Source organism: Ananas comosus, linkage group 18 (assembly GCF_001540865.1).
Source record: "Ananas comosus cultivar F153 linkage group 18, ASM154086v1, whole genome shotgun sequence".
Taxonomy (NCBI): Eukaryota; Viridiplantae; Streptophyta; class Magnoliopsida; order Poales; family Bromeliaceae; genus Ananas; species Ananas comosus.
The window spans coordinates 8,275,559-8,397,454 of NC_033638.1; the positions used below are offsets into that span (position 1 = coordinate 8,275,559).

The 121,896-nt window shown below is 35.1% G+C and overlaps 11 protein-coding genes, 1 long non-coding RNA gene, 1 other non-coding gene and 1 pseudogene across 26 annotated transcripts; 10 read left to right on the forward strand and 4 right to left on the reverse strand.

Annotated features, from left to right (window-relative positions):
- Window positions 30,490-33,118, forward strand: LOC109723658 (galactinol synthase 1-like). Its single transcript, XM_020252088.1, has 4 exons — window positions 30,490-30,934; window positions 31,025-31,318; window positions 31,418-31,552; window positions 32,483-33,118. Exons 1-4 carry the CDS (start codon window positions 30,608-30,610, stop codon window positions 32,735-32,737), a joined length of 1,011 nt encoding a protein of 336 aa, XP_020107677.1. The 5' UTR covers window positions 30,490-30,607; the 3' UTR covers window positions 32,738-33,118.
- LOC109723659 lies at window positions 31,559-32,114 on the forward strand. The gene is made up of 2 exons (XR_002219721.1): window positions 31,559-31,690; window positions 31,967-32,114. It is a non-coding gene; the product is annotated as an uncharacterized LOC109723659 (long non-coding RNA).
- LOC109723638 (trafficking protein particle complex subunit 4) lies at window positions 42,640-46,096 on the reverse strand. Its single transcript, XM_020252070.1, has 3 exons — window positions 45,945-46,096; window positions 45,530-45,698; window positions 42,640-43,199 (listed from the first exon to the last, which is right to left on the reverse strand). The coding sequence occupies exons 1-3, from the start codon at window positions 46,002-46,004 to the stop codon at window positions 43,003-43,005; spliced, it is 426 nt and encodes a 141-aa protein (XP_020107659.1). The 5' UTR covers window positions 46,005-46,096; the 3' UTR covers window positions 42,640-43,002.
- Window positions 47,225-50,706, forward strand: LOC109724509 (ABC transporter I family member 20). The gene is made up of 7 exons (XM_020253357.1): window positions 47,225-47,533; window positions 47,641-47,774; window positions 48,318-48,437; window positions 48,625-48,720; window positions 48,947-49,099; window positions 49,187-49,264; window positions 49,967-50,706. Exons 1-7 carry the CDS (start codon window positions 47,311-47,313, stop codon window positions 50,204-50,206), a joined length of 1,044 nt encoding a protein of 347 aa, XP_020108946.1. The 5' UTR covers window positions 47,225-47,310; the 3' UTR covers window positions 50,207-50,706.
- On the forward strand, window positions 51,473-53,881 carry LOC109724425 (60S ribosomal protein L23A). The gene is made up of 4 exons (XM_020253242.1): window positions 51,473-51,611; window positions 52,469-52,522; window positions 52,648-53,011; window positions 53,433-53,881. Exons 2-4 carry the CDS (start codon window positions 52,504-52,506, stop codon window positions 53,515-53,517), a joined length of 468 nt encoding a protein of 155 aa, XP_020108831.1. The 5' UTR covers window positions 51,473-51,611; window positions 52,469-52,503; the 3' UTR covers window positions 53,518-53,881.
- Window positions 58,139-63,455, forward strand: LOC109724117 (YTH domain-containing family protein 3-like). 4 transcript variants are annotated; one of them, XM_020252807.1, is made up of 8 exons: window positions 58,139-58,410; window positions 59,343-59,419; window positions 59,729-59,879; window positions 59,959-60,044; window positions 60,137-60,547; window positions 60,955-61,461; window positions 61,797-62,009; window positions 62,422-63,455. In XM_020252807.1, the coding sequence occupies exons 2-8, from the start codon at window positions 59,378-59,380 to the stop codon at window positions 63,082-63,084; spliced, it is 2,073 nt and encodes a 690-aa protein (XP_020108396.1). In that variant the 5' UTR covers window positions 58,139-58,410; window positions 59,343-59,377; the 3' UTR covers window positions 63,085-63,455. The 4 variants fall into 4 exon arrangements, with proteins under 4 accessions (XP_020108396.1, XP_020108393.1, XP_020108397.1 ...); XM_020252804.1 differs by having other exon boundaries at window positions 59,347-59,419; XM_020252808.1 differs by having other exon boundaries at window positions 59,347-59,419; window positions 59,971-60,044.
- Window positions 64,930-72,142, forward strand: LOC109724142 (probable inactive DNA (cytosine-5)-methyltransferase DRM3). 4 transcript variants are annotated; one of them, XM_020252851.1, is made up of 11 exons: window positions 64,930-65,174; window positions 65,689-65,751; window positions 65,826-66,008; window positions 66,170-66,266; window positions 66,398-66,444; window positions 67,290-67,406; window positions 67,780-67,870; window positions 68,296-68,390; window positions 69,290-69,392; window positions 69,894-69,964; window positions 70,621-72,142. In XM_020252851.1, exons 2-11 carry the CDS (start codon window positions 65,734-65,736, stop codon window positions 71,887-71,889), a joined length of 2,091 nt encoding a protein of 696 aa, XP_020108440.1. In that variant the 5' UTR covers window positions 64,930-65,174; window positions 65,689-65,733; the 3' UTR covers window positions 71,890-72,142. The 4 variants fall into 4 exon arrangements, with proteins under 4 accessions (XP_020108440.1, XP_020108442.1, XP_020108443.1 ...); XM_020252853.1 differs by having other exon boundaries at window positions 65,689-65,736; XM_020252854.1 differs by having other exon boundaries at window positions 64,932-65,008; window positions 65,689-65,736.
- On the reverse strand, window positions 73,610-77,043 carry LOC109723804 (annotated as a pseudogene).
- On the reverse strand, window positions 78,410-83,603 carry LOC109724133 (transcription factor TGA2.2-like). Of its 6 annotated transcripts, none has more exons than XM_020252835.1 (12): window positions 82,991-83,600; window positions 82,486-82,589; window positions 82,262-82,335; window positions 81,986-82,180; window positions 80,842-80,916; window positions 80,696-80,758; window positions 80,404-80,481; window positions 80,202-80,253; window positions 79,824-80,095; window positions 79,632-79,682; window positions 79,174-79,419; window positions 78,410-78,777 (listed from the first exon to the last, which is right to left on the reverse strand). In XM_020252835.1, the coding sequence occupies exons 1-12, from the start codon at window positions 83,086-83,088 to the stop codon at window positions 78,619-78,621; spliced, it is 1,467 nt and encodes a 488-aa protein (XP_020108424.1). In that variant the 5' UTR covers window positions 83,089-83,600; the 3' UTR covers window positions 78,410-78,618. The 6 variants fall into 6 exon arrangements, with proteins under 6 accessions (XP_020108424.1, XP_020108422.1, XP_020108423.1 ...); XM_020252833.1 differs by having other exon boundaries at window positions 81,986-82,183; XM_020252834.1 differs by having other exon boundaries at window positions 80,696-80,755; window positions 81,986-82,183; window positions 82,991-83,599.
- TRNAA-CGC lies at window positions 87,973-88,045 on the forward strand. The gene has a single exon. It is a non-coding gene; the product is annotated as a tRNA-Ala (tRNA).
- LOC109724182 (rhodanese-like/PpiC domain-containing protein 12, chloroplastic) lies at window positions 88,136-92,425 on the reverse strand. Of its 2 annotated transcripts, XM_020252912.1 has the most exons (8): window positions 91,238-92,422; window positions 90,844-90,963; window positions 90,211-90,302; window positions 90,007-90,107; window positions 89,807-89,917; window positions 89,208-89,316; window positions 88,959-89,009; window positions 88,136-88,422 (listed from the first exon to the last, which is right to left on the reverse strand). In XM_020252912.1, exons 1-8 carry the CDS (start codon window positions 91,539-91,541, stop codon window positions 88,342-88,344), a joined length of 969 nt encoding a protein of 322 aa, XP_020108501.1. In that variant the 5' UTR covers window positions 91,542-92,422; the 3' UTR covers window positions 88,136-88,341. The 2 variants fall into 2 exon arrangements, with proteins under 2 accessions (XP_020108501.1, XP_020108502.1); XM_020252913.1 differs by lacking the exon at window positions 88,959-89,009 and having other exon boundaries at window positions 91,238-92,425.
- LOC109724276 (sigma factor binding protein 1, chloroplastic-like) lies at window positions 101,937-103,103 on the forward strand. Its single transcript, XM_020253045.1, has one exon. The coding sequence runs from the start codon at window positions 102,017-102,019 to the stop codon at window positions 102,452-102,454; it is 438 nt and encodes a 145-aa protein (XP_020108634.1). The 5' UTR covers window positions 101,937-102,016; the 3' UTR covers window positions 102,455-103,103.
- On the forward strand, window positions 105,115-108,783 carry LOC109724453 (SNF1-related protein kinase regulatory subunit beta-1-like). 2 transcript variants are annotated; one of them, XM_020253286.1, is made up of 4 exons: window positions 105,115-105,492; window positions 107,119-107,300; window positions 107,435-107,597; window positions 108,133-108,783. In XM_020253286.1, exons 1-4 carry the CDS (start codon window positions 105,301-105,303, stop codon window positions 108,286-108,288), a joined length of 693 nt encoding a protein of 230 aa, XP_020108875.1. In that variant the 5' UTR covers window positions 105,115-105,300; the 3' UTR covers window positions 108,289-108,783. The 2 variants fall into 2 exon arrangements, with proteins under 2 accessions (XP_020108875.1, XP_020108874.1); XM_020253285.1 differs by having other exon boundaries at window positions 105,274-105,492; window positions 108,108-108,783.
- LOC109724452 lies at window positions 114,118-116,350 on the forward strand. The gene is made up of 4 exons (XM_020253284.1): window positions 114,118-114,681; window positions 114,766-115,293; window positions 115,378-115,455; window positions 115,900-116,350. Exons 1-4 carry the CDS (start codon window positions 114,510-114,512, stop codon window positions 116,280-116,282), a joined length of 1,161 nt encoding a protein of 386 aa, XP_020108873.1. The 5' UTR covers window positions 114,118-114,509; the 3' UTR covers window positions 116,283-116,350.

Genomic DNA, 121,896 nt, shown 5'->3' on the forward strand with positions numbered 1-121,896 from the left:
AATTATTTTAATTTATCTCAAATCAACATAAATTTGTACATTATATTTATCCATAAAATTTACAATAAAACTATATTTTATAAATTTATATATTATATTTTACTAGAAAATATTTGCAATATTCTACGGTATTTTTTTTATAATATATTTTTTGATTTTTGATGAATCTATAATTTAAATATGTGTTTTAAACTAAAAGTATCAAAACTTAATTCACATTTACTTTAAAAATTAAAATTTAATTTTGATCCACTATAATTAAAAAAATTAATTGTTAATTTAAATTTGATATCAAAAATTAAATTTAATTCACGATTTAAACTCAAATTTTAATTTTAATGTAAAATAGATAGATAAGAATGTTATTTTTTAACAAATTGATCATAATTGTTTATTTTTATTTGAGTTATTTTTTAACAAATTGATCATAACCGTTCGTATGACTGAATTTATAGATAGAAAGAAATATTATTTTTTAATAAATTTATTATAACCGTTCGTTCTTATTTAAGATTGTTTTTAATAAATGGATCATAATTCGTATGAAGCGTTATTGTAGGAATTTCTATACCCTTTTATATATAGTATAAATTTAAGATATTTTTTAATAAATTGATCAAAACCATCCACATGGAATCTTTTTTTATTTCTTTTTCGATTCCGTCTGTTATTATAGAAATTTTTATGCGCTTTCATATATAAATATAATATAAAAATTATTATTGTTGGTTTTATTTTCTGAAAGGGAACAAGCAGAGAGGATTAGCGGGTAGGAGAGAGACACGCCCCCAATCTATTTGATGGAAGAACAAGATATCCTTTTGAACAACATGTTCTAATAGAAAAAGGTCCTACTTCTGCAGTAAATACTTGGAACTTATTAAATTAAAAAAAAAAGAACTAATTCAACTTAGAGCATATTTGATTGCCTGCAAACGGTTAAAATGAATAAAATTACTTTTATAAAAGTAATTTTTGAGTTCGATTATTTAGTTGGCTATATAAAGTAAAATAATAAAAAAAAATTATAGTTTTATATTTTCTATTGCTTGATTATTTATTTGATTTTATATAGAGAAGTGAAAATATAAACAAATTAACAGCTTACGCTCATAATTTAAACTAAATTTATATTTATATTTATGTTTATTTAAAATTAATCAGGGTAAAATATTTAACTTATAGTTAACTAACTTTTTCTAATGTATTCTAAAAGCAGGGACGTATTTGAAAAATATTAAGATTTTTATAGAAATAACTTATAAAAATTAAATTTTACAAAAATATTTTTGTAAGTTACTATATTTGCAGGACTTATGCAATTAACCCTTATTTATATATAGTCTCGATAAGCCCGGTTCACACACATGGTATATGATTAAAAATATAGTATTTTAATACTATTTAGCTTTAAATTGTTCCGCTTTATCACATGTACTTAAAAGAAAGCTTCGTCACGAAATTAGTACAATGAATAAGCTGTCCGGTTCGAGTCTTAAATAAAAAGATTTAACATCAAAAGATGTAGTAATAAAAAAACACACATCTTAACATTCGATCAATGAATGTTGAGGGTTTTGGAACATATATACGACCAAGTCTTCAATATCATAAATATTACACATAGATACACCAACCACCCAGTACTATTTTGATCACACAAGTAGAAGAAACAACACCGACATTAAGCAAACTACTGATCGAAAATATATATCACGAGACAACATATAGAAACAACAATTTTACCACTCATTTGGCAATACTGTTCACAAAGTCGATGGCCTCCTTCTTCACCTCTTCTTCGACGCAGTCTGCCATGCATCTTGCGGACTCCGAGATGAGCCATTGCCGCTGCTGTCTGGCCGACGCAGCCCTGATCAGCATGATCGTCAGTTGCCGTAGAGTACATGCATGTTTTGTTTTATCTCGGCGGTGCGTAGTGCGGCGCGCTCTATCTTCAGATTCTCAACTTGCGCTCTTAATTATCTGCTTCAGATTGGGCGGCAGCAGCAGCAGTGCCAGCAGCTTGGGAGCAAGCCCACAGACAGCTTCAAACAGCGTCGCAAGCTCTGCGTGGAGGCCGGCAGTTCGACGATGTTTGAGCTCTCGGCCTTGCTGATGTGGCCACCCATTTCTTGTCTAGGCAAGCGGAGAGAGAAGAAAAGGATATTTTGAGGAGTGGAGTGTATGCTCCTAATGGTTCAAGATATGTATGCCGCTGCGACAGCTTCAAGAATGCAGTAGTTCTTGTTAGAATGCAAACGTGCAATTGTCTCAGGTTGACATTAAAAACTTGTTTGGTTCAAGGTGAAATTAGAATGAGTAATGGAATGAGAATGAATTGGAATGATAATTGAAATGACCCATTCCCCCAAAACGTTTGATTTATTTGTGGATTGAGAATTGAAATAAGTTATTTACATTTCATTGTTTGGTTCGTATAAACTAAAAAAATTATAGAATACTATAATACTAATTTTACTCTCAAATATAAATTTATATTATTTAAAATTTATGAAAAATATGATACTATTATCTAATAAGTTTTCAAAAAAAAAATTAAATTTATTTTTAAAAACTTTTATTGATTGGGTTAAGGATAGGGTTTTGAAAGAGAATATGTTTTTTTTTTTTTTTTGATGAGAAAGGGGTGAAGAGAAGGAGGGTGAGATGGTCACATGGGCTGCGAAAGCTTAGTGGGCTTCCGGAATGAAACCTCAATCCGGGCTAGAAGACCGGAATCAAGTTGAAGGCTAATGGGCCATTCCCATTCCAGTCCGGAATAGGAATCTCAAACCGATTCATGCGAACCAAACAAAATTAACCGGATTTGATCAAACCGATTCCCATTCCATACCCAAAATGGATGAACCAAACGAGCCCTAAATATTTTTTTTTTATATATATAGAAAAGTGCTTGTGTTGTCTTTAATTATTGAATGATAATTATTATTACTATATATTACTGTATTTAATTTGGCTATACAAACCAATATGATCAAATTTTAGCTTGAATAGTCAAATTAAATACTAATAATAGTAGTAATAGTAATAATAATAAAATTATTATTTAGTAATAATACTATTTATTATTATTAAATATTAATATATATTTGTGGAAAAATAAGATAAGTATTTGTATTTTTTTTTATTTTATAATGAGTTGTATAATATATATTGTGGAAAAATAAGATAATTTTTTTGTATTATTTATTTATTTTATTATGAGTTTATATTAAAATTATATTTAAATTGGCATATACAAATTTGAACCTAAGTGTGAAACTTGAATTGTATATTTGCTAATTTTAGTTCACATTTAGAAGTGAATGTTATTATTCCAATAATATTTAAATACATATCCGATTTATATTGAAATCCAAAAAATTGTTCGAATATATTTGACTATATTTTTAGTAGATATAGTAATAAAAATTTAGCATCTGATACATTGAACAATCATTTTCGTTGTTTGTTTCACCATAATAAAAATACGGTCGAAACTCGAGTTATCCGAAATAGCGTCCTAAGTCACTTACGGTAAAGAAAAATGTAGGAAAAATAATTAAATAAAACAAAAAATAATGCTAGTTATATTTAAATATATTTAATTATGACATTAATTATTCTTTTATTTAGTTTGTATATTTAAAATCGGCCAATTTGCATTAAAAAATTTATTAGTTTTAAACTTTTGCAAAAGTAGGTCATTTTTTTGGATTTTGCAGATTTGTATCAAATTTTTAGAAAACTTGCCACAATACCTTCATTCCCTTTTCTCTCTCATATTTTTTTTTCTCTCGTTCTTCTTTTTTTTCTCTCTGAAGAGGGCGGCTGAGGCGGAGACGGTCTGTCTCGCCTCTATCCGTGCACCCTCACCCTCGCCCTTGCCTGTGCACTATCCCTCAGCCTTTCTCGCCTTCGACCTTGCCGAGGCCGCATATCAAATCTCTTTTTTTTTTTTTTTCTCACCGACGTCCCTCCTCCATTGCCTCTCTGACTTTTTACGACAGTAAAGAGGGTAGCATCTTCTTCCTCTCTTCTTTTTTTTTTTTCTCTTGTTATTTTTTTCTCTTCGACCCCATCTATCACCTCCGCGATCCTTCACCGACGGTTACACGGATAGTGCCGCATCCTCTTCCTCCCCTTTCGCCGGCGCAGGCACTGTAACAGCGTGACAACATCGAAGAGTCGAAAAATAAATGGTCAAAAACAAATGACCTTCTAAAAATAAGGGGCAATTTCATAGATACCCCTCCCAAAGTTTAAAATATCATATATGCCCCTATAAAGTTTAAAATATCACATATACCCCTGTAAACACTTAAAATTATCACCAATACCCCTACTGTCAGTTGTCTTAACTTTACTATAGTTATTAAAAGGTTAAAGATGGGTTAATTTTTAAAATGACCTATTTGCCCTCAACTATGCCTTAAGCAAAAAAATGTATGGAGACCCTCTCAACTATATGCCATTTTGAAACTGCTCCCTCAACTTTTATTATTTTAGTTGACAACCCATTAACTTTTAGTTTTTTAAAAAAATTAACTAATTTTAGTGTATGAAAAATGAGAATTTTATCAAATTTTTTTATGATTTTACCAAATCTAGTGGCTCTATTTAAATTTTGGCAAGTAAATAACTATGTATAAAAATTTAAATAAAAATAAAAGTTGAGGATTTTTCCTATCTTTTTTTAATATTGGAAGCTTAAAAATTTTTTTAACCAAAATTATTTTCAATAATTTTCTCCATTAAATACATTAAAAAACTAAAATATAATATATTTTAGCCTACGAACAAAACTCTCTTTTTTTTAGTCGACAAAAAAATACATGCATATTGTTATTTGATTTATTTTTTATTAAATAGGAAAAAAAATTAAATCTATCTTTTATTTCAAAATTACTATTACTGATTAGGAATGTGAATTGATATAGGTACACAATTTTATTTGAACTCGATTTTGAATGGGGTGAGCTTAATCGATACTGAGTACGGATAGTTTCAGTTAAAGTTACAAAAAAAATAAAATCACATTATATTCAAACTCAATTATGGTTTTGATTTATATCTAAACCAAACTTGAACCGAAATCCGAAGCCGAAAACAAAACCAAAATCATATAAAAACATACTATATATAAAATACAATTTTTATATATTTTTTAATAATTAATATATATTAATAATTTAATTTAATATTTAGTATATTAAATAATTAAATTTAGGTTTATAGAAATTGTCTTGAAATATCTATTAGTATTTCTACTGTTAATGGGAGATAAAGGGTAAAAATGGCATTTTAAAAATATAACTCTATTTTAAAGGGACTTTGACCGAACTTAACTAGTGAAGGGTATTTATGATAATTTTTGATTTATTGGAGGGCATTCATGATATTATCGGTTTTAGAAGGGCATTGATGAAATTAATAGTCCCTGGAAGGGCATCTATGAAATTATCCCTAAAAATAAAGATTAGACTTTCTCAATCTTCGGAGTTATTAAACATTATCTAAATAGTATAAAAAAATTTTTATCAAAAATTTAATCGGTTTGAATTACTATACGCCGTTAAACAAGTAAACGGCTCATATAGGCCGTAAAAAAACTGTCAATTTTGCAATCCTTTGATCACTATGTAAATAAATTTTAAAAATTATAAAATTTAGTTTCTAGATAATTCAAATACTCTAGATTAATTTCAATGATTTCGATCATCGATTCGAAATCTTTATTATCAAAAATGATTTGATAGGACGAAGATCCCTATCATCCTAAAAAGATAATAGTTAGATTCTATCTATCTATATATATATATATATATATATAATAGTACTTGTCCTATCAAATTCATCTTAAGAGTTGAAAAATGAACGGTCATAAATGAATAACCTTCTTAAAATAGAGGTTAGTCTTTCTTAATTCATAATCAAAGTTATCAACTTCAAGACTCCGATCATCGATTCGGAATATCTATCATCAAGAACAATTTGATAGGACAAGTACTATTATCCTATTAATAGAATAGTAGCCCTAGCCTCTATATATATATATATATGTGTGTGTGTGTGTAGAATGAGGCTCTTATACCATTTAGGTACCGGAGCTTCAAAACTATAATTTCGTTTTCGGTCTTAGAATATTGAAATCAACGATATATACCGTTAAATATAATTTAGGATATAAAAAAATTTTAGAAATAAAATTTTAATTTTTTTGATATCACTTACTTAAAAAATAAATTATATCAAAATAAATGCTAAAAATTAAATAATTTTTAAAATTTGAGAATTGGACATTTAAATTCAATCCTCTCAGCTCCGCGCGAAGGATACGGGTGCGCAATCTTCCGGGCCAATCTCCGCCGCTCGTTTCCGCCGCGCTTCAAGAAGCTACCCAGCGCTGTTGTCTCCTTGCGGGCCCCACTGGTGGACTTTTTTTCGATCGGACGGCCAGAATTCTACGAGCTAAACGGACGGTCGCGATATCGAACTTGAGCTGTTCGGACCGAAACACGTAATGGCGTGACACGAGGAGAAACCGACCACGTCACGGTGGGAATCATGCAGTGTACCTCCACCTTAACTTCACTACTCTGTGTTACAGTGTACCCATAAAACGATACTATTAGCTGGACCCGGTTTGAATCCTAATTGATTCATATTTTCAGCTAAATTTATTTCTAAATAAAATAAATAAAGCGAGTAGAGTGCTACTTATCTCTCAAAAAAAAAAATTAATTTTAAAATAATTTCAAGAGCTGCTTAATTAGCTGAACATATTATATAAAAAAGTATATTATATTTAGATTAATAGATTTAAACTTAACTGGTACAATTAAGTAACACATAAATTGACTATTCATTCAGCTGCAATAGTTGACAAAGTATTCAACTATTTAAAAAAGGCTAAATTATAGAAAACCCTCGTATCAAAATCTGATTTTTCACTTTTTCTTCCTGTCATTTAAAAATCTACACTTTTGCTCCGTTGTAAAATAAAAAATATTCACAGAGAGGTACAGTGTGTATTATGATGACAAAATGACCATTTTGCCTCTCATCATGTTCACAAGAGAAAATGCTGAGAACATTTTTGGCATAAAAAAATAGATAATAATATTTTATAAAGGGAATCCTAACGAATTACTAACGGCAGGAGGCAAAGTGAATATTTTTCATTTTAAAAGGGGGTAAAGTATATGTTTTTAAATGATAGAGAGGGAATGTGAAAAATCAGGTTTTGATAAGAAAATTTTATGTAATTTAGCCTTTAAAAAATATATATCTTTAGTATACTAAAAATATTATAATTGTTACAATTATGTTAAATTAAATAGTTGTAATTATAACTATTATCTTTTCAATTATATAAATTTTTTGTTATATCTTCTTAACAACTATAACCAATAAATGGTTTGTGGGCAGTACTGATTTCGAGAATGAACGGTATATACGTAGCGTTGCGTCAATAATTTGAAAGGTATGTAGGATGACGTGGTGCACCAGGTCCACAATACCATCCGTAAGGAGAGAGAGCATCTTTTACTAACATGTGCCTGGGGGTACAGTGCACAAAGCATGCACGTTGCCCAGTTTGTAGTACGCAACTAAAAAATAAATAAATTTTATAATTTAACGAATCAGGGGACGGATAATTTGAAAGTTCTGTAGGATGACGTGGTGCAATTGACAATGTCATGATAGTGTCTTTCCATGTGAAAAATATTGGCTTTTATCCTTCCATACAACGAAGATCGGCTACAATATTAGTAATATATAGTACTATCATGGTAATTGTATAATATTCTATTTTCATGCTTGGCGAAGTTATCACTCTGTGTGTAAAGACAATGTGAGTGTGTGTTTGTGTGTGTCTATATATATTAAATATTAGATTAGGGTGCATAACAAATATACAATGAACAGAGAGAGTTTTTTGTTCTTTCATCGTATTAGTTTCTTGTTAACTATATTTATCAAAGAGAATGGTTGGGATTCATTTGAGTAGAATTGGCTAAGGATATTCAAGCCAAATGGTCATAGTAACATAATAAAATTTCTTTTGTTGTGCATGTAATCTAAAAGATTAACGAGATAGTGCACAATTCAAAAATACTATAAATAAAAAACAGCAAGCTATGGTGGGATGGAGGTTAGATGAATCATATTACAATGCGGACAAGCTAGGAAGGTTTCGAAATTGAAATGAAAATATAGGGAACTATTCAAATCCTTTTTATGTGCTATTAATATAGATGCATAAAAATATTAAAAAAGCCGATAAAAACTAGAAAATATAAAAAGAAGATATATGACCTTTTAATCTTTTAGGACGACAATTTGTTCAAAATTATATTAGATATATACCCCGTTATCATATTCATAACAAACATTAGCCGGTTCAACCCCCAACCAAGGAGAGATAAAGACTATCTAAATTCAATCTTTATTACACTAAAACCTGCGACCGTCTGAAATACCAAAAAGTTGTCGAAACAACATACTGACGAGAATTTTGATTTACTTCCCAGCCTTTCAATTTATTTGATTTGAGTTAGTCAGCGGCACTTTAATTTTAAAATTTAAGTTAATCACTTTAATAAATTTATAGTACGTTGTGAAAATTGTATGAAATATACTAATTAAATATATATAAATATAAACAAAGAGTTGAAAATTTGAAGTCAAAGTGCCATTAAGTGATTAAAATCAAACAAATTGAAGAATTGATAGTAAAATCAAAATTTTGAAAGATCGAATAGTTGAATCAAAATGATCCGGAGTTTAGATAAGTTTTTTATGTTATATCTAAAAAAAATTCAAAAGCTACGGGGTGTTAAAAAGGAAAAAAGGCGGAGTTAAAGAATCAGTTTTAAAATGATCTATTGATGTGACTTTGTGTAATTTTATCCTCCGTTTTCGAGAATTGTTATCTATATACTCCGCCCTTTCTATGAGTGAAATTATTCCACCGCCTGTATGAATGTGATTAGTAGAGAAACTTTATCTATAAGATAGGTGTGTGAGCTAGTGGCAATTCGCTTTTTTTTTTTTTTTTTTTTTTTTACTGAAGTCAGTAGTTGGCCCTACGTTAGCCATGAAGTTGTAGATACCGGTGCGAAGACAATCTCATCCCGGAATATTCCATACTAATCAACAGGACATCAACCGTTCCTAGAGCAAGTGGCAAAGGACTTGGTGGTTGGTACCCGAGACCCAAGTTCGAATCCTAATTGATTCACATTTCTAACTAAGTTTATTTCTAAATAAAATAAACGAAATGGGTAGCGTGCTACCTATCTCTCAAAAAAATAAATAAATAAATCAACAGGGCGACGTTGGGATTAGGGTAGAATAAAGTACAAAAACAGCGCCCATTTCGCATAGGCATAGTATGCATGTGTATAGCTTTATACCACAAGTCTTTTATTCTTTTGATAGCATATTATTTGGGTGCATATATGCATCCTATCTCACTCGATAATAATGTTCACAAAGTAACCGGCCGCCTTCTTCACCTCTCGTTCGGCGTGTTCCACCATTTTGCGAACATCCTGCATCTCCTTGTCGACCATCTTCTTCATCTCTTTCACCTTCACCTCTCGTTCGAGATGATCGGCTGCCAGCATCTGGCCAGCCTCCTCAGTTGGCACAGTACTGCTTCGTTCTATCTCGACGGCACATAAGTCATTACACTTTTTCTTCAGGTTCTCGAGAAGCGATACTATGGGCTCCAGATCAGACGACAACAGTTCTCGGCACATCGCATTGATCCCATCCTTCTGGCTTTCCAACTGGCTCTTGAGCTTGCCGTCTGTCACGCCGAGCCACCAGTCAACCACCTTCAAGGCAGTGGTGATCAGCAGATTTCCCGCCGCGAGGGAGGCCAGCAGCATCGCCGTGACGGACGCAGGCCTCACCTTCGCGGCCACCAGCGCCCCCGAGTTGATGACCGCAAGCAGTATGGACAGCGCCTTGTCGACCTTGCTCCAAAGTCTCTTCCGTTTCTCAATAGATGCCAGCTCCACCTTCAGCTTATTCTTCCTCTCCCACAATTCCTTCATCAGCAAATTTTTCTCCTCGCTGATCTCCTTCACAGCAGCGCTCATGTTCCCAGACGGGCTCTCATCCCCCAGCTTGGTGTTTCTGTCGTCGTCATCGACGCAATGCTTCACGAGTGTAAGATAGGATAAAGGGGAGCAGACTTTGTACCTCAAGTAGCGGACCACAAGGGCAAGGGTCGAAGGGGAGTTGGAATACGCAGGATTGATGAGGTCGGAGACTGAGTGGGGATCGGGTAGCGGCAAGCACCCTGGTGCGAGCTTCCAGATATCTTCGACCAACTTCGTAAGTTCGTCGCAGTGGTCGGCCGTTCCTACAGCATTCAAGTTCTCGGTCTTGCTGATGATGGCACCCATTTTTTGTACACAAGAGATTGTATTTTTTTTTGTACACAAGATATTGGAGAGAGAGAGAGAGAGAGAGAGAGAGAGAGGAAGAGATAATAAATAGGGCAAAATATGCATGAAGTTTGGGAACAATGCGAATGGGCCGTACAAATGACCGTGACATTTTTTCTTAATTATTTCTTCTATATTTTTTGTTTTATTTTTGTCTGGCCAACTTTATTTATGTTTCAGTACATCTATCATTTTTTATATTTATAATTTTATAATTTTTTTAATTAATAATTATTAGTTCATATAAATTTGATTTGATGGTCACGTAACTTAATTCAAATAAAATAAAATGATGCCATATGATACGAACGGAATGGGAACTTGGAATCTTCGATTTCAGTCGAGGACCAAAATTAAGGGAGAAAAGCATGGTGTATAGCGCCCTGGCAACTTGCCAGTGGCCATCATTGACCAAGCCGCAATGCAATGCAACGCAAGCGCCGAAGTTGCATAGAATTAAGTTTCACTTCTTTTGATGGATTGTAATCACCAGAAATGATATTATTAGATAGTTTATTAATTGTAATCACCAATTTTTCCAATAATAGTTTGTTTCCTAGCAGGATTAATTAGTTTTTATTGTATTCACAAATTTTTAGTTCATTTCCCAACAAAATTAATTCAAGCACTACCTTATTTCTTTTTTTTGAGAAATAAACACTATCTTAATTCAAGCACGGTTGTCAGACAAATAGAATATCTCTAGTAAAATAGTTCTTTTTTTTTAGACAAAGGTAGCGCGCTACCCGCTTCATTCATTTAGTAAGTGAATTAAGTTACATGGATGAGACAGCAAGATCTCGACGGAAGACGAAAAAAAAAGAAAAGAAAAAAAGTACGGTCACTCTACTGGACTAAGTTTCCTCCACAAGTCTGTCAACTGCTTAATCTTATAAATACCGACTGATGGGTCACTCTGTGTCGTTCCGAAAATCGCTCTATTCCTAGAGTCCCAAGAGACCCACCAGCAGGCTATAATTCCTATAAGACCGATTGCGGTCGGTTGTGTTCTCGTTCTTCCCATCCATATATCTATTCCAGACTTGACACACTTCCTTACCCAGATCTCCTAATTGGATATTTTCCTGGATTGTTACCATAAGGAATCTGGTAATTATGCACTGTATGAAATAGTTCATTTTATTTTACATCGCTGCAGAGAAATAAAACTCTAAACGAAAGAGCACAAATTTAATTCGAGCATAGTTGTCGGACAAATATAGTGGGAAGGAGGATTTAAATAGCCCTACCAGCTGGATAAATATTTTAAAACTGAAATCTAACACACTTGATCAACTTTAATACATTTTAAATGACTATATATTATAAATTATAAATTTTTTATAGACTAACTAATAATTTTTTAAAATTAAATATTAACGCTATTTGAGATCTTAATAATAGATTTTAAAATTTTGTAGTTTTTTTTTGCATAGTTTTTTTTAATCTGATCATATATTATTATCTGAATCCTCAGTTCACTTCCTATGTGGCAGGTTCATGTTGTTTTGGCGGCGGGGGCGGCTCAGGTGGGCATTTTTTTTTAATCTGATCATATATTATGAATCGTATATTTCTGAATGAAATAAACGAAGTGGGTAATATGCTACCTATCTCTCGAAAAAAAAAAAAAAAAAAATTTTCAACCCGTCTTGCCTCATGAACACTAGATATTAATGCGCGCAACACGAATAATTAACCCCATGGCTCAATATGGCTAAATATCTGTTTAGGACTCAATATGGCTATCTGTTTAACATTGTTATATGTTGCTACCTGTTTAGGTGGATACAATTCAACATGTGATAATGATAAACACTCAATCGAAATTCAACATGTGATAATGACAGACAGTCAACAAAAATTATCTTCGTTGCTAAAAGAAAAATAAAAAATAAATAAATAAATAAATAAATAAAATTCATATCTTAGGCGCAGTTTGGTTCAAGGGATAGGAAGGATTCCTGGTCAAATTCAACATGTGATAATGATAAACCGTCAACAAAAATTATTTTCGTTGCTAAAAAAAAAATAATAATAAAAAAAAAATCATACCTTAGGCGCAGTTTGGTTCAAGGGATAGGAAGGATTTCTGGTCAAACCTTACTATTCCCGATTATTCCGGAACAGGAAGGAATTTTTTATTCTACCATTTTGGTGAAATAGTATAATGCTTAATTTCAAACTTAATTAAAATTATAAATTAATTTAAAACTAAATTATATAAATATAATATATTATATATTTTAATACATTATTTTTATTATAAAATTATTAATTATACTATATTAGTACATATTATTTATATTTAAATATTATAATAAATTTTATAATAAATTACATTTAAATATTATAATCAATTTTTAGGAATAACTTAATTTTTATCCAAACGCAAAATTGATCTAATCCCCTCTTATACATTAATTTATACATATCCCTGTAATAACTATTTTTTAATTATTCCCGAACCAAGCGATTAGGGCTGGCAAATGAGCGAGCCGGCTCGCGTTCGACTCAATATTTGGCTCGCTCGAGCTCGACTTGAAATTAAATAAGCCGAGCTTGAACAAAAAAAAAGGCCGAAATTCATTTCAAGCCAAGCTTGAGTATTACTCGGCTCGTTCGAATTAGGCTCGAAAAGCTCGAAAAGCTCAAATATATATATATATATATATATAGAGAGAGAGAGAGAGAGAGAGAGAGAGAGAGAGAGAGAGAGAGAGAGAATTATGCTGCTATACTATAAATAGTATCATGTCATTGGTACTATTGAGTTTTTGGTCGTTGGATTAAAAGATGCATGGTTAGGATGATAGTTGTCCTCTAAGATTGAGTGGGTGGTTTGTTTAATAGTATAATCTAACAGGTGGAAATGATCAAAGGGTAAATCTAACGGTAGAAAACTCAATAGTACCAAGAACTTGGTACTATCGACAGTATAGTAGTCAGACTCACTCTCTATCACTCTATCACTCTCTCTCTCTCTCTCTCTCTCTCTATATATATATATATTAAAAAATATATAAATATAATATATTTATAATTATATATAAGCTGAGTGAATAACCTGAGTTTAGTTAAAATTGGGTCAATGTTGTTAGCCAATAAAAACAAACCCAATAGACAAATAAAAGAGCAAAATTTCATTAAATTTATATATTTTTCCTTTTTTTCTTTCTTTCACAGAACTTTAAAATTTCAATATGTTTCTCTCTTTCTTTTTTTCTGTCTCTCACTCTAAATAGCCAAGTCGGAAACCCTCCAAGTCACCAAATAACAGTATATGCCCGCCGTTGCCTACCTTGCTATTAATTGTATGCTTGAGAAAATATACAGAATATTTTTAAAGTAAAAAGTTATTATTTATATAAAATTTTAATTTTAGTTATATATGATTGGATAGTTTAATCCAATATTTATCTATATAATTTATTTATTTTTGACTGCATAAATAAAAATAAATAATATGGAGATTGAAGGCGGAAGAGAAGACATATGAGTCTGAAAAGATTAAGTATTCAACTTATAAATTATTTTCCTTCATATTATAATACTATATTTTATGAAATTATTTTGTACTTTGAACTATTAGACATATTTTTGTATCAAATTATAGATAATATTCTATACAAATTAAACTATTGATCGTATGATGCTGAGAATTTCAAGTGGCTCATTTAGGGCTCGAGCTCGCTCGACTCGAAATTAGGCTCGCTCGAGCTCGACTCGAATTAATTTCAATCCAAAGCTTCAGTTTAAATTTAGACTCGAAATTAATTTCAAGCCGAATTTGAGCCAAGGTAAGCTCGCTCGGCTCGTTTCCACCCCTACAAGCGATATCTAGAAATGACAACGGTGACATTTTTTTAATTTTATATCCATTTCTCCTCTCTCTCTCTCTCTCTCTCTCTCTCTCTCTCCAAGTTTATTTCGGCATTTGGTCATAGGGTTCGAGTGGGACCCACCTTTTACAATCCAATTTTCTCTTACTCTCATCATAAAAATTTAAATTATATAAATTTTTGCATATAAATTTTATATAATTAAGATGATATATATTAAATATAATTTTAATTTTATAATATTTATTATTTAAAAATAAATTGTATCATAAAAAAAAGAGATGATAGAGTTTAAGTTAGTTATATTAATAAATTTATAGTTGCAAAAATTATATGAAAGTATACTAATAAAATCTATAAAAATAAACAACGCATTCAAATTTTGAAGTCAAAGTATCACCAGCTAACTCAAATCAAACAATGCAACTTTTGACTAAAAAATGTAACTTTCTTATCGAAAAGTATAATTTTGTCTTAAAAAGTACAATTTTTATCTAAAAAAGTCTAACTTTTTTCTAAAATAGTGTAATAGCGTAATTTCATTTTAATAGTATAATTTCATCTTTTTCTTCTTTGTTCTCTAATTTATGACATTTTCTAACAATGACGATACACAATAGTCCACTAGAAGAAAAAAAATATTTTTTACTATTTGTTTTTCGTTTTTTCTACTCTTCGCATTTTTTTTAGCTATCGCATCGTCTCTCTCACCTTCTGCCATAGCCAGTGCTCTACCTGGAAGCACTCTCCCGGCTCATCGTCTTTAAATTATTCAATACCCTCGTTATCATCGCGATCCGCGGTCATGTACTCTGCTGCAAGCTCATCTAGCTCGCACGATCTATATTAGATCTGAGCTAGCTTCGATAAAGGTATGGCTAAGATAAGAGAGTGTAGCGCAGTGTAGATGTTGGGGCAGCAGAGGAGGGCAAGAAGCAAGATTGCGTATTATTTCTGCTTACCTATTAGAGTCAGTGGAGAAGATGCTAATGTTGATCTTGTTGGTGCCGTGAAGTGTTTTGCTGCATTCACACTGTGCTATAACTAGTTGCTTCTATAATGTTTCAGTTATCCCATTCCACCAACTAATTGTGCACATCCTAAATATTTTCACTGGAAATTTTCGGTGCTGTCATAGTATCAGCTATGTTTACGCGCGGTTAACTAACCATTTACTGATCGTCGCAGCTAGAAGTTGAGATGTTTATTTGCTTTTACTTGAGTTATGAGGACTCTGCCTTTTTTTTTTTAATTTAATTGGGAGCTTTTAGTTCAAAATTATTCCAAAATTTTCTATCATTTTGGCCTGCGGCTTATTTTCGCGGGAAAAAAAAAATTTTGGATATCCATACACATTGACATCCCTAATTACGGATAGAAAAAATAAAAATAAGAACAAAAACAAACCCCTCTATCAAATACTCCTAAAATCCAGCGGCATAAAATGCGACATTGTTGAATTCATAAAAATTAGGGATAATTGCCTATATACCGTTCATGCATTCGAAAATATCCGATCTAACCTTACTTTTTTTTTTTTCTTTCTAAAATACCTCTCATATATTCCACCATTATTCAAAAATACCCCTGCAGTTATCCCCCGTTAGTTTAACTCGGGTTAAACATGAGTTAAATATATACTAGAGTTAAAACCTAAACAAAATACCTATTTTGCCCCTACTTTATTATACTAATCCCTAAGGTTATCCTCTCTTTCTTTCCCAACTTGGTCGCCACCACCAGCCGGCTCCGCCGCCTCCACCTCGCCTCATCTCCTCCTAGACCACCACCACCTCCCACACCTCCACCTCCAACACCACCTCTCTCGTCGCTCTCGTCGTCCTTCTCCGCCGCCGCTCCCATCGCCGTCATCTTCCTCCTTCGCCGCCTTGGCCGGCGCCGGGAGCAAGAGGGCCGTAGCGACGATCCTATCTCTCGCCGCTCTCGTCCTCCTCCTCCTCCTCCGCAGCCTTGGCTGGCGCCGGGAGCAAGAGGGCCGCAGCGCTATCGGACCCTTGCACGTTCTGCGCTCCGGATCCGGCTGAAGGGCAAATAAGAAAAGTATTTGCTATATAAAGGATATATAAGAAAAGTTTGTTATGGTACAAGGGTATATTGGAATGGGCAAAATGATAATTTTTCAAAAATAATGGCAGCTCACTAACCGAACTTAACTCCAGGGGTATTTTAAAAAAACTTGGAACATAACAAGGATATTTTCAATATTAGCTTTCTAAGAGGGGAAAATAAGAAAATCGGAAACTTTTCAGGGGTATATAGACAATTGCCCCTAAAAATTAAGTGTCTGGAATTTGCAAGTCTTATATGGAGTCCGTTTAAATGCTTAGAATGTATTAATAATGTCGACACTAGGTGCCATTTTCAAGCAAAACAAAAATAAAGTAAGTGATCGAGTAGCAAACAATAATTTTTCAAATTGCAAGATAGTAACATATGCATGGAACCATAGAGTTGTTGACGTACATACCAAATATGTGTATTTCACTTTTATGTCACATATATGATTAAACCATCTGACCCTCACATATTATGTATATATACCTTCTTACATAATTAATTATCTATAAATAAATATATTTCTAACCTTATGTATAGTAATTATATTTACCAAAATTTCATTAAGTAATACTTTAATTAATTTTCATATAATATTCGTGGCAACGCAAGAATTGTACTACGAGCACTCAAGGTAGTGCAAAAATAATTTACTCTCTGGTGATCAAACCCTGACCTACCTCTAGCTCGCTTTAAAAAGAAAAATTGCTTGGAAAAAAATTGATTTGAACATGTGTTTTTCTTTGGTTATTAATAACTTAATTTGCTCTCACCAACAACTTAACACAACTTGGCATACCAAATAATTCAAATGCTTGTAAATTAATAGTTATATATGACTTGCCGAAATAGAAACGTCTAAAGTAGCTGAGGTCACAAAATAATAAATAAGCTTTGCTTATTTATGATTCACAAGAAGATCAAATAACACATTATTTTTAGGGATAATATTAATTATAGTCTTCTAAAACTTTAAACTTTAATAGATGTTCCTTCAAAATCTTTTAATATTTTTCTAAACATATAAATTTATCACAAATATTACTCTAAACCTCAAATCCAAAGCCTAAACTCTCTCGATGTATTTATGGATAATAAAGATTATTTTATTAATTGAAAATTTATTTACAAAATTATAATTCAGCTTATGCCACCTTATCACAATTCAGTTTTTTTTAAAAAATATTATTAATTTGATTGAACGTAAATTTAATAATTTTGTCACAAAATGATGTTTTGTTACCGACCGTCCCTAGAGCAAGTGGCAAAGGGTTTGGTGGTTGGTACCTGAGACTCAAGTTCGAATTCTAGTTGATTCACATTTCTAGCTAAGTTTATTTTTAAATAAATAAAATAAACGTAGCGAGTAGCGTTCTACCTGTATCTCTCTCTCAAAAAAAAAAAAAGAAAAAAATCCATNGGAACATTTAGATTAGTTCTTTCTACTGGTCACATTTTGGATTTAATTGATATATTTTATGTTCCAAATTTTTCTAAAGAATTTAATTTCTATTTCGAAACTTGTTGGATTGTGATATAGTTTTAGTTTTAATAATAAAGTTTTTTCTTTATCCTATAAATCTTAGATAGTTGGCTCTGGTATTTTGGAAAATAATATATATAAATTGTTTTTGGATGATTCATATAGTGAAATCCTTCTTACCATGCACGGAAATGTTGGATCAAAACGTGGCGTTAATAATGAAAAGTCATCCATGTTGTGGCATAAGAGGTTAGGACACATCTCAAAACAGAGAATCCAAAGATTAATCAGAGAAGGCATTTTAGATGATTTGGACTTCTCTGACTTTGGAATATGTGTGGACTGCATAAAGGGAAAGCAGACCAAAACTTCCTCTAAAGGTGCTAAAAGATGTGGTGGAACATTAGAGTTGATTCATACCGATATATGCGGATCTCTTCCTCTATCAATTACTGGTCATAAATATTTTATCACATTTACTGATGACTACTCTCGATATGGCTATCTCTACTTGCTTAAAAAAAAAAAAAAAAAAATTGAATCATTAGATGCCTTTAAGGCATAAAAGGCTGAAGTAGAGAATCCACTCGAGAAAAGGATAAAAGTAGTCAGATCAGATAGGGGTGGTGAATATTTTGGTAGACAAACAGATAAAGGCCAAATCCCTGGAACTTTTTGCTAAGTTTCTGGAGCAATGCGGAATTGTTCCACAATACACCATGCCAGGGACACCTGATCAGAATGGTGTTGCTGAAAGAAGGAATCGCACATTAATTGATATGCTCAGGAGTATGATCAGTAATTCTACCCTTCCGATATCATTGTGGAGTGAGGCACTCAAAACTGCCATGTATATTCTTAATCGGGTCCCTACTAAGGTTGTCACTAAGACTCCTTTTGAGCTTCGGACAGGTAGGAAACCCAGTTTAAGACATTTTCATACATGGGGTTGTCAAGCTGAGGCCAAGTTGTATGATCCACAAATAAAGAAATTGCACCCTCGAACCATATCAGAATATTTTATTGGTTATTCGGAAAGGTCCAAAGGGTATAAGTTTTACTGTCCATCACTTCCTATAAAGATTGCAGAAATTAAAACAGCTCGGTTTATTGAGGATAGTGCAATTAGTGGGAGCTCTGAATCTCGATTCATTGAATTTGAGAAAAATTCAGGAGCATTCGGATTCTGTACATGATAGACCCACTGTTGTCCCTCACGATTTGTTGGTTCCTATTTCAGTAGGATAACAAGTTGTTTTGGAACCACAAAATCATTGTGAACCTATCATTGATAATTCACATCAAGATGTACAAGTGAATAATCCACATCAAGATATACATGTGGATAATCAGATAGATTTAAGAAGATCCTCAAGACAGAAAAGACCGGCTATATCCAGTGATTATATTGTCTATCTCTATGAGAATGACCAGAGTTTAGATGATCCTCTTAATTTTTCCGAAGCTATAAATAGCTGTAATTCTACGGAATAGTACAATGCTATGAATGATGAGATTGAATCCATGAACCACAATAAGGTATGGGATCTTGTTGAGTTACCTATAATAGTTAAACCCGTCGGATGCAAGTGGGTTTATAAAATTAAATGGGACTCCAAAGGTAACATAGAGAGATATAAGGCTCGACTTGTGGCAAAAGGATTCACTCAGAAAGAAGGTATTGACTATAAAGAGACTTTCTCTCCAGTATCTAGAAAGGAATCTTTTCGTATTATTATGGCTCTGGTTGCTCATTTTGATCTCGAGCTACACCAGATGGATGTCAAAACTGCTTTTTTTTTAAATGGGGATCTCTATGAAGAGGTGTATATGAATCAATCTGAAGGATTCTCGCAAAAGAGAAAGGAGCATTTGGTATGCAAATTAAAGAAATCAATATATGGACTAAAGCAGGCCTCCCGACAATGGTATTTAAAATTTAAACAAACTATTTTGACTTTTGGTTTTAAGAAAAATATTGTTGATCAATGTATTTATCTAAAGGTTAGTGGGAGTAAAATAATTTTCTTAGTCCTTTATATTGATGATATTTTGCTTGCCAGTAATGATTTTGGGCTATTGCATATGAGCCCAGTGTTGCTCCTGTCCAGAAAGGGGATAAGCTTAATACTTTTCAGTGTCCCTGGAACCAATTAAAAAATTGAACAGATGGAAAGCATACCCTATGCCTCTGCAGTTGGTAGTCTTATGTATGCACAGACGTGCACATGTCCAGATATTCCTTTTGCTGTTGGATTACTTGGCAGATATCAAAGTAATCCAGGTATGGAGCATTGGAAGGCTGCTAAAAGGTTATGAGGTATTTGAAATGAACTTTGGATCATATTGCATGTTACGATACCACATCACAAATTTTTTGGCTTAGGAATTTTATCACAGACTTAAGAATTGTGGACTTCGGTATTTATCCAATAAAGATTTTCTGTGATAGTTCAGCTGCGGTTTCCTTTGCCAATAACAATAAGATTACAGCAAGGTGTAAACACTTGGACACCGAATATCTTATTGTGAGAGAGAAGATAGATGAAGGTTATGTTACAATTGAATACATAAGTACCAAGTGTATGATTGCAAACCCAATGACCAAGGGGCCGGCACCTGAGTCATATACAGATCGTGTTAAAGTTATGGGTTTGATTAGTTCTTTTGATGTATAAATTTGTAACATCTATCTTTTTTCAATAAAGTTTAATGCAGCTGTGTTGGACCATTTAATAAACATAAAGTTTCGTCTATTAACGAATGAACATACAGTTTAAGTTCATTCATAAAGTTTTGCCATATAAAGTACTCGGCTAGGAGATGAAGATGATACGGTAATTATGGAAGGAAAATTTCGTTATGAAGAGGTGGACCGTCATAGTTCCTATCATTGTAGTCTTTTAGTTTGAGCTAAAGATCAAGTGAGTTCTCAGGTATTTGACCATAAAGTTTCCAATAATGCGCAATAAAGATTGGAGTATAGAAAATCCATTAATGGAATATGATTAATATGAGCCAAGTGGGAGATTGTTAGAATTTCCATATATTGTGGCCCAATTAATCATATTTAATTTAGGATTTGCTATAGATAAAGGTCAATCCTAATAGATTTAGAACTACTTGATATGGTATATTTTATCCCTATCCCATCTATTTCAGATTTAAATAGAATCCTAATCAGACTTTGATGGGAAGTCGATCTGGACTCTATATAAAGGGGTATTGGTCCTGCCACCTTCTCATACGCATTCTGGTGAAGAATTACCATCGGTTCCACACCATACGGCAGAGTGCCTGAGATAGGGGGAGAAACCAAATCACCCAAGTTCGGTTCGTGACTTTCAGATCGTAGCCGGACTTCCAGCTTCCGCAAGATTAATCAAGAATCTCTTTTCTATGGTGCTCTGTGAGTAATCGTATTTTTATTTTTGATCCTGAATTTGGTATGTATTTATTTTTTATTTATTTTACATACCTTGAAATTCCATCATAAAGTGGATAGCAAATTATTTTTTTCAAAAAAAAAATATATCTGACAAAGAGAACAACATTTTGATTACTCATTTGGCAATGAAGTTCGCAAAATCGACGGCCTTCTTTTTCACTTGGTGTTCGACGCGGTCCACCATCTTGTGGACGCTTTTTATCCCCTTCTTAATCTTTTTTTTCCTCTCCTCCACCTCCCGTTCCAGATGAGTCGCGGCTATCGCCATCTGATCGTTGGTAGCCATAGTGTTTTGTTCTGTTGCGGCAGCGCGCTCTATCTTCAGGTTCTCAACAAGCGATCTTATCTGCTCCAGAGTGGGCGGTAGCAGCAGCAGTGTAGAGCTGCCGGCTCCGCGCATCGCGTTGATCGCATTCGCTTGGCTTTCCAACTTGCTCTTCCGCTCGTCCGCCATCATGCCGAGCCACGGGTCGACCGCCTTCACAGAGGCGCCCAGCAGATTTAATGCCGCGACGGATGCTAGCGGCACCCCCGCAATGGCGGCCGGCGGCACCGTCACGGCCACCAGCGCCGTCAAGTTGATGACCACAAGTGCGACAGACAGCACCGAGCTAGTGGCGCTCCAAGACCTCTTCCATTTCTGGACAGATAACAGCTCCTCCTCCAGCTTGTACTTCCTCTCCCCCAATCCCGTCAGCAGCAACCCTAGTCCCTTGCGGATCTCCTCCGGGAATTCGGCGGCGCTAATGTCCTTAAACGGGCTCCCATCCACCAGCGTAAGTGCCAGCATGGTCATGGACTCTCTGTCGTCACCATCATCGCTGTCGAAGTCGACACGATGCTTCACGAGTGCAAGATAGAAGAGAGGGATATAGACGTTGTACCAGAAGTAGCCGAGGACGAGGGTGAGGGTCCTGGGGCAGTTGGAATGAGCGAGATCGAGGGCGGGGGTGATGGTAAGGGAGACGGAGTCAATATCGGATGGCGGCGCGAGTTCAGGAGCAAGCCCGCATATAGCTCCGAACAGCGTCGCAAGCTCAGCATGGAGGTCGGCCGTACCCACAACGTTCGAGCTACTCTCGGTCTTGCTGATGCGGCCACCCATTTCTCGTCTAAGCAAGCGGAGAGCGAAGAAGATGATATTTTGATTTAGAGTGTATGCTCCTCGTAGTTCGCGGTGTTTTGATTTTATAGACGTGGCCGTGGGAGGCGGGTAATGGTGGGGTTGGGTGTGTTGGGGTTGGAGTTTCGGGTGGGGGATCAGGGTGGGCCAGTCCTCATTTTTAATTTTTTATTTTAATATTTCTAATTAGATTGAAATGGAGGTGGGGGATTAATGGGGGTGGGGGATCAGGGTGGACCAGTCCTCATTTTTAATTTTTTATTTTAATATTTCTAATTAGATTGAAACGATTGTTCTGAGCTTTTGATGATCCAACATTACTCTCCTCTATTCCAGGATAAAAATTTTATGGACGTAGCACCCACACTAATTAGTTCACGGACTATGCGGATTAGTGTTACGTGACCGATCCGGTAGCTATGTTTTCTGGTTGTTTTCTCTCTCTCTTTAAAAGCACAAGTTTTTTTTTCCTTTCTATCCATGGCCGTCGGATCTGCCACGTGGCGCCGATCCGTATAATCCCCAAACTAATCAGTTTGGGGACTATGCCCATAAAATTTTTATCCTCTATTCTATTATAAAATTTAAGATATATATTTTTTTATATATAACTTTTAAATAATTTAAATTATAATTATTAAATAAAATAAATTTAAAATATATAATTTTTTACATAAAAGACGAAGAGCACGGAGAAATATCGTTGGAAGCTTTTACATGAGGAAGCAATTAATTAATATATGCAATAGATGCAGCTTACATAACAGATGCAACCAATATCATATTAGAAAACAAAGGAATAATAATAATATGCAATAAGATATATAGTAGGAAACTAGGAACTAAGAAGTTTCAATGCATTGGTTGCGACGTATCCTTTTTGAAAATAGCCAATGCATATGCAATGAATATAAATTACAAGGATGCATGCACTACTGTTCTTTAGAAACATAGAAAGAAGGAGCTAATGCATAAATATTTTATTAGAATAATAATTTAAATGTAATTTAAAATTTAGTTATATATAGAGTATATTCAAATTATATATTGATGTAATTAAAGTAGGATTTGTAGTTATCCAAAATAAAAGTTAGATTTATCATCTAATAACTACATATAATTAGACATAGGTTAATTAGATGTATAAGCCATAATAAATATGGCTATATAAGGCCAAGGGTATCGTTCATGATATAATTAAATACTTTTTATTGATAAATTATTTATTTAGTTTTCTTCTTTCTTCATAGTATTTTTTTCTCCATATTATATTTTATTATTTTAAATTTTGCATATTTTAGATTCTGAATTATACAATCTATATTAGCATAAATACTGATTCCAATAAATAGTACCAACGAAAATCACGTTTCTAACATATTTGCAACAAAGAGACTACATATATCCAATATGGAATGTACACAGGAAGCACTTGCAATTTGATATTAGTGATGAGTCTGATGACTCTAGCTTAACGTCTATTATATTATATTATATTATATTATACAGATGCACACTGGAAGAACAAAAGGGAAGAAGCGCAACAAATTAAAGACTATATATCCAATATAGAAAGTACACAGGAACCACTTGCAATATGATATTACCGATGACTCAGGCCGCAGAATATATTTAGCGGATCCGGTACTTGGCGTTGTAATGACTCTGGAGGAGAAAGAAATAATAATAGAATATTTTAAAATAAAAAAGAAAAAAACTTCAAAAACCCGCCCTATTATTTCGTAGTTTTTCACTTTATTTCCCTGCGGTTTAAAATGTATCAAATTGTCTCCTTGTGGTTTCATTTTTATCTTTCCAGTAGCTTTTTCGTTAATATTTCATTAAATTATATACAAAAAATTTCAGATGCCTATCTAGATTTATCAAATATTCACTTTAGTACCCTTTAATTTTAACTTTATCATTGATTTAAGAAAAAAAATTAATAAAATTGATAAGAAAAAGAGAAAAAAGAAACCACAGGAGGACAAATTGATATATTTTAAACCACAGGGGGGTAAAGTGAGAAACTACGAAACTACAGGAAGGGTTTTTAAAGTTTTTCCTAAAAAAAAATGAAATAGTTAGAACTTAGAACCGTTGTATGGCTTCAGGGAGTGAAAAAAATAATAGAATATTGTAAATTTTAAAAAATGAAATAGTTAGAACCATATATAAGCTGGTACTTGGGGTTGTAATGGCTCTTGGGAGTGAAAGAAATAATAAAATATTTCAAAATTTTAAAAAAAATGAAATAGTTAGAACCATAAGCTGGTACTTGGCGTTGTGATGGCTCCTGGGAGTGAAAGAAGTAATAGAATTTTTGAAAATTTAAAATTTGAAATAGTTAGAAGCATAAGTTGTGGGAGATTTGAAACCTAGTTAGTTAATTTACGAATTATTCGTGAATTATTGAAAATTTGAATTAAACGGTCCGTTTACGAATTTTTTCAAAAAAAAAAATTATTCGCGAATTTTTAGGCCAGCCAAATAATTTGCGAATTATTCACGAATTATTCTCGAATTATTGAAAATACGAATAAAAAATTTATAATTTTTATTTTTAAATATAAATTATCTTATATTTTATATTTTATACCGAATTCGTTTTTTAAACCGAATTTTTCAACGAATTTAAAAATTAGAAAATAAATTTTATGTGTATTATATCTGTATCGAATTTTTGCTAAATCCAAATTAGCTAACTATGANAAGAGTTCGTTGTTTTGCTATTAATTATAGTTTAGTTTATGTTTTTGTTGAATCAAGTAGAAAAAACGCTAACTATTTCTCAAAAGAAAAAAAAATTTCCAGGTCGGGACGGTAGGGGTGGGGTTACTAATAGTCATTGATGTTTCTTTCATAAAATTATTAGTGATTACTCTATGCAATTTTTTTGACTTCAAAGTTTAAATCATTGTTACTTTTGCGGGTTTAGTATACTTCATGCAAATATTATAATTATAAATTTATTAAAATAAATTATTATTTTAATTTTTGAAATTAAATGATCTCAAATTAAGTAAATTGAAAAATAGAATAATAAAATTATTTTTTTAACAAATTAGATGATCAATCTAAAATAGTCAATAATTCAGATAAGTTATATACATTTTGACCTTTCAGGCAGACCCCTTACTCTCTTAAGATTGAGACATCATTAACTTCTTTATATTGAAGATATAAATTTTAATTATACTTTTGCTAGTAATTATTAGTTAATTGGTTTAGCTTTATATGCCATAAATAGATAAATAAAGCCATTAAATTTATGAAATTACCAATAAATCTGATTAAACCTAAAATTTATCGACTGATGTCACTGAAATCCAAAAAATCAAAAGTTATGAGGGTCTCATTCTCAATCCAAAAAAGTTAATGTTGAGAGGGGTTTTTCCAACTAGTCAATAGTTCCGGGGTTCTCTATATAATGTTATGGAATATTGATTTACATTTTTACACGTAGGGATGTCAATGGGTACAGATACCTAAAATTTTATTAGAATTCGAATCCGAACGGAGCGAGTTTATCCGCTGCTAAATGGATATGGTTTCAAAATATGGATATAAAAAAAAACACGACGGATAGGGATAGGGATGTTAATGGGTATGGATACTCGAAATATTATCCGAACCCGAATAGGGATGTTAATTGGTATGAATATCCGAAATTTTATCCGAACCCGAATCCGAATAAAACGGATATATCCAATGCTAAATGAATATGGATTTGAATATGGATATCAAAAATAGAAACCTGACGGATATGGATTTTGACTGTACCCGAACTGAACCCGAATTTATTTTGTATTATATATTATATATATATAAAAATTTGATGCTATATTTGAATTTGTATTTTAAAAATTTAGATTTAATATAATATATTTTGAAATATTGAAAAAAGAAATAATTGTTTCGGGTTCAAATTTTCGGGTTCGGGTTCGGATTCGAATTTCGGATTTTTTGTCGGGTTCGGGTTTGGATATGGATTTTTAAAATCCATAGGGTTCGTGTTTGGATCTCGTGTTTGGAGTCGGGTTCGGATTTGAATTTTTGAAAATCCACCCTGAATCCGACCCGTTGACATTTCTAGATATGGATACGGATATGAATTTTGACTGTAGCCAACTCGATTCCGAACCCGAATTTATTTTACATTATATATAATATATATATAAAAATTTGATGTTGTATTTACATTTATATTTTAAAATTTTAGATTTAATATAATATATTTTGAAATATTAAAAAGAAAAATAATTGTTTTGAGTTTGGATTTTCGGGTTCAGGTTCGGGTTCGGGTTCGGGTTCGAATATGAATTTTTAAAATCCGTCAGGTTCGGATTTAAGTTTGAATTTCGGGTTTGGAGTCGGATTCCGGTTCGGGTTTCTGAAAATCTGCCCCGAATCCGACCCAACATCCCTTTTTGCACACACTATTGGGCCTGACCTAAGCAAGTTGAGCTAATCCTGGCCCCACCATATCCAGCACAAAAGAATCACATTGGGCTGGGCTAAGCTCTCATTTTTTACTTGTATTATTACTATGTACTAAAGTCTGTGCATTTTCTTGATCAAACCAAACTTCATTTTTTAGCTGAACATAAACGCAGAGATGGAATTGTGAGAAATATGATAATTTCAAAGACTATCTATGAAAGGGAAGTAATTTGCAAAGGTAAATGCTATTTGTGTACCCTAATCGAGGTGTTTATCATACACTCCACCAATCCAATGAATAAGGTGCTTTCACTAGTTACATCAAGTGACTTCACTAGTCACATTTAGCGACTAATAAGGGACTCTCACCTATTAGATAGGTGGATGTAAAATATACACTCACTTTTAAGAGTATGAGTAGCTCTGCTTATTGCAAAATGCTGCAACAAGAGTTATTCATCTTCTAATGTAAATGGGCCTTATCCGAGCCTTGGCTTCAGAGAAATTTGGCCTATACAAATAGTGCCTAAAGGGGCCTGCAATGTAGAAACTGGGTTGGTGATAAGAGAAATGCTACTTGCACAACAAAAGATAACGTCTACATTTTGTGCCTGCCCATTCTTTAATTTACAATTTTTTTTTTTTTTTTGAGAAAAATGTAGCTTACTACCCGCTTCATTTATTAAAATTATGAACTAGGCTACAGGAGTGAGGTAATAGACCTCACTCGAAATGGAAAAAAAAAAAATTTAACAAAATACTAAAAATGTAGCTTGCCACCCGCTTCATTTATTAAAATTATGAACTAGGCTATAGGGGTGAGGTCATAGACCTCAATCGAGACGGAAAAAAAAAAAAAAAGATTTAACAAAATACTAAATAGCTACTTTGCCGAGGCGAATTCCTTCCACAAGTTCTCCAAATATCTGATCTTATTGACAGCTATAAAAGGATGTTTTAATCTTTCTAAAAATTGTATCGTTTCCGACCTTCCAAATAACCTATAAGCAGGCTATCAATCCGATTAACCTAGAGAGAGTAGGCTGATTTCTATATTTTGAAATCCACTTATCCCAAATGTGGGACACTTTGACACCTAGGTCTATCGATTAAATTCTCTCCAATGCTGTGAGAAAATATTAGAAAGTATATTTAAGGTAATAATTTATTATTTTTCTTCTTCTCAACTTTTATGTATGTAGTGCATCATTGATATATTTGCTTACTAGATTTAATATTCTAATTTATCATAACTTGCATTTTTGGCTTCTGATTTCTGGGCACAATTTGACGTGCATCACTAAATATAAGCATTACTAAAAAGAACAAGAATCAACTTTATGGTGTATAAACATTAAATTTTGGAGGCCCAAATTTGTGAGCAGTGCTCTAGGTGGGCCCAGAGGCAGAAACAAACAAACATCTATCAAATATTAACCCTGGGGTTGAGGCTCATATTTTCTACTGTATTAATCTGCAATTATCCAAAGTTTTCCAGTATAAAATTGAGCAATTAATCAAAGTTTATTATGAAATTTTACTTTTGGCTTGATCATGGAATCCAATTCTTCATGAAAGTTGTCTTATTTTTTCGACGGACAGCTGACTCTTTAGCATGCGTAAAATTCTCTCGCATTGACTCAGTTATAGAATATTTATACATTTTTTAGAAAATATTTATATATAGGCATATGTTTATGAATATTTTTATTTTAATTATGTTCACTCTCCGAAATAATTGATGAATTTATCAATAATAACAGTTTGTGAGACACCAAAAGCAATTTTCCTTTCATATGCTCTGGTCCTTTTTTTGGTCTTTTTTCCATGATTTTGTGTTCTCTTTCTCTATCGTAAGTGGGGCCCAAACCCCTATTAGTCACCGTCCAAAAGCTCCATCCGCGATTGGACGGCTCCCAGACCGTCAGATGGATACCAAAACGATTCCACGCGAGATATATTAAGACTTAGTTTAGTATTGAAATTCATATAACGTTATTAGATAAAATGTAGTTAGAGAAAAAATATATAGAAATATATTTTTGTATTCTCTGATAGGATTATAAAAAATATATCATATTCAACTCACCGCGATATACGAAACACAATATTACGCACATGAATAGATATATATTGCAATTGTTGGGCGGTGACCCGACCCACTCAAGCTCCTACCGACACTCACCGTCGTAGCCGTCGCCTTAGGATGGGGCGGTGAAGCAACCTCCCGATCTGGACTGAGCGGTGACGGGACCGCGAATCCTCGTGAAGCACGAAGCGTCCGCGGCGACACGTGGCCCGCCGTGAGCCTCTGAGCGCCGCGCGAAGGATACGGGCGCGCAATCCCACAGGCCAATCTCCGCCGCTCGTTTCCGCCGCGCTTCAGGAAGCTACCCCACGCCGCTGTCTCCTTGCGGGCCCCACCGGTGCACTCCACGCGCGCCATGTGGCCGCCACGCTGTACGGGGCCTTTACGGATCGGACGGCGAGAATTCCACGAGCGAAACGGACGGTCGCGATCGAACTTGTGCTCATTGGACTGTTGTTTGACCGAAACACCTTATGGGGTGACACGTGGAAAAACCGACCACGTCGCGCTGTGGCTCATGCAGTGTACCTCGACCTTAACTTAATCACTCGGCGTTACAGTTTAACCGTAAAGAGGGAATTATTAGCTGGGCCTGGTTCGCCATATCATCATCAATAGACCACAAAAAGGCTTCTTAGCTTCGTTCCGCAATTTCCCATTATAACAATTTTTTTTTTTCTGAAATAATTTAAACAACTATTCACCTGCACGTACTACTACCGTACAAATTAAAATTTTTAACTATATATAAATAAATATATTATATTTAGATTGATAAATTTAAATTCAAATGTTATAATTAAAACTGCACATAAACTAACATCCAATAATTGACAAAATAATATTAAATTATTTATTTATTAAAAAATATTTTTAATTTACTAAAAAATTATAACTTTAAATTAAACAAAATAGCTATAGTTCTCTACCTATTATTCTTTCAATTATATAAATTTTTAATTATACTGTCCTAACAGCTGTAACTAATCAAATGGTTTGTGAGTGGTAGCAATTTCGAGAAGGAACGGAACGTAGCGTAGCGTGGGTAACTTGAGGATCGACCAATGACGTGGTGCACCAGGTCCACAATACCATCCCTCCGTAGAGAGAGAGAGTCGTTTACTAACATATATATGCGGGGTGTGCACCGTACAAATCATCGTTGCCGAGTTTCTAGGACGCAATAAAAATAAAAAAAAAAATACGAGTCACGAATTAGGAAACGGACCCTACTAATTTATTCTAGCTACTTCCCTTTTATAATCACTCCAACTACCTAAAGTAACACTTCTTTCCATAATTAACTACCCAAATTAGCCCTTTCCAGAAACTTCCGTCCGGCGCATCTTCACCGCCTGATCACCATCTCTCCTACACGTGTACGTCTGTGATTACGCATCGCGGTTAGCGGGCACAACAAAATTAGGGCCCGTTCCGGTAATTTCGCCCAAGATTGAGGAGCACCCATTACCCCTCCCCGCGCTTATTTATACCCGCCTTCGCCCCCGACCTCAAACACCAAGCCCCAATTTTCGATTGCGAAGCTTCATACTCAGTAAAGCTCTCTCTCTCTCTCTCCTCTTACCTTCGCTTTCGATCTCTTTCGTTCTCGTTCTACATTGCAATCGTCGACAATGGCGCCCGAGATCGTCGGAAAAGCTGCGGCGGTGGCGAAGGCAGTGGCGAAGGCGAAGGCTAAGAACGCATACGTGACGTTCCTCGCCGGGGACGGAGACTACGTGAAGGGGGTGGTGGGGCTCGCGAAGGGGCTGAGGAAGGTGGGATCGGCGTACCCCCTCGTCGTCGCCGTGCTCCCCGACGTCCCCGAGAGCCACCGCCGCCTCCTCCGCTCCCAGGGGTGCATCGTCCGCGAGATCGAGCCCGTGTACCCCCCCGAGAACCAAACCCAGTTCGCCATGGCTTACTACGTCATCAACTACTCCAAGCTCCGCATCTGGGAGGTAATTAAACATCAACCCCCTTTTCCTCTCTTTCCCTTATCGTCACCGACTCCATCGTTTACGCCCTAATCACCCCCCTTTCACGCGCAGTTCGTGGAGTACAAGAAGATGATCTACCTCGACGCCGATATCCAAGTGTACGACAACGTCGACCACCTCTTCGACCGCCCGGACGGGTTCTTCTACGCGGTGATGGACTGCTTCTGCGAGAAAACGTGGAGCCACACCCCGCAATACAAGATCGGGTATTGCCAACAGTGCCCCGACAAGGTGAAGTGGCCCGAGCACGAGCTCGGGATGTTCGTCTCCGAGCCGAGCCTCGCCACCGCGAAATCTCTCCTCGAAACCCTAGAAATCACCCCTCCGACACCCTTCGCCGAGCAAGTGAGTACATCGATCCTACCCCGATCTATACCTAAAATCGCGGTATAATTCTAGCCAGGGTTTTGATCGTCCTCTCCCAATCGATTTGTGTGGAAATAGGATTTTCTCAACATGTTCTTCAAGGATATTTACAAGCCGATCCCGCTCGTGTACAATTTGGTGCTCGCTATGCTGTGGAGGCACCCGGATAACGTGGAACTGGATAAGGTGAAGGTCGTCCACTATTGCGCTGCGGTACGTGATCGCTAAATCCCCACCGCTGAATCATTGATCTTCTATTTCTTCGATCCAGTACATCATTTTATTTCAATCTTTATCCATCAAAAATTTTCAGCATTATTTTGTAAATTTTACCCACCGTATTTAATGCAGGTTGTGAAACAACCGTTGTACTCTGAAAGCTTAAGCTGTTAGAGAATAGTGTTTAAATATTTTTATATTTAACACTCCCCCTTACGTCTGGGCTCGAGACTTTTTAATCGGTCCATGATGTGGGCTTGAATTAAATGGGAGGAAATTAATATGCTAGGAATCTGGCGTGACTCGAACTCAGAACCTCCTGCTCTGATACCATGTGAAACAACCGTTGTACTCTAAAAACTTAAGCTGTTAGAGAATAGTATTTAAATATTTTTATATTTAACCCAGGTGGTCAAAAATTTAATAATTAATTTCAAATAAGCAAGTTAAATTGTTTTATATTAAAAAATTAAAATACTAGTCTTTTAGGTCTGTCAACATCTATCTGCAAGTACGGTTAAACCTTACTTATCATGTTGTCACTTTGGAAAAAAAATAATGGTTTATAAAAAGTTGAGCTGAAATACTGTTAATAGTATTGGAGCTTTATTTCAATTAATATTTTAACTGGTAAATTTTATATTTTAATTAATTATATATTTAAGATCATATTATTTAATTAATAATTATATATTTAAGATCATATTATTTAATCAATTATTCGCTCGACTCTAGGTGACTACTATTATTCTAACTCAGTAATTTTTCATCTAAAGATTAATATTCGATAATAAAAGAGCCATAACATTAGTAATAATATTTCAGTTTAATTCTGTTTATAAATATTATTCTTTTTATTTATGTTCAGTATTTAAGAAGAATTCTTGCGTAATTTTGATTTTTTTTGGGGGCTGGATTATGTAGGGATCAAAGCCGTGGAGGTACACAGGGAAGGAAGCGAACATGGACAGGGAGGATATAAAGATGCTGGTGAAGAAGTGGTGGGACATATACAACGACGAGTCGCTCGACTACAAAGGCCCCGCCGTGGCGGCAGTGGATGCAATTTCTGTGGCCGTAGAAGCAGAGCCGGAGCCTAACGCGCTCCAGAAGCCGTTCCTCGCCGCGCTTTCGGAGGCTGGAAAGGTCCAGTACATCACGGCCCCCTCTGCGGCGTGACCGCGCTTGCGCCGGAGTTATGTAGTGTGGTCTAGAGAAGAGGGAGTGCTGAGGAGGCCCTGAGTCGTGATCTCGTGCTTTCAGCGGGGCCGTGGGGCTTTTCTATTCGCTCTCTTTTGCTTTACTAATTTGGTTTGTAAAAATAATATAATGATGTTGTTGCCGGAGTTTGGAATGTTATGTGAATATTCTGCGTCTACTCATAGCTGTCGATGTAATTTGGACTCCGTGAAAAATGAAAAAAAGGAAAATAGTATTATTCGCTGTCAGATTATGTTTTATTTGAGATTGAGAAATATTTATCGTGTGGTCGGTGTCAGCTTGTAATTAATGTTGATATGTGAAATGATAGTAACGTGTAAGTTCTAGACTACTCTTTTACTTCACATGCCTCAATTTACTTTGGAAGTGATGTGACACGTGATATTTAAAGATACTCAAAACGATTCTGATTCATCCGTATTTAAAAATATTATTAATATAGGAAAAAATTTCCTCACTACCCTTCCAAATAGTTCTAATATTATAAATATGCTTTAAAATCTTGAAATTTCATATTTGCCCTCAAAAAATATAAAAATTTTTAAAAATACCCTTATAACTATCATTCCGTCGTGTTTAGGCATAACAGATTCAAAATACCCAATTTACCCTCCAATATATTTTCATCAATACCCTCACAAATTTTCTATACATTATAGAATTGCTCCTTATTTTGATTTTTTTTATCAAAGTCTTCTTAATATTTTGTTCCTTGAAATTGGATTGATTTCTGTCAATTAAATTACAAATTTTATCAACCTATTGATGATTCCAACAAATTTAATTATTTTAATTGCTTCGTAAAAGTTAAAATAAAAAAAAATATGTAATAGCTAACAGAGCAATTTAAGTTAAATAAAATTTTAATGCAACTAACTAAAATAAATAATTAATAAAAGTTAAGAGCTAAATAGTACTAAAGAATATCAACGAACAATATTTGTTTAGATATTAAATAAATAATGAACAAAAGTTAGGGGTTAAATAGTAAATCATATAATTAATATACCCTGTAAAAATTTCTCAACTCATAGACAAAATAAACATTTCAAATCTTAACTAGTATTAGACCGCCATCTAACTAAGGTTAATATGACCTAAAGAGACGGAGTATATGGTGAGAGTATTTTTGAAAAAAAGTATGTATTTAGAAAGGTGATTATGATATAACAAAATTTATACCTCTAAATATAATATTTTCAAAATTTAGAGGGGTACGGATGAAATTAACCCTTTAAACAAATAGTGAACAAATTAAGGGTAAAATAGTAATTTCATATTTTAAAGTAGAATTAAAAAAATGTCAAAATGACGGAAGTTAGTGAAAATTAACGGTGGGGGCATTTATGAAAAAATATTATATTTAGAGGGGCATTTGTGAAATTTAAAAAATTTGAAGGACATTTATGATATTTCATAACTTTGTGAGGGTCTGAATGAAATTAACCCATTAATATAAGTTAATATACTATATGATGTTAAAAATAGCTCTCTTTGAAGGATTTTTTAGAGTGGAGCTAGAATACTAAGTATCTAGTGGGTGGTGCTTTAGAATTTTTAATTCTTGGATGGAGAGATGTAGGATTGAGATGATAGTGATAGATGGTATGGTAGGTGATGCTAGGTGGAACAGTGTTTGATCCAAAAAATATTAGTAATTAAGAAGTGGATCTAAGGGTTAGAAACTTAGAAGCACCAAGTGGGTGGTGCTTCTAAAAGTATCTTAGCTCAACTCGGATTTTTTAATAATTTTTGTGCGCACTGAATAATGTTAGAAATCACTTGTGGCGAGATATGTTTGTTCTAATTTGATGGCTCAAGTGCATCTTCCTACTTATAGAGCGTTGAATCCTCAGAACCTAAGGATTTTCTTTTACTCCGAGTGTTCCACTTATTAATATCTATCTTACCAAAATTATTTTCAATTAATTATAACTCTGACAAATCTTAAAATTTAAAATTGATAATTAAAACTGTATAATTGAACAATTTTAAGTAGACTTTCTTTGTCTGGTTTTTAAATTTTTCCTTAGCAGATATGCACCTATTGCAATTATCACGTAAATTTTAAAAATTACATAAATTTTAAAAATTATAGAGGAAACTTCAAATACCCTCATGTGGTTTCGACTTTAGTATCCTGTGGTTTAAAGTGTATCAAATTAGTACCCTATGATTTCACACTTTTTTACTTTAATATCCTGTGGTTTAATATTTCGATAAATTATATATCCCGAAATAGATAATAAAAAGAAAAAATTCAAATCACAGAATACTAATTTGATACAAAAATAAAATCACAGGGTACTAACTTGATACACTTGAAATCACATGGTACTAAAGTGAGAAAGTGTGAAAACACAGGGTACAAACTTGATACACTTTAAACCACAGAATATTAAAATAAGAAAGTGTGAAACCACCAACCGTCCCTAGAGCAAGTGGCAAAGGGCTTGGTGGTTGGTACCCGAGACCCAAGTTTGAATCCTAGTTGATTCACATTTCTAGCTAAGTTTATTTTTAAAAAAAATAAATAAAGCGGGTAGCGTGCTATCTATCTCTAAAAAAAAAAAAAAAAAAAGAAGAAAGTGTGAAACCAAATGAAAGATATTTGAAGTTTTTTCAAAATTATATAAATCACTACACTGACAGCGCATCCTTTTGAACATACTGTGCTTCCTACGATTCCAACGGCATGGTGAAAAGCGTGCCATCGCATCAATGTCTTTTCTGAACACGTTTGCTCTTTTTTGAAATTTGTTCACCTGGAGGTGATTTTTCATTGGCTATTTCTTGGGTTCTTTGAATTTTTTTTTTTGTTTTTTTACAAATTTTTTTTTCAGTAATAAGACTTTGCAAGTGAGCCAATGAATGTGTGTTTTGTACTATATATGATGTGTCTTAAACGATTGATAATGTGTGTGGCCTTTCTCTTGAAATATCTATCTCCCTTGAATAATCTGATACTTCCCCACAATAGAAGTTTCCAGATCCTAAAGTGCTATGGGCATGGGCAAACTTAGCTTGGGTTTCGCCAAAAGGGTTTTGTAGGGCCCACTGCTATAATGAACGGCGCCACCTAAACCCATTTTATTCATAGATCCTCTTCCTTTCCCATCCAATTAATGATTTTCAAGTAACATTTATGTCCTCTGGATGACAAAATACTAAAATGTTTCGTAAGGAGAGGAAAGAACGAATATATGAAAAATTATCCTAAATTCATATGAATATTTTTTTTGATATTATTTTATTTTTACTTATTTAAAATTATCTATAATAAATAATTATTTTTAGCATAATTGGTTAAAAATTTGATAACCGGGGTGTACGAAATCTTAAGCTCGAAATTTAGTTGCTTCATGTATCTAGCCAAATATTTTCTAAAAAAATGAACAAAGTAATCGAGTAGCTTGTTATCTTTCTCGTATTAAAAAACAAAAAGATTTGTAGCAATTATACACTGAAAAGTAATTTGATAAAATAATTTGATAATTCAGCAATACAAAGTTAAAACTTGAACAAATTTTTAAGTGAAATAAAAGCAGGAGTTCGGTTTAAAATTTTTGCTTATAAGACACGTGGCGACTAACGAAAAAAAAGGTGCAAATTGTGAGTAGAGTGTACATTTTTTTTAACGGCACTGGCTAAAGGCTAATAATATTTTATTAGTTTTATCATATTTTATTTCAATATTATAACCTCAGAGGAGATTTTACTCCTTATAGTTACTTATACAATTAATATTCTACTATATAAAAAAAAAAAGCTAAATTACAGAAAACCCATATCAAAATTCAATTTTTCACTTTCCCTCCTGTTATTTAAAAATCTATATTTTGCCTCCTTGTAAAATAAAAAATGTGCACTTCACCCCCTACCGTTAGGATTCCGTTATAAAATATTTTTTTATGCCAAAAATACCGCTCCACCCTCTTCCCTGTTGCTTCACCTCTCTCCTGCTCGCCGCCTCGCCGTCCTCCACTGTCTCGCCCTGGCCCACATACCCTTCCCCCTCCTCCACCGCCTCGCCTTCACCCTTGTTGTCCTTGCCTACCTCTCCATCAATGTCTACCTCGATTTTCTCCTTACTGTTGTTGAAATCGAGGGGTGGTGAGGGTGCAAGAGGAGAAAGGGAGGAGGTGGAGAAGAAAATGGAGAGAAATCACGGCCGATCGCGGTGTGAATCACGGCCGAACAAGGCAGCGGTTGAGGAAGACGATGGAGGAGACAAAAATGGTAAGGGACAAAATGGTCATTTTACACACCGTACCCTACTATCCCTGTGAATATTTTTTATTTTATAAGGAGGCAAAGTATAGATTTTTAAATAACCGAGGGAAAAGTGAAAAATCGGGTTTTGATATAAAAGTTTTATGTAATTTAGCCTAAAAAATATAAATATATTATCCTCTAATATCTCAAGTTTGTTAAAAAAAAAAAGATTATATAATATTATTGAATCAGATATCTGAATATGAGACTGTAAAATTATGCTCTTTTGACACTCATTTGTATACCAATTCGATCTTACTAATATAACTTTTGAAATTTTTTTAGACTTATAAAAATACAAAAATCACGAAATTTAAAATGCATTTCCAAAGTTTTGACTCGATTTGTTATCAAGAACTACTTAATAATGTTAGATTAAGCAAATTAAATATATTTTTTAGTTTTGAATAAAATATAATAATTTAACGGATTTGATACTCTGATCTTGTCACGTACGTCAATAACACGTGTGGATCTCGCACGGTTTTTTGTGACGTCACGTGCCACACGTGTGGCGCGGGTCCCCATATATAAAGCTTAAACTCCGTGCTGCGACACGTGCGCTCGTCTGCCTCCACGTGGCAATATTTGTCCGCAACTCCGCACGTGATGCTTCCTCCAGACTCCAGAGTCGATAACGAACCTCTATTTATTTTTTCATAAATATATAAAAAAATTAGGTGAATTATGAACTACTTAAAATTGACTACTTAATTTTTTAAATTTTAATTTTTAATCGAATAATATTTTAATTTTAAAATTTGACTATTTCGTATATCTTTACATGTTAATAGTTAGTGTTCGCATAATATCACAATTATAAATTTATTAAAGTAAAAAATTAATTTAAGTTTTAAAGTACTTAAAATGACTTTGATTTTTTCAAATCAAACAAACTGAAAATTTAAAAAGTAATGTGAAAGGTCAGATAGCAAATTCAAATTTGTCAGTAACCAATGCAAGTTCTACGTGTGTTTTTTTTTTTTTTTTGTTTTTATATTTTTTACTTTAATAAATTTAGAATTATTTATCTTGATCTACACCTTTTTTATCTACTAATAATTTGATTTAACTTTGCTATTAATGCTTTTGGAGATTTTGTTAGAATCAAACGTCCACGAGAGGGATGCACAACACCAACCTCTTTTTTTAAAAAAATAACTTTTTTATCTTTTGGGCACTTATTCTAATGAGATATAGAGAGTATGAATCAAATAAAGGAATTTAGAGGGTAAATTTTAAAAGGGTTTAAAGTTTAGAGAATATCTATACATCTTAACCTTTATTTTAGTTAGGAAAAATTTATAATAATAATAGGCCAAAATTACAAAAAAAAATTTATAAATATGTGTGTGTGTGTGTGTGTGTGTGGAGTCGGTGTGAACCACTCACATGGTCACACGAGCTCTTACATGAGCTCGTGGACCCCGATCCTGAGCTGCTCTCGTGGACCCCGATCCCGAGCCGCGATTTTTTAGTGTGAGTTTTCGTTTTCCACCGTGATTCGGCAGAAAACGAAAAGCTTGCTTTTACGTAGAATCCGTAAAATAATTTTTTCTGCAAAATTTTTTTACATCAAACCAAACGCTGGAAAAGTAATTTTCAAGCCCGAAATTTTTTTTTCAGGGTAACCAAACACACCAAGTGCGGGAGAGCGCCGATTCGTTAATTATAGCGATGGCTAAGCTTGGTGTGAAAAGTACACTTGGTTATTATTTGGTGTTGTTATTGTTTTAATATTATTTTAAATATTAAATTTTATAAGATGATTTTATATTTTATTATTATGGTTGGTTAACTTGTATGTTATATTATTTTTTTTTTGAGAAAAAATAGCATGCTACCGCTTCATTCAACAAGTGAGTGAATTTAGCTACAAATTGAGGCAACCAGGCCTCGAAAGATAGGAAAAGATAAAAAAACCAAAAGACAAACGCAGATCGCAAGAGAAAAACGGAAGAGATCGAGACAGGAGAAAAACAACAGAATTCAGTTACATGAACGATCACACGAGTCTCTAAGCTCTCTGATCTCCATAAACAAACTCCCCAACACCCGTTTTGATTTCTGAAAAATTCTTTTGTTGCGCTCCAGCCATAGTACCCACCACGTTGTGGTGATGATCAGCATTTCTGTATCCCCCTGTGCACCCCCTTGGCACTACTCTTATTCCATAGCTCGATCACGGAAGGGTGATTGTTAAAGCGTAGTTTATTAGGTAGCAAACCTTTCAATAATGTTGTTGTGTAGGCGCAGCCTGCAAAGAGATGATCCAGTCTCCTTCTCGTCCAGACATAAAACGCAATTCTCATCTCCAATCCAACCCCTTTTAAGGAGATTGTCCGTCGTGAGCACCTTTTTTTTTCAGCACAAGCCATGTGAAGATCTTGACTTTAAGAGAGGATATGATCTTCCATAGACGTACCGAACTCTCAACTCTGACTCCGCCGTCCATAAAAAATTTATAAACTGAGTTGACCGAGAATGTTTCGGAGTGTGTCCACCTCCATCTTATTTCGTCCTGTGAATTACTTAGGGAAATCGTAGCAAGTACCTCCTTGAGGTTCAAAAGTTGGTCGCTATCTCTAGAGGACGAAGAGGTGAATCCTGACAAAATCTTATGCCACTTCCACCCATTTCTTCCCCAGCACTCCTTCGCTCTGGAGTTTTTGAAGGTGATCTTATCAAAGATTTGCGAAGCTATGTATATATGGATGATATCATGATAGCTTTTCTAAAATAATTTGGAAAAAACAATTATTTTAAAATTATTATTTATTATTACAAAATAAATATTTTGAATATAAGTATTGCGAGCAATTCAGCATGCATTTCTACACTATTTTATACAAAAATTTGATTTTAAAAGATGAAAAAGGTGACAACACTAAATAAGATCTTAGTCTTATATATTAGGTATTGTTTGGTTTTTATATAAAATTATTATCAGAAAGAATTATTTGGGATTGATATATATTGTTTTTTGTGAAAAATAAAATCGGCATTAATTGTTGTTAATGTGCTTCGACACAAAATGAGAAAATTTTAAAGTATATTACAGAAACAAAAGTGAGAGATACATTTCAAATTTCAGGTTTTTACTAGAAGAATCAAAAACTAAAATAAGTAAAAATAGTATGAAAAGTTAATAAATAATCGATGTACTTAATTTAAGTTTAAAGTACTTTTGAAAAGCCATTTATGTGGAACCAAACACTGCTCTAGCTATTGAGTTACTATTTATTTGTAAAGATATATATAGTGACATTTTGGTAAATCAAAGCGACAAGGTAAGAGATTTGATGAAAAAAATAATGCGTATTTTATGATTTTAGTCTGATCAATGGCAAATCCTAGCTAGATTGTGGTGCAACAGAGATTAGATAAATGCGTGCTTAATTTCTTTCAAAAAAGGAAAAAAAAAAAGAAAAAAAAATACTACATATATTTTTTTCATCAAATCTTAAAAGAATCTTAATTATTGGGGAGCTTTCATGCTTACAAAAATATAAGTATATAACTTAATTGACCATTGAGTACGTTTTCTACCTAATTAATTAANTTTATGTGGAACCAAACACTGCTCTAGCTATTGAGTTACTATTTATTTGTAAAGATATATATAGTGACATTTTGGTAAATCAAAGCGACAAGGTAGATAAATGCGTGCTTAATTTCTTTCAAAAAAGGAAAAAAAAAAAGAAAAAAAAATACTACATATATTTTTGACCTGCGGAGTTAAAAGAATCTTAATTATTGGGGAGCTTTCATGCTTACAAAAATATAAGTATATAACTTAATTGACCATTGAGTACGTTTTCTACCTAATTAATTAATTCTTGGGAGTGGAAAATGACATCACAAATGTATAATTAATTAAGATTAGTGACATTGTAGTTTTGGTCTCCGCGAATTAGATAACAAGATAATAATAATAATAAAGTTTGTGTGTTGTGTTACCATGAAAAACATGCAAAGTGGGCCAATCACAAGTACACCAGGTGGTCAAGTACAAAAGATCCCTGTATATATACAACGAATGGTAAATATTGTGTCCAACATTACAAAGATGGGTTGAATGAGGTTGAAATTCGTGAGCACCGTGACTAAGTTCTTAAATACGTTCATCCTATCTACATGAACTTTTAGAATAATTGATTAGCGTTTACGATCCGCATATTTGGGCCATATAGCACTTTTCGAGTATCATTTTCGTTCGACGAGCGACTTCCAGCTAAAGCAGACAAATACTATGATACTAATCACGAAAGCACAACGCTTTGTTGAGTGCGGCGCCTTTCAGTAGGAATCTACTAGCTCGTTCGATTAGATCTTCTGCAAAAATTTCACTTGATAAAGCAATTCAAAAAAGCACCCACAATTAAAAACGGAACTTATTTCTTCCGTATTCGAAGCTTATTGCACTTCCTAAAGCAACGAAATTTTCAGACGTTTTTGGCACCAAGCATGTAGCGTCAAAAAAGCACTAATTAATCAGACTCAGAAAACAACAAATAAATTAACATGATAGTACTTTTTTTTTTTCCCGCAAATGTTATTGATTTTCTATAAAATTGGACGTGTTTGTTCTTCTTCGAAGCCAATATGCAAATTAATGCGCTTTCAACTAACATATAATCGACGTTTGAGTTCTCATCTCGTGATTTTTTAATCAATATTTGAGCTAATAAATGAAGATAATAATGATTACAAAAAAAGGATTTGTTGAGGTCTCCCTTAAGCTTTATTCAAGCCATATATTTTCATCTACTAAAGAGAATTAATATTCCCATATCATTTGGAGTTTATTCAAGCCATATATTTTTACCTACCATTTGGAGCATATTCCTCATACAATTTGGAGCGGGGATTTGAGTTAATAGTGTAAAAAACGCCATCACAACTTTATAGCGCGCCAATCTCTCTCCTATTTTTATCTCTAAATAAATAGTAGTTCAATTTTTTAAATTACAGATCATATTAATTGCCTTAAATAACATTTTCAGGTGACTATAATTTGATTAGAATGCTAAGTTTGGTGCCTTTAATATATTGTTAATTTAATCAAATATTTTTAATACATTTATTACTTTATAACAATATTTTAATAAAAAATAAATAATTGCTCTACATTTTAAAAAATTTGAGTGTCGTACTTAAAAATTCGACAATAAATAATAAACAAAGTTGATAATTAAAATAAAATGTAAACTAATATAAATTTAATTTAAATAATTTTTAATAAAATATTTATTTAATATATTTTTGTAAAAAAAATCTGTAGATCATGGTGGATTTTCCCTAGCTGGAGGTTTAGTGGCACTGCTGGGTCACTTGGGAAATTGCTATAGTTGCAGTTGGATCCGTTACAATGTCCTAAACAAATTTGCAATTTGAAAGCCACAATTTAAAGCACATCCTTTACACTCGAATTCTGAAGGAAGAGAAGGAAAAGTGAGCTTGACATGAACACTTCACAGTTCACACACAATATGAAAGCATTAGAAGCAAACCGAGGAGTCGACGACGAACCACAGCATGAGTAACTAGATGCCACACCATGTAAGCCTTGTTACAGGTCGAGAAAAGTACAACGATCATAACTTTATTAGAATTTTCCTTCTGTACATATTAAAGTTCATCATTGTGCAAGGAAAAACAGCACAGTGGCCAATCGGGCACAAAACTGCCGAAAAGCTTTCACGGAGGTTGGTGCAGAGAAACTGATCATCTGAGAGTTCTTCATTACAAATGGAAGAAGTTTTACAGTTCATTTTCAACATACAAACTAGAACAACAAAAGGGATATCCGAACGAGACATAAGAAATTTCTAGTATCTGCTACTCTCCAAAACAATAAATACTCTGGATCCAACCAAATATCAGAAACTTATATATCAGTTTTGAGAACAATAACAAAGAAAAGGGAAGACTCAGGAACCTTAAGTTCATCTCCCGAGCAGGGAGACGCGGTCTTTCTGAATTGCCTGGGAAAGGTTGAGGTCGAAAAGCTCACACCGGATGGGCATCTCCATTTCGTAGAACGGGTTCTTCAAAACATAATCTGTGTATAGCTCGTAGATAACTTTTAGCAGAACTTCCATGTGCTGCGTGCCAGGTTCGCAGACGACAAAGAATTTTGTTCCTTTGACAAAATAAATCGCCACATTAGCAACAGGTTAGTGAGAACGCAATGTATCATATCAGGTTAGTAAGGACGCAATGTATCATATCCAAGCAGCAAGGGAAAAATTATTAATCAAGAGGACTAGAACAAATATCATCACTATGGTACATGATTCCAGAAATTATTATGCTAATGGAATTATCGATAGTATTAAAAATGATGGTGTATTGGTACATTGCTTCACGGTTTTCAAACTAAAAGATACAGGGTACTAAAAATGTTCCACATGATATGATTAATGAAGCTTGAAGGAAGAAATCCATTATCTTCCCAAAGATAACACTTAATCCTTGTAGAAACACTCGGTTGTTTCTATAAACTACTAAACACAACTAGAAAAGGCAACATTAAAAAAAACTACTATACTGCTATACTTTTAGCCAATTAAGGCTATTTTGCATATGTAGCCTTTTACAAAATTACATTTTACAGATCGAGCCATTCTATGCCCTTGAAACAATCATGACCTTATTCCCTGTTTTATTGTCATATTTGTTTCCTCTTCATGTGTCTACCATAATTTCAATGTATTCAATAGCTTGGCAATGCAAGGTTGCCTATGAAGTTGGCAAATTCAAATGCCGATTTGAGCAAGAGAGTTAGAACATCCATGTTATATGTATTAGAAATAAGGAGATGAACCAGATGTATCAAAAAATCCTCGTACTAAAAAAAATACATGATTAAATCATCACAACAATTTCACCCCTCCCCACCCCCCGCCCCCTCCTGGTCTCCCAAAAAAAAAGAAAAAATAAAATAAAAACGAAAGAAAGTGAGAACAGAGGGAATTAGACAACCATTCATGCTTTGCAATCAACAATACCAGATAAAAACTACACAGCATATTTGTTTAAATAAAATATTACTAATATATAGGACATACTGATGTACCAGTCATTTTACAAGAAAAAATAGCTAGCTACTAAAGTATTCTAGCGACACTGCTGACTGCAAAATCTCAGTTCCACGCTCCTTTGTTTGACGATCATTATCCTAAGGGTACTACCTTCTTCTTTAATAAAAACAAATTACATCAAATCCAGTTGAATTTTTGGTAACTAATTTTATGTTAGACAATAAATAGATGACATTACTTTAGGCGACATTAAGGTATATGGTATTCCATTATGGCTGCATCAATCCGACTCAGGAAAATAACGTCTTGAAGCACAAGGGAAACCAGGAAAGTAGCATACAAGTGCTCATAAACTCTACATTACAGAGAGCATCACTGAGGGAGAACCTAGAGGCTGCCGAATGGAACTGTTGTCATTGGTATATAAAGCATATAGCTTAATGAAGAAGCCATGAAAGGGTTTATATGGTAGCCAGTGGGAGATAGGTTCAACATTTAGCCACTCTCTCAATAAGCAAAATAGAATAGAAGCGGCAGGATCACGCATCACGGAGAGCATGGGNTGCTAGAAGCTATGGAGGAAAGTGATACACATTGAGATGTTATCAAATCTCCCTTGGTTGGAACATGTAACACTCAAATTCATAAGTTGAATATCATACACACGCACATATTTTGTACACTAGGTTTGAATCAAAGCATGAGAGAGTATGAAAAGGAAAATTATCGAGATTATTCAGCTGACTGCTTTAGAAGCATAAGCACTATGTTCAATCAAATATTCCCTAGCTTCTAAGCACAGCATTCCATCGCACATGCACATGCGGACCACCATTTTGTTACCAACTGCACATTATTATATACAACATGGCTTGATCGAAACAATGGTTTCGTGATTCATTTCTAATTCTAATAATCTTCTTCCCGACTGGAACATGGTTTCCAATTGCAAAATAACTTTACAAATTACCACTTATCTGTCAATGCCATATAAGTATCTATCATAAAACATATATTTCGACGTGCATGACATCGCCTCATATGCCGCCTTATTTCTAACTAATCCTATCGCATCAGGTAAAGAATAAAGGAGATTCTTTCTGTCAGCAGAATCAATGGGAACTACTTCATTAGAAACCCAAAATTTTAGTTCTGCAACCCACTGCAGTAGAAGTTTTCTCTCCGCCAAACACTCCAGTAGTGCCCGATATTGCTAAAAAGCAGAAGCAAAAGCGGAGCAAAACAGACCCTAAGACTATTTGACTGTTTCACAGCTCGATGGAAAACTTACTTCAAATTATCACAAATAGGGGATCCAAATCAAACTCTAATTTGCTCTATTCACACATAGGAACTCTCATCATACCACTACAACTCAAAAAATTAAAACATTTCCAACAAATTAAGAGAGAGGATGTTGATTCAATACCAGTGAGGGATTGAAAACAGTGGAGATCGAAGGTATCGGCCTGTAGTAGCTCGATCCCGGTGCATCCGACGATGGGGGAGAGCTGCTGCGAGATCGCGTGCATCGAGTGCCACAAACTCGCCAATCTCAAGCTATCGTTCGTGTCCATCCTCCCCGCGGAACCATAATCCTAAATCCGCCATTAGAGATCCCAGAAAACCACGAAACTAGACGAAATCAACACCAATTTCTTTACCCAACTCACTGAATTGGCAATCGTAGTATACCCATCATCCAAGTCGCCTTACGCACCTCAGCAAGTTCTTATCCTCGGTGGTTGCGACGAGTCCGGGATACTACAAATTTCTCCCATTTTTTCCCCTCCGATCGAGTGATTAGGGTATAATGGGGGGTGGGGGGAAGAGGAGGTTGGTACCTTGTAGAAGATGAGGCCCCCGGATTTGTTGATGATGAAGAGGCTGTAGATCGCCGCCATGGCGAGGCCGCGCGAGAGATCGGGATCGAAGAGGAAGAAGGAGGTGTCAGGTGTGCGATGATTTGTTTGTAATTAATTTCTGATCGGTTTTAATCTTCTCCGATCTGATGATTTGGTGACGGCGAATTGGGCCCTCGAGTCGGTCCTCGTGGGCCAATTTAATGCTTGGGTTGGGTTTGGGCTAGTTCTAATGCGGCCCATATATACCCCGCCTTTTTTTTTTTCCGCTCCTTTTCTCGTGTACACTCGACGTCCACGTTCGTGTGACGTGTCCACTCCACCGTGCCACAAGACAAGCTCTTTATTAGGGCTTTTTTTGCAAATAGCCCCATAAAAAATTTTATTTTCGAAAGTAGTCCTGTGTAAAAATTATTTGCAAAAATGGCCCTGGCCTCGTCCCGTCAGCGCCACGTCAGCGCCACGCGGGCGGGGCTGGGCCAATTGTATAAGTTGGACACGGTGAACCATTCACCGTGTTCAATACAAGATTTTTGTATTGGACACGGTGAATGGTTCACCGTGTCCAATACAAATACATCCGACTTAGCCAAAAATGGTTAAGTTGTGGGTGTTTGTATTGGACACGGTGAACCATTCACCGTGTCCAATTATTTGTATTGGACACGGTGAATGATTCACCGTGTCCAATACAAATATATCCCACTTAGCCATTTTGTATTGGACACGGTGAACCATTCACCGTGTCCAATACAAAAATTTTGTATTGAACACGGTGAATGGTTCACCGTGTTCAATATAAACACTTGGCCCAGCCCCGCCCGCATGGCGCTGACGTGGCGCTGACGGGGCGGGGCCAGGGCCATTTTTGCAAATAATTTTTACACAGGGCCAATTTTAAAAAAAAAATTGTCAGGGGGCTATTTGCAAAAAAACCCCTCTTTATTACTTCACCCACTACAACTACGCGCCACTTTTTTTTTTTTTTTTTTCCGGTCTTCGAAATTTTAGTCACACCAGCTGAAAAAATAAATCTGGACCTGGTCCACTGAATCAGGCATGGACCACTCATCATCTATACTACATTTCACTTCTTCTTAAATTCTCGACCGTTCAACAATTTTTATTTTTTATTTTTTTGAGTTCAAAGGGAATATGCAGTTATGGACCGGATGATTAGCTTGGTCCACGATGACCTGGTGAACCAGGTTCAGGATACAGTTTCTCGACCCAGCCAGCGACCACAACGACACTCTTTTAATCCTCAGTCACGGCGAACCCAACGAGAGAGAAGGAGAACCCCAACCTTCCCCGAATCTACCCTTGGATCGAAACGAGGAGCTCAGCAATGGCGAACGAGAGTGGGGACGATGGCGGCGGCGCCGGAGGAGGAGGAGGAGGCGCCGCCGCCGCCGCCGCTTCATCGGTGGTGGTGGAGGTGAAGAACCTCCGGTTCACGTACCCGGGGATCGACGGGCACCCTCCGCCGGGCTCCGCCCCGCTCATCGACGGTTTCTCCCTCGCTCTCCGCGCTGGCGACCGGTGCCTCCTCGTCGGCTCCAATGGCGCCGGTGCGGTATCTCTCTCTCTCCCGGGATTCCTTCGCCCACCGATCGAATCGGATTCGATCCGATCTCATCTCAGCTCTCTCCTTCAATTTTGGTGTGACTTGATTCAGGGAAGACGACGATCTTGAAGATCCTCGGAGGGAAGCACATGGTGGATCCCGACATGGTGCGGGTGCTGGGGAGATCGGCGTTCCACGACGTCGCGCTCACCGCCTCCGGCGATCTCTCCTACTTGGGTGGAGAGGTAGAGCTAATCTCGATCCCTTGCATTTTTCAATTTAATTTTCGTGGATTTTAGAGATTAAACTGTTTAGATGATCCTTAATTCGTGTTTGAGCTCAAATCTCGGTTGCTAGTTGTAATCTATTGAAGTAGTGTCTCTATGCCAGATTTTGAGATTTTTAAATTAAATTAAGCTATACAATTGGCGTAATTTGATCCACTCTATCATATCTATTATTAAATTATATTATTTCGATGTGAACCTATGTAATTTAAAATTACTAAACAGAATTGTATATATGTTTTTCGTATAAACATGATGGATACCCAACATAGATGTGCTTATTAATTGAGAATCATGTAGCGAACTTACCTAATTTTTCTTTTTAGGCTATTGTTTTTTCTTTGCTTTGCAGCCTCGATCCAGCTTGTCCCTTTTTGTACGGATTAAAAAGTTTTGTTTCTAGAATTACTTCAGATCGTCCCCACGGAACACATTTTTGGTGCATAAACGAATTACACAAATGGGTGAAATATGGTTTTTAGAACTTTGTGGTTAATGCAGTGGAGGCGGGATATCGCATTTGCTGGTTTTGAGGTTGCTATACAGATGGATGTTTCGGCAGAGAAGATGATCTACGGAGTTACTGGCGTTGATCCACAAAGAAAAGATGAGCTTATTAAGGCAAGTACTTCTCAATCTGTGTGAGTTTCGTGCTGCATAGATAATTACGTAGAACGCTTGGCCGTTGCTTCTCTGCTGTAACTTCAGAAGAAAGATTTTGTGCTCAGATTGATTAGTTGGCATTTTTTAATGCTATTGGTCCCACTAAGATTGCTTGGCATTAATCACTCACTAAACCATGCTTCAGATTTTAGATATTGATCTGTCGTGGCGCATGCACAAAGTGTCAGATGGCCAAAGAAGACGAGTTCAGATCTGCATGGGCCTTCTCAAGCCATTTAAGGTGTGATTCTTTAACCTTGCTTTTCTTTTTGTGGAGTATGTTTGATTTTGCTATTTGAAATTTTTATGAAAAAAAACAGAAGATTGGAGTTGCAGTTTATAGAAACATTCAGGGACAATTCAAATTGTTTAAGTGAAAATTCAGGACTAAGCCACAATATCGGGAAATTGCAGGTAGTATCTATTCATTGCACCCAATGATGTGTATGCTGCCTTCTCCTTCCTAGGTTCTTCTTCTTGATGAGATCACAGTTGACCTCGATGTTCTGGCAAGGGGCAACCTTTTAAGATATCTAAGGAAGGAATGTGAAGAACGAGGTGCAGTGATTATCTACGCGACACATATTTTTGATGGTCTCGATGATTGGCCGTCGCATGTTGTGAGTGTTGTTTCTTTTTCTATTTTGAGAATTAGATGACTTTCCACCTCCCATAAACTTATGTCCGCACGTGGAATTGAATGTCAGGTATATGTTGCACATGGGAAGTTGCAACTAGCATTACCTTTGGAAAAAGTGAAAGAAATGAGTAATTTGTCTCTCATGGTAAGCAGTTTCCATTCATCTAGTACATTTTCGTGAATTGTTGGCATGATGGGCTCTGTTAACAATCATTTGTATTTGGTAAGCTAAAGTGTGTTGTGAATTATGATGGATATTTTTTTAGCATGACATTGGACTTCTTGCTTTTGTTAATCAAGAGGGGAAAGGGTGGTTTGATTCAAACTCATTCACAAATGAATAAAGAAGGAAACAGGACTATAATAATAGCATACATGAGGAAGAAAGAAATTAAACTCAGAGAAATAGACATTATAAAAGGCAAGATAATGGCTTCACGAGGTCGATAGAAAAGGAGATAGGAATGATGAAGATTTAGTTACACATCATATTAATGGACAGTAACTAACCCTTGTGATACTAACATGCCATAAACCAAACTCTTGTGATACCATTGTGGTCATCTTTGAGGCCTTTTTCGGCCCAGGTGGAACTTCTGCAGAAATGCTGGTTGAGTAGAGTTCCACCTATTTCTCAACATCTTGGTTACAGCTTTTTGTTATCTGATTTTGAGCCGTAGAGGCTTTTTTTCGGCTTCTCCGTGCATCCAGCAGCTCCAGACGTTTTGTTGCCAAACATCAGGATTCTGCCACTGAGATTGAGCCACTCTAATCAACTAGGGCTGTTAGTTATTATTTATTGGAGTTGCTTTTCTTATTGCTGTTTACATACATGAATTGATTGCAGAGGACAGTGGAGAGTTGGTTGCGAAAAGAGAAGGAAGAGAACAGGAAGAGAAGAAAGGAGAGGAAGGCTATGGGTCTTGCGGAGTACGATAAGTCAGTCGAGGGCAGCCGAGTTGTAGGAGACCCTGCTAGAAGTGCGGCTCGAGTGATGAACAACGGCTGGGCCGCTGGGCGACTGCATTCGACCGTGGCCGGCGAGGAGAACTTCTTTTTCAGTTCTAACAGTGTTCTCAGGCAATAATTTATTATTACAACTCGTCAGAAATGCCAATTCAAATATTTTAATTCCCAAAAGAAAGGCCTCTAACAAATTAAGGTCTTTTTCACAAGGTAAAGAGTAAGTTCTTTGGATATGCTTGTTCTTAAGATAGGTTTTCAACCTCTAAGCTCATCACAGAGAGGCTTTTCTACATGCTTTTCTGAAAAGCAGTTGCGATAGCAACAGCTTTTGGCTGTGTAGTTATATTAGTACTCTGCACCACATGCAGTTGAGAGATTTATTTCTCAGAAATGCAGACATGCTACAGTCCTGAGAAGCCTACTTTATAAATAAGCCATTGTTCATTTTGTTGTGAATTACATGTGATAAATCCTATCACATGTTCAACTTGGTCAGGAATTTGTTGCTTGAACCGTGTATATTTTGATTTATGAAATCATATGTATCTGTTGATGGGCTTCAGCACACTCACTCTGTATTTAAGAGATGTTATTCACTTTTTATGTTGTATTTTCTTCTTATTTTGGCAAAAAAATTTCATTTAGTGCTAAATTATGTAGAAATTCCTACGCTTTTTAGAAAGTAGAACGTCAAATGAAAAATTAAATATTTTTTTATCTCCACAACAGAAACAAGTGACTCTTCCTTGATCGAATTCTTCTTTTTTTTTTTCGTTAATTATGCTCTTGTGAGATTTATTGTTAAAATTTTGAATGCAAGAGTTTCTACCTCAGATTAATATTTAACATTTTCTCTATTTACCAACGAGTTGGATGAATCAAATTTTTGTGTTTAACAGAAGGATTACTTTTACCTCAAAACAAAGGGGGGGGGGTGTGTTTGTTTACTTGATCAATAGATTTTTTTTTTTCTATGAATAGGGATATTTTGATTGGTCGAAAAATTTCCACAATACACAATTCAAATAAAATTTTGTTCATACTCGTGTGTCAATTACAGGTATTCTTATTGTATTATTTTATGATATTGTAAAACAAAAAACTAAAAATCCAAATTTGATTCAAACAACTAATAAACGTAATAGATTCAAATACTTTTTTTGTTTAGGGATTTCGATTACAAAATTTAAAAGATTGAGAATTTTTTTGTTTTTTTTTAAAGGATCCAACGGTACAAGATCATAAGCAACGGCAACTTATTGCAACCTTTTTGTTAAACAAAAAAAAAAAAAAAAAAAAAAAAAAAAAAAAAAAAAAAAAAAAAAAAAAAAAAAAAAAAAAAAAAAAAAACGAAACAGGCCCTAAATGGGCTGACCCAACTTAATTACAACCCACGAACGTAAACCCACCGCCCCCCTCAACTCGAACCCTAATCCCTTTAAAGCTGCCCCTCAATTGTTCATCCTCTCCGCCTCCGTTCGATTCGTCGCCCTTTTCCTCTTCTCCCCTCTCGATCCTCGGAGCAGGTGAGCTGGATCTCTCGCTGGATACACGATCATTACCCACTTTTCCTTTCTTTTACTTGATCTCTGCTTTTTATTTTGTTTTTCGGGTAATTTGTAGATCCAATTCGTTTTAGATTTAATTTATGTTTAGCTTACTCTACTTGGGCTTAGTTGCTCTTCATGGTTATTTTTGTTGATGATCTTCTGTAAAAGTTGTTTTTTTTTTGTACCAATGTAGTTTAAAAAGACCATTTCTAGGAAAAAGTCCCATTTTCGTGGCTAAGGATGGATTATGATGCGTGAGAAAGTTCAGGGGCTAAAGTGTTTTAGTGGGAAGTTCCGTGGCTATTTTTAGGATGTGTTATGATTATGCATGTATTTTACGCTATAATTTTGTTAATTTTGACCCTGAATATTGTGCAAAACGGTGCGTGAAAGGTTTTCAACGAAGCTTACTTAGTGTGTGATTTGCGAGGAATGATGCTATTGAAAAAGAGCATGTGAATGATCTTAAGGAAGTTGAATATGTTATTCGAAGGTGTATTAGCAGGGTAACAAGAACTACCAAAAGAGAGGGATTAGGAGAAACAGCTAAGTATATTTGTTTATAAGAATAATATAGATATAAATATAGATATAGATTTGTAACGAAACATTAAAGAGGATCGATTGTTTTACAGTGTACATAATACTTGTGTTTTCTGTTTGTTTCTACTCCGAAGTCAAGTGATATGATACATTGCTGAAATTTATGAATTTAAAATGTGATGTAAAAAATTGTGATCTTTTTCCATTCTACAATTGTTGAATTTTAGTGAATTATTAATGCTTCATTGTCTCGGGTTCGGTTGCTTATGTTATTTCAAAATTACTTCCAGTTAGTTTGTCCCTTGGTGCTGCTCCATTCTCTTAGATGGCCCCTCCGACCAAAGGTATGCCGCTTACATTCTTCGGCACCGAATAATTTCATATTTGTTTTCTTTCCGGCATTTATTACTACTATATGGATCTCCTTTATGACATGGCATCCCTCAAACCCGGTATTTACTGAAAACAGCTGGTGCAAAGAAAGCTGATGGGAAAACTCAGGCAGTGAAGGTCGCGAAGGCCGTAAAGTCAGGGCCTGCGACACTGAAAAGGAAGGTCAAGAAGATCCGCACTTCGGTTACCTTCCACCGACCGAAGACACAGAAGAAGGCGCGAGATCCTAAATATCCCAGGATTAGTGCTCCTCCCCGAAACAAGTTAGACCACTATCAGATCCTTAAATTCCCTCTTACTACTGAATCAGCCATGAAGAAAATCGAAGACCATAACACGCTCGTATTCATTGTCGACATCAAAGCCGACAAGAAGAAGATTAAGGCGGCTGTGAAGAAGATGTATGACATCCAGGCAAAGAAAGTTAACACCTTGATAAGGTCAGTTGGGCTTCTGTTTTCTCTAATTGCATTATATCTTTATGGCATCCTTCGTAGTATATATGATTAGGTGTTTCGTAACCTTTTCTGGGGCATTTTACGTGTTTATGCCTGGAAAATCATTACATTACATCTAAACTCCTGTATAGTATGAATTTTCATTTCTTCCTATCAGAAGTTGCAGTTTCTTATTGAATTTTATCATCTCAAGTTGGGCACTCCCTAATTCATGTGGGAGAGCTGGTTTTGTATTGGAAAAGGGTTTCCAAAGAGGGGCATTTGTGTAAAAAAGTACAAATGAATATATCTATCTGAATTTATGATTTAGAGGGCATATGAGAGTTCACATTTTCCATGACATGTCTTTTTTTTTTTGTGTGTGATTGCACTGATTCTTCTGCTCTTTTTTAACATGATTTAGGCCTGATGGAACAAAGAAGGCGTACGTAAGGTTGACCCCTGATCACGATGCCCTTGATGTCGCAAACAAGATTGGCATCATCTAAATCAGTGATAAATCGCAAGCAATTTATTTCTACTTTCAATTAGGATATTTGAGGTGTTTTAACCTGCTAAAGTGGAAATCCTCAGTTTTGTTTCGTTTATTCTCCGTAGTTGTTCTACCTAGAAATTTGAATGAAAACTTTGAGAGTAAGTTGTTTTCAAGCTATTCCTTTTTCACTTTGTCTGCCTAATTGGTTGTGCTGATCTCTGCGGAATTGCATCTTAATGGTGGTGCATCTGCCTAATGTTTGGGCATTTATACTTTTGCTCAGAATATGCTCTCTTGGGATGTTTGTTTCATTTTTAAGATCCTTGGGTTTGATATCAGGATTGCGAAGTGAACAATTGGGAAAGGTTTAGCTTAAACAATATGCTTTTAAAAGCTGAAGACCCCTCTGATGGATAATATTGAGCTAATCTTTGAAAGATGCTTGCTATTCAGAGGTAGGAATTGGATTCTTGTATGTGTTGCCTTTTCTTCGTGGCTTGAATCAGAAGTGATGTTTGAGCATAACCTTTTGGCGCTTTCTTATATATTTTTGTTATCTTACGCAGCTTTCCGATGAAGCTAGGTATTGAGAGTGGGTCTTCTAAACTTTTCTGGATCTTACCTTATCTACATTTTCTGTTTGTCGAGTAATTAGGATTGCTGCATCAGGAGCAGAGTATCTTAACCTTGCCATGGTTATTAATTATCTTTACTGTTTATTTTGGAACACAAAATTGTGGTATCAACATGATGAATGTCTTGGGGTATTAAGGATATGTTGTACATGTTTGCAGCTCACATTTATTATTTTTTGCTTCCTGTTTTTAAGCAGTAAACTGATCGAAGGAATTAAGAATGCAATTGTTGTGATGAGTGATATTTTGGCTTGAAATTGTTAATTTTGAATCACGAGGATGTAGTTGATGTGATTCGAACTTTTGTAACTAAATTCACAGTGAATTCTTTTATTTGGGTTTTTCTAAAGATAAATGAAAAGCTAAATTCCACTTTCGGTCCTCTACCCTCTGGTTGTTCAAATTTTAATTTATTGTGATATTTTGTTTAAATTTTTATATTTTTGTAATTAAGTTGTATAGAAATTATCATGTTGTCGATCATAATATTATCACATTAATTGTAATAATTAGGAAAGTTTAAATTATAGATTTAAATAAATTAATTTTTGAGATAGAGTGTCATGAGTTTTAAAATTGAGGACCGAAAAGAAAATTGCAATTTAGCCTATAAATGAAAGCAAAATCACGCTTCTGAAAATGCACCCTGTAAAGTGCTAACTACGGGTGGAAACGGTTGTTTCATCCCTATTTTTATTTTTAAAAATTAAAATTTAAGATATTAAAATTTAAAATTTAAAATTTTAAAATTTATAATTTGTGATCTCAAAGTTAAAGTTTATAATTTTAAATTTTAAATTTTATATTTGATATTTTAATTTTTCCAAATTGTAATTTGATATTTTATATTTTTTAAATTTAAATTTGATCTTAAATTTAAAATTTAAAATTTTTTAAATTTGAGATTTAAAATTTATAATTTTAATTTCAGAATTCAAAATTTAAAAATTAAAATTTTAAATTTAAAAATATAAATATAAAATTTAAAAATTCAAAATCAAATATAATGATATGGATGATATTATTATTTTCTATTTATAACTACTTACTATTCTTTTTATTTTATATTATTTATCAAAATACTATTTTTCTTATTTTCGAAAATAATCTAATTTTTATCCAAATAAAAAATTGATTTAGTTATTGCTTATATCTGAGTTTGTATCTATCTCTTAAATAAACGATTTTTATTTATAACCGAACCAAATGATGATATAAAAAAAAAGGGAGAAATAAACTTTTATTTCTTCCTTTGTTCCCAAACGCTGTATTTGATATTCAAGAATAATAGTTCTTGGCTCCCTAATTTATTCCATCTTTTTTAATTAATATCTGATGTTAATTTAAAATTATAATTCTTAATCCCTTTATTCTAATCTAAAAATTTAAATACTATTTACCTTATTCTCAAGGAACAATTTAATTTTCATAGAAACATAAAATTAATTTAATTTTTACTTATGCATAAATTTATATTTATTTTTATTTATATTCAAACCAACCGCAGCCTAATTATTGAATGAAAAGCACCTTTCTATTTATGAAGGGCGAAACAAGAAAGTGATGGGTTCTAGTGAACTTGGCCATAATAATTAATGCCCATAATTGAAATGTTTTGTTAAAAAAATAAGTTCACACTTTTATTTGCAACCCCAATTAAAATTCCCTATATTTTTAAACATTTTATGCCATAAATTTTTAAAAAAATACTAAATCTACACCCCAACAAGGGTCGGAGGGATTATAGCCCTTAATCCATCCCAAAGGGGTTTAAAAAATTCAAAATTAATTTTAGCATTAAAAAATTAATGTAATAAGTGAGAAAAAAATTGCTTTTAAATGGAATAGTTGTAGGATCGACACCGTACAATGGATTTTAGATGTAGCATTGCTCATAAATTTTAGATTTAATTATGAAAATCCTCGGGCATGTTACTCCGTATCTCCAATACTTTCGTACATAAAAATTAAAATAATATCAATTCTACACATTAGTTATGTCTCAAATAAGTAATTTTCTGAAAATATTTTATTAATTTTAATAGCGATATTTTGGGATAATATATTTTTAAGTTTATTTAAACTTTTTTAAACTCACTTTTATTTATAAAAATTCACTTGTAGGATTTTTTTATCACACATAAAAATTCAAGCATCTAGTAATACCATATATGATCTCGTCACGTTATCACCGTTAACACTTCCGTTATAAGTAATAGAAAATTTTAAAATTATCCAACTTATTTAATACAAGATTAAAATACAGAATTGATATTATTTAAATTTTTTATATGAAAAAAATTAGAGATGCATAATAAAGTGTGGGTAAGATTTTTATTTTTATTTTTTGTAATTAAGCCTAAATTTTATCCTAAATAATTAATGGCTAAATTATATAAAATCTTCTTATTAATACCCATTTTTTAACTTTCTCCTCTGTCATTTTAAAACATACACTTTGCCTACTTGTAAACTAAAAAATATTTACAGGAGTATGATGTGAACTGTGATGACAAAATGACAAATTTGTCTCTTACCATTTTCATTTCCTCCCTTATCTTACTTATCCGCCGTCTCTTTTTTTTAATTTTTCATGCCTCAATCGGCCGCAGTTCATCTCCATTTTCTTCTCCATCTGCTCCCTTTCTCCTCCTGCACCCTTATTACCCCTCCATTCCGGCGAGAATGGAGAGATGGGAAGGGTAAGGGCGAGGGCCGAGAAGAGCAAGGACGTGTTTGTAGATCCGTGCAGAAATGTGGGCGTGGGCGATGGCGAGGCAGCAGAAGAGAGCGAGGCGGCAGGAGAGGAGGTTGAGAATATTTTTAGTATAAAAATTATATAATAATATTTTATAAATAGAATCTTAACGGAGTATTAACAATACTGGATGAAGTGAATATTTTTATTTTATAAAAAGCCAAATATAACTTTTTAAATAATAGAAGTAAAAAGTGGAAAAGCGGATGTTGAGACAGAAGTTTTGGGCGTGTTTGGTTCGAAGTTGGAGTCGGAATCGCAATCGGAATCAAAATAAGCTGGAATCGGAATCGGAATGACTCATTACCTAATTCCGTTTGGTTCATCACCTGAATCGGAATCGGAATAAATCATTTCCATTGTTGGTGTTTGGTTCAAGTGGATATAAAAAACGTAATCAAATTAATATACGAACGTTATCTTTATAATATATTAATTTAAATTCAAATTAAAAATTAAATATTAAAAATTTATTATCAAAATTTTTAAATAATGTCAAAATTTTAAATCTATTTTTTTAAAATAAATTAATCTTTGAAGTTGAGTAGATAATTCAAAATATGAAACTAAATTTTTATTTATTCAAATTCAAACTTAAAATTACAATTTAAATTTTAATTTGAATCCATAAATTTAATTTAAGTTTGAAATAAAATTTGAATAAACTTCATATTTTATAATATAATTTAAATTTAAATTCATAAGTTAGATTCAAAATACTTGATTAAATTTTAATTTTTAATTTAAGTTCAAATCAAAATTTAAAATTATATATTTAATTTTTAAATTTTAACTTATATTTTAATTTAAAAAGTTGAAAAAATAAATTTAATCCAAATAAATATCCATTCCATCCGGATTCAACTTTCAATCCTAGGCCGGATTGAAAAAAGGGGTGATTGAGGCATTCCCATTCCACTCGGGAATCGGAATCGGAATGGGACTCCCGTGTACCAAACAACCACAAACGGATTCACCGATTCCGATTCCGATTCCATGGTGAAAAAGAAGCGAACCAAACACGCCCTTTTTGTAATTTAGTCATAATTAATCCCAAGGGAAACAGCATAGAGAACAGTGGCAATTTCGACATTTTGTGGCCAAGTGTGAGGGTAGTTCGGTCATTTCACACTCACCACAAAGCCACGCGGCCCTGCCCCCCAAAATTCTTTTCCATATTTTTATAAACCCTTGCCCTCTTTTTTAATATTTATTTATTTATTTATTTATTTATTTTAATATCTGGCCTTTTTCTACGACCCCTCGCTCCCTCCATCATCCCTTTTCTCTCTCCATTTCACCCCCGAAAACAAAAAAGGTGTATGTAAATCTCCGCTTCTAGGGTTAGGGTTTATTGGAGGCGCCCCTCTCCGCTTCCGAACTGGGGCAATCATGGTGCGGGGAATCGCTGCGGCGGCGCCAAAATCCCGTCCTTTCGTTAACCCTAGTCCCCGCTTCGAGGAGCTCTTCGAGCTCGACATGGCTTGAGCTCCGCCTCTTTTCCCCGTTTCCGGTAGGGTTTTGCCTCTTTTTCTCTCGAATTGAGCTTCTCCATGGCCTCTTCATTAGGAATATCTCTTCTTCTAGTTATTTTGATTCGCTTTTTGGGCGTTTTGTTGGGTTGTGGCGACGTGGTGTTTATTCGGTTGTTAAGCATATATTTGATGCTAGAAACTGGTGTTATAGATGGGTTTTGTGAAAATTTTTTAAGTTTTGGTGCGTGATTCAGGTTGGGTTGACTTTTTTGAGGTAGATTTCGTACTTATTGCATAGAAAAACTTAATTCTACCGTTAATTCGTTCTCGTATGCTTTGTCGGATTTTCCTTGGGGTTGTTGAGGCTAAAACGTAGTTGCTTTTGTAAGAATAGTGTAATACTGTTTGGTTTGTTGGATACCATATCTTTATTGCTCTAACTCGCTTTTCGCTTAATGAAAAGAGGAATAATGAGATTATGGTACTTGTATGCTTTAATTGATTGCTTCCTTTTCATTTTGATGATTTGATTTTACTGTATGTTAATTATTTCGGAAAAAAATGCAAATAAGGTAAACAAATAAATTTTTGTAATGGTTTATCAAAAACCTGTTTGAATCATTTTTAGTTTTTTACTACTTCTCTTTCCTGATTCAAGTTTGGTAGTTGTCCAAAGCTCTTTGATCATGCTAATTTTTTATGGGCTCGACCTGCTTCCACATGAACTTCCTTTTGATAACTCATTCAAATGGAATTTCTCTCTTTTTTCCACAATAAGCTAGACATCTCATCAGTAAATGGATTTGCTCTCCCTTTTAGAAACTTTGTCGTTTTGCAGGACGTACATTCGTTGTTTTCCAATGGTTTCATCATGCATGGTTTCCTGCAATCTTTTATTTTTGAGTTGAAATGCATGTTTTTTAATATGCACATAACATCTTATTTTCAATTTTTCCCCCTCTTGTTGGAGGCAGCAGTTTTAAAGCCAGCAGTTCCAGCACGGAGATGATATCTTCTTCTGATTCTGCAACTACCGAGACATACATGGTATTTTTGCTCTTTAATTGACTTTTTATTTCCCCATGAGTGCAAATATTGAAATACAACCAAGCCGCTGTTATTGGGTGAGGTAGGGGTGCAGCGGTTGGGGGTTTTGACACCCATAATTTATGGATAAGAGGAATACATTCAAACACATCAGTTTTTTGCTTTGATAAAGTGATGCTCTGTATAAGGCAACATAATCATGGTGCTGTCACATTTACAAATTTGTGAAATTTGAATCAAAATGAATCTTAAATGGTTTTAGTAAGAGTGTATCAGATAATTGAACTGCTTTGGTCCTTTGGTTTTCAGATACCTGGTATTGCTGGCAATCCAAATGTAGCTTTTGCTCCATCTCCTGGAGTAATCGAACATAATACGAGTAATGAAGTGCCGTCAGAGTACCTCATCAATCAGGGCTTATCCTATCCTCCTGCAAACAACTACGGTTATTATTATACAGGTATAAGGTTTAAGCTTTCGCTAGTTTGCCTTTTTTGGTTAAATTTTATTGGGTTCTCACAAGTACCTTACTGCTTTAGCATATCAAACAGGATTTGAGCCACCTGGTGAATGGGGCGACCACTGTAGTTTTTTCGGGTTCGCTGGTCAAAATCACCCTTACTCGGTGAGCGGAAGTGCATGCAAACTCCTCTTAAACCTAAGATGATAGTAATTACTGCTGAAATTTCATGATGTTCCTGTTTGTTGATGTTACAGGGTTTGCAAGGTGAAGGTTCACCATATGTATATTACACACCTGTATATGGATATGCGCATTCCTCCCCGGACCAGTATGGTCCTGTGATGCCGGGCGGGCTTGTGGGCCCGGATGGCACACTTGTAGGAACCCAACAGTATATTACTAGTCCAACATACCAACCTCCCATTTCTCCATCTGCTTATGTGCCAGTTATTGTCCAGCCTATCTACGATCATCATCTGGCCCCTAGTAAAGTTGCATCCACTGCGAGTAGACCTTCCAATATCGGGAAAAAAAGCGGATCTCAAGCATCAGTAAATGCTGCTTTTTCTCGTCAAACAACTGCCTCTGCTAGTACAGTTACGGGAGCTTCTCAGTCATCCAATCAGGGTCAAAGTACAACGAAATCGTCAGACGGCCAAAACCAGGTACCATAACTACCAATTAGAAGTTTTAGAAATTTGTAAATTTTTTAGTTGGGTCCGGTGGTTCATGTGTTCTTTTTATCTTATTCCTTAGCATTAACTTGCCGCCTGTTGGATGGCACTTTTTACATTTTTGATCTTTTATCAATTGATGGTTTATATTACGTATATGATCTTTTTACATATTAACCCTAATGAAATTTCCTTTTCACAATGAACTTTCCTTCTTGTGGATGGGATGGCAAATTTATTTGCTCCAATGTCATCTGTTTACTAAAATATTTTTTAGTGGATGGAATGGGATGGCAAATTTATTTGCTCCAATGTCATCTGTGGATGGGATGGCAAATTTATTTGCTCCAATGTCATCTGTTTACTAAAATATTTTTTTTGAATATGCGGCTTTCCAGGATGAAAATTCTGCTAAGGAGCCACAAGCAATAGATCATGTCTCCCATGGGAGGATGCCTTCTTCTCTGAATCCTGTGAAAATTACTGTGCCTTCCAATAGTAACTTAACAAACTTTGGAAGGAATGCAAGTGGGCAGTTTAGTGGGAATACAAATCAAAATGTATTAATTGAACAGAACAGGGGACCAAGAACAAACAAGTCGAAAGAATCATCTACTTCTGCTGTGAACGGAATTGATGAGGCAAAAGCAGCTTCTGGGAATCCCAAAGAAAGCATTCTTATTTCGACCGACCATTATAACTTAGATGACTTTCCAGTTGACTACCCGGTTGCGAAATTTTTTGTTATTAAATCTTATAGTGAGGACGATGTACACAAGAGTATCAAGTATAGTGTTTGGTCAAGTACTGTAAGTGGTAATCGGAAGCTGGAATGTGCCTTTGAAGATGCACGAAAAAGATCTGCAGGAAAGACAAGAAACTGCCCTGTTTTTCTCTTCTTTTCTGTGAGTAATCTACCTTGAATTCTCATGCAGCTCTCCTATATTTAGAAAATTTCCATACATACCTTCCAACAACCCATAATATCACAGATGTCGTAGTTGAAAAATATTAAAAAAGGCTGAATATATGCCTCTGTAAAGGATATGTACGTAAGAGTAAGTTATTTTTAAAGGGGCATCTGTGATGTTTTCTGGTTTTGACAGTGCCAGTTATGGTGGGGATTGGCATCTGTGATGTTTTATAGTTTTGCCAGTGCCAGTTATGGTGGGGATTACAACTTTACCTTTTGAAAATTATCTAGTGATCCTTTTCTGATTGGAATTTGGTTCTTTTCTAGGTTAATGCAAGCGGGCAGTTTTGTGGCGTTGCTGAGATGGTTGGTCCTGTTGATTTTCATACAGACATGGACTTCTGGCAGCAAGATAAATGGTCGGGTTGCTTCCCCGTTAAATGGCACATAATTAAGGATGTGTCCAACGCTAAACTTCGACACATTATATTAGAGAACAATGAGAACAAGCCTGTAACTAATAGCAGAGATACACAAGAGGTATCGATATGGTGCCCACTTATGCTCCATTTTTTTTTTCAGTGGTTTTCAAAATTTTATGCATTGGTTATGTGCTAAGTACCTGAACTTTAAAAGTTTTCATTTCAGTACCTGACTAATCATTATTTTTTGTTTGACTGCTTTGATGGAAGTCAGCATTATTTGCAACTCTTTTGTTGGAATGTTTGATAAATTTTTTTATGAAAATTGTGAAGTTTTAATGGAACATGATGGAGAAGTACTGATTTCTAAAATAATGAAAGGTTGGTTACTAAAATCAAAATTTTGGAAGGTCAGGTACCTTTTTGAAAATGTGCTATCCATTAGTGTCTGTTCCTTTCTACTTTACGATCTTTCTATTCGCTAACAAGCATGATTATGACTTATTGTTCTGTCGCTTGTTTATCTACAGATACCATACAATACAGGCATAAACATGCTGAAAATATTTAAGACCAGTCCTTTGACGACATCTGTCCTCGATGACTTTGCGTTCTATGAGGAGCGGCAGAAAGTGATGATGGAAGAGAAATGCAGGCGCTTAGGAAGAAGCTTCGATGCGGCTCTTTACGTACCTGCATTTGTTTCTATGAGCAAGGCTGATTTGACAGTCCATCAATCTGCAAAAGAAAACCAACTTAATGGCAAAGATCTAGCTTCTGGAAAAGCTGAAAAAGATGGCGTTCATGTGGTAGATCAGCCCTCAAAGGCTTTTGGGAACGGAAAACAACCAAATGGTTCAAATAAGCCTACAAAAGCTAATGGGAAACAATTGAAGGGTAAAAATGAGAAAAATGAAGAGAGCTCCAACTCCAAGACAAAGGATGCCAAGGATTTAGATAATAGCGGCCTTTCCGAAAAATTTGATGCCTGCGTATCATTAGATGGTAAAGAGGGGAAATCTGAGATAGCTGATGAAGCAAAAGCTACAAAATCGACAAAGAAGAATACATCTTTTGTCAATGATCAAAAAGAAGCTGAAGTCAAAAGCCCAAGCAATACATCGATAGGGAATACTCCTATCAATGTTGTCAAAGTTGGGTCAGTTCACATCAAGGTAACTGGTATGGTTTAATCCTTCTCGAAGGTTGTGAGTGTAGAGAACAGCCCCTGATCAAGCAATTCGCATAAAGATTATTGATTGTGGGTACGATACTGAATTTTTTTAGCTTTAACTTTTCCATACATTGCCGCCCGAGGTTGGGAACGGCTTACAGGAAATTTATCTTCTTTCTGTTTCTGATTCAACCCGCCAGGTCAACTTTTGTTGGTGGAAACTAAAATTTGCACTTTGTTTTGTGCTCTTGGAAATTGGTTATAGAGGGGGTGGGGAATTCTTTCTCGAGTTGTTGCTGAGATTTATTTTGGAATCTGACAAAGTTGTAATCTTTATCCTTTTCTTCATGATACTAATGGATCGAATATAGATTGTGTTTTTACCGGACTCGTCGTTCTTGGTTTCTCTGTGCTGTGATGTTCTTACCAAGTTGAGATTCTGTGAATTAGTTTCGGAAATGAATGGTTTACTAGTGCTTTGTGATGTGATTGTTTTGTGCTCTTGGAAATTGGTTATAGAGGGGGTGGGGAATTCTTTCTCGAGTTGTTGCTGAGATTTATTTTGGAATCTGACAAAGTTGTAATCTTTATCCTTTTCTTCATGATACTAATGGATCGAATATAGATTGTGTTTTTACCGGACTCGTCGTTCTTGGTTTCTCTGTGCTGTGATGTTCTTACCAACTTGAGATTCTGTGAATTAGTTTCGGAAATGAATGGTTTACTAGTGCTTTGTGATGTGTATAAATTATATCATCTTTTTTTTGATTAAGCTGACTATTTTGTGTTTGGTGAGGTTGGTCACCCATGAATTATTAATTTTTAGCTGATAATAAGCACAGTGCTCTATCTTAGGAGAAATTAAGAATTTTTTCTGGGTGTTTTGCAATTTTTTTTTTTTTTGAAGAATAAGATGAGTGGACTACAATGTTCTTCTCCGCCTTACCAGGGACTTGCATTCTTTAGTGATGGTCATTTAACATATGATATGATATTTTTAGATACTTTGGTATTTGCATGTTGTTAATGTAAAAGAGAATAAATTGGTATTCTGTAAATTAGTATTGTGTGATAAAGTAAGGGAAGCTTCTCAGCATTGCTTTGACAAACTCTCAATCTGCAGCTACATGCTAGTTTTGCTTTTATCTAAAAATTTATTAGATATATTTTAATATTAAAATCTATTATTTTTTAATTTTACAGAAAAAATATAATTTTTAAATAGAAATAGAATTAATAGGTACCAGCAAATTGAATCTTCTTACGGAGGAAAAATTTTAGAATGCAACGGGTATATTGGTGATGTGGCGTAACAAATCAATCAATGTCTTTTTATAGGAGTATATATCCCATCATGATTGTAAAAAAATATTTTATTATATTTTTATTTTAAAAAAAAATATGATTGATTTGTTATTAATGACGTGATGTAAGTATAACAGTGTAAAATTTCTCCACAAGGAGATATAATTGGAAAATGCTCCACTTAACTCTTTTTTCCAATGAAAAAGTGAAGTGCAGTATTTGTTTGCTTTGACTGTCCTAAAGCTGTAAAGTAGCGGGTTGAAAATTAATATAATTTTTAGGAAAAACTTCAAAAAATAAAATCCTTTAAAAGGGCATTTATAATAAAAAATATTTTAAAAAGTTGGCAATATTTGGAGAGACCTATTTTTTTTTAATTTATGCAAACTGGTAATATAAACTCTCCCCATATTAAATACACTGTACCTTTTAGTCAGAAAACCCCTCATTCTCTCATCATTAACACTATCTGCAGCCTGGGCATTTTAGTCAAATTACCGACCCCCAGTGACCGTGTAAAGATATGCCACAAAATTAAACCCCCCGGAGACCCCGAAAAAAAAAAAACCCTCTCAGTCTCCTCTCCCTCTCTCTCTCTCTCTCTCTCTCTCTCCTCGAATCCGAGCTCGCAATCCGAGGTTCATCGGATTCTCCACCTCCTCCTCCTCCCTTTTTCTCTCTCTCTCTCACCATTCCCGATCAAAGCTTTTTATCGCAGCGCCCCTTCAAATTTTTTTTTTTCATTTTTGCGACCATTTTTTCTGTGTAGTACGATCTCGAACTATAATCTACTTTCTCGACGAAGTAAGTACTCGATTGCTTCGCAATCACTCATGTTAGGGTTCTACTTTCTAATTTTTGTGCATCGGAATCATGTAGATCAGGCTTGTAGATTAATCCTCTGGTTTTCTTTTTTTTTTGGAGCTATTTTTTTCCTTTTTCGTATATATTTTTTTAACATTTTTTCTCGCATTTTTGCGCTAGTTTTTACTCTATTTGTTGAATAAATGTCATATACAAACTTCCCAATGTTAATTGCACAATTACAAGGTGTTATTTTTACGAAAAAAGAAAAATATACGAAGTGTTTTACAAAGTGTTATTGTGTACTTTTTTTTCTTTAAAAAAGGTTTGTTCTGTTACTTTCAGCTTTGGTATTAATTATTTGAACTTGATATTTCTACTCATTCCTGAGAATGTGGCATGCACGATAGTTGAAGCAATATGTTTTGTCAATTTGATTGCATCATTTTATCTTTTTCAGTAAATTTTTCTTCATAAGGTGTCTGGATTAACCGCGAAAATGCGCATTTTGCAGGGTGCATTTGGAGAAGTTATTAGAGGTGTTAGAATCAACATTGAGATGGTATACACGGGGATGGTGATATTTCTTCTCTGATACATTATTCATTTCGCGCACTTTTATATGATCTATAATCTTGTCTTGCTTTATAGGTAAAGGTAGAAGATTGCGAAGAAAGCAGTGAAGCTGCTGCTGCTGCCGTCGCTGTCGCCGTCGCCGTCGCCCCTGCTGATATTATGGATCAAAAACCTCTGCCTGCTCTCGGTTCAGCTTTGCAGCCTATTACTAGACCAGTAGCTTTGCGGCCTATTTCTGGACCAGTCGTTGTAAAAGAGGTTTCATCTTACGTTTGAAGTTCTCAGAAATATAGTTCTTATTCGCAGGAAAAAAAAGATTGATGTGTGATTGACTTGTCTAATTAAAGTGAGGTTGCTAACACAGAAATGTGTTCATTTGTTTATCTTGCTTTCCACTTACTTATCTCGATTTATTGTAGGAGAGTTTCGCGAGCTCATCTTCAGGTCATCTAAGGTCTTATTTTATCAGTATGGGGTTTTTGCCAACTCTTGTTGACAAAGTGATCAAGGAAAATGGTAGGTTATCGTACTCTTTGTAGTTTTAACATTTCAGTGCAGATGATGCAACACAACACAACACATTGTTGAGCATTATCATCTTGCCTGGTGAAACATGAAAAGTTAGTCGTGGTTTTGTCTGCATGCAGGTCAAAATGATGCTGAACTCATATTGGATGCTCTCATGACGCATTCTGTAAGTGACATTTCCAAACATGACGCTTCCCATTGTGCCACTTCAAGAAAGCTTACTAATTGTGACCTATTGGTTAACCTGTTCCAAGTAATATGCAATTGTTGGTTACTTACAACAGTTGCTTTAAGTCCTTGCAAGAACATAAAGAGAAAAGTCATGCTTTATTTATTATGTTTTTTGGTGAGAGGGATTTTATATACCTAAATCTATCTTTCTCTAGGCAGAAAACCTCGTTGATACATGTTTATTTGCACTAGAGGCATTCTACTATCTGACGAACTTGCGTGTTATTTTTTCTTAACTGACATTTTTGCTTTGCAATCAGTTTTACCTTCTTAAAGCTGTCATTTTGAGTCTGTCTAAAATGCAAATAAGACTGCTTTCTCCAAATATTTCAAATTTTTTAGATTTGTATGATCTACTTTCTCTATGCATTTATATTTGTTGTTCCTATTCACCAGTATCTGCATGTTTGTTCTATTTTCCGGAAACTTGCAGCTGCTATAAGCGTTAAGAGTAAGCTGTACTGCATCAGATACATCAGCATGTACCATCTCATGACTTATAGGCTAGTTTCTCTATTATTCTGCAATAATTTTGACATATACTGTCGTTTATTCTTTGAGAAGGCAAGTTTTGGCTTCCATGACTTTGAACAATTTGGAAGTTGCTGGTACGAAGTTACTTAGAAAATTGTTATCTGACTATTTACAGCAAAATACTTTTCCTTTGTGTGCTTTTTGCATAATCCCTTTTCTTTTGTGCGGTGGAAAGTCATGTTGAAATGTTTTTGGGGCTAAACAATTGAGATGAATTTGTAATGTGGTATTTCTTTGGATGGAAAGGCTCTTCAGAAGTCAAGTCCCCGGTCATCAAGTTCTCTCGGAGGCTTTTCTAGTCCTGACATAGAGGAAGATGGTATACATGTTGATTCTCTTCCGAATTGTAAGGAGGAACCTGAGGTGATCCTTTGGCTTTAGTTCATTGTCTTCAGTGCATGTTCTTTTTAGTTAGTTTCTGAATAAGCCAAGAGGCCGTTGCTAATGTGCTTCACAGAAGATGCATTACATTTGTCTCATCTAGTACTGTAGATTTTTCATGAGATGGTTTTTTGGGATTCTACATGTATCGTGTTGCGCCAGCAGAATATCTTTTGACATCTTGTCCATTTGATTTTTTTCTGGATTAAGTTGTTTGGATAATTACGTCGTTTGGCTCTCTATGTGATGATGAGCTATTTCTCATCCATATAATTGAGGTCTCCATAAGATATGTAGAAGGTAGATTCTTCTGACTTTGGTTTTTATGTACAGTAATTAGACATGATTTCTGCAGGAGCACTTTGATACTGCTCGAGATAAGAAGTCCTATTTATTAGAGATGAACTTTTCACAGAAAGAAATTGATTTCGCAATACATCAACTAGGTATGTGATGTCTTGTATTTACTCCCCTGTTAAGTGCCTGATTTTTATTTTTATTTTTATCTTCTTTTTTGGATGTACAGATTTGGATTCATTAACTTCTATTATTTTTATTATATGCAACATGCTTCTATATTTTTTATGTAGATTCGACCTTAACTGGATACTTAAATATAAAAGAAAAAGAAAACATGCATTTTTGAAAAGAAAAGTTTGTGGAGAGTAGAGAGTGTAAAACAATTGGATCCTGCCCGCTCTAGATCTTTGCATAAGTACTTCAATTCCAGCAGAAAGCATAACATAGTGAACAGAGAATAAAATAATGAGATAAAATAAGGAATAATATGAGGGAGAAAATGCCCTGTGGCCAAAAGAACTAAGCTTCCAATATTTCAACCTTGAATCATGATCCTTTTGTATTTATTCAGGTGAAAATGCTTCATTGGCACAACTTGCAGACTACATAGTTACTATTCAAGCAGGAGGTTTTGCAGAGGAGAAGGAAATAATAGGAAAAGACGAGGTTTTCCTCTATACTTTTCTTCATAAAAACTGAGTTCTAGAAAACAAGCATAGAGTATGCGACTGCAGTGAACAAAAGAAGACCAGCCCTATTTTGAATGCCAAATGCTTCCTGTAATCCTGCATTTCTAGCTGGCGCCCACAAACACATGGCCATATAATGCTTTCTCTCCTTGCGATGGTTGTCCCTGATGACGGGATTCATAAATTACTTATACTATAGACATAGTATTGAAATCATAATAACTCCATTTTGCTCCAAATCTAGAAAGTTTGCTGACAATTCAAGAGAATGCATTTGCATTATGTGATCTGAAGTTGTTTCTCTTATTAGATTAATATATATATATATGAGTAAATTGCTCTGTTGATCCCTGAACTTTTCAGAAGTTCCATTTTAGTCCCTAATCTGTAGAAGCCGATGTGTGACAAAGTGAACTGTGACAATTGTTCTAGAAAAGCCCATTGTATTAGCTCACATTAAGTTGAGTGACGGCGAAGCTAATGTGGCTGCCATGTTGTGGGCATCTTCGCATAGTCAATGCAGGTACATCAGCTTATGTGGCAGCTGCGGCAGCATCGTAGTCATTCAATATGATGGGTGATGACAGAAAGGAGTAATTTTGGATGCTTAACTATAAAAGATGGGGAACAAATGAAAGTTTTGAGGAGTCCGGGGACAAACAATTGGATTAATCTTAAGTAATTTCAGGATGATTCTATGGACCCTTTTCTTCACGTTTTGTTGTTTTATTTTTTGTCTTACAGTTTTTTCTGCTTAAACATTTTAACGACCAGTTCTCATTACCCACAGTTTAGACATTCTGGCACTCTGTTGTTTATATTACTAGCAAACTGTTGGCAATGTGTGAGAATCTACTGAAGTCATGGAATATATAGGGCAATTCCGATGAAAAGCTGTTTGGAATGATGGACAAGACACTATGTTTACTTCAAATGGGCTTCACCGAAGAGGAAGTGTCATCAGCTATTGATAATTTTGGTAACTGTGATGACAGTAATGTAGTGAAAATGTACTCTCTTTGTATTCTTCAACTGAAACCAGTTTTGTCTTCTAAGAAAGTTTCACACTAGTGGAACTTATTTATGTATTGAATAGCTTATAATAAAGTTTTGTGCCAAATTTGCATTTCATATGTGGTTTTAAACATGATATATATAAATTCACATTATTGCTATATTAACTTAAGAATAGTATGTAAGCTTTTTACAATATTTACAAATTTCCCTAACTTTGTTCTTATTTTCTATGGTTAAGAATTTCCTAAAACATAAAAATAAAGGTATATTTGTTCTTTAATAAAGGAAATTAGCACACACTAGGGACTTCTATCAAAAGAAACTTGCAATAGAGCTTTAAAAAAAATAGAAGAGGTTTTTTGAGAAAAAAGTCACAAAAAGGCTAGAATATGCCTATTAATTTGAGACTAGCTGCTTTTATCTTGTTTGACATCTAATTAACTAATTATCATGATATCATCAGGTCCTGAAGTTTCAGTTTTGGAGCTTGCTGATTCTATCTTTGCAAGTCGAATGGCTCATAATAAAGAACAGGTACCGAACCTTATCACTTTGCTAATTCGTTCAAATAGTCAATGTTATTAAATAATGTTTAACTCTCATATTTTTAGATCCGAGTTTATACATTATGGAGTTATTATTCAAGACACTTGGACTTAGCTATCTCTTGTGAGACTTGATGCACTTTGAGTTTCCGAACTCTCCCCCTTGTCAAAATAGCTGCAGCGAGGCATGCATTATCTTTTTTATTTCTGTATTATGAGCATAGTCTCTGGTTTCATCATTACAATGCTGAAGTAAAAGGGTGCTTGTTGCCACTGCTGTTGCTGTTTGATCAAATTAGTTGCAACTTCACATTTAAATTGAAGAGGAAAATTTTAATGATTCATGAGAGTATTTTTTTGCATTGTTAAGTACAGCTAATATAAAAGAATTTATGCAGTAAACAATATTTATCACATGCAGAGATTTGTTAAATTTCTGTTACATCATGTATAATGTGATGTATAACCCCACATGCATATACCCTAAAACGGTACAGCTTTATTTTTGTTTTCATTATTCATATTGATTAGGACTGCAAGCATAAGATGAAAGATTGTCTAATCTGACTGAGAAATCAGCTATTCCCTTCTATGTAACTAAATGTGTTTTTGACCACAGAATCTTCATTCTCTGTATATATACAGGATGTAGGGTATGGAACAAGTAGCATCAAAAGAGAATGTGATTATATGGATAATGGAACTACGGATTATCCAGGGCACTATACATCAAGTTGGGATGCCAATTTTGATGATTATGAAGACAAGGCAAGAATAAAGAAAGCTAAACACGTCATGGTTGATGACAAAACAGCTTCCTCCAGTATTAATAGGCCACAATCAAACTGGGACAAGCCAAACCCATATGGCATCAAAGAGGAAACACCCGGATTTATCTCCACATACCCCCGGCGACATGCTCAGGGACTCGCGCCCAATGTACCCTACTTCTTCTATGGAAACGCCGTCGATATCTCAAAGGACACATGGCGAAAGCTCTCACAGTTTCTGTATGGCACTGAGCCAGAGTTCGTAAATACTCAGTTCTTCTCAGCTTTGATTAGAAAAGAAGGGTATATTCACAACCTTCCCACAGAGAGAAGATGCCATATACTCCCAAAGCCACCTATGACCATTGAAGATGCAATTCCACATACGAAAAAGTGGTGGCCTTCGTGGGACACCAGGAAACAGCTGAGCTGTATTAATTCTGAGACTGATGGGGTAGGTCTGATTTGTGAACAGCTTGGGAAGATGGTGATGGACTCGCATGGAATGCTTTCGAGGGAACAACAAGCAAATGTTCTTCACCAATGCAAGACTCTTAACCTAATTTGGGTGGGCGAAGACAAGTTAAGCCCTATCGAGCCACATCAACTCGAACGCATCTTGGGTTACCCGCTGAACCACACTCGGCTTTGGGGTTTGGAAGCAGTTGATAGGCTTAAAGCACTCAAATACTGCTTTCAAATAGATACAGTAGGCTATCTTTTGTCAGTATTAAAGGGCATCTTTCCTGACGGAATCAGGGTTTTGTCGGTCTATAGCGGAATCGGGGGTATAGAAATCGCCCTTCATAAGCTCGGAATTTTTGTCAAGTGCTTGGTTTCTGTCGAATCATCCGAAGTCAACCGGAAAATCTTGAGGCGGTGGTGGAATAACACGGAACAACCTGGTGAGTTGAGGCAGGTAGCAGGTATCGGGAAGTTGACTATTCAGAGGCTCGAGGATTTTATCAGAGAATTCGGCGGTTTCGACATTGTTGTGGGAGGGAATCCAGGAACTAGTGTTTCGCAATCGCCTAGCGGGCATTCCACTTTAAATACCGCAATGGGAATGGACTCGAACCTTTTCTTTGAATTCGTCCGCGTTCTTCAGAGAGTGAGAAGCATAATGGGCAGTAGAAATAATTGATAGAGAACCTTCGGAACGTAGGCCATTCTTCCAATGGAGGAAGAAATTGTATATTGAATTCAAATGCATATTTTACTTGAGCATTACATCTCTGTAATATTTGTCGTCAGATTTTCGAGTACTATTTGTTCTTTTAACCATTTAGATGCGCGTATCGACGAAACATCGGTTACCTTCAGACAACTTCCTTGGTGGCTTTGGTAAATGATGAAATTGATGTTCTTAGAAATAAAAAAATATGTATGCAATCAAATTTCTCAGACTCGCATGCTCTGTGATGGGCCTCAGAAACTTCCATGTGCTTGGTGAAGCTTTGTGTCTGATAAATCCAGAGAAAGAATAAGTTCAAAACAAAATTAATAGATAAAAATGTCGCCCTGCCGATAAAATAAATATAAAAGAATATATATATATATATAGAATTGAGCTAGAATATTTTTATAAGTATTACCCCATTGGTGTTTTTAGATTTTTAGTCCTTGGATCTACTCCTTGATTACTAATAGCCTTTCGATCAAACATTATTCCACCTACCCCCACCTACCACCGTCATCCCAACCTTATATTTCTCCATCTAAGGGTTAAAAATTCATAAACACCAACTTTTTGGTGCTTTTGAGAGTATTCTAGTTCAATTCTATATATAGAGAGAGAGAGAGAGAGAGAGAGCAGGGCTGCTGTGCTTTCAAGAGCACGGAAGCCTCCGTGCTCCTGAGCCATTTTCGATGATGGAATTTTCGAATCGACAATCGGCTCCGTTGGACTTGATCTAGGGTATTAGAAGTTTCTAGAAAATAAATTTTTTGATTTTTTGATATCATTTATCTAGTGATCGAAATGATTCAAAATCAATAATTTTTAATGGTTGATATCTGCCGTTTTCAAGTTTAACGGTGTAGAAGTATTCAAATCAGATGAAATTTTGATACAAAATTCTTTATACTATCTACAACAAGATCAATATTTCTGATCGAAAATCTTAGTACTATATCATCACTTTTTATAGGATTTTTATTTTCAGCCGTTAAAAATTATTAATTTTGAATCATTTCGATTGCTAAGTAAATAATATCGACAAATCATAAAAATTATTTTCTAAAAACTTCAAATATGCTAAATCAAATCTAACGGATCCGATCGTCGATTCAAAAATTTCATAATCGAAAATGGGTCAGCACGGCAGTCCTGCTATATATATAGTATATATCTATATTATATAAATATATATATATATTTAATATTATATATATATAATATATATATATGCATGTTAGATTAAAGGAACATTAAGAGTTTTGGATAAAAAAGATTGAAGACATTTGACGCAACATGCATTTTTCGCTACAAATTAAGATCCTGATAATATAACACATTAACATACGAACCATCGAACAAACTCCAATAGTGGGATTCGTCACGACAAAATGGATATCCTTATACAACAATGCTTATAATCACATATAGCACTTGTGTTTTCCGGAAAAAAAAAAAAAAAAAAAGAAAGAAAAAAAAAAGAAAAAAAAGAAAAAAGAAGAGCCCGATTTCTACAACAGAACGCATTCAAAAACCCTCTCTACTGAAATTAGGTATAAACAAAACAGATCAACATGGCAAGCAAATTCAATTTTTCGCCAGATACTAAAATAACATTCGGCCCCAGCGAACTCCTTGCTAGCACCAAGATAGATAAGCCCCAACGTCCCCTAACCTCCCAAGTTGATCATAAAGCTCCCGGTGCAATTTGTCCATTGAATCTCGCGAATGTGGAGTTAAAATGTCCACCAGCCGCCGCTCGCACTCTCCGCACGAATAAATATTCCACATCAATTACATCCAAAGAATAATGTTCATATGAAATCGGCACTTCCACATTTACCTACACAATCCCAAAAATGACTACATCATTTGATATAACAAGAAATGCACCTAGAGATGAAGAATTGTTTAACCTATCCCTCTGTACGAGCAAGTTCAGTTCCGACGCCATCAATTGAAGTCCAAGTCCGACCTTATTTTCACTTTGCCAGAGAATGGCTTCTCAGGCTAGATCACCGAAGAATTAATTCGTTCGTATCAGAATCTAAAGTTGGTAAGCCAAAGCGCTCGCGTAGAGAATACCGAGGAACATGACGAAAACTGGATTCGTATCTCAACTCTAAATATTAAGAATATCTAATTAAGGATAAGAGAGAAGGCAGAGATTTTGAAAATAAATCAACAAAGCATAGCACAAGGGCAGTTAAATTACACAACAAAAAATAGTTCTACAATATGAATTATGTTGAGAAGAAACTAAGAAAATTGCAAACTTCCTTAAATGCATCAGGTCGAAAGTTTTTAGAGAGTTTATTCTAAAACCTCCTGCTCCACAGAAGCTCCTAACATGTTCTTCTTCACTCTCCTTCATGCATTTGAATGCTCGAAGAGAATACATATATGAAGTACCCACTACATAAAACATTCATAGGTAAGGTAAAAGCACTGCCTACCTGTTTGATGAGTCCCATCCCAGTTTTGATCAAAATGGTACCCAATCCAGCGTGCCATAGTCCGATATAGCATAGCAGCAGCGAAGAAATGTGGCGCTAAAATGAGTTCAATAGTTATTCGCCTTGTCTGAGCTTTCTTTAAGTTGCCCAAAACAACGTCTTCAAGGTCCAACTTCCGGAATTGATCGTAGAACCTGGCCTAGGTAATGTGTAAATCATAAATTTGAGATAGCATAGCTTTTTCTGTAATATTAACAAGAGAACTAGAGAAGCATTTACTTTTCATTTCGGCTATATCTTCCCATCAAGGCTTACAGGCTGCTCCATAGCAAACAGTGCATATTATGAAGTATATGGCTGTGAACTATATCTTCGAATAATCCATAATGGCCGAAATACCTGTAACAAAAAAATGATGTTCGCGAACTCACCAAACTGGGTGGCACCAGACAAGATGCAATCTAGCAAAAATTGCACACAACTGGTACAAGTATTTTTTACTTTACCAAAGGGGGGTGTCATATGTAAAAGTACTAAAACATACCTTCTCGTATATCTAAGTAAGAAACAACAGATAACGAGGAATTTGGGTGAACGGTGATTTTTTTAATCCCCCCCCACCCACCCCCCCATCTTAGGCGCGGATATCTTGGCATTAGCTAAGTGCATGGGTGGAAATCGATTCTATGCAAAATTTAATAACCCCGCTGATTACCTCCTCGTGCGTCAATCCCACATTTCAGAGAAATCACCTGCACACAAAGTAGGTATATAAAAAAGGGGCAACGGAAAAGATGAGAAAATATACATGGCCACAACGCCACCCTTGAGAAGGAGCAAACAGTACTTGCACATGCGTATGTAGGTTCGGACTCCACAGAGGCTCGAAAACCAAATTAGAAGAAACCTCAACACAGTGATATTTTCAATTAAGTCCTTTCCCAGAAGATGATCGATTCTGCAAACATCATTTAAACAGTACATGTTTAGCACAGACTAAAAAATACTGCAATCCGAAGTATCCACAATGAAAAAAAAAAGAAACTATTAATGATTTTCCAACTCTCTTCCTAATCAGACACAAACAACATTTTCTAATTGCCAGGTCAGATATGGAAATGGAGCCTATATATTTGGTTTTCTTGAAACTTTCGAGAGCAGAGTCCTGTGTCAGCCGATACGAAAATACTCATCAAAGCCAAATGGCTCTCAATTATAACCCTATTCCAGCCTCGTTTGTTTGGCTCTATCAGCCGAGTGACAATGCAACATCAAGAAGTGCTTCACTGGGGAACTGCAAGTAAAATATTCTGTTTGCTGCATGATCACCCTGCACAACATAAATTCTAGGTTAGATACTACCGACGACAATATTATAGCAGCCAAGAACTCTTCTGTGAAGGAATTTCGCACATTGATAAAATTTGAACGAACGTCAGTTTCTGGAACTAAGTTTCTCAACTCACCTCTATCTTTTCCATTCTTGCAGCTAAGCTTCACCATCTCATTCTGCATTGTCATATTCCCCCATCAACGTGATAGCTTCTTCTAAGAAATAGCATACTAACTTGTCCCCAACAATTTTCACTGTCAGAAATTATGTTTCAATTAACACATATTTTCTCTGATTGGCATAATGTTTACGAAAACCAACAAATTAAAAGCACAAAAAAGTCAGAGCCGATTACCAAATGCTGACGAGGCCTTCATTAATACATACAATTATCACAAGAAACTATGAATTTGTCAGAAACTTCGTTACAAAATACCGCTAGTGGCCATGTGTTAGCATAAGCGTAAGAGTAAGCTTTATACATGGATGGAAACTGCGAGAAAGGAACGAACTATACTGGTGATCAACCCGACAAGTTCAAAGTGCCAGCTATCATGGATCTTAGGTCCTCATCTGTTAGATGCTTTCTAGAATATCCAAATATACCGACATTCTGCAAAACAGGAACGAGAAAAAGTGACATATAAAGCTACATACATCATGACAAGGTGACAAAATTAATACCTCAGGAAAAAACCCGCTGTAGTACAGAGCAAATAATGCCGGAAAGACCTTGTTCCGCGCGAGTTCGCCAGTAGCCCCGACAACAGCGATGGCAAAAGAGATGTTGCATCGCTAGCCTGATTTGACCAATAACCGACCGTGTCTCTAGCAAAGATGAGGGTCCGTCAGAAGCGCTTAATCCACGCACATCGTCCGAGGCTTTCGCGTTGCTTGGAACTATGTGGTGTAGTTTCACTTTCACGACTGCTGAATCTGCAAATATAGCAACATACATGCGCAAAAAAAGACTCATTTAGCTCTATGAGAAACATGAATAATTTAGCAGCCGCTTCGACAGAAAAAACATTTCGAACCAAACCAAGCTATACATTAGCAGATAGATAGGTCAGATTAATTAACTGAAGGCGACAAACATACATCATATAAAGATGAATAACAACAAGAAGAGAATGCCGTAGTCATATGCACGGATCTTCCATACCACAGCATTGCATGATCGCTTCCGTCCTTCTTCTTCTCTCTCTCTCTCTTCTCCAAATCTTAGTGTTTGTTTTCTGACAGAAATAGAATGTATAAGCAGCAATGCAGTTTTCAAGAAAGAGGGAATCTGACTTCACCTTGAACTTGATAGCTTCCAGGGATTGCCATCCCGTGCCTTCTTACGCTTTTCGATGTCTCAGCTTTCTCATATCCAACGCTTCAGTCCTCCGACAAACTTGGGCCGTAAAATCGGTAGCAGATCCACTGATAACATTTACTGCTTGCAGACCTAACATATATTCAGGAGTATAAGTGCCCAGATATATTGATGAACACTCGTAGAATCGCAAACCACGGCGACCGTAGAGATAAATCATTCATCATTCTCGGCGACGAAGGGGGAATTCACTTTTGAATCGTTGCATTCAAGTATAACCCTTGCTAACAAATTGCTTAGGAGTTAGATAAGAAGACGCGTTTGTGTATATATATATATAATATATCATATAGTAATATATTATATAATATATTATATTATAAGGGTATGTAAGCAAGGGAAGCTGATCGCGAAGAACGAAGAAGCGATTTCAGAGAAAAGAGAAGCGCGCGCACCGAGGTGGCGGGAAGAGGAGGAAAGCGCGGAAACGGCGATCGCGGCCGGGACGCGGCGTCCCACTGTACGGTGACATCGCGTTCGCGGGAATTTGGAGTCGGATCGGTCGGAGACGACGCCTTGATTCGCAGATATTTTTCTGATGGAGCGACGGGTGAAAATTTTGTCTCGTTAGTCCCCGTGCTTTAGCAAACTTTCTCCTGCGTCCCGAGACCTGTTACTAAAACACTTTTTTTTTTTTTTTTGAGGAATTTAACGACTAGAGTGCAAAATTAAGGGACTAAAGTGTAAATACTTGTTACTCTCGCTTTGTTATGTGAAAATTACTCTTATATAGGAGTCCGGCTGGGATACTATCAATAGCACGCTATTAAATTTTCTGTCGCTAGATTTACCTCCTTTATCATTTTCATCCGTTCAATTGTACTATTCAACCAACCACCCACTCAACTGTTGGGAGCCAATATCATTCTAACCGGCTATCTTTTAATTCAAGGACAGAAAATTTAATAGCACCAAATCATTAGTGCTATTAATAAAATTCCAGCCTAGTTCCTAATATAGAGTTACAATGTTGGATGAGATCTTTTGGTATTGAGAAAGAAAACGTACACAAACATATTTATCTGTTTTCGGATAAAACCAAAAAAATTACATTTTAATCACACGTGCTTGATATTCTGTCCACTAACAGAAATAAACAAATATTTTTCTACACACTCTGGATACAGGCCCAAGCAAAGTCTTAAAACAAAAGTAGATTCTTATATCTACCCATAATAACTCCCCATTTTCTCAAAATTTTTTTTAAGAAAAACACTCACCAATTCTTATGTTTATTACCTCGGGTAAGAAATTTGTTATATATTATGAATTCGACAAAACCGTAGCTCACTAAATCGAAACCCAATCAAAGAGAAATTCATAGAAACAAGCCTTACTTATTATTGAAATGTAACTCTCAGAGAACCCCCAAGTCACATACATAATACCTATTTAATTAACAGCCACAGTGGGAGTATAATGTACATAGTGAACACCTAGCTATTAAGCTGACCCCAAATGAAAGTGTCCAACGCGTAAAATTACAACACATCCTTTGAAGGATCTCAGGAAACAACTTAGTCAAATCAGTTTGGCTCTAAATCCCGCGGTCGAGCAAGCCATAGAGAACTCAAGGCGCGAAGCCTTGAGAAGTAATCGTGTATTGCGAGGAGAGCGCGCGCGGATTGGCGGATCGTCAGTATTCGCTGCATTTGTTGCAAGGTCTGCTGCCGCAGGTTATCAGCCTGGGAAAATTGGACAAAAGGGAAGGCAAAAATTTTTTATAACACTCAACAAGCTGTCAAGAAGGTAAAGAACTGAGAAAGCTATATGTTATTTTAGATCTGGGAAATGAGAAATTTATAGTTTTAAATGCACTTAGAAGTAACTTCCAATCAGAAAATGAATTGCATTAAAGTGCTATTGAAGTATAGCAGTTGGAAGCACTAGCAGCTTTTTCACTAAAGCCTTCCGACGAGCTTTTCCGCAGCAGCAGAAGCAGACGCTTCAAACTACAGGTTCTGATTTGGGACATAAAAGCTCATTTCAGTTTGTACCAAAGTAAAAGCTCCAAATATTTTGTTTGCCAAATGGACAGTGCTACTTATTTGAGTATTCTAGACTTGCAATAAACAATTTACCTGGCGAAGGAAATTCTCAAGGGTTCCGAGTTTGCCCATGGCCATGGCCATCTGGCCCATGTAGTTCGCCACATTACCCGAGGATCCCGATGGGCCGAGAGATCCGGCCAACGTTTCTGCCAGTGATTGTTGCAATGCTTCCATTCCTTGTGAAAGAGCATCCTCTGCTTGCTGAGAGGATTGTTGAAGACTGCAAAGCCCCACTACTTGCTGCTCTGTGAGAGGCTCCAGTTGAGTCACAAGTAACTGTGATATAGGCGCACGATGAGCAAAGTTTAACGAAAAAAAAGGACTGCAATGGAAACAATTGACCTAAGTATATTAGTATATCTGATTAAACTGCACTCATATTTTATGTTACAAATTTATGTTTCTCACATTTCGATGTTAACAATTTCGACCTAAAATTTGTTGCAGTAAGTCCCTTCACTAGTATGCCATTAGAAAAAAGATGGCACCTTAGCATCATCTTTCGAGTTTGCTGACATGGCAGAGTGTTGAGGACATAACTGAAATAGGGATCAAAATGCAGAGAAGAAAACTGTAATGAACTATTGATTGCTATACAAGTATCCTAAACCATTCAACTAAAAATTTATATTTCTCCCCATTAAAACTTCGGAAGCATGAGAAGGCTACAGTTCTTTTACCTTGAGAAGCTCAGATGAACGGAAACCACCGAGCCAGAGGAAACACCTCTCTGCTGGAGTCTTCCACATGCCCGATAACATGTGAAACACATCTGCCTTAGCGGCAATTCCTTTGAGCCTGAAGATCTCATCGTAGTGAGCCATGACACCTTCAACCATAGCACGGAGGTCAGTATCACTTGCATGAGCATTCACTGCTGTCCTCAACTCATTTATCTGCCTATTATGATCTTCCAACCACCGACCATATTCAGTGTTAAAAACCAAAGCCCCTAAAATGGAAATATTCACATTAGTTGGCATAACTTCTGCAGTAATAAAAAGTGTAAAGAGTTCAAAAAATGGGGAAAGAATAAAATGGAAATTTTTGTGAAGTACCATTCCCGCTCGTCGAATGAGAGTGATCTCCAGAACTAGAAATAAAGATGCCCTGCAAAAGAAATTGCCAGGTAAATTATCCTAGAATACTTTCCTCTTACTTTTTTTTTAAAAACAAAGAAAGTCATAGAACTGAAATTTGTCAAAGAACAGCCAAGTGGTATGTCATCCGCGTGAATAGAATCAAGCAACCAAAGCATACCTGCTGGCGAGCTCGTTGGAGTTCCTGCTCTAGTTGGTTAAGTTTAAGCCTGCTATTCTCTAGTTGTTGAACATAAGCCTTTAATATAATAAAAACTATTAGTATGATAGTTGAAAGCATATAAACAGGACATTGTAGCAAGAAATGGCCAGAAAAATAACCCTTTCTCATATTGAAAAAGAATCTATACGTTTCCGCTAATAATTTGCAAGACAAAGTTCACTTCCAGGAGAAGAGAAAATTTAAGTTATGATGCAAAAGGAAGATTTCACCAAAGTTATTTTTTAGATACCTTTTTTCTCAAACGACTTTTCCTTGCAGCTTCACGGTTTTGAGCAAGTCGACGAAGTGTCTGCTACATAACAAATTATAGACATCAGATATTCTACCTTTGGCTAATCAAATAAAGCTTGCATATAAAGATAGTAGAGGTATTACTTTTTGGTCCGATTTGTCCTTTGACCTGTCACTAGAATCTGAAGGCACAAGAGCAGCAGTTTGTCCTTGCTCGAACTGCAAATAATAAACATTTATGGCAAATGCTTCTAGCAGTTGATCACACTACATGTGACGTAGCACTGATCAAAACTGAAGAACTAGGAAAGACAAATCAACAATATCAAATGCATCCAGTAACAGCGCAAGCAATTACTTCTTAACTTTGTTTCTTTTAGTTTAGTGAGAGGTATATGAAGAAAACACCGTTTCAAAGAAGAAATAGAAAATGCAAGGTTTAAACAGTAAAGGAGCCACAACTGAAAATGGAATGCAACAGAAGTCAAAGAAAAAATGAGCTCAGCTTACAAAAAATCAGCAGACATACAGCTCAAACACCTGTATCTCCATATTGAATGACTGAAAAAGCCAAGCAGTAATTCACTAGCTGTGGCAATAACGGATAGCACCAATAAGTGTGGCCAAGCTGCTAAGATTTAATCTACAGTTTCTTTATCCCAATGATTTAGAAAACACAATAGGTTCCCTCAGAAGTTTATCGTGTGCATCCACCTAAGAAAAACCCACTAAGTTGCTCTCAACCCCAAAGGCTTAAAACTTCACATCAGTTGCACACTTGCTATTTCACAATTTTGAAAGACTGACGAAAGGCATAAGTGCATAAAAGTAGATTCATAAACTCCACTCCATAAATTATCTGAACTTCACCTGTTACCCTCTTGAAACAACCTTCCCACCTTACACAATTGGATTAACATATACCAACCAAAAACCCAATCTCAACCTTTTGATGGATCTGTTAGCAAAGTCATTGTGACTTTAGCCTGTTAAATGAAATGTTACAGGGAGGATCACTGTTCTGAAATCCCCTCAACAATGTCTATTTGCAGAAAAAGCAAAAAATCCAAATTGAAGCTTCTGGTTTTAACTCTCAAAATGAATTGAGCTTCTCACTATGATAGAAGCTCTTGATTTATGTTTGCCAAATGCTCTACTCAAGATGGCTGCAGCTAAAAGCAGAAGTAGGCACGTAATTTGAAACTACAAACAAATAACATCATCAACAAAAGCAAGTATGTTAAAATAGAGGAAAAAAAAAATGAGAGAAGTGAGAAAAGAGGATTACCATCCGATTCCTTTCATCGGTGTCAACATCAGTAGAGGTGTCAGTCCTAGGGCTTGCATCAGCCATTGCGGACTCCCCCCAGTTCTCAAAGTGACCGCTAGAGATTGACACAAGTTTAGGATGCGATCCCTTGTCGCGAGGTAAAGTTGCAAAATCAACTCCAAGCGATGGCGTATTACCAGTCGAAGTGACAGCCTGCTAGTGAACAGAAGAATGAGGGATGTCAATCTAGCGTCCATAAATAAACACTGCATATTAACAGATTTCAGTGCTCACTTTGGTCAAAGAAGCAAACTGAGCGAGATCAAAAGTAACAGTTTGTCCAGTTGAGTTTATATTAACTGCAGAACCTATAAACAAAAAGTTTAGTATTAGACAGAAGAATGAGTACAACAAAATAAAGAGAAGACCATATTATCTGTCAACATATCTTACAAAAACTACAATCTAAAAAATTAATAAACATAAAAAGCGGCTTATATACAATACAATTTACATACATCTGCCTAGTTCACCAGCATCATCTGATCGAAACCCTGTTGACTGAAGAATCGTCCCAAATTCAGAAATGCTAGCAGGATGATTTTTATTTCCCTCTGTGCCACTAAGAAGAGTAATGATAAGTATTAGTAATATAATATCATTAACCACTATCAAGCAGAAAACAGAGAGAAGCAAAAAAACATTTATTACATACAAAAATAAATCAACTAAAGATTTCATCTTAGGCACTCTTTAAATGCTAGGTAATCAACTCTATATCACAGTAAATGGATGTCCTACTTTATTATATGAGTACAAAGCTCAACTCTAGCAGTAGAAGTACCAGAGTTTTTAGCTCATGATGATCTACATGGATTCCAAACTGTACACGTCAGAAAAATTGAACTACTTGAAATTACCGATAGAACTTAAATCCAGCAGCTAAAAAGACAACTAAAATCAGATAAAAGAATCAGTATCATAAAATCAAATAGGGAGAGCATCGGAAGATGATCCACATACGCTGTTTGCGCCCCCGGCAGTGTCGAAGAGAAGCTCGGCATCCCGCCTACGACTCCCTTACCATCTTCTACACCAATCCCACCCCTCCTACTCCCCATCCGAAACCATCATCATCACCACCACCACCGGTACCACTTCTTATCACACCCAAGAAAAAAACCACTCCAAATCGCAATCCGAACACCAAAAAACACCAAACCCTAAAGCCCAATCAAATCCAAAGCCGCCTCAACAGCTCCAGAGGAAGCCTCCGGAACCTCAAACTGGGGAAAGCGATGGGATACAGTACAAACCACAACAAGCCAAGCAAAGAGTCGCGATCTCCACCAGAGACTAAGCAAAAGGAGAAGGATACGAGCTACATGCGGAAGGGAAGCGACGAGGGAGGAGACGAAGGGGGGAGGAGAAGGAGCGATCCTGGTGGTGCGCTTAGGACGAAGAAGAAGGGGTGGAATCGAGCTCCGAGAAACCCTAGATTTTGGGGGAGGAGTGGGGGAGGTGTCGGAGATTGGAGGGATTTGGGGGCGGGGGAAAGTCGTTGGCGAGGAGGAAGAGAGCGGTGCTATCACCACCAGTTTCTCTCTCCACTCTCTTTCCCTCTTTTGACCATTCTCTCTCTCTCTCTCTCTCTATCCTCCACACTCTCTCTCTCTCTATGCAAGGAAATATTATTGCGTAGACTTTGTGCACCAAATCATTTCGTGAACCGCTCTATTGTTTAACAACACTAATCATTATTCTGTTTATTTCTTATAATTTAACACCCAAATATCCTTCAAATTGATAAAAATATACTAAAAATTATTTTTTAATATATAGACAGTATAGTTCGGGTGATTCTAAATTTTCTCTTTTTTTTTTAACAAAGTTTGTATATATAGGTGAAAGGGANCGATTGTATTCATAAAAGTATAGTAGCCGGACTATATATATATATATATATATATATATATATATATATATATATATATAAAGAGAAAGAGTTAGGCTGATATACTATCAGTAGCACGGAGTCTTCCGTGCTGCCAAGTTATTTTCAACGATGCGGCTTCCAAATCGATGACCGGCTTCGTTAGACTTGATTTACACTATTGAAAGTATTTGAAAATTAAATTTCATAATTTTTCAGCATCATTTATCTATAAAATGAGCAGTCTAAAAATGAACGGCTAAAAATACAATTCTCATAAAAAATGGTGATAAAATACTTGAATTTAAGATCAGAGGTGCCGATCTCCCTCTAAATAGTGAAAAAAAATTTCTATAAAAATTTCATCAGATTTGGATTATTTTACACCGTTAAATTCACAAACGCATCACATCTACTATTAAAATTATCAATTCTGAGACCTTTTGATCACTAGCCAAATAATATCAAAAAATTATGAAATTTAATTTTCAAATATTTTCAACAGTATAGATCAAGACTAACGGAGCCAATCGTCGATTTGGAAGCCGCATCATTGAAAACAATTAGACAGCACGGAGGCCTCCGTACTACCGATAATATACCGGCCTATCTATCTATATATATATATAAGAGGATCGGTCCACGGGTGGCGTTGTGGACCTGGACCAAGCAGTAATATGCAGAAATGGATTGCGCTACCGTCCGAAGCAATGCACCACGCGGCCTAGTACGGATGACCGGATGGCGGCATTAAATCCTGGCCGTCCATAACTGGCTATCGCAGAGAGCATCTGACCGCCGGTTTACCCGCGCACCCTGTACTTGTCCGCAGAATGGCCCCCCCGGCGGGGAGATAGGGAGACTCCCAACATCAAATATAAAAAGTTTAAATTATAGAAATTTTTTTTATAAATATTTATTTTTTTATATTTTTTATTTTTAAAATTTTATATTTTATTTTTTTAATATTTTAAGTTATTATATTTAGCATCCTTCTGTTAAGTTTTATTACTATTTCTTTTATTTTTTATAATTTATATTAAAAATACCATCTAAAATGAGAGAAATACATTGATTTTTTTTCTTATAGAAAAAGTATGAATAATTTGTGTCATTTTATCCTCTCCATCAGCACCGTATTTTTCTGAAAATAATTTTAAAATTTTAAGGGGGGCAAATATAGCCTTTAAAAATTAAAGAGAAAAGTAAAAAATGAGTATTTACCAGAGTAATTTTTTATAATTTAACCAATATAAAATTCTAGATTTAATTTAGTAAAAAAAATAATGCTGGAGTATTTTTTCTTTTGGGGAGGGGGGTAACTTATGTAAAGTATAAATTATTTTGTATCAACTATTCAACCTTTCAAAATTTTAATTTTACTATTCAATATTTTAATTTATTTGATTTGAGTTATTCAATAGTATTTTTACTTCAAAATTTAAAATAACTGTTTATTTTAATAAATTTATAATTGTGAAAATTATATAAAATATATTAACTAAATTTGTAAAAATAAATAATTCAAATAAATTTTGAAGTTGTATTATCGTTGACTAACTCAAATCAAACAAATTAAATGATTAAATAGTTAACTAAAAGTCCCATTTGTCTTGTCCCTTTTTTTCATGGAGTTGCTAAAAAAGAAGCAAAGTGCGTGCCAGCATAGTCCATAATTTAGATAAATTTAATACATTTTTTTCAGCTTAGTGATAGATTTTTATTCTAAAACTTTTGTGCCTTATAATATTTTTATTTTTATAAAAAAATGTAAGGAGTACAAATCTGATCTTAGAAGCAGTAGCCTGAGTTTAATGATTAATAAATTAATGCTGGGATTAAAATCTAATACAATTGAAAATTTTTACAGCAAATTAGAGTACAATTATTGAGTTTACTTGCACATATTAAAATTAATTCACTGAAACTGATAAAACCACAAACATATATGAATTAATAAATACAAGCGATATAAATTTTTGTCCAATTCACGATGTCGGCGAGAAAATAAAGTGCCAGTCCCTAGGAAAGTAGGAAATGAGTTTTTTTTTTTAAAATTGTTAAATTCTTATGGGGAGAGAGAGTGCGCATTGAGAATTGAGACCACCCCAATCTCCAGGTGGAATTTTTTATTTTTATTTTTATCCGTTCTCGAACAAAAAGAAATTTCTTTTTTATTATTTTCTTGTTAGTTAAGACGATTTATTTTATTTTATTTTATTTCATATANTGCCAGTAATCGTGGCCAAACCCGGTATTATCAGAAAACAACCGGGAAGTTTGATGATTTGAAAGCAGGAGTTCTTGGCCCTGAGACCAGAGAATGCTTGGGGATCAGGGTAATCGACATCTTACTTTTCTATTATATTTTGTCCTCCATTTGCAATGCCTGCAATTGGCTGCTTGGAATTGCCTGCTACACAGTTAATTGTTGTAAAAAGAGTGTGATGTAAAAGATGCTAGCTTGCTTGTAGCACATGACCGAATGGCAATTTTTTGCTCTTTAAATCATGTTTTTGTAAACAAACCAATCCGTGAACAAAATGCCATTTATTTGAGGCTATTGAATCTGTAAGATGAGTATAGTTCAAATCACAGTATATATATATATATATATATATATATATATTTTAGCTGCTGGTACGAATATGCCGGCACGTGAGCTGGACCATGTTAGTAAATTTGCAAATTATTTGATTTTTTTTGATAAAAAGGACTTATTCGCGTATTATACGCGCGCCGAATTATTCGGAGCCAAAAAAAGGTCGCCCGCGCGCGCTCCCGCCTCCCGCTCCGTGAGCACTCCCGCGGGCACTCGCGGCTTGTGGTCGCGGCTCGCGGGTCGGCTAGCCCAAAATAAAAAAAAAATCCCAAAAACTCTCCTTTCTAAACACCTCACCCAAAAACAAAAAAAAAACTCTTTTAATATTTTTTACTTAATTAGCTTAATTTTGTAGCTATTTATTATTATATTCTTAAGAAATATGAGTATTTATACTAATAGCATAAATCTTGAGAGAAAAAAACTTTAATTTAATAGCTGAATTTTTTATTTCGAATTTTTAATTGATGAACATATAACATCCGTATAAATCACGTATCCGAATAATTGACGAATTTATTTTATAGCCATATTTTTCAATAAATTTAAAAATTAAAAAATAAATTTTATTCAAATTATATCCGTACCGAATTTTTGCCGAATCCGAATTAACAACTGTGGAGCTGGATAGCGTACTTTGCCGACGATATCGTATGCGGACGCGGTCGCATGGTAAATTGGTAACCCACGTTGCAATTACCGCCCTACCCACAATGATTGTGCATTTGCTATGGAAGAGTCCGCATAATGAGACGAAGGGGTCGAAAACTCGGTGGGTTTGAACAGTTTCGTTCATTGCATGTTTTGACACCGCACCCGCACGGGGTTAGCAATTCAGCTCGTTGTGTACAGATTAGTTCGTGTTTAGTTCGGAATGAATTCGATATCGAATCGTTTATTTTATAAACGAGTCAAATACGAGTTGAATTTTTCAGCTCATTTAATAAACAAGACAAAAACGAGCAGAAACAGCTTGTTCGTGTTCGGCTTAATAAGAGCTCGAAAACAAATATTTTATATTTATATATAAAAATAATTTTATATATATATATATATATATATTGAGAGAGATAGATAGTATGCTATCCGCTTCGTTTATTTCATTGAGAAATAAACTTAGCTAGAAATGTGAATCTAACTATGATTCGAATTTGGGATCTCGAATACTAACTATCAAACCCTTTACCATTTGCATTAGGAACGGTTGGTAAAATAATTATATATTTTTAAGAGGCAAATAATACATTAATATTATAGAATCTTATATAAATTAATTATATTAAAAAATTTAAAAGTCGTGCATCGTGCGGNGTTGGAACGTTAAAAAGAAAAGAAAAGATAACGCGTTTCTATTGCTGCAGAAACTAAAAATAAGATCGTAAATTTAGTACTTCTACTACAAATAAACAACGTTCAAAAAATTTTATAATATAATATTTCTTCTAAAAATACTACTCAGAATTCAACAGTGGGGGTGTAGCTCATATGGTAGAGCGCTCGCTTCGCATGCGAGAGGCACGGGGTTCGATTCCCCGCACCTCCACATTAATTTTCCCTTTTTTTTTTTTTTTTTGTTTCTTTCCAAACAAACTACAAGCAAATATCTCAAATTACAGGTATCTGTGCGAAATCGTAAAATTCAAAGGAAGATTGAGATTTTTTTTTGGCTAAAATGAGAGAGTACACACACTCTATCTGACATGTATACAAGAAACGAAAACCCGCAGAAAACCGAAAATTATTAGCCTCGCAAAACCAGCCAGTCTAAACAGTCTAAACAGCGGACGGAAACGGTACAAACAAATTACAGTTGATTACGGTCGCACGACGAGAGAATTCTCAGTAGGTAGGGATGGAAGAATCGGCTTTTACTGCATACGCATGAATTCCCCCTGCTACATTGAAAACTCTCTTGAATCCCTGCATAATAATTTTAAACCTTATCAGCCCGAAACGAGTTTGTTTGGCGTAAAGATTGAAATTCAGCCCGAATTAGTGCAGAGAATTACCTAAAACTTTGTATTCCGGGACAATGACAGGGAAGAAAGAAACTCGTGTTGCGCAAGGAACGGTGTGAAATAATCAGAAGATATGTTTTTTGCTAAATAGTCAAAGTGCTGACAGAATGTTCAGTGTTTTTGAAACTTTGGAGAATTGAGGGATGTTACAGGGTTAACCATACAAGTTATGGTTGGCTTAAATGGGTCAGCATCCTGTTCTGTGGCGGGAGGCCATATTGGGCCGAGTCATGTTCAAAATGGCGTGAGGCTGGATGGGTCGAGTTATGTTCGAAGTGGCGTGAGGCTAGTTGGGCCGAGTAACAATCGAGACTCGTGATCGCTGTATCTATACACTTTAAGTGAATTGGTTACGTATTTCTAACAGCTCGAGCTTTGGGATTAATGGTTAGCGCCAACGATCCGATAGTTATTACTAGAAAATGAAAATTGAGATACCTGTGTTTGCAACCATTTAGCAACCTGTAGCGAGCGCACACCATGGTGACACTGGAAAATATGAACCAATGCCACTTATGAGATGATTGTGAAGCAGAAACATTCTAATGATCCAAGAGAATTATATATAGCTTTCGACTGTTAAACTCATCCTGATTTGTGAATTGAATCAAATTTCTAACTTAAAACTGGAAAACCAAGTAAAGAAGGGCCTGCAAAAGTGCTTTATATTGACAATTGCGGACTCACCAAAACATAGGTATCCTTCTCAGGATCAAACTCATCCATAATTACTGATCCCCATGTTCCAAACTGTCGGAGAGGAAGAACCTTAAAACCCGGCAGAGAAGCTTGAGCTCTTCCATGCAAAAGTAAAAAAAGATCATAATTAATCAGCATAAACCCAATAAAATTGGTATGCATAAGATTAATATGAAGCATCAGGAACAGGATTATAATCACTGGACTCTCAGAATTTAATTTCTACACAAAGGAAGAGAGAAGTATCGGCTGCATGTGCTCGATGACAAAGCTCACTACAAGTATAGTGACGAAAAATAAGTCTTGTTATATTATTGTTTTCGTTATGGCTTATGTTTTGTTCTTACTAACTTAGGACCACAATTGAGATAGCAAGATCATATTGAGATAATGGTAGCATGATAATTACTCAGTTTTTACCTATGATGTACCTTACACTTACGAATCAGAGGATCCACACTTACGCAGGTCTAAGATACTAAAATGCAAGGAGAGGAGAATGGATAATTAATAAGGATTGTTCCATCATTTTGAGAGAATTGAGGGAGGAGGCTAATAGAAATATATATATTTTTAAAAAAACTTACACTTCCTCAGGCTCTCGGACATCAATCAACTGAGCTTCCTCAACAAAACTAGGGTATTGCATTTTGGAGTGAAGCTCCAGTGGCTCGATATCTTGAAGTATACATTCTTCCCTGGCATAGTAGTAAACTGGATAAAAAATCACAACATACAACTCTCCGATGATGAAGCCACAGCTTGTACAGATGTTATGATTCTTTACCTCTCTGAGAGCACTTGCAGCAAATGCCATCCAAATTTAGTCTTGCAACGCACAACTTTGTTTACAGGAGCATTAAACGCAGCATCTTCAAATTCTGGAACCTGCTCAAATTTCACCAAGTGGTTTATTCAATATTCGTGTTAAGGAGACAAATAACACACTTTACTCATTTATATTGATATATAGTAATTATGTTCTCAATACCGTTTGCCCTCTTCGGATCCACCCGAGCATTCCACCATTTTCCTTTGACGGACATATCGAATACTCCACAGCCAAATCGCTCAAATCTACTCCTGAAATGTATCAGCACGAAGAATCATGATCGACCCTTTCCTACATATATATAGGTACGTCCGAATGGTAAAGAAATAGTCTTCGATAAAAGTAAACACAGTTGCCCATTTAACAACAAAGTTTAACCAAAGCTCCATGTGAAGACATAGAATTATCGTGTTGGTGTTCTGTTATAACTATTTTAATACATTCTCCGTAGCATCGTAATTGACCCTACGATTTCCCACTGTGCTGTACCATGCTGACACCACAATGAAGTTGAACAACTGGTAATGTTTTGCATATATGAGTTTTTTAAGTTAATTCTTGAGTAAATTCCCAAAATTGATCATGTCCGGGAAAGGAAGAGGTAAGAAGGGAATTGAAACATTCGTAACCAACTTCAACCTACTTAGTAAAAGTTAGGCTATTGGTCTTTGGGATGTTTTAATCATTTATGTTCAACACATGATAATACAATAAATAAGTAGCTTAACCAAGCTAAAAAAAAACATACAGCATCTGAAAACGGGGAAAAAAGTAGTTTTTAACCAAACCAACCTCCCGAAATCCGTTGTTGGAGCTCCACCAAAAGCTTAAGATTATCCTCACCAACAAGCAGATGCTGAACCAGAAGCTCTTTATTCTCTCTTCCACTACTACTTCCACCACTGAACAGAGCTGTGGACACAAGAAGAAACAGTAATCCAAACCCAGTTCAGTAAAAACAAGGTAAATTCGTATAGACCTTATCTGAACCATCGCAGATTTCTGAAACGGGTACCTAAACTGTAAATTTTTTTTAATTTTGCTACCTAACCTTACAACTCTTCCTAGTTTCTAACAATTTCTCTGAAAATCTGATCAAATTCTTGCGGAAAACGAGTAAAATTTCCCAAATTCATGAAAAACTCAAGGGAATTCTCAACGAAAGGGATCAAAAGATGAGTCCTACCTCTTCCTCGAACCCTCGGATTAGCCATAATGGAGGGGCTCCGCCTAAAGAAGCGCGAAGTGGAATTGTTTCCAATTGGGGGGCGTGAAGAGCGTGGGATTTGAGGTGGGGCCGTAGAGAGGGAGGAGACGAAGTAGGGTTTAAGGGAGGAGGAGAAGGGGAGAGAGGAGAGGAGTGGGATTCGCAAAGAGGAGGAGGAGAAAGAGGGGAAATGGGTCGCTCGAAACATTTCTTTCGATTTTTGTTGGATTTTTTTTAAAAGAATTTCGCTTCTCGATTCGATCTTTAAAAGTGGTTCGAGCATGTAATATCCCTTATGGCTCGGGCTTGTATATTGCTGTTCTTGGTGCTTCTGGTCGCGGATCTGAGGTAACGTAATCGGTACCGAGGCTAGAGAGGTAAGGAAATAGAGATAGAAATTGGGATTGAGATAGAGAGAAGAGAAATAGAGGTAGAGAGATAGGCAGATGAGGATTGAGAGGTGAGGGTTAGGGAAAAAAGTTGGGATAGAGATAGAAGATAGAGAAGAAGAAGGGTTTGGAGAAGAACCTTTGGGGGAGAAATAGACTATTTCATTTTCATTGATACCCTGCGAATTACATCCTGCTAACTATATATAGCCTATACAACTTGTACTGAAATTGAAATTAAACTATCCTAAGAGGACTTAACAGCAATTTGTCAAAAATAGGAATGAGGCCTGATGGGTTCAATCCGGTTGCCTTGAGGGCCTCGGGTGGGCTTGTTTGGTCCAAATCGCCTGGGAGGCGGGCAAACGGACTCGGGTCCGCCCTTCTCTGCACTACCCGCAACCCTGCGGGTTTTGGGTTCGCCATTTCGTCCCGATCCGAGCTCCTGGTTCGCCCGACCCGTGCGTAACGGTAAGTGGGCGTCGGTTCCTGCCTTCTCCGCATCATCCGCCAGCTCTCTCTCCGTCGCCCCAACTACATGGATTTCGTCGGACCTCCCGTCGCTCTCTCCGAGCTTTGAGGATGCCCTAGCTCAGTCGAGCTCGCCTGAGCCCCTTCGGAGGCTCCTTCCCGCCGGAGTTCCGCTCGAGCGCCTTCCTGCCGGATCGCTCCGCCAAGCTCGTTCCCCACCAACCTCCTGCTGCACTTCTCTTCTCTACTTTGTAAAGTTGACATTTTTACTACTCTCCCATGCTAACTACTGCTTCTACCATTTATTCTTCAGGGTTGTTACAGAGCAGTGATCGGCGAAGTTTGAAGTCGGTGATGGAAAAGAGAGTCGCCGCCGTATTTAATGGTGGTGTGTTTACGGTTGGGAAAGTTTAATGGATCTCGGCCCAGAATCAAATAAAGCCCAAGAGAGATTTAACGGATATTTTTCTTTCTGGGCCGAGCCCAACTTGGCCTGTAAAATTTCATATACATTTAAAAGTTCAAATTTGGTCTAAAATGATTGGGTCAGGTTAAGTACTTAAATCTCTAGACTAAGAGCTAAAGGACTGTTCAGAACACAAAAAATGGAAGGTGGAAGTCGGCGATCATGGGAAACTCGTGAGGCCTTTGGAGATGCAGCGCTTGGTGGGTAAAAGTTAGAGGCGAAAGTTACCGCGACGTACTTCTGTTTTCATAGCGACCGTGAGCTCCGATATGGCTAGAGCTTATGACTTTGCCTCCCATCCGCCCGCTTTCATGATCGACGTATTAGTCTCATATCGGATGAAAATAGCATTATTATTGGATATATAAGAGTACTCCATACTGATAATAATAACTGAGTTTAAGTATTTTGGGCTGGTTGTTTGGGCTCAACGAGTTATTATTGACAGCGAGTTGGGTCATTGCATTTGATGTTAGAGCTGCGTGAGATGAGTTTTGTCTGAGTTAGGATCGGAATGACAGACTAAGTCAGAATCAGTGAATAATAAGTTAAATCAGAGTCGGAATTATAAGTTGAGAGTTTCATCCAACCAAACACACTCTTCTAACTAAAGAGATGAAAAATCGGACTTTCTGTTCCGCTCTATTTCAATTATTTGCTAAATCTGACTCAATTTTCGGAGCGTCATTTGTTTAGAATCTGCATGCTGATCAGGTGAAATGCTCACGGGCAAACTTTGAAGTTAAGTCTAAAATCCAGCTGTGAGGAGGTGTTTGGTCTCTATCGAGCTGTTAGGGACTAATTTTTCAAAAAAGTGGTTATCTTCTCTAGAAATCAAACCACAACTCATGCCCTTTGGCATTGTCACTCCAATTCTCGATTTACACGGGACTGTAGATTAGATAATGGATATGTAAATGAAGTAAGATTCTATGGAGACACCATCGACTATGGATTGTGAAATAGTTTTTTTTTTTTTTTTTTTGACACACCTCAAACTTTAGCTATTAAAATTAAGTAAAAACATTTATTAAATAGAACAGTAATATATATATATATATAGAGTGAGGCTACTATGCTATCGGAAGCACGGAGCCTTCCGTGCTTGCAGCTCGTTTTCGATGTTGCGACTTTCGAATCGTCGATCGGCTCCGTTAAACTTGATCTAGAATATTTGGAGTACCTAGAAAATAAATTTTATTATTTTTTGATATCATTTGCCTAGTGATCGAATGAGCTCAAAATCAACAAATTTCAATGGCCGTAGTGAGCCGTTTGCAAGTTTAACGGTGTAGAAATATCCAAATCACATGAAATTTTGATAAAAAATTCTTTATACTATATAAAACAAGATCAATATCTTTGATTTAAAATTTTAATGTCATATTATTACATTTTGTAAGATTTTTATTTTTAGCCATTGATTTTGAGCCCCTTCGTTCACTAGGCAAATGATATCGTAAAATCATAAAATTTATTTTCTAGGTATTTCAAATACTCTAGATCAAGTTTAATGAAGCCGATCGACAATTCGAAAGTCGCAACATCGAAAACGAGCTGGAAGCACGGAAGGCTCCGTGCTTCCGATAGCATAGTAGCCTCACTATATATATATATATATATATATATATATATAGAGTAGAGCCTGAATACTATCGGTAGTAACGAGCCGTTTTATACTACCCATTTGTTTTCGATAATAGAGCTTCCAAATTGACGATCGGCTCCGTTAAATATGATCTAAACCATTTAAACTAACTAGAAATCAAATTTCAGGCACTTTCGATATTGTTCTTTATCCATCAAGTGAACAGAAAAATGAATGGCTGAAAATGAATACTTTTAAAAAAATATGATAGGAGTCTTGTAATCAAGATCAAGAGTATAGATCTTGTTTTAAATAGTTTAAACAATTTTCTAACAAAAATTCAATTGATTTGGATATCTTTACGTGTTAAACGAGAAAACGTCTCTTATCGACATTAAATTACAAATTTTAAAACCTTTGATCATTAGACAAATATGTCGAAAAGATTTGAAATTTGATTTCTAAAACACTTCAAGTGGTATAGATCATATCAACGAAGCCGATCGTAATTTGGAAGTTCTATCATCGAAAACAAATCGTAGTAAAACGGCTCGTTTACTACCGAATAGTATTCTAGCTCACTACTATATATATATATATATTGTGGTGGTAAGAGTCAACAATCCAAAACTAGCTATATTAGGCAATAATAATATATGAAAAAAAATCTTTAGTAAGGAGCTCCTTAACAACACATTATTAAGAAGTTTCTATATACTACCATGTGTCAATTTTGTCTCCATTCAAATTTTTTTTTTTTTCTTGAAATTTAGCATTATAAAATACCTAACAAATTTCAGGATGGAGACAAAACTAATACATATATAATAGCGAATTAGAAACTTTCCAAAATATTATCGTATTATGGGTGCGTTTGGTTCGCATTATAAAAGATTATTAGGAATAAAAGATATCCGAGAATTTTATTCCTATTCATTCTATTATTAAGAATGTGAAATTCTTGTGTTTGGTTCGCACGGTAATATTAATTAGCCATATTATTTAATATTAATTGCACAAAATATACAATTAATTAATTTATTTATTTAATTTTAGATAATGTTACCAAAAGTTTTAACATCTTTTTAGAAAAAATGGAGAGAGAGTATAAGTTAGAGAGAGAGAGCATAATTAAAAAAATAGAAAGAAAAATATAGTCGAAATTAGAGGGAGCGAGAGAGTTGAAATTTTAGAAAGAGAGAGAGAGAGAGAGAGAAAGCTTAGTTTAGAGAGAGAAAAAAAAAGTTAAATTTTAGAGAGAAAAATAAGTTTAGAGAGAGATATAAGGTTAGAGTGTAAAGAAAAATAATATCAATTAGCCGGCAGGTAGGAAGAAAGAAAGAGATTAGATATATTATGATTACCCCAATCCATTAATATGAGGATACCCACCATCTCTCAAGGGAATGGGATTAATACTTTGGGGTGAATCATATTCCCAAGTGAATTTAATATTACCAACTAGATTACTTAGTGCGTTTAGCTAAACACCGTTATATTTTTTTATTCCCATTGAATTACTAGGAATCTTTAAAAGATAGCGCGAACCAAACGCGCCCTATAGGTTATATTTTAGAAGTTGATATTACTTGGGAACTAATCTAGCATTTGATGCATTATCTGTCATTGTCTTAGCTGAAACTAAAAGGAAAGTGACCAGAAGGTGGTATAAACTATACAAACCCTCGTAGTGTCAAAAGATATTACACTCTGGAGAGTGCTATTTGACAAGGATTGCTCCTTGACAAAGCGTGGAAAATGCACGAATCTAGAAGGTCTTTTCGTTTTTTTCCTTTTTGTTTAATGGTTTCTTTTAATATTTTTGAGGTGAATATATATGGAAGGTCTTTTTCACATCTCTCTTTCTTGTCTTTAATGGTTTCGTTCGTTTGTACGCTCCATTCCTAGTCATGGACACATGATTCCTTCTATCCAGGTTTAATTTTGTGCATATCTTTAGATTCCTTTCTCTTGTAGTTATGTACAGCTGTTAATTTTCAGCGCAACATGCTGATCATGAGCCAGTTTGTGTTCGACTCAAACAGGTTCAATAAAGTTATAGAATTTGACTTGAAATAATATGGAGCCACACGAAACTAGCTCATTTGATAAACAAGCCAAATCTCAGCTTACCCTGTCTTGCTCGCGTTCGGTACATTTACCCCATCACATCTCTCATAAATGGAAAGGATTAGTGATATCATGGTGCATGAATTTAGCAAGGATTTGGTGTTCTCAAGTCATAATAAGATAGAATCACACGTTATCGCGTTATTTATACATCAGTAAGTATTAGTCAAATTTAAAATTCCTGATACAAAGTGCGTGTTCCTACGCAGGTCGAAATTATACATAAATATTTAGCAGAGCTTTGCACAATAAGCTAAAAATCTGATGGTTGGTATTCGAAATCGCAAGTTCGAAATCTAATTGCTTCACATTTTTAATTAGCTGCGAGCAAAGTAGAATTGTTGCCGACATTTGTATAGATTGTAAATGTTTTTTTTTTTTTCTATTGCCTAAATATGATAGTTGGATTAGTTCCAATGTTCAATAGTGTGTTAAACACTATCTTGTATTAAATTTCACTTGTGATATTCGTAAATAATTTTTTACTTTCTCAGCAAAATTGAATATGAATTATCACCAATCACTATCATGTTTATTATTATTGTGGAGAATGATGTTTTGCTACACTATGCATGAATGTAAACTAGTTTACTGATTTTTTTTTTTTTTTTTTTTCTAATGTTATGAAATAAATTGGTAGGTCCCAATCCAAAAACTCCCTAGTAATTAACAAAATAAAAATACTGATCCAAACCTGTTTTTGAACCAAGCTCACACCTTAGTTACCACCCAATTAAGATTCAGTGTTTTCATAGATTAATTATGATAACAGCTATGTATTAATACACTTATACTATATTATTTATAAAATTTAATACGATGGAAAACGACTCACAAATAACCTTAGCAACGCATCTCCTGTGGGGCAACTCAGAGTGCACGCTAAGAGCCAAGTAATTAATAAGCCAAATAAGCCCGCGTATTATATAGGTGAAAATATGGAGAGACACCCTCAACTATAGGATATTTTGAAACAAACCTCTTTTTTTTATATAGTAAAAGTGTACAAATAACTTATTCGGAATTATGAATTATTTTGAGTCGGTTATCTAAACTTTTAAAATTTAAATTTTATCATCCAGTTTTTTAATTTGTTTGATTTAAGTTAATCAATAATGCTTTGACTTTAAAGTTTAAATATGTAGTTTATTTTTCAGATTAAATTAGTACAACTCATGCAATTCTTACAACTTTAAATTTATTAAAGTAACTAATTATTTTAAATTTTAAATTCAAAGTGTCTTGACTTATTCAAATCAAACAAATTGAAAGATTAGATAGTAAAATTAAAATTTTAAAAAATTAGATAGGCGACTCAAAATAGTTTATAGTTCAGATAAGTTTTATACATTTTTACCTTATTTTCTCACTAAGAGAAAACCTGAAATTCTAATTTTATGTAGAATTAAGTGATTTTAGTCCAAAAAAATAAAGGAATTCTTTTAAATTCATTACTAAGTTTATCAAGTTTTAAAAAATTTTAATGCAAGTGTAAAAAATTTGAATAAAAAAGTTTGAAAGCTTTCTCTCAAAAAAAAAAAAAACCTGTTGAGGGGCCAATTTCAATATTCTTATAGCTAAGGGTGAATAGTACCATTTATTTATCGATTTTATGAGAGGAGGGCCTAAGCAGCTACGTCACCCCTTCTACGCTGCTTCCAAAAAAACCCACGTCATAAATATCACTTCCAAAATAAATATAAAAAATTTTAAAATAATTTTAATTATTTTAATACTATGAAATTATGATAGCAACAGCCACGGATAAACATACATATGATAATATGGTTATATATTTTTTCGATAGTAATTACTATTTTAATTTTATAAGATTAAAAAATTAAAAAATTTCAAATTTTTAATTTTTTAAAACATAAAAATAGTACTTTTAGACAAACCATTACCTATATTACATGTTCAATAATAATTTATGTACTACAATTTTTTAAAAATCTACTTTTCTAGTTTGCTTTAATAATTAATACTCGGAAGGCCGATAGCCATGACTTCTTAGAATTATGTATTTCATTTATTAAATAAATTATATTATTCCAAAGTAATAATTTGTAGTCTAAATATAATTTATCTGTGTTATAAACGCCAAGCAATGCTATTCATAACACTGTAAAAAAAAAGTATATATCATATATTTTACTCATCCAATGATTGTAATATTTTTTCCAGATATATCATGATGGATAAAAAAAACTCCATTGATAGTATCAAGCAGCTTGTGCTATCGAGTATTCGACCGTTAAATGATAGGATATGCTGTTAGGATGACAGTGGTTCTCTATAATTTAGTCAGTGGTTGGTTGGATTGTATAATTTAACGGATGGAAATGATCAGAAGATAGATCTAATAATAAAAACTTTGATAGTTTTAAAAATTTGATACTATCGATAGTATAGTAGCCGAACAGTATTTACGTACATGAGCATGTACTTTGCTTTAGTGACCACTCTATGTATAGATGTACTGTGTCCAAAAATTCCAATTAACATGTAAACTTTCAAATTGATCCAAGGACTAAGTTTCCAATTTAATATTTTATATAGGGAACGTGCTTGGGTACATTAATGAATAATGACCACCCTTTATGGAACTTTTTATTTAAAAGAAAAACTGGTTGATGCTGAAAAAGAATTGGGCCAAAAAAATAATTTTTCGTCAAAAGACGAAAATATTATTAATTTATTTTAAAATTAATTATATTAAGTGAATATCACGTGTGTGAATATATATATATATATATATATATATATATATATATAGAGAGAGAGAGAGAGAGAGAGAGAGAGAGCGTCAACATCTAAATCTATAGTTAAAAATAATAAATTCAAATATACTTCTAAAACCACACCGACTAGAATAATTAGATATATGAGGCTCTTAAATAGAAAAAGTACAAGACTTTCTAAAATTAACCTAAAATAATAAAAACGGAGGTCTAAACATATGAATTTGAATTCCAAACTTGGCCTGAATAATTTTCCTAGTTTGATGTGTAGAACTTGAAAAATATTTTTCCAATTAAAATTTTATCCGTTTATAAATTTCTGCACCAATTGTAAAAAGTTAAAAATTGTCGAACTAAGCAAAATTTTCGCTTTAATTTAGCTGAGTGGGTCGTCTTATTTCAAAAATTTTAACACTAAATTGGCTGCATCACGGAACGTCCGATAAACCTGCTATCCACTGCAATTAATTTTATATATATATATAGACCTAGACTGGAATACTATCAATAGCACTAAGCTATTGGTGCTACTAGGTTTTCTACCCTTAGATGAAAAAAATATACGGTTAGGATGATATGGGCCCTCTAGGGTTGGGTAAGTTGTTGGTTTAATAATATAATCTAATGGGTGAAAATAGTCAAATAATTAAATCTAATGACGGAAAACTTTAGCATCAAACATTTTGTGCTATCGATAGTATCCCAGCCAAACTATATATATATATAATATATATAATATATATATATATATATATATATATATATATACTAGTTGAATGTACGTGCAAATGCACGTAACAATTATTATAATTTATTTTAAATCAGTATACATTTGTATATTATATATATCCAAAATTTTACAATAAAAACTATATTTATAAATTAATTTGTTATATTTTATTAGAAAATATTTACAATATCTTACCGTGTTCGTTTTTTTATATATAAATACATAAAACATTTTTATATACTTTTTGATTTTTGATAAATCAAATTTAAGTATGTGTTTTAAATTAAAAGCATAGAAATTTAATTCACATTTACTTTAAAATTTAAAATTTAATTTTGATCCACTGTAACAAAAAAATTAATTATTGATTCAAATTTGATATAAAAAATTAATTAAATTTAATTTATAATTTAAACTCAAATTTTAATTTTAATGTAAAATAGATTAATAGGAATGCTATTTTTTTAACAAATAGATCATAACTATTTATTTTTATTGAGAAATTTTTTACCAAATTGATTATAAACGTAGGATTGAATTTATAGATGGATAGGAATGCTATTTTTAAATAAATTGATCATAGCTGTTCTTTTTTGAAATATTTTGTTAACAAATTAATCATAACCATTTATATGGAATAGATTTCAATATTTAGTAGAGATTTAATAGATTGATCATAACCGTTCGTTCTTATTTGAGATATTTTTAACAAAAAAATCATAATCATTCATAGGGAATATTTTTTTATTCCTTTTTGGATTCCGTTTGTCATTGTCGGAATTTCTATACGCTTTTATATATATATATATATATATATATATATATATATATATATATATATTAGGAATTCTGCTACCATACTATCTATAATATCAAGCATTTAGTACTATTGAGTTTTCGACCGTTGGATAAATGGATATACGGTTAGGATGATAGTGGTCCTCTAAGATTGAGTGGTTGGTTGGTTGAATAGGATACTCTAACAGATGAAAATGATTAAAAGGTAGATCTAATGACAGAAAATTCGATAGTACCAAAAGTTTGATACTATTGATAGTATGACTTAGAATAAATTTTTAATTAGGCTTCGTTTCGTTCGGGGTTAAGTAAGAACTAGTTATTTTAGGAATATGGTTAAGTTCAGAGTTAAGCCTGAAATAGATTAATTTTGCGTTTGGATAAAAATTTAGTTGTTTTTGGGAATAAGAACAATAACGTTTGGATAGATAATATGTAATAAAAAGAATAGTGGATAGTTATAAATGAAAATTAATGATTTTTCCCCAATTTTTATATTTGAATTTAAATTTTTTATTTTATTTTTAAAATTTTAAATTTAAATAGATAACCTTTAAAATTAAAAAATTCAAAATTAAAATCTATATTTTTAAATCTCAAATTTAAAAAATTAAAGTTATAACTTTTTAATCAAATCTAACAAATATAAAATTTAAATAATTAAAAATAACAATTTAAATTTAAAAATTCAAAATTAAAAATTGAAAATTGAAAATTTAAAAATATAAATATATATTTTAAGATTATAAATCATAAAATTTTAAAATTTCAAATATAAAATTTAAAAAATTTAAAATAATAATTTAAAATTTAAAATTGGATAATTAAAAATTTAAAATTTTTAAATTTAAAATTAAAATTTAAAATTTAAAAATATAAATATTAATTTAATATTACAAATTAAATATTTTAAAAATTTCAAATATAAAATGTCAAATTTAAAATTTAAACAATTAAACATAAAATTGAAAATTGAAAATATTAATATTAAATTTAAGATTATAAATTATAAATTTTTAAAATTTATAAATTAAAATTAAAATTTAAATTTATATTTAAAAATTAAATTGGTGTGAGATTAACTTAATCCCACCCTGTGTGAGTGTTAACCCGGGTTAATGGGGGGATAACCCCTTATCCTCCTTTAACCCCCAACCAAACGCAATCTAATAGAAGATTAAAAATGGTGACAAATTAATATCCGTTGCTTCTTTCACCCTTCCTCCGAAATCACGTGGTCTCATATTTCCACCTCCTTTTGCTTCCACGAAACTGCACCCAAAAAAGGCGCGGCCGCATTTGCGCCACACAAATAATTGAATCCCCGCACACCCCACACACATGTGTATATAAACCCACTCCATTCCACAACAACTAATTAAACCTGTCCACAATTTGTCTCTCCCACCACTACTGTTTCTCCTCAACTCAACACAACAGGGGGAATGGATAACCACCTAAGCGTACACCAAAAGCACCCCAGCAACCATGCCAATAAGGCGAACAAGAAGAGCAAGAAAAAGAAGCAGCCCTTCAAGGTTGTGTACATATCTAATCCGCTGAAGGTTACCCTGACTGCCGACAACTTCCGCGCCCGCGTGCAGGAGCTCACGGGCCGAGAGTCCAACGTCGCCGACGAGGGCGTCGCAGGATTCAGCGACACGAGCCACGATACTACTTCCCCGGTGTCGGCGGCGGCGGCGGCGGTGGTCGGGCCGAGGCCCGATTCGAATAGGCTAGCGGATGAGTACTCTTTCGGCGCCGTGGCGCCGCTGTATGATCAGATGTTTGGTGAAGCGTTCTCCGCGCCCCAAGCGCCCGGTAACTTTCCGGGACTCTTTTATGAGCCGCGTACCGAGGGTGGATTCTCCCATGCAGCATAGGTAAATTACGTTAGTGAATGAATAGTAGGCTTCTGGGGTTGTGCTCCTCATAGTGTGTAAGTATTGTTGCCTAATATTGTTCATATTTTTCTAAAATGAAAAGGTAGCATGTATACATATGTATGACTTGTTTTGTTTATTACTTCAGAAAAAAAAAATTAGTTAGAAATATGTGTTGGTTTAAAAAAACCAGTATTTTGCCCCTATGGCAGGAGATTTCATGTTTGAAATGACGGAAGATCGGATTGGATTAAGTCATGCATATTCAAAATGGTGAAAGATTGATTGGACCGAGTCACAATCGAATTCCGTTGGCGTTATGTTTCCATGCTAAGTGAATTAATTATATATTTCTAACAGTTTGAGCTTTTGGAAGCTATTAGGTTTCGAATTTGAAATCTCGGATACCAGCCATCAGATCTTTTGCGACCTGCTACGGTTAGGGTTTGTGAGATCTTAAGTTTTGGTTGCTGCAGCAGCAAGCTTTTTATTTCGTCGTAGCTTCGACCGTAGAAGTAGATAGGAATAAAATTTTGCATCTCAAAAAGAGAAACTTTAAAGCAGTGATATTGCTGCAGAGTAAATTTTAAATTTGGTGCTTTTGATTGTTTGGACTTGTTACTAATTATTCAAATAAAGCCTCAACTTGTCGAACTGTGTACACGCACTTGCAAAGAGGAGAACGAAGAACGTTAAACTGTAATGTTTATTATCAGATCAGTGGCGTTAACTATTAATTTGAAAATTTTGAGTTATTAAAAACATATAACTAATTTATTTAAAATGTATAGATATGGCGTATATGGATCTCGATTGTGACTTTATCCAATCCAGCCTCCCATTACTTCGAATATGATTCGATCAAATTTGATCTCATGTCATTTCAAACGCAACTCAATCCAACGTAGACTCCCACTACAAGATAGAATACTGTCTCTCTTAAGCCAACAATTTTAATCAATATTTGATCATATTAACTTTATAATTAGTGCAAAATGAAAGAAAACTGCTACTTAATTTTTACTTTTAGTGATGAGTAGATATATATATATATATATTTTTCAGTTTTTAGGACATTACAGTTATTATTATTATTATACCCACAATCAAACCATTTTTTTTCGTGAATTGTATTAACTATCCAATTGAAACCCTCTAGATCAGCATATATATTTTAGTAAAATATTAAATATTCTGTGCATAAAGTGGATGTAACATTAATTACTTAACATATAATAATTTCATGAAGGCTTTGATCTAAGACTACGTATTTGAGCTCAAACAATCCATTTATCCTTAGGCTCACCACAATAAAGGCCCACATAAGCTATGTGTGTTTAATCACATAATTATCAGTAAATTATGGCCCATTGGTAATGAAGAAGTTCACACGTAACTATCCATTATGGAATGATTTGCTTACCCACTCTATTTATATAACATTTACAAAAAAAAATATATGATTTGTGCTGCTGAAGAATAAAGAGACAATTGTTAATTATATTACAGTATGAGGCCTAAAAAAGGACAAAAAAAAAGGTATATATATATATATAGAGAGAGAGAGAGAGAGAGAGAGAGAGAGAGAGAGAATGGAGATGTGAAAGCAACTTCTAATTCATTATATGCTATTTATTCTCATAATCTGAATGCTTTGCACCATAATAAAAAAGTTATATTTCATAGTATTGTTTTACGTGATATGCATGATTCGATCAGTTCGAATTTTAATTTGTTATTATACACGTAAACTGCTTACAAAATAGCACCTTAATTACAATCAAATAATCAAATAATACAAATTAATTGACAATAGAGCCTCAGATAATTTAGATCGAACAACATGTTGTTGCTCGGACATCCTCATTAAAAATAATAAAATAAAAAAATCCCTAATTTCAAACTCCAATTTGTTATGGCCCATTAGGAATTTTTAATGGTTGGTAACATCGTTATTAATTGCAGCATTTATTGACTTCCATTACTACGTACATATAAATAAATCAATATGATAATAATATTGATAAGGTGAGAAGAGGTTGGAAGTAATTACTAATTACTTAATAATTAGCAATGTTTATATTATTTTTTACTGACAAAAATGGCAATGTGGGTTACATTTAACAGCGGAACCAATAACCCAACAACCCGATTAAAACTAATGTGTTATATTGGGTCCTAATTTTTGTGTTTGTAAATTCATTCGATTGTTAAATTTGTATCAGGTTCTGATCTCATCAATATTCGAACCTTCAATTTCGTGCGTTAGTAGTAGACGTCGATTTATGAATAACTTTGATACCAGATTATCGAAAAGATAAATTTAATAAAAAAAAAAAAATCAGTGTTAGGATTTTGAAAAACCCAGCTTTAATTCGGGTTGGAACCACATTGGATCCGAACCCGATTCGCTTTAAATCGTGACCGGGTCCCCAACGCCAAACCCATCACCGTCGACGCCACGTCATCACGAAGATTCTCCAGCGTTGAATGCGTAACGCCAAAAATATCCAAGCCGACGTGGCGTAGAGTGGGACCCCTACCCCACCTATGCGGGCCCCACAAGTCAGTGATATACGCAACTATTTTTTGTTATTACCACCAGTGGCACTGGCCGTAAATAACACCAACCACGGCCCCTATTTACCAACTCCCTTCAACCTCCTCCCCCCTCCTCCTCTTCTTCTCCTTCCTCCTCTTCGTCTCCTTCCTCTCTACTACACATCTCCACGTAGTAGTCATCGTCGTCCTCGTTTTCCCCTCTTCTTCTTCTTCTTCGAGGGATCTACCCCACGGAGAGGGGAACGAGGGGGGGGGGGGGGGGGGGGGGGGGGTGGTGAGGCGACATGGGAAACGTGACCGGGAGGGAGGAGGAGAACGGTGGAGGCGATGACGAGGACCCCTCGGCGAGATCGTCGGAGGGGGGATTCGCGCCCTACCACGCGGGCTCGGCGGATTCCATAGGCGGCGGAGGCGGCGGAGAGTCGCCGCCGCAGAGTCCCCGGCGATCCCCATCCCCCTTCATGTTCGCTCCCCAGGTGATTTTGATAATGATGATGATGATGATTATGATGATGCTTTAATTGTTGATTTATTTTCGAATTTGTTTAAGTTTGATTGTTTGGATGTGTTACATTGGAGTTTATCTCTCGTTGTTTAGTACTATTGATTTTGGAATTTAGTGGTTGAGTATGGGGCTAAAACTTCTACGTGGATTTGGTACGGTGGAGAGAAATAAGAGGTTTCAATTTTATTGGTATATGGATATGAGTTTTGACGCATTATTTTAGTCGTGCTTTTGCAATTGGATTTATGGATTATGTGAGGAAAAGGTGAAAGGAGAGATGCGAAAACAGGGTAGCGGGGGATTGTTATTTGTTCCGTAATTCAAGGTTTTGGTTAAAAAGGGTCTCAAAAATGTTCTTATAAACGAGTAGCTTCAAAATATTACAACAATGTGAAAAAATCATAGGATGCACTTGTGAGAAACTAACTAAATATTAAAATATTAGTCCTGTACAAGTTTAGAATTTACAGAGACTTTTTAGGCTGTGAAGATTCTGAAGTTGATGAGAAAATTTTGCAACCTTTGGTGATTTCTGGTATTCATTTTTAAGATGTTTCCTCCGAGAAATTAAATGCCCTAGGCCCTATTAATTGTAAATATTACCTACTGATTGGCTTCTGGAGGAACACTACATTACTTGGCCGCATCGGTTTATTCATGAAGTTTGAATTGAGAACAAATTCTTTGAGCTAAACACCGACAACTCACCAAGATAAAATTGCCAAGAAACAATAATTTTGACAGCAAAATGAATAAAAGTATCATTAGCCAATTTACTGAGATCAGTCCAAAACATAGTAATGAGCCCAAATTAGAAGGGTTTCAATTTGGTCTTACCCAAAAGTCAAATCCTTGCTATTATTAGTTAGTACATTAATTCGTATACCAACCACTGCATCAAGCTAATCCAACCTATACATCTTCATCCGCACCAGCAAACGCCCAAGCTATTAGTGCATGACTTTGCTTGTAACTGGACTCTTGCTTCTGCATTCTCTGAAAACATTTTGCAACTTCATAAATTTTGCTTGTAAGTTGTACCTAGGAAATTTTGAACGCATGTGGTTTTCAAACATGTCATCCTTTATTTTCTAAAATGTTTATACTCATGCGAATCTGCATGTTGAAATTTTCATTGGGCTGCTGCCTCGGACAGTAAGCGAAGATTCACTATTTTCTCAAATTATTCGTTCTTATGTTTCAGTACCTTTTTTTGGTAATGATATTTGCTAGGCATTTATGAGGGCAGAATTGTGATCGGGTGTTTCTCAGCGAAGTTAAATTAACGCCTAACAGCAGTGGTTAGTGGTGATCGAATCATTCTCTTCTAAGTAATACTTGACGAAGTACTGCATGTGGAAAATTAGTTTTGATATGTGATGACTTAAGAGTGCCTCTTAGATAAGTAACATGGAACCCCCTGGATCTTTATAGAATCACTGTGGAAAGTGATTACTGTGGTGAAATAAGACATCAATCATTGATTCTGGGCCAAATTGTCATCTCGTAAACGAAGTCCATATTAATTGCCCTTTGATATGTGCAGTAATGTAATTTGATGCTTCAACTGAATTTGACATGTAATTTGATTCTTCAGGTCCCTGTACCTCCTTTGCAAAGACACAGTGATTCACCTCAACTTTCCAATCAAGTGTCGACGAACGAACAACATGGAAGTTCCAAAGATCCTCCTGAGAGGAAAATCCCAGTCTTGCTAGTATGGACCCTAGGAGGAAAGAAAGTTCATGTAGAAGGATCATGGGACAACTGGACAGAAAAGTATGCTAACTGAAAAGCATTTTAGGGGCTCTGTTTGCTCGTGCATTATTTCTTCACTTCTTTTATAGATCTGAGACTTTAAAATTATGCAAACTATGAATGATGATAATTTGTGAGTGCCGCATCTTTTCCAGGTTATCCCTACAGAGATCGGGCAAGGATCATTCCATTTTAATGTCTCTACCATCTGGAATCTACCGTTACAGATTCATTGTTGATGGTGAACGGAGATTCATTCCTGATTTTCCTTGCATAACGGATGAGACGGGGAATACTGTTAATTTTCTTGACGTCGATGTGAGTGCTTACTCTCTTAAAATCTAATATCGTGGGGCTAGTTACCAATTCAGTCTTTTTGATCCTGATTTCATCTATGTTCTCAGGATTTTGATTCCGACATTTTAGTCCTTGAAGTTTGTTCCACGTAATAGTCTATTGGAAATGCCAAAACGTAGCATCATTGGGTAAAACTGAACCTAAAAGGCGTGGAATCTTTTAAAATGTAGACAAAACGTAAGGACCTAACTGTTATGCATGACAAACTTTAGAGTATATTATTAAAATTGAAACTCTGATGACATAATTAAGATTAGTGTCAAACTTCAATAACTAAATTTGTACTTAACCTGATAAAGTAATACCATTTTGCTAGCATTTTTTGGCTTTCAAAGTTGTAGATGTTTGTCCCGAAATTTGCCAACCAGCTTAGTTAGTCCCCTACAAATTTCTTGAAGGCAATGAAAACTAAGAGATGCACACTCTTTTTCTCTTTTTTCCTTTTTTGTTTTTCCACATTGTTCGATCTAGGATTATGTTCCGGATAATGTAGCAGGCGTCTCCGAATTCGACCACCCACCTTCTCCTGATTCCAGCTACAGTTGGCAGGAGCCCTCCGATCAGGACTTTGCGAAGGAGCCGCCCGCTCTCCCACCGCAGCTACACTTCACTGTTCTTGACCTGGAAAACTCCGAGGCAGCAGCCACCGTGAAGCCCCACCACGTTCTCCTGAACCACCTCTTCATAGAGAAGCCAGGGGGTCCCCAGCCACTCGTCGGTCTCGGCTTCACTCACAGGTTTCAATCCAAATACGTCACAGTCGTCTTGTACAAGCCCATGGAATGATAACATCGCCCGTCCTCATTCAATTTCGCATATATAGATATGTTCAAAACAGCGGCTTCTCTTAGTTTTACGAATTTCTAGGAAACACATCAATTCAAATTCTTTTTGCTTTGTACATGGATGTGAGAACTTCTGGGTAATGTTTTACGAGCTGCCCGTCACATTGGTTGTATCTGCCATTCTTTCTTAGGAGCAAAATGTAAAAAATTGCCAAAACAGTGAAGGGATGCCAAAACTATCAGAAATTAGTTCGCTTCCTTCTCTCTCTCTCTCTCTCTCTCTCTCTCTCTCTCTCTCTGAGAAACCTGTAGACGTTGCAATTTAGATTTAATACATTTGGTTTCTGTTGATTACTGTTTAATGAGGTAGCATTAATATCATTCAAAAGTTTTAGTTGGTGTGTATTTGTCATGTTACTTTCTACTTGATTTGTGCATAAGGTTTCAGGTACGGTAAGTGTGCAATATTTATGCGATCAAAATTGTATTGTATTTGAGAGGAAAAAGCCTAACTGTTCTTGCGACGTGGAGTTTATCCGTTTGTGGGGTTATATTCTCAGATTTTTTAGGAACTAGTTAGGAATGAATGTGTGCCCCAGGAAAATGCTATACTTTGCTTATTAAATACTGAAGAATAGAATGCTCCCTCCAAAAAAAGAAGAAGAAGAAGAAGAAGAAGAAGAAGGAACAAGAGAAAAGGACCGGAGATCAGGAATCAATTAGGAGAAAGGGAATTCTCTGTGCGGTTCCTTTCAACAGAACATTACAATTGCATCTAAGGAGCCGTTTAGTTGCATATAGTTGCAATTGTACTGTAGTTGTAACTGCATGTAAATACAAATTCGGTGTTTGGTTTGATGTATTTAACTCCAATTGCTGCAATAGGAACTGCAAAAGGAGGCCCAATTACAGCAGTTCGAACTACGCCGAAATTGGTCGTAGTTCCAACTGCAGCAGTTGGAAAGAGTAACTTTAAATAAAAGATATGCTTATCTCCTCAATTTTTTTTAAACAAAAATTATTATTACTTTTTTTAACTTTGAAGGTAATTTTACCATCATGTATATAAAATGATAAAATTTAAAAATTATTTCTCAACTACATGCAACTAAACAAATTATTTATACTTACAGCGCTTTCTACTACATCCAACCAAATAGGATTCATATAGTTATAACGGATGTATTTTCAACTGCATGCATTTCTAATTGCGCTTTCTGTTACTAACTCGTCACTGCCAACATATTCCTGCTCGAGAACTACTTGCGTGTTGTAACTTGTCACTGCCAATTGCATATTAACTACGTGACTATGCTTAGTTAGAAGCTGCGTTAGCCAAACATATTTTACTTTGATTGTGCCAAGGGCCCAAGCATATTTTTCTCTCCGATGCTATAAGAAAGTGCACAGAAACTGCTATCAAAAAAGTTTCTCAACAATTTGGATCCTAATTAAAATTTGATATGAACTTGGTAATGTATTTTAAGACGAGAAGGTTTTCAAATTTCGGTTTTGGAACCTCTAAAGCCATAACCGATGTCTAACTCCCTAGCACTAAATTTCAGTTTATATTTTGGGGTTCAATTCACTTCGATCAATCAAACCAGAGTAGAGGCGTGGTCATATCTGCATTTCCGTGAGCCAATTTTTTCTTTTCGTGTTAGCAAAGAGACATGCAGTCGATAAGAAATAAAAAAAGAAAAGGAAAAAGAAGAAGACAGAAGTTAGACTCCAATCCAGTGATTAAGGGCATGTTTGTTTGAATGGAAGTGTGGTGAAAATGGAGAGGGGGAAGTTGTTTTCGTTATAAACGATCACTTCTGTTGTTTTTGATTCGCCGTAAAAAAGTTATAGTAGAAACTAGAGTTAACATGAAACTACGTCGTGAGCCAAAGTCAAGTACGAGGAATGGAGGTGAAGAAAAAAAATAATAGAATAATATACTGGATAAAAATAGTTATATTTAAATATATTTAATTATGGTACTAATTATTTTTTTTATTCAGTTGGCATATTTAAAATATGATACAAATTGATAAATTAAGTTTTAATATTTTTTTATTTAGTTTGTACAATTAAAATATGATAGAAATTGATTAATTAAGTATTTATATTTTTTTTACTTTATAATTTTATTGTTGCATTACTATAATTTATGTATAAAAAATAATTTAATTATTTTAAATTAAATTATAATTATATAAAAATATAATTATATTGTTTTTATTTATTAAATTATTTATTATTTATACATAAATTATAAATTATAGTTTTATATCATACATTTCGTACCAAACAAACAACAGAATTAATAAAACTTCACTTTCACAACTACGAAACAAACAGTACGAAAGTAGTAATTTTCACCTAACTTTACTTTAACCTAAAGTCCAGCGTCGGTGAAACCAACATGCACTAAATCGAACCAAAGTTACATAGATTTGGTTACGCTGAGCTTGGTCCACATTGAAAAGTTTCCGAACCAAATTGGCGCAAGTGATCACAAGATCTTATTGCTAGGACGTGATCGGTGGATAACGTACCCGAATCAGCTATGTGGTGGACGATAAAAGATCATAATTATGTCCTTTGCATGCCTAGTTTCATCATAAATTTTACTTTGAAATTAATTTTGAGACGATCTTGCGCGGTGACCAGGTCGAGCTCCACTCATTTATGGCCATAATTTTAAGGATATGTGTTGTATTTTAGGATGTGCTAAGTATTTTCCTAGCGCCCTTAGTTTCTTAGGAGAATTTAATGTCTCCATTTGCTGCATCCCTAAGGTGTTATTTGCTCTTCATATTTTTTAAATTTTTAACTGGAACGTCGGAATTTTATGTAAAATAAAAAGTTGTATATTGTTGCCATTAAAATATATATATATATATATATATATATATATAAAATTTGATAAATGTTAAGACTAGTGATGAGTAGTTTTTTGTTAAATCGATTTTGGGGTAACATGATATTGGATCGAGTCTTAAACTTTCTTAACATATCCTGAGATTGATGATATGATTCACTAGACATCTACATGACAATAGGAAAAAAATTAAAAAAAAAAGGAAAAAAAAAGGGCATTCATTGCCCAGTGCACTTGGTGCAGGGAGCAGGTTCTTTTGTTTGAGAGTGTCCGTCTCTTTTTCCGGTCAATTTCATCTTCTATTTTCCAGCTCACAGAGTTTACACGTGGGTGGGTTCGCATCTTAAAGCATAAAAGTCATTCATGTACGTCCCTCTCCCAACCCAACCCCACCCTCTTCTTCCGATTTGTACACTCACACTCTCTCTCTCTCTCTCTCTCTCTCTCTCTCTCTCTCTCTCTCTCCAGTGGGAGAGATTTTACTATATTTATCAATCACACCGTATAATTTATTAATAATAAATTATATTATTTAAATTAAAAAATATAATAAAAATATTTTTAATAATTATATAATTTATTAATAATAAATTATATTTTATAAATTAAAAATATAATAAAAATATTTTTAATAATTATGATGAAATATAAAATTTAAGAAAAATAATATGATTATTTGATGTCGCTATATTAATAATATAATTGATGTATTCTAAATTTTTTTTTTTCTTTAGTGAGCGCTTGAATTAATAACATGATACCCCCTAGTCCACTCTCTCTCTCTCTCTCTCTTAGGCACAAACCGGCCCTCTCCCTCTCAAACTATTATGTGGCTCTCTTTAATATGATTAATATAACATTTAAAGTATGATACCAACTGTTCTTAGTGTAGACGGTAAAATACTCGATAATTGATATTTAAAATTTGAAATTCAAACCTTAACTATTTTATATTTTTAATTAAATTAAAAAAAACTAATAGCATTTTATCTTTTTATAAAAAATAAATAAAGTCTGATTCTAAGCCTTCAATCATTCACATCCATTTCATTAGGATGAAAAGGAAAAAAATTAAAAACAAAACAAAAAATAAAATTTTTCTCATTATACTTAATTAGACGAAGAAAAGAGAAGAAAAAAAAACGTCTTTATTTTTGGAGAAAAAAGAAGTTGATTGTTATAAATCTTTTATTTATTTTATTTAAAAAGTAAGTTAGCTGAAAAATATGTATCAACTAATATTTGAATTTGGAACCTCCAATATTAATTATCATATTCTTTTACATTTATTTTAGGACGATTGGTGCTGATAATAATATTATTGATGTCCTATTCGTATTTAATGGGATTTGGTGGGTCATTAACGTCTCTCTCCACAGTCCACATCAGTAGTACCCTCTCTCTCTCTCTCTCTCTCTCTCTCTCTCTCTCTCTCACTTTTTGTGTACCAGCTTTTGCAGTACACTGCTCCCTCTTCCCCTACTCTCGCATTCAGGGGCTCAGAGCACGATAAAAGTTAAAGAACACTCATCCTGTTTCTCGGCTTTCTCCCCTCCCTATCCTACAAAATGATTCCCCTCGCAAAGATTAGGATATCAAATTATTGCCTGCACCTGGTGTATCCATATGCTTCCCGCACATGCAACACCTTATTTCCCAACGAAGCCGAATAACCTCTTATTACTGGATCCACATATTGTAATTTTATTATAGTTACAACGAAGCCCAATAGCCTCTTATTACAGTAACTTTTTTCAAGATGTGAAATATGAGAAGCAGTTGTACATCCCGCGCATGAATGTGCGCGCCAAACACTTCCAAATTAAAACACTCCTAAAAAAAGAAAAGAAGCCCAAACTTATAACATAGTTTCAGCAACTCGCACATTAATAATCTTTAAAATTAGACTAACTATTTCCAGCGCAAATGACAAAAAATTTAACGGTTAACATTTAGAGATCTAATTATACTTTATATTTTTAGTTAATTTTATTTTTTTAAAAATAAACTAAACATGAAACATGCTATGTACTTTTTTTTTTTTTAAATCTCTAAAATTAGATTCTTCGTTTTCCTCCGATACAATCACAAAACGATACAAGTAGGCAGCAAGCGATTAATCACCCACCGTCCATCGACATCTATATCCGTTAGACCAAACCTAAGACCTAATCACCCAACGTAAATAATCGTGCAACGTAACATAAAGTTGGGCGAGAGGACGCCACGTGGCGCTGTGTCGTAAAGCCAAAGCTTAGGATTCGAGTCCGGAATCCGGATCGCCTCGACCCCCACCATCAGTGTCCCGAAACCGCACTTTTCCCTTTTACCTTTATTGTCTGTTTAATCATCATATACGACAAATCAAAAATCCGACCCGTTAAGAGAAAGTGATTTGACAAAATTAACCCCCACCAAACTACGGGAACAAAGCCGTCCAGGCCCATTTTCTGCGCGCTTCTTCTCTTCGAAGCACGTGGCGTTGTCTGGGTAACTAAGGAGGTTAAAATGTAGAGAAGCCCCTCAACTATAGGCAAGTTTGAAATTCAGCCTTCAACTGTTTTTCTCACTTATCACACTTTCTTAACTTTAATTAATTTAATTTAAATTAATTCTAAATTAAATCAGAATTTTGTTGAATTAACGGGTATGCTAGTTATTATTATAGATTATAACTAATAAAACTCATGGTCTTTTAAGCTAAAATAATAATGAAAAATAATTAAACTTGGCAAAATTATCATTAGATTCAATAAAATATTTACTTTAATTGGTAGAAATGGCTTTAGTAATCAGATACTAAATTCAAATTAAGGAGAGGGTATACTATATTTATAAGTTATTGATTTATTGTAACCTATGACCTAACAATATATAATAACATATTAGTGAGATCTACATATAAAAGAAAATAACTAAAGGTTGTATTTCCACGCTATATAGTTGAGGGGGGCCTGCGCATATATACGTATACCTCCAAGTCCTAGAATCTCTCCTGTGTCCGTTAGCGGGCGCATGGCATTTCCGTGATTTCGCCCACATACACGGTTTAAGTTTTAATCGTGGGGGTTTTAGTGAGAGAGGAGCAGTGCACGCTCTTCTCTTCTCCCACTCTCTCTCTTCTCACTCCTCACCTCCTCCTTTATTGCCTTTATCTCTCTCTCTCTGTTCAACAAAAGAGAGGTAGAGAGAGAAGAGGATGAGGTAAGGGGAAACGAGATGCGAAACGAGATGGGAAACGCGAAGAAGACGATGCTAACGTCTTCGTCCCGGCGCGAGGCCGGGTCCGGTCACGGCCCCTCCACCAGCAAGCGGAGCATCGGATGCATCTCCGGTATCTTCCACTTCTTCTCCCGCCACCATTCCCACCCCCGCAAACGCCTCACCCCTGGTAACTCCCACCCCCTCCCCCCCAAACCCCTCTCTAGATCTCTCTCTCTCTACTCTCAACGTTAAAACGCCGTTATCTCTACAGCTTCGAAGAAGGAGAACGCCGTTATCTCGCCGCTAAAACGGAACGAAGCAGAACACGAGGACGGTAAAAAGAGGGATGCGTACCTCGCCGTGACGGCGCCGTCGAGCGCGGCGGAGATCCGGCGCCGCCGCTCGTGCGATGCGCCGCGGAGCCCCACGATCCCCGCCGAGATCCGGCGATCGTGCTCCGCGGCCGCGTCCCCCCGCGGCGCCGCCCCCGCCCTGGTGGCTCGGCTCATGGGCCTCGATGCGCCGCCGCCGACGTCGCCGCAGCCGCCGCGGAAGCTGCTGGGGGCGCTGGAGCGGTGCGACGAGGACCTCAAGGCGCTGCGGCGGATCATCGAGGCCGTACGATCGGCGGAGATGCGGGTGAAGGCGCTGGGAGCGGCGGGATCGGACGGTGGGGATTCGAGGATGGAGAGGGGGATCAGGTGGTGGGAGGGGAAGGGGGAGCTCCCGAGCCCTAATTCGGTGCTCGACGCGATCTCGTCGCCTCGGTTTCGATCCAAAAGGCTGGACCAATACGACGGTGGGTCTACTTATACTCGCAAATTAATTATTTTTTTTTAAAAAATTATTATTATGAACTTAAACGGCGCGAATCTTGATGCAGAGAAAAGCGCTGGAGCTGCGACTACGACCGTCGGATCGAGGATCGTGAAGCCCTCGCGCATGGGCGTCGCCTTCTCAGGTAAACGGTCAACAACAAATAAAATGATGTCTCAAACATTTCCAGAAAAAGAAAAAGAAAATTCCGAGCGTTCCAATGAAATATCGCCACGTAATTAACGTTCTCTTGTTCTTTTAAAATTTTGTTTTACGTGTTCGGTATTGTCAATTGCGCCTTGTCTTCCAAGTTTTGTGTGAACTCGGTGCGTAATATCGAACGATCAATATTTAAAGTTGAAATTTAATTTAATAAGATGTAATTTATAATACTTAACATATTTTATATAGAAAAGTTAATGTTTTTGAAAGTTTATAAAATTTATATATATAACTAACGAAATTATAATTTCAAAGTTTATATTGTAAAAATTTAGAAGCATCCGTACTGGGTGCACCGGGTGCATGCAATAAATTTTGTCTCCTCCTCTGGTCCGAGGCCTAAACGCTTGCATGAATGTCACGCTAGGGAACCACAACATGGAGCCGCGCGGCATCATCCACCGTCCGACGACGATCGAGGGGCTCCCAAGCATGTACAAAGGAGCCAAAGCTTTCGACGATTTCGGAGCGGAACGGATCTCCGCGGGGACGGACGTCGGCGGGCGGCGCCTGCAGTGGCGGCGGCGGAGGAGGAGCCTCGCGATGGCGCAGAGCGTCGACGAAGTGTGGGAGGAGGGGGTGTGGGAGGAGAAGTGGGAGCTGGGGAGAATGGTGGTGGGATTGGAGTGGGATATATTGGAGTGTTTGGTGGAGGACGTGGTGTTGGAGCTCTTGTTATCTCATGATCAGTGTGTTTGGAACTTCTCACTAATGCCACTGAGGAGGTGCAGGAAGAGGTTGTGTTTCTAATGAATAATTTGTCTTAACTAATGATTCTGCTTTAAATATGAGTATACAGTAGATGATAAGTTTAATTACTCTGCTAATAATACCACTAGTCTCTGGAAAAGCTGTAGTTGTGAGGTTTTTGCTGGCAAAAGTATTCGGACTTGAGTAATAAAATTTGGTTTTTTCTTTTCAAAAGTTCATAGTAGAATATAGCAAGACACTTGTGTTCTTTTCGTATAATCTCTACATATATACAGTTGAGTAACTTATTGAGATACAACGCCACTTACACTATCTCCTGCTGCAAGTAGCTATGAATATTCGGAGAGATCAATCCTCCTGCCTAATGGAGAGATAGTTGGAGAGGTGACAAAACCCTATACTTTTCATTATAAAACCAATAAACCAGAAAAAGATGGATTGTTTTGCGAAAGAATCTCTGAACCCATAAAAACTGAAATTTGTGCTTGTAGAAATTATGGAGTGATCAGGGCTGAAAAAGAAAACCCGAAATTTTGCGAACAATGCTGGGTAGAATTTGTTCTCTCGGATATGAAGATGTCAAATGAAATACATCAAACTCGCATGTCCAGTGACTCATGTGTGGTGGTATTTGATGTTGGAGGTTAGGGTTTTTGGGTGCTTAAAGTATTACATCAAGAGACGTCAAGTTTGGAACGCTCAACAGTGTTACCTCCAGCGTAGGAAACCCTAGATTTAATAAATAAGCTATTGGGCTCCAGAGATATGGGCCTTAATACGCTTTCACTTATTGGGCTTGTATGTGAACATATTATTTGGATTATATTATAACAAAATATCCAATAACAATATATCCAACAATCTCCTCCTATGTTCACCATACAGCACAATCCAATACAGTGGTCAGTGTAATGTTCAAACAATTATGAATCATCCACATTCAGTCCAAGACAATCAACTCGGATTAAAAACTCAATCATCAATTGTAATTCAAATGAGTGAATCATTCTTATCATGAATCTGTTCTGAGATCGACATATCCAAAATGATTCTCAAAATCAGTTCACAACCAACATATGCATAACAGTCAAATATAAGTAGGCCAGTCAAAATAATCCAAGGCCTTACAAATAAAAGAAAAAGATATAATAATGTTCACAAATAGAGATAGTCAAACACAAGTCTTAAGTAAATGGACTCCATCAAAACAGGTAATAGTAGGTGAACTGTCAAGTTCCCGTACACTCTAAATGATATATATTCATTCATCAAATAGATCATTCTGATCTAGATCTCAATTATTAAGCTCTCCTCCATCCCTGCCATCCTCTGTAGAATATCAAATATAAATGTCATATTATCATGAATTTAATCATTTGAATAATCCACTAAAAATGTCTAGTTCTACTAAAAGAACTTAGCATCATAACATCAGGCAAAGAAGAACATATATTAATGTCATAAATTATGAATAAAGCCTAAATAGTTTGATTTATAAAGAGCCATCAACTTAAGTTTATTTGTAAGAGAATAATCATTGTCTAGTTTTAAAGAACATGACCAATACCAACAGGCTTCTTATGCAGATAGCTATTTCTATGTTTCAATTTGGAATGTCACAGTTACAAATTCTTTAAAGTCAAATAATCTAGCATCAAGTTTGGAATGAGATCATTTAACTAAGAAAAGAATGGTCCAGCCTAGTTGGATTGTATCATCAAGTTTGGAATGACACAAGCCTTCCAGATAGAACTTTGAACTAGGTTAAAGTCATTTTCATCAAGTTTGGAATGAAACAACTCACCTTTTTCAAATTAGTCCGCAACCATGAACATCGATGAAACATATAAATTGTGCTTGACCACCAAAGGAAGGAAGATTCGATAATTCAAAACATACAATTAGAAAGTAAGTAAATGGTAATTAAGACTAATTTACATAGTCTTTAACCCCATTTCCCCCACTGTTTTGAATAATCGATCTTTAGTCATACCTTTTGTGAGAGTATCGGCCATGTTATCCTTCGATCTCACATCGATCAAGGTGATAACCCCTTGTTCTCTCAGATAATTCAACAACGCATGTCTCAGTCTCACATGTCTTCTCTTTGAATTAAAGAAAGCATTTTTGACAACTTGGACAGCTGCTTGATTATCACAGAACAGGCTTAAAGAATTAATCTGTAGCCGAGTCAAAGGAATATCCAAAATCAGATTCTTTATCCATTCTGCTTCTTCGCCAGCGGAAGCTAAAGCAAAAAGTTCCGATTCCATAGACGACAAGGCAATACAAGTCTGTCTTTTGGATTTCCAAGTAATAGCAGCTCCACCCAAAGTGAATACATATCCACTTGTGGACTTACTATTTCCAATTTCTGAGCACCATGAGGCATCAGAATATCCATCCACAGTTGGAGGATAACCAGAATAACATAGAGCATAATCTTTCGTACCTTTAAGGTATCTCATCAGCCTACTAAGGGCATCCCAATGCTCTTTACTAGGATTACTAGTGAAACGACTCAGCATGCCAACTGTAAAGGCGATGTCGGGTCTAGTGCAACTCATAGCATACATGAGACTACCAATCAGTTTTGAGTACTTTAATTGATCCACACTGGTCCCTTCATTAGGACTCAGTCTTTTATTATAATCACATGGTGTCTCACTCGGTTTACAATCACTGTATCCCCAGGTAGAAAGTAGCTGCTCAATATAATGAGTCTGGCTAAGGGAGATGACTTGCCTTTCAAATCTTACTTTCATACCAAGAATGGTATTAGCAATACCAAGATCTTTCATGTCAAATTCTTTAGCTAAAGTAGCTTTCACGTCACTCACTACAGAATGATCGGAGCCAAGAATTAACATGTCATCAACATATAAGCAAATGATGACTATCTTATTTGACACAGAACGATGGTAAAGGCATTTATCTGAATAGCTAGACTGAAAGCCATAACTCTTTACCACTTTGTCAAATTTAAGATGCCACATCTTAGGTGCTTGTTTAAGACCGTACAAAGATTTATTCAATTTACAAACTTTGTCCTCAAGACCTTTCATGACATACCCTTCAGGTTGTTCCATGTAGATTTCTTCATTTAACTCTCCATTTAGAAAAGCTGTTTTTACATCCATTTGATGCACTACAAAGTGTTCAATAGATGCCAAAGCAAGAAGAATTCTTATAGTTGATAGATGACACACAGGTGAATAAACATCAAAATAGTCTATTCCACTCTGCTGTTTATAGCCTTTAGCTACTAAGCGTGCTTTGTATCTGGCTATTGATCCATCACTATTCAGTTTCTTTTTCAATACCCACTTACAGCCTATAGCCTTAGCCCCTTTAGGCAAATTGACTAGCTGCCAAGTGTGGTTCTGCAACAGAGAGCTCATTTCATCATCTATGGCTTCTGCCCACAGTAGGGATTCCCTAGATCTCATTGCTTCTTGATAAGAAAATGGATCATCCTCGAGATGGTAAGTAACAAAATTCTCACCAAAACTTTTGGGAACTCTCTCTCTTGTAGATATTCTAACTGGAACTGATTCAATAGCCAATTGTGTGGGATTAGTGTCAGAAGGGCCTGCTTCAGATTCTACAGGAGATTCTGAAATCATATCTGTAGATCCAGAAACATTCAAGCCATGATCTCTGAGAAACTTATTCTCAAAGAATTCTGCATCTCTAGATTCTATCACTGTGTTAGTAGATAGATCTAAAAACCTATCTGCAGCACTATCTTCTGCACTGCCTAGATATACACAGGTAATGGTTCTAGGTCCCACCTTAGGCCTCTTTGGATCTTGTATTCTTACATAAGCAATACAGCCCCAGGTCTTAAGAGTATCATATCTACAAGGATGCTTATGCCATATCTCATAAGGTGTCATAGACAACTTAGAGTGTGGCAACCTGTTCAGGATGTGATTAGCAGTCAGAACTGCTTCTCCCCAATAGGAGGAAGGCATGCCAGCTGTAAGTAACATAGAATTTAACATTTCAGTTAACGTTCTATTCTTACGCTCAGCAACACCATTTGATTGGGGTGAGTAAGGAGCAGTGGTTTCAAGTATTATGCCCTCTGAAGCACAAAATTCCTTGAACCCTGTCATTGTATATTCTCCTCCTCTATCACTCCTAAACCTCTTAATTTTCATGTTGAGTTGATTTTCTACTCTAGATTTGAAAATTTTAAACTTTTCAAAAGCCTCATCTTTCGATTTCAACAAATAGACATGACAATATCTAGAAAAATCGTCTATGAATGTTATCAAATACTTTCGACCACCTCTAGTGACGTAATTTCTAAAATCACAAAGATCAGAATGTATTAGCTCAAGAAGTTGTGTGCTTTTAGAAACCATCTTAAAAGGTTTTCTAGTGATCTTAGCTTGTGCACACACTTCACATTTGTCAAATCGAATAGAAGTATCCAATGGAATGTTGTGAGTTTTAGCTAGAAGTTGCATTTTCCTGTAGTTCACATGTCCAAGTCTATTGTGCAACAACTTTGGATCAATCAGAATAGAACTCACATGGTTTATGCTATCAGTATCTAAACTCAACCTATACATACCATTAACCATGAATGCACAACCAAAATAACATGAGTTAACTGATAAGGTTACTCTACCATTCATAGTTGAAAAGGACATACCAGCTTTATCAAGTAAGCTCATAGATATCAAATTCTTTTTAAGTAAAGGTACTACTCTAACATGTTTCAGAGTTAGTAATTTACCTGAAGAAAGCACCAAATTTGCAGTTCCAGTATGAGTCACTTCTGCCTCACCACCATTGCAATTTTCCACGGTGTCTTTCACTTCTGTGACCTCTGTGAGTAGGTTCTTGTCATTTGCAGCATGACAAGTAGCGCCACTATCCAACCACCACTCAGTAGAAATACTAGCCTTTCCAATTTTCATCATTCCAATGAAAGCTTGAGGCTCAGATTCACTAGTTAGCATATTAGCCTCACTTTGTGGTGTGTTATTCTTTGGCTTCTTTGGTAGTCTACACTCTGCTGCCCAGTGACCCCATTTTCCACAGTTATGGCACTTTCCTTTCTTTTTCTTTTTGGAGATAGTCTTTTTGACCTCTAGCTGTGAAGAAGATTCACCTTTTGGTGACTTGGATCTTTTCTGAGGTTTATTGAAGTGTGAAACTAAGTTGGCAACTGACTTTTGTTGTCCTACTTGTTCTAAATTCTTTCTAGTACTGTTTTGATCCTCAATGTGAATATACCTCTTTAATTCATCCAGTCCCATCTGTTCTTTCAATCTGTGCATTTCAGTCTTGAAAGAATTCCATTCAGCAGGTAACTTACTCAATACAAGACCAACAAAGAGATTATCAGACATATCAGATTTATCATCTTTCAGCTTGTTCCTCATGTTCTCAAGTTCAATTAATTGAGAGGTGATACTTGAATTCATATTGAACTTAAAGTCAAAAAATTTCTCCGCTAGAAGAGTTTTAGAAAGCCCCTCTTGTTTTTGGAACTGAGCGTTCAAGTGATCCCATATCTCTTTCGCTGTCTTATACTCACTATAAGTCATAGCTAGACGAGGATTTAAAGAGTTCAACAAGTAATCTCTACAGAAATCTTCATCCTTGTTCCATTGATATTCATCCACATTTTCAA

What these genes read in the sequence shown, in the direction of transcription:
- LOC109723638 (XM_020252070.1), bottom strand. Translation starts at nt 46,004, where the DNA reads ATGGCGGCGATCTACAGCCTCTTCATCATCAACAAATCCGGGGGCCTC. An exon ending in GGGGCCTCATCTTCTACAAG is followed by an intron (nt 45,699 to 45,944) that starts GTACCAACCTCC and finishes TGGCGGATTTAG; the next exon opens with GATTATGGTTCCGCGGGGAG. An exon ending in CTGTTTTCAATCCCTCACTG is followed by an intron (nt 43,200 to 45,529) that starts GTATTGAATCAA and finishes ATTTTGTCAAAG; the next exon opens with GAACAAAATTCTTTGTCGTC.
- LOC109724509 (XM_020253357.1), top strand. Translation starts at nt 47,311, where the DNA reads ATGGCGAACGAGAGTGGGGACGATGGCGGCGGCGCCGGAGGAGGAGGA. An exon ending in CGTCGGCTCCAATGGCGCCG is followed by an intron (nt 47,534 to 47,640) that starts GTGCGGTATCTC and finishes GACTTGATTCAG; the next exon opens with GGAAGACGACGATCTTGAAG. An exon ending in GAAAAGATGAGCTTATTAAG is followed by an intron (nt 48,438 to 48,624) that starts GCAAGTACTTCT and finishes ACCATGCTTCAG; the next exon opens with ATTTTAGATATTGATCTGTC.
- LOC109724142 (XM_020252851.1), top strand. An exon ending in ATTGTAAGGAGGAACCTGAG is followed by an intron (nt 67,407 to 67,779) that starts GTGATCCTTTGG and finishes TGATTTCTGCAG; the next exon opens with GAGCACTTTGATACTGCTCG. An exon ending in ATCAGCTATTGATAATTTTG is followed by an intron (nt 69,393 to 69,893) that starts GTAACTGTGATG and finishes TGATATCATCAG; the next exon opens with GTCCTGAAGTTTCAGTTTTG.
- LOC109724133 (XM_020252833.1), bottom strand. Translation starts at nt 83,088, where the DNA reads ATGGGGAGTAGGAGGGGTGGGATTGGTGTAGAAGATGGTAAGGGAGTC. An exon ending in AAAGTCGTTTGAGAAAAAAG is followed by an intron (nt 80,482 to 80,695) that starts GTATCTAAAAAA and finishes ATTATATTAAAG; the next exon opens with GCTTATGTTCAACAACTAGA. An exon ending in GTTCATCTGAGCTTCTCAAG is followed by an intron (nt 79,683 to 79,823) that starts GTAAAAGAACTG and finishes TCCCTATTTCAG; the next exon opens with TTATGTCCTCAACACTCTGC.
- LOC109724276 (XM_020253045.1), top strand. Translation starts at nt 102,017, where the DNA reads ATGGATAACCACCTAAGCGTACACCAAAAGCACCCCAGCAACCATGCC.
- LOC109724453 (XM_020253285.1), top strand. Translation starts at nt 105,301, where the DNA reads ATGGGAAACGTGACCGGGAGGGAGGAGGAGAACGGTGGAGGCGATGAC. An exon ending in CCTTCATGTTCGCTCCCCAG is followed by an intron (nt 105,493 to 107,118) that starts GTGATTTTGATA and finishes TTGATTCTTCAG; the next exon opens with GTCCCTGTACCTCCTTTGCA. An exon ending in TTAATTTTCTTGACGTCGAT is followed by an intron (nt 107,598 to 108,107) that starts GTGAGTGCTTAC and finishes TGTTCGATCTAG; the next exon opens with GATTATGTTCCGGATAATGT.
- LOC109724452 (XM_020253284.1), top strand. Translation starts at nt 114,510, where the DNA reads ATGCGAAACGAGATGGGAAACGCGAAGAAGACGATGCTAACGTCTTCG. An exon ending in AAGGCTGGACCAATACGACG is followed by an intron (nt 115,294 to 115,377) that starts GTGGGTCTACTT and finishes ATCTTGATGCAG; the next exon opens with AGAAAAGCGCTGGAGCTGCG. An exon ending in CATGGGCGTCGCCTTCTCAG is followed by an intron (nt 115,456 to 115,899) that starts GTAAACGGTCAA and finishes ATGTCACGCTAG; the next exon opens with GGAACCACAACATGGAGCCG.
- LOC109724117 (XM_020252807.1), top strand. Translation starts at nt 59,378, where the DNA reads ATGATATCTTCTTCTGATTCTGCAACTACCGAGACATACATG. An exon ending in CAACTACCGAGACATACATG is followed by an intron (nt 59,420 to 59,728) that starts GTATTTTTGCTC and finishes TTTGGTTTTCAG; the next exon opens with ATACCTGGTATTGCTGGCAA. An exon ending in CTGTTTTTCTCTTCTTTTCT is followed by an intron (nt 61,462 to 61,796) that starts GTGAGTAATCTA and finishes GTTCTTTTCTAG; the next exon opens with GTTAATGCAAGCGGGCAGTT.
- LOC109723658 (XM_020252088.1), top strand. Translation starts at nt 30,608, where the DNA reads ATGGCGCCCGAGATCGTCGGAAAAGCTGCGGCGGTGGCGAAGGCAGTG. An exon ending in CCAAGCTCCGCATCTGGGAG is followed by an intron (nt 30,935 to 31,024) that starts GTAATTAAACAT and finishes TTTCACGCGCAG; the next exon opens with TTCGTGGAGTACAAGAAGAT. An exon ending in TCGTCCACTATTGCGCTGCG is followed by an intron (nt 31,553 to 32,482) that starts GTACGTGATCGC and finishes TGGATTATGTAG; the next exon opens with GGATCAAAGCCGTGGAGGTA.
- LOC109724182 (XM_020252912.1), bottom strand. Translation starts at nt 91,541, where the DNA reads ATGCTCGAACCACTTTTAAAGATCGAATCGAGAAGCGAAATTCTTTTA. An exon ending in TCCGAGGGTTCGAGGAAGAG is followed by an intron (nt 90,964 to 91,237) that starts GTAGGACTCATC and finishes TTGTGTCCACAG; the next exon opens with CTCTGTTCAGTGGTGGAAGT. An exon ending in CTGCAAGTGCTCTCAGAGAG is followed by an intron (nt 89,918 to 90,006) that starts GTAAAGAATCAT and finishes CTACTATGCCAG; the next exon opens with GGAAGAATGTATACTTCAAG.
- LOC109724425 (XM_020253242.1), top strand. An exon ending in AAAGTTAACACCTTGATAAG is followed by an intron (nt 53,012 to 53,432) that starts GTCAGTTGGGCT and finishes AACATGATTTAG; the next exon opens with GCCTGATGGAACAAAGAAGG.